Source organism: Carassius gibelio, chromosome A14 (genome assembly GCF_023724105.1).
Source record: "Carassius gibelio isolate Cgi1373 ecotype wild population from Czech Republic chromosome A14, carGib1.2-hapl.c, whole genome shotgun sequence".
Classification (NCBI taxonomy): Eukaryota; Metazoa; Chordata; class Actinopteri; order Cypriniformes; family Cyprinidae; genus Carassius; species Carassius gibelio.
This window is the reverse complement of record NC_068384.1, coordinates 3,634,570-3,778,748: the sequence shown is the minus strand read 5'-3', so window position 1 is coordinate 3,778,748 and position 144,179 is coordinate 3,634,570. Positions and strand designations below refer to the sequence as shown.

Sequence of the window (144,179 nt, the reverse complement as noted above, 5' to 3'; positions counted from 1 at the left end):
GTAAGCACACGTTTGATTAGGACTGGATGCATGGCTTAGTTATTGGCACACATGCTCCAATGGTATTATCCCATTACATTTACCGTTCTTAGAGAAGTATTATAAAGTATAAGTATGTTTATGTAACACCTTTTATTTTTTAATCCATTGTCAAATGATTTAAAATTTCTTACATATGAATTAAAATAAAACAAAAATTGTATCGGCTATCGGCCCCCTGCTTTCCAAGATATCAGTTCCAAGATGGCAGTTTTGTAATGAAATGTAACCAAACAAATATTTTGAAGCTCTTAAATGTGACACATCATTGTAGCCTTCTCAGTTCAAACTGCATATGAACAGATTTTTTTCCTATTACTAGCTATAACACAAAGTTAACATGAATGATCAGAAGGTTTGTTGAAAGAAACAGTTACTGAAATATTAAGTCTAATTTAATCTCCAATTAGTGTTTCAAACATACTGTAGAAAGACATCAATAAAACAGCTTGTAAGAAATCTCACGTAATGTTACATTATTCCCTTAGGAAACCCATTGAGTTTGTGCAGTTTAAATGTTATATACATCTCAGTTTCTGAGTGTTGATTATTAAATATATTGAGTAATTGTTCATTAAACTTTTTCTAGTTTTGGTTTCAGAAATTTTTTTGGTTTTGTGGTTTCAGTTAAAAACATTTTTGGTCCGTCATTACTGTAAATACAAAGTTTGGCGCAATGGAAATAGGCATGACTTTCAGTTAAATGTAAGTTATGGCAAATGCATTAAATACATCTCTCAAGCACATTAAATCGGCACAAGTGCTCTGTCAGCACTTGACATGGTACCCAGCCCACATTAACATCTCCTCTTATGAGCCTCTTTTGAAACGGTTAATGTAAAGTTCTCTCATGCCTTGAACAGCTTGGGTTGTGTGCTTCCACCATTTTTCAAATTTGTCTTCTCATACAAACAAGCTTTTCACTGCCTTAAGTGACGTTACTGACAGATGTTCTCCACATCACAAAACACAAATCCAACTAATCCATTAAAAAAAAAAAAAAATTCACCATCCGGATTGGCTTGGGACACTGTGAAATTCACCTTTTGGCACTTGACGGGTGTTCATTTGGGTGTAATGACCGTTCAGCATCCAGGACACACACCAGTTTAGCAGGAATGAGTAATCAGTCACTCTGCTGACTGAACATAGTGAGAGTTAATACATCAGACAAGATTTGTGCTCATGCGTGTAAACGTATGACCCAAAGATCATTCAGCCGGACCGTCCCTGTCAGAGAAACACACAGGTTCAGAGAGCAGCTGCAGTGAGCCGAGGGAAATGCAGAGAACAGCACTCAGTCTAGTGTGACCTCCTTCCCACATAGCAAATGTCTTCTGGCGCAGATCCGAGCCACACATGACTTTTCCCTTGGCCCAAGTACCGCAAAGAATGACGGCCCGGAAGTGGCCCAGAACTGGATTAAAGACTCGGGCCACACATGGGCCATAACCGGCCCGAATCTCAGCCAGTTAATCAGCCTTAGCTGGCCCTTAAGTAAATCAGAATCTACAAATCTGAGCCACACCTGAGCCTTATACAGCCCAGACCCAAAACACCCACTAATCTTTCTTTGTCTTTCCGCTGCTTTCTCAGCCTGTCTACCTTCCAGCTCTCTACATCTTTATCATTTATCAATTGAGATACTCACAGTCCCGCTTGCGTCAACACAGCAATAAATTCTCATCAGTATATCTCCATACATATTTATGCTAATGGATTCATGGAGTAGTGCTCCAATTTTCAAGAATAATAAGGACATTTTTTTGTGGACACGGATCTTATGATGACCCTGTGGCAGCAGCACAGACCACAGATTATGTTGGAGAAGTGAAAGCTGAAGTCATATCCAGCCATGGGGTGTCTGAACAAATCACGTTCACACTTTACCGAGGTGCTTTGTGGTTGTGAAAGCACCCACGCTGTGGTGATTTGTGAAGGCTTGCCCAAAACCTGATATGTCCTACTTCTGCCCAGCAGTCCACAAAGCTGGAAAGAGAAATGTTGTGATGATTGTTTGTGTGCTGAACTTTTATTGTTGCTCTAAATGTTCTGGCTTTTAATTTAGCATGTGGTTTTCAAATAAATATTTATATTCTTCCTCACTGTTTCCCAGCTAGACTCCCCATCCAATCTGCTTACATTGTATGTAAATTAATCATCTCTAATATTGGCCTGTCATGTAGTTAATTAAATGATGTTTTGATACATTTTGTGTACCCCCCCCCCTCCCTCTCTCTCCCTCTCTCTCTCTCTCTCTCTCTCTCTCTCTCTAAGTCTCTGTGGGGTATGAATATGAATCATGTCCTAGTCTAGTGCTGTGGGAGAAGAGGACGGCTATGCTTCAAGGCTATGAGCTAGAACCTTCCAATCTGGGTGACTGGTCTCTGGACAAACACCATATTCTCAACCTGCGCAGCGGTATGTTCTCATATATGGGCAAAATGCACCACTTGTACTGGTATTCACTATGTTATGGTGTCCAAATGTCACCACAAGTATAGTAATACCTGTAACCTTTGACCTTTGGGGGACATTTTTTTAGTTCCCCATGAGGAAAGAAGATTATAAATCGGCTAGAATGTGTTTTGAAAATCTAAAAATGCAGAAAGTTTCCCGTGAGGGGTAGGTTCACGTGAAGGGTTAGGGTAACGGGATAGAAAATACAGTTTGTACAATATAAAAACCATCCTGCCTATGGAATGTCCCCAAAATGAAAGGATTACGAGTGTGTGTGTGTGTGTGTGTGTGTGTGTGTGTTTTATATCTGATGTGATGCCTGGCTGCTTTCATTGGAAGAGCCTGTCATTTTGATCAATAATTTAATGTAATGCTCTGAAAATGTGGTTGTAATGGCTCAGGTAAACAGATTTTAATAAAAAATGGTATTTTGAATACGGCACTTTCTTTTTCCATTTAAATGGTTATTGTTTCTTTATTCATCTGACACCAGGCATCCTTCATAAGGGCAGCGGTGAGAACGTCTTTGTGTCCCAGCAGCCACCCATCATCACGAGCATCATGGGTAATGGGCGTCGACGAAGCATCTCTTGCCCGAGCTGTAATGGCCTGGCTGATGGAAATAAGCTGTTGGCACCTGTAGCCCTGGCAGCAGGCATTGATGGCAGCCTCTACGTCGGAGACTTGAACTTCGTACGCAGAGTTTATCCCAACCTCAATACCACACGCATTCTGGAACTCAGGTACTGAGCAAAGGAGACTTTTGTTTTAAGGCCCATTCACACCAAGGATGATAAAATTTATGGTTCACACTTTTAAGATCCAATTCTAGCTATTGATTATGACTTTTGTCTCAATCTCCTAATTTGCTGCTTATGCGTAAGGAAGTAAGGTAGTTGTTAACTTTAGGTTTGAGGGATCTTAAATATGGTCATGCAGAAAAAGGCATTAATATGTGCTTCATAAGTACTAATAAACAGTCAATATGCTAATAATATGCATGCTAATAAGCAACTATAGTTAATAGTGAGAAATGGCCCTTAAAATAAAGGGTTACCGTATAATACTAATTAGCTATCATTTAAAACAGTTTTAAAAATCATTCTAAATTTAAAGTCCATGCCACATCTATAATAATAACAGCTAAAGCGAACAAAATAATAGGAATCACTTTCAAGTGGCAGACGACAAAACTGCAGCACATGCTTATGCTTATAATAATCAGAATGTTATTGTGCATCGGTGTAGATGCTAATATAGTTTTCATTAGTTAGGGTCCTTAGTGTGAATAGCCTTTTGCTCATAATTTAAAGTGCCCCTATTATGGTTTTGGGAGTCCCCAACAACTGTTTGACATGCATGCAAGGTCAAAAAACACTTCCATTGTCTTAAAATATGCATATTTTTACATTATTTGCTCAATAACTTTTTAAACGATTAGTTTAATGATTAATTTTTCCAAACTCTGCGTGATTGGTCCGCATCGGTCTCATTTTAATTTCCTTTTGCCGTAATGCCTGATAAAGCAGCGTTTGTGAGCGCAGTGCTGCTAAGTGTACAGCGTTACCGGGGGACCGCTATTTTACAGCTCCAAAAGCAGCACCTAGTGGTAAATAATTAATTTGCATTTTCATTCAGACCAATGCGAAAAGACAAACAAGTGGTCGGGCAATATGCAAATGTTTCATGTTGACGTCAACATAAAATGGCGTTTTAAAAATAACTCATTTCAATTATTCAGAGTCGACTCATTACAAAAAAACTTTATACATGGTACACTTTCAGATTTAAAACTTTGCAGGATGTTTTCATCCACTTAAGAGTTGTTACACACTGAAACCTTTCACTTACATGAAAGGTAATTTCCAAAAATCCATAATAGTTTTTTTAGCAGTTTAGTCTTAAATAAAATATACAATATTTATTTTGTCATATTACATTGGAATCATAATTGTGATTCTTATTTTCTTCATTTACAGAAATAAGGATTTTCGACACAGGTGGGCCTTTAAATGTATTTCTTTTTAACTTAAAAGATTATTCACTGAATATAAATATAGCGATAGAGCAACACATTATGCCTAATTGCGTTATTGCATCACTGACTTAGTAATGACCTAATTTTTCATAGTAACAACCCGACTCATAAGTACTTCTTGGATGTGGACCCAGTCTCTGGGGCTCTGTTCATCTCTGACACAAATTCTCGGCGAATCTACAAGGTGCGATCGCTCACAGGGGGAAGACTGCTGGCCGACAATGCCGAAGTGGTGGCGGGCACGGGAGAACAGTGCCTGCCCTTCGACGAGAGGTGTGGGGATGGGGGCAAAGCTGTAGAAGCCACTCTCATGAGCCCCAAAGGTGAGGTTGAAGCATTGAAGGGAACCAAAACAGAAGCTAAAACCTATTGCTTATTGCATGGGTTATCCCCTTCACATCAGATGAAATCACACTAATGTCTCTGTCTGAGGTGAAGAAATGTTTCTGCAGGCTGTCTATACATCTGCTTCCTTTGTAGCAGTGACAGCTAACATGGATAAAGAGAGCCTTATCCTCCAGCTGCTTCCACAATCACAGAGAACATTCAACCTTAAGCTATTAATTAATTTCTGAATGTGCTATGGGGAGTGTGAGTCTCCAGCTTCGATTATTTGAGTCTCTTGGTATTCTATCTCTCTCTGTCTGTTTCTCAAAGATAATGTTACTTAATGCGGTGGCTCTTTTATTCGCATGTTACAGTTCAGAGCTGTAAGCGAGCATATTTCTCTATTAAACAGCGTTAGTGTTTAGGTAGATCACACAGAAAGAGAAATCATAATGAGTTCTAATGAATATTTCAGATGAATGTTTAAGATGTTCTCAGTGGTGACAGATCTTTTCTTGCAGATTTGAATGCAACTTTTTTGTTTAAAATGGGTGGACTAAATGAATATTTATCATCAAACGCTATCCATATTAATTTTATATGGTAGCTAAACACTCTATTACTGTATGTCAATTGTCTCATTTGTATCTAGTTTTTCCTCATAAAGTGGAGTAACATCTGAAACAAAGTTGATACTTTGAGGAAAAGTATCTCAGAACTTATTAAATCTCCTGAACTGTTAAAGAGCAGCAACTGAGCAAAATTTTCCAAGCTTGTTATATATAAACTGAAATTATTTTTATTGGGTCTATTCTATTTCATGATTGATAAAGCAGTTGGTGAAGTGGTGGCCTAGCGGTTAGAGAGTTTGACTCCTAACCTTAGGGATATGGGTTTGAATCTCTGGCTGGCAATACCATGATAGACTTAGACTAAGGTGCCCTTGAGCAAAACACTGAACCCCCAACTGCTCTACGGGCGCCGCAGCATAAATGGCTGCCCACTGCTGTGTGTGTGTGTGTGTGTGTGTTCGTTCACTTTGGATGGGTTAAATGCAGAGCACAAATTCTGAGTATGGGTCACCATACTTGGCTGAATGTCACTTCACTTCAAAAATATCAAAAAATTATTTTATGAATTTTGAATTTCGCATATACATAATGGGTCACAAATTCAAAGATCAACAGTCAAATTGAATTCGGTTCAAACTGGAATTGAAGCACAACGTATTCAATCGAAAACAAATATAGCAGCGAGGAAGTAAAAGATAAAGCTACAATGATAAGTTATAGCAGGTTTGAAAAGTGAATTCCAGGTTTGGTGTATGGAAAAAAATAGCCAGTCTGGCACCAAACTGTCAAGGATATCACATTGTCACATTTTCTGTATGTGACGGTGAATTTGAGCTTCTGGAGGGAGAGAGTAGAGAGGTGACAGACTACACAGGCCTCATTACTGATTCCCAAATGACTTCACAGTGAAAAGGCTCAGTCAAGTGTACTCAGTCTCTCCCTTCATGCTCTTTGTCTCCCCATCATTTTGTTCAAACCCCTCTGCATCGTACACCTACACAGGTCCATTCTATGAGCATCTTCTTGTCAGCACTTTGAGATATTCTCATCTGCTCTGCCTCTGGTGTCTGATAAGAGGAATTGATGGGTTGACACAGGAGTGAAGCCTGATGGACGTGTATTATTTGCTAGCTTATATAGGGCAGGGGCTCAGGAGGGAAATTGAGCAGCGCCTGAAGATAAACTTAGAACAGGTTGAAACCAGATCAAAGATTCACTTGATCATTAGGAAAAGCAGAAGTAAAATAAACAAGGGTTTGAGAGTCGGTATCACCCCTGAACTTCCTGCTTGACACTACCTGTTTGTTTTTCTCTTTTCAGGTATTGCTGTAGATAAAAACGGGCTTATGTACTTTGTGGATGCCACCATGATTAGGAAGGTGGATCAAAACGGCATCATCTCTACTCTCCTGGGCGCCAATGATCTCACTGCTGTGCGCCCACTGAGCTGCGATTCCAGCATGGATGTCAGTCAGGTCAGCAAGCCTACAACCCATGTTATAAATTATTCACAGGCAGAAACAGGAACTTGGATGGTTCATTTGATCATAAAATCTACTCCTTTAAATCCTAAATCTTCAAAACAGACCCTCTGAACTGAAAGTGCAGATGTGCAATTATTAATCATGTCTAGCAGGCATGCAAAACTTAATCAGAAACCCAGAAAATTATATAAGAAAATTGCATGGTTAATCTAAAAAGATTAACTTAAAAACGTTCAATATTTTTTTTTTACGCAGGTGCGCTTGGAGTGGCCCACCGACTTGGCAGTAAACCCCATGGATAACTCTCTGTATGTGCTAGAGAACAACGTTATCCTACGCATCACTGAAAACCACCAAGTGAGTATCATCGCAGGGCGTCCCATGCACTGCCAGGTGCCTGGCATTGACTATTCCCTTAGTAAATTAGCCATCCACTCGGCCCTGGAGAGCGCCACGGCTATCGCCATCTCCCATACTGGTGTGCTCTACATCGCCGAGACGGATGAGAAGAAGATCAACCGTGTTCGGCAAGTTCGCACCAATGGAGAGATGTCACTTCTGGCTGGCGCTGCGTCAGAGTGCGACTGCAAGAACGACGTCAACTGTAACTGCTTTGCAGGAGACGACGGATATGCTACAGACGCCAACCTCAACTCCCCAATGTCTCTGGCCGTCTCACCGGATGGCACGCTCTACATTGCAGACCTCAATAACATTCGGATCCGTGCTGTGCGCACTAACCGACCAGGGCCTTCAGCACTGGGCCAATATGAGGTCGCGTCCCCTCAGGAACAAGAGCTGTATGTGTTTAACGAGGAGGGTCTCCACCTTCAGACCATCAGTCTTGTAACGGGTCTGCCCCTCTACAATTTCAGCTACGGCCCTGATGGAGAGCTGGCCACAGTGGTGGATAACTGCAATAATACGGTGAAAGTGTGGAGGGACGGGGAAGGGCAGGGTGGTGCAGGACTGCTCAGGCTCGTCCTGCTGCCCGAGAATCAGGTGGTTACGCTAGGACTGGATCCTGCAGGAAGCCTGCGCTCCATCTCTGCTCTTAACCAGGAGATTGTTCTGCTGGGATACAACGGAAACACTGGCCTGTTGGCCACCAAGGCTGATGAGACTGGCTGGACAACCTTTTATGAGTAAGTGCCGTGTATCTGTTTATGACGTGTTGCCTGTACATTTAATTCTTTGTATATGCATGAAACACTTAAAGAAAGTTTTATATAGCATTGTCTCCACATTCCAATCAGCCCAAAGAGAAAAGCAAAGATGTTTTTTTTTGTTTTGTTTTTTATTGATTGTAGGTTTTAGATATATTTAACTGATCATTATGACAGTAATAATATCTATAATGTTACATATAAAATGTTCTATTCATTACAATATCCTGAAAAAAGTATAAAGTTTAAAAAAAAAATTTAATTATATAATTATTATTTTTAGAAAATATTTGTATATTTTATATTTAACCTTTACTGAGCTTAAAGGACTTCTTCATAAACAGTAAAAAAAAAATTACCAACCACAAACTTGTGTCATGGAACAATGTGGTTGAAGGCTAGAGATATCCAGTAGGAATATCTATTTGACTATGAAAATAGGGCTGGATAAATTCCTCCCTTTCTTGCAGATTTATGTTGCAACCCTGCAACACACCTGCCTGTAATTTCCAAGGGAACCTGAAGATCTTGATTAACTTTTTCTGGTGTGTTTGATTAGAGTTGGAACACTGCAGGAAAGTAAATCTCCAGGAACAGGACAGAGCAAACTTGCTCCTGAGAATGCAGAATTCCCCAAACTCCACAGACATCAGCCAGACTGTGACAGATCTGTGGCAGGATCCAGTTCTGCTCCCTAATGTAATGTTACACACAGAGAGAGAGAGCGAGAGATAGGCAAGGATAGCACTGAACCTCTATGAAGTGATTGTGTAGAGGATACACGGTTTTTTATTTTTTTAGATGGCCAAAGATTGGGCACAATTATGATTGTTTCCAGTGTTTTGCTTTACAAACATGAACTTTAAAATGGCTTTTGCTAACATTTAGTCTATTTTCAGGTATGACAGTGAAGGGAGACTAACCAACGTGACGTACCCCACAGGGATGGTTACAAGTCTGCATAGGGAGATCGAAAAATCCATCAACATCGACATTGAGAGCTCCAACAGAGATGATGACATCACTGTTATCACTAATCTTTCGTCAGTAGAAGCCTCTTACACTGTTGTGCAAGGTACGTCTGCTCAGTAGTCATTTTTGAATTGCTATTTCGGGTTTCAGAAATCCTTTTGTAAATGATACTTTGCTCCGTTTGGTTGGTTTCATATTTCATACAATTTTTAGCTTAATCGTTTTATATATTAGTGCACAAACTTACAAGATAAAGATACCCCCGACATCCGTGTGGGAGGCTGGAAGCCAAATTCTTTTCTCTCCCATGCCTGGCGCTCCAGTTGTGTTTTGCTGTGATGCATATGATTCGAGACAAATTCATTACCTTATCCCAAGGAAATATTCGCTGTCTTCCATCTGCCCTCGACCACAAACCCCACTGTCCCAAAGCTTATTTCATCTGTTAAGATGAAAGGAATGAAAGACAGAGGGAGAGAGCAAGAATGTTTTACTTCCTTCCCATGGCAGAAAAAAAAACCCTCAAACTTCAATACAACCAGACATAATACAGGATGAGGGAGGAACCTTTTTGAAAGGATTACAGAGGATTGAATCCATGGAGAACCTTCCTCAGATCATGCATTTAAACCTAACCTTGACACGCTAATGGGGTGAATAATAAATTGACTAAACACCTCTAAAAGGTTTCCATATGAATTATAAACTATATTATCTCAAATTATTTTGTACCGTACCTTTGCTCATAAATTAGTTTCATGGTTTGTAATTTATTTATAGTGGATGTTCTGAAGCATAATAAATGTTTGCGGCACTCTGAAACGAGGAGATTTGAGGCTCCACATCATTTGTTATAAACAAAGCACTGCTCTGTTATCTTTCATGATCTTAAGACAGTCAGACAGTTCTTGAGCTGATGAATGCCCCGCAGCCCTTTCATGAGTTCAAAATAAATCAAGCCTTTTTTGTAGCTGTCATTTTGTTCTGTTGTCATGTTGAAAATTTGTTGTGTAATATTTTGTTGTGTTCTTAATTTAATGGTAATTTTTATGTAACTCTATTGCCCCCTGCAGATCAAGTACGGAACAGCTACCAATTGTGTAACAATGGCACTTTGAGGGTAATGTACGCCAATGGGATGGGCATCAGTTACCACACAGAGCCCCATATCCTGGCAGGGTCAGTGAGTCCCACCATCGGCCGTAGGAACATCTCCCTTCCCACTGATAACGGTCTGAACTCCATCGAGTGGAGGCTGCGCAAAGAACTGTCAAAGGGCAAGGTCACTGTGTTCGGCAGGAAGCTTCGGGTGGGCACTCGAGATTTTAAAATCAATACTGTAATACATTAGTTTTACAGTACATACCAGTGCAAATGCAATCAAATAATCCTACTTGATTTTCTAATAGGTAACTAAATAATTTCACCAAACTGAGAGGTTTTCATATCAAATTTTTGTTTGCAGGCACATGGGCGCAACCTCCTGTCGATAGATTTTGATAGGAACACACGGACTGAGAAGATCTATGACGACCACAGGAAGTTCACTCTGAGGATCACGTATGATGCCCAGGGCAGGCCTGCGATATGGCAGCCGAGCAGCAGCCTTGCAGTGGTGAATGTGTCTTACTCCAGTACAGGTCAGCTAGTGGGGCTGCACCGAGGGAGTATGAGTGAGAGAACGGAGTTTGACCCACAGGGGCGAATTCTCTCACGCTCTTTTGTGGATGGAAAGGTCTGGAGCTACAGTTACCTGGACAAGGTGAGATTATTAAGTGAAATTAGGTTAAAGGTTATTAGGATTATTGTTTTTTTTTAAACAATATTTTTCATTTGATTTGCTTAAAATATAATATAATACAACAAATAAAATGTGTAGTCAGATAAAATACCATGAATAAGAATTGATATATATATATATATATATATATATATATATATATATATATATATATATATATATATATATATATACACACATTCTTTTTAATTGCCAATTTTTCCTCTTGTTTTAAGCATATATTTTACACAATTGTGCGTGATTTAAGATTAAAAACAGGGGGGAAACAATATTAATAATTAAAAATCAACAACAAAAAAATCTAAAGTCATGTTTGATTATAGTCCAGGTTGTTATTGTTAACTAAAAGTAAAACCATTAAAAATATATATTTTTTGAATTTAGAAATTTAAGTATTTCTTTAAATAAATAAAAAATGAAAATGAAAATAAAGCAAATTCAAAATATTACCAATTATAATTTATAAATAGTAATACAATAACACTAGTTATAATAGGTAAGTGTATATACAGTATACCGTAGATATATATAATCTAGTCAAAAAGTACACCATATATTACAAAATTCCTCCAGTAATCAATTTGTAAATACAATTTTCCAAAATTTAGCACAGAAATTCTGATGAATGATTTCATTTCTAATTATGAGAGCCTGTTAAAGATGTTGTTGTTAATTAATATCAATGTGATAAAGACATTCTGATAATACTTCTCTCTACAGTCCATGGTGCTGCTCCTGCAGAGTCAGAGACAATACATCTTTGAATTCGATGCATCCAACCGCATCACGGCTGTCACCATGCCTAGCGTTGCCCGTCACACCATGTTCACTCACGTCTCCATCGGCTACATCCGCAACACCTACAACCCGCCCGAGAGCAACGCGTCCATCATTTATGACTTCAGCGAGGACGGGCGCCCCCAGGCCGCCTACTTCCTGGGTACCGGCCGTCGTGTCCTCTACAAATACGGCAAGCTGGCCAAGCTCTCCGAGATCTTGTATGACAGCACAGCCATCACCTTTGGCTACGATGAGACAGCCGGCGTGCTAAAAATGGTCAACTTGCAAAGCGGTGGCTTTTCGTGCACGATACGCTATCGTAAAATGGGTCCCCTAATCGACAAACAGATCTATCGCTTCTCGGAGGAAGGTATGGTGAACGCGCGCTTCGACTACACCTACCATGATAATAGTTTCAGAATCGCAAGTATGAAGCCAGTAATCAGCGAGACGCCACTTCCTGTGGATCTATACCGCTATGACGAGATCTCCGGAAAAGTGGAGCATTTTGGAAAGTTTGGAGTCATCTACTATGACATCAATCAGATAATCACCACTGCCGTCATGACCCTTAGCAAGCATTTCGATGCGCACGGCCGAATCAAAGAGGTTCAGTATGAGATCTTCCGCTCTCTCATGTACTGGATGACGGTGCAGTACGACAACATGGGCAGAGTAATCAAGCGAGAGCTAAAGATCGGCCCCTATGCCAACACCACTCAGTACCGCTATGAATACGATGGTGATGGACAGCTCAGTGGTGTTAAGGTGAACGATTGGTCCACTTGGCGCTACAGCTACGACTTAAACGGCAACCTACACCTGCTCAACCCGGGTAACAGCGCCCGACTCATGCCGCTCCGCTATGACCTACGAGACCGCATCACACGGCTCGGTGATGTGCAGTACCGTCTGGACGAGGACGGTTATCTGAGTCAGAGGGGCGGTGATGTGTTTGACTACAACTCTAAAGGCCAGCTGGTGCGCGCCTATAGCCGTGCAGCTGGAGGATGGAGCGTCCAGTACCGTTACGATGGACTCGGACGCAGGGTGTCTACTAAGAACAGTCTGGGTCAGCACCTCCAGTTCTTTTATGCTGACCTGAACAACCCGACTCGGGTCACGCATGTGTTCAACCACTCCAGCTCAGAAATCAGCTCTTTGTACTATGACCTGCAGGGCCATCTGTTTGCCATGGAGGTTAGCAGTGGGGAGGAGTACTACATCGCCTCTGACAACACTGGTACACCACTGGCTGTCTTCAGCAGCAACGGGCAGATGATCAAACAGGTGCAATACACCGCTTACGGGGAGGTGTACCACGACTCCAACCCTGAGTTCCAGCTTGTCATCGGCTTCCACGGTGGGCTTTACGACTCGCTTACCAAGCTGGTGCATTTCACACAGAGAGACTATGATGTTTTAGCGGCCAGATGGACGTCGCCAGATTACACCATGTGGCAGAAGATCGGAAAAGAACTGGCACCCTTCAACCTGTACATGTTCAAGAATAATAACCCTCTCAGTGATATGCTGGATGTCAAAAACTATGTCACAGGTGAGAGTTTATAATTGGGTAACTTTGCAGATTAGCTAACTCATTAGTTATTTAAGTCTGTCAAATGTACGTTAATTAAATGTTAGTATTGGCTTATAAAATATTGAAATAGTTTTTATTTTTGCTAATGTTCAGTCATATGTAAATAAATAAAAACAATATCTTCAGAGACTATATAAGGTAGAGATGGTCCCCTCTTATATAGATGAATCGAGAAATTATATTAAGTATATAATATTTGATGTGTGTGTGTGTGTCTATATACAACCATCTTCAATTGTAATAATATTTCACAATATTATATAGTTTGTATTTGTTGTATTTTCAGCTTTGGTGAGCATAAGAGACTTACTTTCAGAAACATTAAAAAAAATCTCTCTGACCCCTTTTGAAATGATAATGTGTAGATGTACAGTATTGTTCAAAATAATAGCAGTACAATGTGACTAACCAGAATAATCAAGGTTTTTCGTATATTTTTTTATTGCTACGTGGCAAACAAGTTACCAGTAGGTTCAGTAGATTCTCAGAAAACAAATGAGACCCAGCATTCATGATATGCACGCTCTTAAGGCTGTGCAATTGGGCAATTAGTTGAATTAGTTGAAAGGGGTGTGTTCAAAAAAATAGCAGTGTGGCATTCAATCACTGAGGTCATCAATTTTGTGAAGAAACAGGTGTGAATCAGGTGGCCCCTATTTAAGGATGAAGCCAACACTTGTTGAACATGCATTTGAAAGCTGAGGAAAATGGGTCATTCAAGACATTGTTCAGAAGAACAGCGTACTTTGATTAAAAAGTTGATTAGAGAGGGGAAAACCTATAAAGAGGTGCAAAAAATGATAGGCTGTTCAGCTAAAATGATCTCCAATGCCTTAAAATGGAGAGCAAAACCAGAGAGACGTGGAAGAAAACGGAAGACAACCATCAAAATGGATAGAAGAATAACCAGAATGGCAAAGGCTCAGCCAATGATCACCTCCAGGATGATCAAAGACAGTCTGGAGTTACCTGTAAGTACTGTGACAGTTAGAAGACGTCTGTGTGAAGCTAATCTATTTTCAAGAATCCCCCGCAAAGTCCCTCTGTTAAAAAAAAGGCATGTGCAGAAGAGGTTACAATTTGCCAAAGAACACATCAACTGGCCTAAAGAGAAATGGAGGAACATTTTGTGGACTGATGAGAGTAAAATTGTTCTTTTTGGGTCCAAGGGCCACAGGCAGTTTGTGAGACGACCCCCAAACTCTGAATTCAAGCCACAGTACACAGTGAAGACCGTGAAGCATGGAGGTGCAAGCATCATGATATGGGCATGTTTCTCCTACTATGGTGTTGGGCCTATTTATCGCATACCAGGGATCATGGATCAGTTTGCATATGTTAAAATACTTGAAGAGGTCATGTTGCCCTATGCTGAAGAGGACATGCCCTTGAAATGGTTGTTTCAACAAGACAATAACCCAAAACACACTAGTAAACGGGCAAAGTCTTGGTTCCAAACCAACAAAATTAATGTTATGGAGTGGCCAGCCCAATCTCCAGACCTTAATCCAATTGAGAACTTGTGGGGTGATATCAAAAATGCTGTTTCTGAAGCAAAACCAAGAAATGTGAATGAATTGTGGAATGTTGTTAAAGAATCATGGAGTGGAATAACAGCTGAGAGGTGCCACAAGTTGGTTGACTCCATGCCACACAGATGTCAAGCAGTTTTAAAAAACTGTGGTCATACAACTAAATATTAGTTTAGTGATTCACAGGATTGCTAAATCCCAGAAAAAAAAATGTTTGTACAAAATAGTTTTGAGTTTGTACAGTCAAAGGTAGACACTGCTATTTTTTTGAACACACCCCTTTCAACTAATTGCCCAATTGCACAGCCTTAAGAGCGTGCATATCATGAATGCTGGGTCTTGTTTGTTTTCTGACAATCTACTGAACCTACTGGTAACTTGTTTGCCACGTAGCAATAAAAAATATACTAAAAACCTTGATTATTCTGGTTAGTCACATTGTACTGCTATTATTTTGAACAATACTGTAAATGTATTTTTTAAAGCCAAATTTTGTCCATTCAGTGGTTTTCTCTACCACACAATGTCATAATTTGGTCAGTTTTCTCAACAATTTATTTATTTTGTTTTTGATAATTACTTATCAGTTAATTGCCCTTTAACCCCAAAAGCTTAAGCTTAAACTCCTTTTCTATGTATTTTTCATTGCAGATGTGAAGAGTTGGCTGGTCATGTTTGGCTTCCAGCTTAGCAACATTATCCCAGGCTTTCCCAGACACATACACTATTTTGTGGATCCGCCGTATGAGCTCTTCGCCAGTCAAGAAAGTGAAAATGGGCAGGTGCGTCCCCACAATAATACCACAGTAAATCCTCAGGATACGATTACAACAACTTTAGTATTTCCAAAGGTAGAAAATCTGTGAATACTGGACTAGGTGATCTTGTCTGCATTCACCAAGACCTATAATTTTCTTCTTGCAGCTGATAACTGGAGTTCAGCAGGAAGCCGAACGGCACAACCAAGCATTCATGGCTCTGGAGGGACGGCTTCTTGACAAAGAGCGCAAGAACAAACATGAGAAACCAGGCCACTGGTTTGGCACGAGTACCCCCATCATCGGACGAGGAGTGATGCTGGCAGTGAAAGAAGGCCGCGTGGTCACAGGGGTCTCCAGCATGGCCAGCGATGACAGCAGGAAGGTGGCTCTAGTGCTCGATAATGCCATCTACTTAGACGGGACGCACTACACTCAGGATGGCCATGACTGTCATTTCTTCGTGAAGATCGGCTCAGCTGACAGTGACCTCCTAGCTTTAGGACTCACCAATGGACGCAAGGCACTGGAAAGCGGGATCAACGTGACGGTAAGCGGTCGCTCGCGAAGAGGAGTCACCGTTGAGTTCCAGGTTCCAGCTCTTTCTCTAAGCGTGCGCTATGGTTTGGCGTCGGACGTCCTGGATGAGGAGAGAGCCCGGCTGTTGGAGTTGGCGCGGCAGCGGGCGCTATTGGGAGCCTGGCTGCGAGAGCAGCAGCGGGCACAGGATAATAAAGAGGGAAGCCGCTTGTGGACTGAAGGAGAGAGACAGCAGCTCCTCTCAACAGGGAAAGTGCAGGGGTACGACGGGTACTACATTTTACCTGTAGAACAGTACCCTGAACTAGCGGACAACAGTTTTAACATCCAGTTCTTGAGACAGAATGAGATGGGGAAGAGGTAACAGTCCAGACATCTGTTATCCTGTTTCTTTATATTTCGCTTTCTCTCCACTTATACCTTTACAGTTTTCAGTTCTTTTCTCGATCTTTTTCTCTCTCTTGCTCCGTCTTTCTCTTTTTTTCCTTGCTTTGTTTTCTATTATCTCCTGAACCCACGGAGAATAATTGAACTAATGGGGAAACTCACCGAACGCTGCAGGGACCTTTAAAAGAAGAACATTCAAAAACTTTGTTAATACTGCCTCTGGCAAAAAAAGAACAATTTGAAAGACCTCGTCTTTGTTTTTCAACTATGGACCTCAAAAAGCACTGAGAAACTGAAAAACAAAACAGAGCTGCTGTTGCTGAAATATGAAAAATCCCCTTTTTAAAAAAGAATAGATATTTTGACCCATATTTTTTGGGTTACCGAGAGGATGTTGGTGCCAGATGATCTGGAGAGGCCCAGTCTCGACGTCAGAACTGAGGAGTAACATCCGTCAAGAGAAATGTCAGTCTCAGGCCTCACATTCTTCACAGCTAAACTTTCAGTTGCCACCGCAGCAAGACCCATCATCTGCAGACTGTTTCTTCAGGAAAATTCCAGTGGAGTAAAAGTGATGAAAACAACCAAGTCTGACATAGTTCGTTTCATCACTGATAGAAAAGTACTTGCATTGTATCTGATAACAGTGAAGTTCTGAGTGTGCTTTAGATGCGATAGTTTTGTACATTCCAGGCGCATTAGAGTAACGAGACCTTCACCAGGGCACTTCTATATAGCGATATCAGAAAAAAAACACTCACAGTCTCCAGATTAAAAGGTTACTAGTTTCAGAAACTATTTATTTTTACTTAGTTTGTTTCAATTTTTTATCATTCATAGTACTCTGACAATCATAAAGGAGTCACTGCTTTTAGCTACAAAGATAAACTTTGATGTTCGAGTTTATTTTCCTTTGTACGATACGTAGTAATTTTTCATTTTTGTATTAATTTAGATTTTTTTGCTTCAAAGCAAATTCTAGTCATATACAGAAATAATTTATGTAAAGTGTTTAAAATGGTTTATACTTTAAATAAAGTTTAAAACTGTGAAACTTGTTTTTCAGAATATATCCGTATGTACATTGTATAGATTTACCTTTATGCAGCACAGTAGAATATTGTTCATAATATCAACTTTTATATTTCTAACAGAAGGTGGCTTGTTATGTGCAAATCAACAGCTGGTATTGAAACACTATAATTTTTTGTGACACTCAGATATCACAGATATGGAATAATATTGATACCCCATCTGATTGTCTGGTTCAGGTTTTTTTTTTTTTTTTTAATGCAGAAAAGTTGCTGTACTAGAACCCAAACCATAGAAATTTATTCTTTCCACTGTGAAGAGACTCATTATGGATGTCATGATGTACCAAATCAGTATTGAGGGATGATTCTTACTCAAGTGAGACTCTTCTGAGACCTTACCAATAAATAGTTTAATTCATGTGAGTTTGGCTAGTCTCATGTATTTGTAAATGTCTTCACACACAGGTTATAATATGTCATTTTTCCACATCTCATGGGGTGGAGTGTACCATTTCCTTACCATGGTAAACTATAGTTTCTGACAAATAACCAGATTTTACTGAAGTGAAACTTTGGTAATATTAACCAAAATGTTTCGTGATACTGCAGTTAAACTATGGCTTTTCGGACATGCACAATGGTAATAATACTATGTTTTACTTTAATAAGCATTTATTGAACATATCCAGATGTAATATATGGAAGCGCCACAAAATAAAAAAAAAAGTAATTGTGATTTATTTATTTTTTAAATTCTATATAGTTTGTATCACACAATTCAGATTAGGAATTCTGATTTTTTTTTCTCTCTCTCTCACTGTCTTTCTTTATCAGTTTCGAGTTTACATATCGCAATTTTGATTTGATTACATATCGCAAATTATAAGCTTGTATCTGGTAATTCGGTTGTTGTTTTTTCTGAATCCTGAGTTTACATTTTCCAATTATTATGGGGTTTTTTTCTGCCATGGGATAAAAATATAAGGAAATGTAATTGCAACATTTCATCGCACAAATCTGCCTTTTTTTATTTTTATTTTTTTATAAATTCTGACTTTATATTTCACGATTCTGAATATTATTATTTACTACTACTACTATTCATTTGTGCAACAGGTACACAGTTCGCAATGTAGCAGTCTTTTATTTTGAAACGACGGGTCTTTTATTGTGAAGTTGCCTCACGGAGGGGAGTTTTCAAGGCGGTGCCTTTTTGCATGGCCACGCCTACGCATGGCTTCTGAAAATTTGAATGACAAGGAAGTAAAGGTGTTGCCACCCCATGGCAAGCCTCGGTAAGTGTATTTCCTTGTAAAAATATTAGGGATTTAAATAAAGCTACGTGTGAAACTGCAGTTCTGTTCAATGTTTCTGAGTAACTTACTGGAAACCTGTACGTGTTGTTTTCGAGCAGCTGCCGTTGTTTTCGGTGTCTGTTGTAGTCAGGGTGACAGTGCCCATGTGCACCTGTGATAAACACTTCAATTATCTCTACATTTGATTACTTACAGTATAACGAGCTGAAGGTTTTGTGCACTTTGCTAATATCCTGCGGTGCCTGGTCGTTATTTTCATTACTTTGTCGTTTTGAAGAGCTTGAAATCTTGACGTAAGGATGACTTGCAGAAAAGAAAGAAAAAAAAACGGCTATGTGTATGGAAACAACACTTTCTTGGCGTTTTGTTATGATTTAATTATTATTTTCGTGTAAAAACATATTCTTGAACATCCATACATCAAAACAATTGAAATCGTAGTATTCACAAGGTAACTTAACCAAAAAATTTACAAACACATAAATAATATCTCGCGTAAATGGTATCATTGCATCAGATTATATTATATATAGTATATAGAGCATATAATATATATATATATATATATATATATATATATATATATATATATATATATATGTATATATATATATATATATATATATATATATATATGTGTGTATATACTGTAATATTGTTGTAGTAGTAGTATTAGTTTTGGTGATTACTGCGTTCAATCAAGGTTGCTTATTGCGTGACAGGATAACTGCTTGATTGTACTCATTCCTCTCTGCTATAGATAAGGAGATTTCCTACAGCAATCTCAAAGATCTTTTGGCAAAGGGTTCAGGGCTTCTTGTGGATGTGCGCACTAAAGATGAAGTAGACAGAGGACATATTCCAGGCTCCATTCACATCCCAGGTAGGAGAGAAGACTGACAAAAATTATGCATTAGTTGCAAAAACTATCTGTCTGTCTATCTAGTTATTTGTTATTGTTTGATATTATCACTTTTTAGGTTACCTAAAAGTATTGTACATTAAGTGTATTGAACGTGTACTAAAAGCAATTTTCATTTATTTAATTTTAGTGTAAAATGTAGAAAGTGACATGTCCCTGGACGCAGCTGAATTCCAGTCTAAGTTCGGTGTAGTTAAGCCATCCCTGGACAGCTCTGAACTGGTTTTCCACTGTCAGATGGGAAAACGTGGCGATCTTGCGACAGAGAAAGCCAGAAACCTAGGCTTCAAGAAGTAAGAAACTTGGAATCATGAATGCTTAAACAATCACAGTTTTACTGAAGCCGTAACAATAATTCCTTCTCTGTCCTCAGTGCCCGTAATTATGCAGGGGGCTACAAGGAATGGTCAGAAAAAGGTGGCAAGTGACAATCGAGTCAGAACTCCTGGAATACTCTGAAGATTCCAGCTTAAATCAGGGACCTGTTTACTCTCATACAACTAATCATAATATTTGTACATGTATTTTAATAAAGTCTGATTATTAAACAAATAAATGTTGTCCTTGTCTTAGCCTTTTAACCTCCTGGGTCCTCCTCTGTAGAAGACATTATATTTTAGTGAATTTCTCTGGGACCATACGTGTCATAGTCGGGATGTCCTGTCCCGTTTTCAAAATGGTTGTCGTATAAAAGAAAAAAAAAACGTCAGGAAAAAAATGTGTGTGGTTTCAAATAAGAAAATGACCTTTTGTTATGAAACAGGAAATAATTTCCATATATGTCTTCTGTAGAGGACACCAGGAAAACATGTTTATCGGGCATTTTGGGGAAACACAACAACTCAATAGGGAAAGAAATAATAGATCAATATTCCTATGAAATATGAGATATTCTTATGAAAAAGTTGCCTAGTTATTACACCAATTATAACGCTTTTTTTCATTATGGGTTGCCCCAAGAGCAGGGGTGGAGCCAGGGGGTGCCACTCAAAACTGCAGTTTTTGTCCCTTTTCTTTTTTTGTTACCAAGAAATGCATTTATTAAGACGCGGAACACCGTATCTCTCTTTATGACCACATCAAACGGGAGAATTTTCAGACGCGCACTTTAGCTTCACCTCAGGCCAGCGACACACCGGATGCGTGGCGTAAGCGTCTCAGCTGCGTGGCGTGTGTCCGTTTCAGTGGCGGAGCCAGGACGTTTTCATACGGGTGGCCAGGGAGGGGCCAGCAACCAGTCTGGGGTGGCACAGAAATCTTCATTATTTCAATATAAAAATGTGTTAGACTATAATGTAATGGACTGTTTTCGTTCCAAAGACACAACTAAGTACAATTAATTTCTACTAAACTGTAATTGAGATATTTGTGAATTAGAACAAGTAATACTGAGTGAATATGACAATTTTTGCATTATTCCACACCTCCAGGTATTTTATAAAGGGGCTCACTATAGCTTTATTGCTCATTCAACTTCTCAAAACTCCCCAATGCTTGCTCTCCAATATTGCATACTAATGGATGAGACACGCAGAAAGATGTGAAAATGGCTGGAAGTCAACAGTAGACATAAATGCCAGGATATATTTTTTTTTATTTTATGCATTTGAATTTTAATTTTCATATATGTTCTACTAGATTTGTAAACTTTGTAATTTAATGCACAAATAAATGTGAACACAGTACACTTATACTAGTATAAGAGCACTGTGCTCAAATTTATCTATGCATTAAATTACAAATAAAAATACATATCAGTTTGTGCCTTTGTGCCTATTCTCGAATTAGGCCTATAGAATATATTTTAGTACATGGATTTGAGCGACGTTCTTGCAAAGTTTGCAGCTTTAATCACCTTTTTGGAAATTTCATGACCACGATGTATGCTCATATTTCTTGTGCGGACTATTTATGATGAAGTGATACAGAGCGTGCACAACATATCTGCATACTGTTGAAGAGTATGCGCCGTGAGCAAAGTAAAACAGCTAATGGGACAGGAAAGTGTGTTTTACTGACATATTAGAGGTGTGCGATACCGCTAGATTTGCTTGATCGATTCGATACCAAGTAAATACAGGGCCAGTATCGTCGATACCGATACCAATACAGATACTTTTTAATAATTAAGGCGGATGAGTCTTCAACCTAAATCTAAATGAATTTTCATGACTTTTAATTTGTTTTTGTGATTTGCATTTTGGGTTATTAATCAGAACTACAAAAGCTTTTGTTCAGAAACAACTTTTGGTTACTTCTGTTTTATTTAAATAAACAAAGTTACACAATGATTACTTCACAAATATAAAAAAATTTAAAAACAAATTCTCTTCAAGTAGCATGTTAATAAAAAAATGTTTCTCCTCTTTAGTGCACTTCTTTTCAAGATTTTTTTCTTAAACAAAGTCACAAAGTTTTACTTCACAATGCAAAACAAATTCTCCTTGTACAAAATTCCTGAAGACGACATCTTCCACTATGGAAAGAGGCTGCAGGTCCTTCAATCATTTCTGATAGGCGCCTTGTAATATCCACTGCTCTTGGAGAATCAGCTATTGATAAAATAATAAATAATAAAAATAATTAAGTCTGGTGCACATCTAGGTGTAGTTTAAATATAGAAACTAGTATCCATTTCACAGCTAACACAAAAAGGCCTGAAAATACAGCCATACAACGCTCCTCTTTCTCTCTGCCTCTGACTGACTGCTGTTAGAAATGCGCGGCTGAGCGGTGCGCGCGCCTGACTGCTGGTGGTAGCGCTAGTGGTGAGTCACGTGACGGTACAACACAGGAGAGGGGGCGGAGAGCAGTGTCGAGCATGAGCAGCACTCTTGAGAGTTTGCTCTGCTCTGTGACAGCAGCAGCATTTTGATAAACACGGCCAGGTCGCAAAATGAGAAAAACTGAAAAAGAAAGCCTTGCCACCCAAGTTGGGAGCAACGAATTAAAGGTTATGGCCAATTTGAAAATTTATTAGCGCGAATCTTTCGTGATTCGTGATCCCGCTCCGAACTGATTCAAAAGATTTGCGATCCCCAAACTAACTCAAATGATCCGCGAACCCGCTACTCCCGAACTGATTCAAATGATTCGTGATCCCGCTCCGAACTCCCGAACTGATTCAAATGATGCGATCCCCAAACTGACTCAAATGATTCGCGAACCCGCTTTGAACTCCCGAACTGACTCAAATGATTCGCGAACCCTCTCCGAACTCCCGAACTGATTCAAATGATTTGCGATCCCCAAACTGTCTCAAATGATTCGCGAAAACGCGCCGAAGTCCCGAACTGACTCAAACGATTCGCGATCCCGCTCCGAGCTCCCAAACTGACTCAAATGATTCGCGGTCCCCATTGACTCAAATGATTCGCGATACCGCTACGAACTCCCGAACTGATTCAAATGATTCGCGATCCCCAAACTGACTCATATGATTCGCGATCCCGTTCCGAATTCCCGAACTGACTCAAATGATTCGCGATCCCGCTCCGAACTCCCGAACTGACTCAAATTATCTCTTATTGAGATATAATATAATTATCTCATTGCACCTGTCAAACATAGTATATTTTGCCGTCAATACTGTTGACAGTGTCCTTTATCAGTAGGCTTTATATTTATGCTCAACATGAAGTTAGATATTGTTGTCGTGAAGACAAGATCCTGGTCTGTCGGCGGCCTCCCTCTGCAGCAGCAGCGCGCCAGCGGTGGTAAATCACAATTTAAAACATGTTTTCGTAAAAAATACCACACGGTTAAACACAACCTCAGCTATAACTTATAACCGTGTGGTACACCTGCCTAAACTCTGCTGCTGTAACCTAGAAAGGAGTAGGATGAGAAATTGCTAATTAACTTTAGTAATGTGGCGTGGCGTGAGGTGTAAGGTGGCGTGAACACAGATTTTGGATAAAATATTTGCCGATCTAAAAACATATCTAAATTCATATAAAACACAATTTTTTATTATTATTGGTAAGTTAATCTATTTTATATAGTCTATTGTTAAATCTATAACATGTTGAAGAATTCATTTATTTAAATTAGTTAAGTTGTTTATTTGCTTCACATATAGGAACTATATTTTTATTATTAAATATCTCTCTTATCTCTTATAAAAATAATGCTTTGTCTGACTGACTGTACACCTTAACTGTAATAAACAAATCGGTAACACTTTAAAATAAGGTTCATTAGTTAACTACATTAACATTAACTAATAATGAACTTCACCTATTCAGCAGTTGTTCATGTTTGCTCATGTTAATTTCCACATTTAATAATACTTTATTAAAATCTTAGTAGTCAATGCACTGTGAACTAACATAAACAATCAGTGAACAGCTTCATCTCTATTAATTAACATTAACAAAGATTAATAAATACTGTAACAAATGTATTAGCCTACTTACTCAGTGTTAGTTCATGTTAGTTAATACACTAATGTTTAATAAATGAACCTTATTGTAAAGTGTTACCAACAAATGATACCATAACATGATTCATTAACATTTTTAACATTATTTCTTAACAAATAGGCAGTCGATGAAATCTAATGTAATCAATCAGAAAATTATTGAGGTGATAAAAACACTGTCATTACACTATCTGCCTCAGGAGATGATTGAGTTCTCCCGAGGCATGCTGTCGGACATCTGACAAGCCACTGTGCGCAACAGAGAACACTCGCCGACAAATTGACCCGCCCTCCTCTGACTCTGATTGGCCGTGAACCTGAAACAAACCAATCAATCCAACGAAGGCAGCGAGTCTTACCCAATCGGGCAGAATATGACGAGTCTTCAACAGAACGCCGGTGGGGTGTTTTGAATGAGATGCTTCATTGTCATTGAAGACAACTCCGAAAATACGGGACAAACCCCGTCCCGTATTGATTCAAAAAGGGACGCGCTATTTTGTACTCAAACACGGGACGATTCCGTATTTTAAGGGACGGGTGGCAACCCTACTGCTGAATATTCATAATTGATGGATGAACATCTATGCCCGGGTAGTACATCAGCAATCCAGCGAAGAGAAAAGAAAACTATAAGTAAAAAAAAAAAAAGAAAAACAAACAAACAAACAGGCAAGTTGGCTTGACGTTGGACGAGTCTCAAATTTAGGGACCGTCTCTAAAATTACATGCGATAAATTGGTATACACTTTTCTAACGTCAGTAGCATTTGAGCAGAATGATTTCTAAAAACAACTGTAATTGTTCATGTACAGTAGGTGTCAGCTATAATGCACAATTGAATTAAATGTTTGATATTTATTAAAATAACCTGTAAATCATATGTAAATTATGCTACTCTTTCACATGGGCTCAAACGCAAATTTGAAGCTCAATAGCATTTGAGGAGAAAGACTTGCAGTCATAAAACAATTGTAATGTGTTAATTTAGGTGTCAGCTATAATGCACACCTTATACATTTTTAATATATATTAAAATAAAGTATAAATCATTTAGGTAAAAGTGAGGCCCGTTTATCACTTTCAGGCACATTCCTGTGAAAGTTTTTTTTTTTTTTTCAGGATCCCTTACGAAAATTACCCATGGTTTTAACAATAACACCACAAATCATCGTTCTTGTAGCCATGGCAACTGCAAATTAACCATGGTTTTGTTACTTCAAATAATAATTTACAAAGTATTAATATACCGTAATATTTTTTGTTGTTGTTGTTTCTATAAAAACAGACCTAAGCCATCAATAGCCTTTAAAGTGACTTAAAATGCATTATATAAAAAAATAATGAGGCAATAATGATTTGTTAATAATAACACTGTTAAAATACATAATGTAGGCAAATACAAAATAAACAATTTATGTAGGCATGTTATTACAAATGCCATGTAATTACTTACAGGACAATCAAATCCTTGTTTTGGCTACTGACCAAACATTTAATTCAAATATTCACAAAATCTTTCATTTTTGGACACCTTTTTGCTATAGATGACACAGGCTTTATAATTTCTTCAACAAAAAATGTGCATATCACAACCCTTACAAAAATAAACCATGGTTTTATCATAGTAAAACTGCTTAGTTTCCTTTTGCATGATTTCTGAATGCTTGAGACTATAAAATAAATTAGGGTCATAATAAAGTTAGAGCCACAGGTAAATGTCGAAAGCTACAATAATGATTTATAAATAATAAAATTTCTTCATTTAGTTTTTTATTTGATTAAAGTTCTTTTTTCACCCCTATAGTAGTTTTTTTTTTTTACATCATCATATTTGAGGAAGGGGGGCACAACAATACAATCCTGCTTATGGGCACACATTTGGCCAGCTGCGCCCCCAGAAGGTGTTGTTATACACGTCTCTGGGAATGTGTGCTCTACTACACACACACACACACACACTGAAGCACGCCTGGTGTTTTCATCTCTTCACTATATTGATGCATGATGTAGGCTACACATGTGCACATCAGCGCGCTATGAGAGGATTTCACCATTTCATTTGATAAAACTATCGTCATTCATTTGTATCGTATACACAGACTGACAGAAACGGCTATGTTTTTACGACAACCTGTCAAAATAAAATTTCAGTATAGCTTGAAGAAATTCAAACTGAAATATAGTACTATTGCACAGTAGAGTATGCTATACTTCAAGTAGGCCTATTAGCTAATAATAATAGTTAATTAAAAAACACAGAAACTGGTTACAACCCACCAAAATAAAAGATTGGTCTAACTCAAAGAAATTATGTAAAAAATTGCTTAGTAAAATATACTTTAAAAAAAGATATACTAAAACATTATTTAATCACACACGTTTTCATAGAAGTTTTAACAATAACACCATATTTTTCAAAAACAATTTCTAAAAGTACATTTGTATTTGGGCCTATAATGTGTATTTATTTATTATTATTGTCAGCTAATAAAACCTATGCTTCAGGGACCATATTCATAAAACATCTAAGGTTAAATGTAGCTCTTGACTGGTTGAGTTAGATGATGACTAACACTAAACAGTAGAAAATCAGTTGAGTCTCCCCAGCTGGAAATGTCATTGGCTGTTAAAGTCTTGTGTTTCTTATAATAAATTGATATATTGATAACACTGAACCTTTTATAATGCTCTTCATTACATGTCGATGCATACTATATGCATTAGTGAGTGGTGGTGCTTATGGGGTATGGTCACTTATTCCTTATATGAACTGTTTTTGTAGTGTGCACATATCCTATTTATCATCAAAATGTGATAACTTTGACTAAATTCAGTACATATACGTCTGCCATATCAAAAATTCCTGCCCCCTTCTCGCCACCCTATCAATATTTTTCTAGATCCGCCCCTGTTCCTAAACATTTTTTAATGTTGTAATTTATTACAGCAGTGTGTGGAGAGTTTACTTTTCACCGCGGTAACCAGAATTCCTTTTAGTTAGCGTCACAGGCTGTGATGTAGGCCTACAGGAGAAGAAAAAGCATTTATCTTAAACGTTTGGTTTAGGTATAATTTGTTAAATGTTTGATGTTGTACAGTAAGTGTCTACCGGTTTGACGTTGGAAGTTCGATATTCGCAAATTTAGAGATTGTCTCCAAAGTAACGACATTGGTTTACAACAGGCGATCGACTGTCCTGCAAAGTTGGGCTCCAAACTTAATCAAACACACCTGTCTTTAATTTTTAAGTGAGCTTGAAGACCTTAATTAGTTGCTTCAGGTGTGTTTGATTAGGATTGGAGCTAAACTTTGCAGGAGAGTCGATCGTCGGGAGCAGGTTTGAGCACCCCTGGTTTACAAGGTTCTAACTTTAATAGCATTTGAAGAGAATAAAACCAACTGTAACGTGTTAATCCAGGTGTCAGCAATAACCTAATGCACACCTTTTAGATTTTTTATATTTATAGTAATAAACTCAAATAATCAGTAAAATTGCTATTTGCACTACTGTAAATGGGCTCATACACAAAATATGCCATAATTTAAAGATCAATAATATTTGAATATAATCATTAAAATCTTAAGAGCAACTATAAAGTCTTCATCTAGGTGCCAGCTATAATGCACACCTTTTAGATTTTTGGTATTTGTTCAAATATACTGTCAAATCATATGAAACTATTGGTTTGGGGGCTATTTGACTAATAAAAATGACTCTGACAGTCTAGCTTACTGAGTAACTGACCTGCTGGACTCGAACTTCACAACCTACACGAACAACACAACAGTGGAGTTATTTCAAATAACTGAGTGTTTACCACAAGGCGTTATATAATTGGAGGTTTGTATGGAGCTAAATTTATTAGTGCAAGAATATATAATGCACACTGGATTTAGAGTTTAAAGGAATTATAGCGTGATGGTCGTCATGAACTCTCTATATTACAGCTTTTTTCAACAAGTGCTGCAAAGAAAATGCCATGTCATGGAGCGGATTGGCATCTTTAAAGAATTGGGATACATATCAATAGGGGACAAATATACGCTTTTTATAGCCTTTAAATATAGAACGTTTGCAGCCAACATAGGTTTAAATCTCTGCTAGAGACAATTAGCACTTGTGTGACTGGATAAACATGTACAGTACAATATACACACAGGATAATGTGACAACTAGCCCTGCCCCCTGCATAATATTGAAAATGAAAAGTGAATAATTTTGCTAAACTTTTAACGTCCATCTAACGCTCTTTATTTGTCACAGAAAGGCCCATTTAATGACTCCACATACAAGAACAAACAGATGCTATCAGGAGGAGTTAAATCAAAGAGCGCACTCCCTGCGGAATACTTCGAAACACAGTTTAAGAGGATATTTGAGAGAGAGAGGCGCTCACAGACCCTGCCAAAATAGAAAGACAGTATAGGATACAACGAGCCAAAAAGAACAAAGACTTTCTTTCCAGTAACAGAGAGATAAAAAAGTGAGTCCTTCTTTCTTTGACTGACACATGACTGTAGACAATATTAATTTCTCCTTTAAAAAAATAAATAATAATTAAGTAAATGATGACACAATTTTCGTTTATAAGGTGTTTCAAAACTATTGACTAGTGTACTGGTGCAAGGAGAACAAAGTTGCACCTGATCAAGGATATTTCATTAGGGAGAGGTACAGTACAGTAGGCATTGGTTGTCAAGGTCTATGAAAGTCTGAAGACATGAAAAATACCCCAGAACCTAGATTTTTTTTTTTTTTTTTTTTGAGAAAGAAACATGCTTTGTGCTTTTTAATGATGTTTGTTGAGCTGGAAACAAGATTTTGAAAACAAGGATTTCACCAGGTTGCAATAGTTCAAAGCATCAAATGCAAAAAAAAAAAAAAAAAACACAAACCCAGAGGAATAATAGCTTGAGTGAACCATTGAGGCTGCTAATCACAAAACTATTTAGATGTTTGCCATGAAGATTACAGTTTTTCCAATTGTTCCTGAAACTGTCCCTACAGTTGCTTAATAGTTTTCTCTGATTTTTAGATGTGAAGTGGGAAGCTATTATGGGACATTTGAAAGGCCCCATTCAAGCAATAAGTGCCCTACAGAATCCAAGGAAACCAAACAAATCACCTGGAAAAAACTCTTACACAAGTCCACCCAAGAAGGGAAGTGGTTACAGGTAAGCAGATGTGCAAGTTTCTGTGGTTTTGCTGTCAGACGTATTGTCCTTGCACAATAATAGCTATCCTGACATCACCCTCTCCAAGATGGTGTCCCATTCCTCAGACCCCTATGACAGAGCCAAGGAAATGCTAAAGGTATTTTTAGGTCTACATAAATGAGATTTTCAATCCGACTCCCAGGTCCTTGTTTTAATCAAGATAAGGCGTCCTCTGAGTACCTGACAGTATAATTCTATGCAAGCAGATTAATGTGTTCTCTTTTTCTAATGAGAGAGATAACTTGTTTACCATCGTGAGATCATGGCAAACAAATCTATGCTAAAATATGGAGCATTTCGTTTGAACCTTCATCCAGTTGAATGCTTTAACAGCAATCCTTACAAGTGCGCCATGTAAAAAGGTACATAAAGGAGACCATACACAGTTTAAAAATGTTCAAGAAGTGCATATGGAAAGAGTTGTATTAAGTTTCCATCTTGGAACAGTTTGTGCCATCTTTTTTGTGCAGACTGGAGGCATGAAAGCAGGAACATTTGGTTGCTACCCCACCTACTTTGCAGAACCCCATGGTACCAAAAAGACCAATTCAGCAATGACGAATAAGGAAGTCAAAATATTTCACCTCTCCCCTGGTCTAAAGAGCACACCTGTCAAGATCATCATCAGTCTCAACATCAAAAAGTAAGCTGGGCTCCAGGAACTAGCACCAAAACTCATATTACACTCCAAACAGTGCTTAATGTTTGCACAATAATCAGTAATATCAGTTGCTCAATATGTTCTACAGGCAAAGACACTGCAGGTTCACAGTAATGTGACTTTCTTTATTTTACAGGGCTGTGAGTTCCACAAACTATAATCGAATCCCCTCTGTGATGGCATATTGAGAACTTGTGATGTCTTCAGGTGAATAAATGAATGTTATATATTGGTTTTTAGATCAAAGAGTTGCAATTTTTAATTGAATTTATATAATTATCTTAATTGATAAAGATAAACTCTTTTAAGATATATTATACTTAATACTACACCAGAAAAAAAATGAAAACAACACCTTTGTCTAAAACCAGTTTTTAGTTAAGCATTAAAAATACATATTGTGTTTAACCAGCAAGGTGTTGGCCAAGTTTTTACCGCATTTATGTCATTCTCTTTTTTGTTATGGTTAAAACCTTTTATATAACTGTATGTAAAAGTGGCCTTAAAGGGATAGTTGAGCATATGACAACAGAGTTTTCTATTTAGTTTGAACTATGACTTTAGGTTCATTTAGAAACATGAGAATTGAAAAAAACAACAAAAAAACAATAATATTCATAGAAATAAACAAAGAGAAAAAAAATTATTGTACTGGGAAACTGATTGCATTGATTTTTTTTTTTTTTTTTTTTTTTTTTTTTTTTTTTTTTTTTTTTTGTGACAACCCACCGATTGACGATTTGTGTGTATTACTAAATACGTTGTACAATTCATAGATGATGGCATATTTAAATTCTATTAAGAACAAAATTCCCCTTCTTTCATATTTTGAGAATAACTGAAACCTAAAGGGATTAGTTTGTGTCTAAATTTAGGATTTTCTCTGTACAGAAGGCTAATATCTGAGAAATGAGTTGACGAACAACTTTGCAACAAGAACTAGATTAAGGCCTTAAGAAAGCGTTTTGAGATTATAAATCCCTTTTACACCTGGCATTAACGTCCATTTTTTTATGATCAGATCACAAGTTTTCAGTGCTCAGAGTGCTTTGTGTGTTTTAAAATGTTTTGAAATTGTATCAGTGAACCATACTGGGGTAGTCAGAAACACGCGACCACATTGCATTTAAATCAATCCATCCTGAACCACAGTGAAGCAATGCCTAATGCATGCTAAAAACCACGTGTAAACAGTAATGTAGTAATGATTCGATCACTAAAAATGTGTTAATACCAGGTGTTTATGAATTTAAATTGGCATTGTATTTCCCTTTATAAACTAAAATGAAGAAATTAATAATGGAATATCAAGAAGCAATAAACGCAAACAATACAAGTTGTCTATTTTCGACTGTCCATCCCTCTAAGCAGTAGGATATACAGTAACTAGATCATGTCCCTTAGGTGGGTTCATTCGCATTCGAGCATGGGCTTCACAGTACATCTGTCCCTCCACGTAAAAGTAGCCCTTCTGCTTCAAATTCAAGCCACAGTCTGAGCACACGAAACAGGCTGGATGGCGGTACTTGTCCCGAGCTTTCACCACCGGTCCACTGTGAGCCAATTGTGAGAAAAACTTTCATTTAATGAAGTTGTTAAAATGCATGAAAACTATTCAGCGTAGAACATTCATTTCATAAAAACTGATACTATATTCTCAAAGAAGACACAATCTATGGTCTTATGCTGAATGCTGTACTCACACAATGCCAGTGCCACATTTATCACAGAGAGGCAGCTTCTGCAGTGAGGATATGCTGGCTTGGGTTTTTGTCACTGGGGCTTTTACACTTCTAGTCACCATGGGCCTTGTGCCTGTCAAAGGAATAAAGTGTCTCAGATCCACCTCGCCAATGTGAAATGCTTAAGTTAAATAGAGCCTGCAAAACTATTACTCTACCAGTGCACTTGTAGTTCACCAGAAAATTAGCTGAATTTTAAACTGACATCTTTATCAGTGCAGCAAGCTGTAATTTCTGTCTCATGAAGTCAGAATTGCCCCAAATAACAGATAAGGGCAGCTCACCATCACTCTCCACATAGTCTTGCAGGGCCTTGAAAGATCCAGACTGACGTGGTTGATGTGGCTGCTCTTGGTTCTCCTGGAGCATACGGTACACATGAGAGTCTTCAATAGACTTCAGGGATTTAGGGCTGAAAACGGATAAAGGCAGAAGCCCAGAATGTTTGTCCGTTAAGAGAAAACATAATGTTGTGTTATATAAAAGTTTGACAGTGCTGACATGCTGTCCATTACCACAGTTTGAGTTGTTTGAACTGTCTAAATCATAATTTGACTTTAACTACTATTTTAAGTCAATAGTGTGTGCAGTTTTTTATTTTAACATTAATTTATTAACCCCCACCCCCCGCCACCCTTTTTTTGTTTTTTTTTTTACATTAAATGCTATTACATATGTGCCTTGCCCTATAGCCTTTTATGGTAGCTTTTTTATTGTATTTCATTCTGTTTCATAGCATATTGACCATAAACCTGTAAAAGTTTCTATTACTTACATTTGATTAATTTTATTTCAGTGATTTTTCCAGTCCTGCATTCTTGAAAAGAAAGGTTCCAAAAGTTTTTTTTATTTTTTATTTTTATAATGATGAAATAACTATTTTGGGTTCGCAAAGAGCATTCATGGAACTGTTGAAAAGATCCTTTTTTTCTTAGTTTGAAGAACATTTAAAAAATCGAAAGAACCTTCAGTCCGATGGAAAGTTTCCATGAATGTCTGGATCTGGAACCACCGAAGCCATTGAAGACCTTTATTTTTAAAAGTGCACATTTGCAATAGTTTCCTATTTACCCCCAAAGTATTTTTCCATCTGTAGGAGCCCTGTTTTTTTAATCTGTCAGGTCTTTAATATAGCTGTGCTTACTGTATGGAAACAAAGCTCTGGATACCTGGGCCATGCCTGCCTGACTACAGATGACATCTTAGCCTGCTGCAGTGTATCTGAGATATTGTCTGCTGAGTATAATGCAATGGGGAAGTTATACTGTGTAGAAGGAGCTGCCTTGGACCCAGCCGATGGGGTGCCAGACATTTGAGCTACATTTTTGATCAGCGTCTGGGATGTGCTGTCACTGGAGTTGTGTAAGGTCAGTTTATAATAGCTAGGTGAACCGAACCAGGAAGCAATCAAATCAAAAGGGCCACAGAGGACACAGAAAATGATAAATAAGACAGAAAAGAATGGAAGGAGGAGTTAGAGATGTACATAGAGCTTCAGTATATACTTGGCTGTTGCTTTATAATCAGCAAATTTGTTTTAAGCTGTACGAATGCATGAATGTAAAAAAAAAATTGAATATAAAAAAAATTAATATAAAAAAAAGTACAAATTCTACTGTGATTAAGTGACCATATTTGACTTCATGTAAGGATGCTTTTGTCTAATGACCTCTCTTGGCTTGCAGATGTGAAGGGCTTTTATTTGACATTAAACTGGTGTTCGAAGTAATCAATGTCCTGTAAGACATAAGATATGAAGATATGAATAGATCAGAAGTATGAATAGGAGCAGAAGTCCTCCAAGATCCAACACTGCAGGTTCAAATGTGAATATGTGTTCTGCTATAATATACTAGTTCAAAAGTATAAGATAAGGGGTCGCCCATTCTTATCTCTAACAGAACCCAATTGCCATTACTTCTTTCTATCATAATTTTCTATCCAAATGCTTAGGCTGCTGGAACACTTGTGAGGACTTCTGGAGGATCAGTGTGTGTGTTAGTGGTGAGTGGGCAGCCGGTCGACAGCGAGCAGAGAGAAGTTTCATAGTCCATATGATTGGGGTGATCCATGTTGGCACTCACCCCTCAGGCTTTTCATGCACCAGTCCCCGGATCTGTCCTTTCAGGGCGTCCTGGATGTTATCTTGAGAGTAGAGTCCTATGGGAGTGTTGTAGGTGGAGCTCACCACCTGCGTTTTGTCATCCAGACTGGCAGCAGCCACAAAAGGCTGTGCTCTTCTGTTGTGACCTGTGCCAATAGATTTACACTCCTGCGTGTGTAGGACAGACATACACACTTCATACTCAAAGCCCCACACAAACACCACATTTGCATGCCAGCTTCTACAGATATGACTTTTTATTACCTGAAGATGCAACATAACTAACTCAAAACTAAACTATCTTATTGTTTTTCCAATGTTTCCATTGAGAAACATTCTTTACTTTACTTTTCTTCACTTTTCTTACTTTCTTTGTTGCAACACTTGCTCACCAATGGATCCTCTGCAGAGGATAATCCTAACGTAATCCACACGACTCCAGTCAATTCACTCTTTTAACTTCAACCCATTTCTTTCAAGCTAAGTCCTCTTTCCATAATATTGTTTACAGTGGGGAAAAACAAAAACTGAATCAGGAGAGAAATATGCGTCTCTCTTATTTTTATTACAAAAAGGCACTGGTATCAGGTGGATTCATTGTGAATTTTTATTTTTTTTAATCAGCTGTTTGAACTCTCATTCTGACGGCACCCATTCACTGCAGAAGATCCAGTATCTTAAGCAAATTTCCATAGTTAACTCTTCGTATAAACGTATTGTGTTGGACAAGGACAGATCAAACAAAACTTGGCAGCTTTGCACAATTTCTGAAGAGATACTCCACCCAAAAATGAAAATTCTCTTATCATTAACAAACATTTTTTAGAAAAAGAATCCATCTCTGTGAGTCAGTATAATGCAAATGGATAGGCTAATGCTTTAAAAAGCTCTCAAAACAAACACAACAGTGTTTTTTTGAGGGATTTTTAAAGTATCATCTCATCCATCAGCATAATATGGACTCTTATTGCTTTTACGCTTTTAAGTAAATGATGAGAGGATTTTGATTTTGGGGTGAAAGTTTCCCTTTAACATGCCTCGTGCACTCTAGTGTTGTTGTTTTTTTTTTTTTTTTTTTTTAAATAATATACATTTTCTTGCTGCATATTATTAGCAGATAAAAAATAAAGAGCTGTGCATTTGTTGTTCTCTTCTATTACACTTACTTGCTTCTTTGCCTCCAAATTGATTTTGAATGGGTTCACTTTCCCTTCTTCTATAACCAGAGGTGACCACAATTTAGTTTCTGGCCTGCAACACATTTAATGCACACAGTAAGACACGAGGTAATCGCCTCCTGTGAAATCATAAAAAAGATCAAAGAGCACTAAGGGGGGTCATTACTGTGCACCAGGGCCATGACCACTTCTAGCTAGTAAAGTAACGTCAACAGACTGGCATGTACAAGCCAGATGGTTTATCGGGAGGGTATTAATCACAGAGGAAGGACACATTCATCGTTGTTGTAAATAAGGCTCTGGGGGTACTGATGGACACTTTCATAGCAGTGGGTAAAGGCAAATTCTTACAGTCCTCCCTCTGGCTGCAACTTTAAAAGGAGGTGAGAGAATGTGATATAAAGTTGTTGAAGGACTCTTAATCCTGTTTGTAACACTATCCTATAATGAGAAAAGCTCATGGTACCTCTCTATCTTGAGGAAAAGCTGATTGTTGGAGGCTTTGATCTTGTTCTGAGCCTCAGCGTGAGTCATACTGTTAGTGGACGCTCCCTGGATGGCCAGGATGATGTCTCCTGGACACAGGTTGACCCGAGATGCCTTACTGCCTGGTGTCACCTGAAAACAAGAACCAGACTTGATAAAGGCCATGCATATACAATGACTTGAATACACCTTTTATAATAAGCATGGTTTTCTATATACATAACTGAAATAAAGCTGAAATAAAATATAGATATAAAAAAATGAAAAATATAAACTTTGAAATAACTGAAACAAGTTTAAGGTGAAGTAGTAAAATTACTAAAATTAAACTAGTAAAGATTAATTAAAATGATATAGAAATGACAAAAGCAATTACAATTACTAAAACGCAGTAAAATAAAAACTGAAAATATAAATCTAATTCAAAAGATAAATAAATAATAAAATAACAAAATAATTTTCCTTAAAAAAATCTTGTACTTATGTATTTAAGGTGTAAGTATAATGTTTGTGTGTGTGTTTTCGTTCTCATTTCTTTTTTATTTTGATGGTTTTACTACGTGTTTTTAGAGTATTTAAGCTTTTCTCAAAAGTATAAAGATTTCAAAACCATAAGAAGCCACCATAAATACAAAGAAATTCTTTCTTACACTTTAGTTTTAAATCTGTGAAAATGCTTACAGGCTGTTCACATAGAAGGCATTTTTTGAATTTGACTGTGTTGCTTTTCCATTGGTTTTCAATGTGAATATGCATTAGACAGATATCCGTCTTTTTCAGAATCTCACTCATGAGCGATGATTTCCAAAACCACAGCACTCATGTTAAAAGTTTTTAATTCCATTGCCCAGCATCTTGGGTTTTTTAAACAAAAATAAGCATTCTATGTGAATGGCCCTCAATGACATTCAGTGTAAATGAGAGTGGTTTAGTATGCAGGCCAATCAAGCCAAAGGTGGCTAAAATAGGACTAATTGTGATCTAAGTTACTTTGGATAAAAGTTGTGAATAGTTACGTGCTTAATATGCTTCAGCTTGTTTATAGATTTAGCAAAGATTTGAAAAAAATAAAAAAATAAATAAAAAGAATCAGATTCTTAGGAGCCTTCTTTCAAAGTCACTACAAGTGTGCAGCAAGCTATGGAGCAGTTTAGACATAAACAGAAAGTGACAGGGGTAGAAACAATCTGTTGACCCTCTGTGGTTTAGAAGTGGACTAAAAATAGCACGTTGTGGATGTGTCAGTCATGGCCGGGTATCATCCTCCGGGGGAGCAGAGTCAGGTCTATTGGTGGTTGATGATCTGACTGCTCTGGCATTCAGCCTGCCGCCCGGTGTTTCTCTGGCCTCTCTTTCCATCATCCTCTTTTTCATTAATGAAGTCTGACATCATCCCTTATTCCTCTCATCACTGCTGGGCTCATTTTCTTGGGTATTCTCTTCATCCCCCTAGTCATTTATCTCATCACCTCATCCTGTGTGCAGGCCTCGTTCTACCTGTGTTCTGACTCAGCTGCTCTATTACTTTATATCCCAACAGCTGACTTTCTTCTAGTTAAGTCCACCTCTCAAGAGAGGAAGATTTATACCAGGTCAAGTCATGCCAGTTATCTAAGACCAGAGGGTTTTAGTTTTCTATCATCAGTGTTTAATGTCATTACGATTTGTGTGCCTGGACCACAAAACCAGTCATTAGGGTCAATTTTTCTAAATTAAGATTTTGAATTAAGATCAGCTTTCCATTTGTGTATGATTTGTTAGGATAGAACAATATTTGGCTGAGATACAACTATTTGAATATCTGTAATCTGAGTGTGCAAAAAAAAAAAAAAAAAGAGAGAGAAAATATTGAGGAAAAAAGCCTTTAAGTCTAAATGAAGTTCTTAGCAATGTATATTACTAATCAAAAATTAAGTTTTGTGATGTTTTATTCCTAATGTATCAATTATTGACTTACGAAGCTAGCATCTCTGTTCCTGTCAAATAACAGACACACTTTAATATCTCATTTCCTAGTGCCTTTCTCACTTTGTGTACACACCAAAATCACATTTGTCCACCTGTATCTTCTAGAGCGAATACATCTCAAAATACATTTATATGACTTCATATAAGTGACACTGATGCCTGGCTGTATTTAATTCAGCAAATGAAAACTAGGCCTTATTTCCCCTGTAGACATCCATTATGGGGCGACTGTAGAAATCGAGGGTTACTGCAAAGAAATAAGCATCCAAATGTCTCAGAATGGACACAATAAAAAGGAGACTGTTCCCTTGGCACTATTTAAGAAAATGAGGGATGTGTTTGGCTCACCAACAAAGCCGCTCTGTTTAGTAGATTGAAACAAAAGCAGCTATGAACTGATATGAATCCATTGAGTGATATGTATCCGATTGTCAGTATAAACAGAAACATGAATATAACAATTGGGGGTTTGTAAGCTATGCATAACCTGTGCAGAAAAAAATCCCCAAGTGACACGCAAACCCACAAGAGAAGCATGTAAGGGCACGCTGAACAATTAGACATTATCAGGCAGAATAAATCAAGGGATAGTTCCCCTAAAAGTTCACATTTATTTGTCCTGGTGTTGTTCCAGACCTGCATGATTTTCTTTCTTCTGTGAAAAAAAAACCCCCCAAAAAAAACATGATATTCTGAAGCATGTTTGAAGTGTTATGTCCATACACTGAAAATCAACTGGGTCCAAAACATCATCAGATCTCATTGACTTTTATTATGCGCTCTTAAAAATAAAGGTTCTTTGTTGCCATCTACGGTTCCATAAATAACCTTTAACATCCATGAAACATTTCAATGCACAAAACAGTCTTGAAAAATGATTTTTTTTTTAGAATACTAAAATAGTTCTTGACTCAAAAAAAAAATAATTGGAACAGAAAAAAAGAAGTGTAAACTGAAAGGTTTTGTGGGGAACCAAAAATAGTTTTTCCATGACATCACTGCTTTGAACCTTCTGAACTTTTCAAAGTATCTTCTTTTGTGTTCCATACAGGAAAGAAAATCATATGGGTTTGGAACAACATAAGGTAAGTAAATTTAAATTGTTATATATTCTGCTAACATAAAGAAACCTGACATGAGGTTGAGTAAATAACAGAATTGTCATTCTTTGGGAGAAGTGGATAAAGCTCAAGGTTGACACTCAACCATAAACTACCCTCGTCATGCCCTTGAGCAAAGCACTAAACCCAAGAACTGTCTGAACTGAAATGAATGATTTGTTAAAGGTGTCTGCTCAGTGACTGGATTTAGATATATAACAGTCATTTACATTTTTAATTCAACAGTATAATTAAGATGGTCTGATTTTGCTTCTCATAAAAAGCCCCATCTGTGCTGGCATGCACGCATCGATGGAGACTAATGTTACTGAAATAAGAACATCAGGGCTCATAGTATGAGAAAAGAGCCACCTTGCTGGCATCAATTAGTCTATGATTACAGACAGTTTCTTTTACAAAGAAACCACACACATTCTGCATTAGTCATCAGTATTTGTCTGCTTAAAGATGAAATATACAGAAAAGAATCACCCCTTTTAAAATAATCAAAGTTTGTTGCTTTGTAGCCTGAGTTTTTGTTTTATCCAGCTCTATTTACTCAATGCAACTTCAACTTTTCTCTACCCACTGTATGTAGCTTTAAGGTTCTGGCACAGGCATACACCAAACTATGAAATGCTAATTCTAATCCATTTCATTTATGTTTGAGTGGATATTATCGTTTTAGTTTGAAATCACATCCAGTCTCATTTTACTTGGATTCTGCAAGGAAGTCATTAGCTAGGAATGTTAAATAAACCTGGTTTAATTTAAGAATGACATCATTCTTTTCAGATGAGACTTCAAGTCTACGTTGTACACCTGGAGGTTCCAATTTCCATACTGTGGCCAAAACCAGTGCTGCAGCAGAAAAATATACTTTCTAGACATGTTAATTGTTAGTAAATACCACAGTATTCTTGGAAGAATCTTGATGTATCATTGTATATTAATAAGGCAATCATCAAAATACTATTATACCATCTGATACCAGTAAATCACTGTAATGTGGTAACACCTATTTTCTGTTAGGACAATTCATATTTTGTAAGACCTGCTCTTATGCTTCTAATCAGTGAGTATGGGAAGTATCTTTTTATGACGACCTGTCCGTTCTCTGCTGTGTTTTTTCCACAATTTATGGAGAATGTCAGAACTGGCATTCCACTAATGATATATGTAGGTAACATACCGAATTAGTTAGAGGAGGCAGTTTTCAGTTTTAGTCAGGTGGCGCCTTAGGACCGTCTTAGCCTTCACCAAAATGCACAAACTTTGTAGTTGCTGAGCATAAATCTAACATGCCTCTTATTCAGTTCAGAATAACTTTATCTTTGAAATGGGGCACTTTCACCACCATATATAAGTATTAGTCAATTTTATTTATGAGAGGATATGAGGTTTGAGATGGTGCTGAAATGATTGCTTAAATTAAAGAGATTGTCAAGTTCATCTCACACATCACCAAGTGCTCAGTTAACCTTTGACCTCTTCTTTTACCCCAAATGTTCAGACTTCATCAGCTGTTTAAAATATTATTGGACTAAGAGCTTTGCGATTCATTCAGACAACAGGTGTCCTCTCCGAAGCCTGTGTGTGTGTGTGTGTGTGTGTGTGTGTGTGTGTGTGTGTGTGTGTGTGTGTGTGTGTGTGTGTGAGTGCGTGTGTGCATGTGTGTGTGAGAGAGAGAGAGAGAGAGAGAGAGAGTGTCTGTCCCTGACTTTTTGTGAACTTGTTAGTAACTGGAAGAGAAAATGCCCAAAAGTTCACGACACGTAATATACACTTTTAGGTACAGCCATAATACATAACCACATTTATGACTCCGATGAGCTGTGAATAATCTGTGTTTTCAAATTCACAAACACCATGATGCAATAGGAGGAAGTATAATATGATCAGTTTGGCTAATTAATTACAGCGTTAGACGTCTGAATATTAATTCAATAATATTCAAATTATAAAACACTATTCAAAAGTTTGGGGCTGGTAAGATTTTTTTTGAAGAGGTTTATTGAAAGAAGTCTCTTTTGCTCACTAAGGCTACATTTGAAAAATACAGTAAAAGCAGTAATATTGTGAAATATTTATCCAATTTATCCAATTTTAAAATGCAATTTATTCTTGTGATGGTAAATCTGAATTCTCAGCATCATTACTCCAGTTTTCAGTGTCACATGATTCTTCAGAAATCATTATATGTTAATTTGACGCTCAAGAAATATTTATTTTTATAATTTGAAGTTTGAAGTCGTTATGCCTACTGTTTCTATGGAAAACATGATACGGTATATTTATTTCACGATTATCAAAGTTCAAAAGAACAGCATTTATTTTTAATAAAACAATTGTAACGTCTTTTACTTTTAATAAATATAATGCATCCTTGGTGAATACAACATTAATTTCTTAAATTGCAATACTAGAGTAAATCACAATGGCATGAGGATAAAAACTAGGTAATTATAACTAGGCTCTATTGGGAAATGATTGCCTGACAACCACAGATGTTTCTAAAAATGAATGTCAGTTCGAACTTGTGGCTCTAAAAATATTTTTTCTCACAGTACTCCTCAGTTATGTCTAAAGTGAGGTCCTGGGAATGTTATTTTGTGATCCACCCCACTGGTTTCTCATGCCCACGGCAGTGTTAGCCAGCACATCAAAAGCATCTTTATCTCTGAGTGGAATGTGTGAAGCAGCAGACTTTAGCCAAAGGCATTCACTTACCCGAGTTATGGTCAGCGGCTGGTTAAAATCTTTGCCTCCTGAAAGCCGAAATCCCCAAGGGGCTGGCCCATCCAGCACCACGTTCTTTGGCATATCTGTCTTGTTTTCTTCAGCCTCCTCTTTCTCAAAAGTTGAACTTGCTTCCTCAGTTCAATCTCTTTTTTACTGGTGAGAGATCTCACTTCTACCCTGGATGAATGACTCACCCAACCACGACTGGAAGCCAGTTCCTGTCTCTGAGTCTCTTTTAAGCATGCATGTGGGGTTAGGAGAGTGAATGAAAGAAAGATGATGCCTGGATGCCACACCCCTCTGAGGTCATAGGGGTTGACTGAGATCCTGAGGGGTCAAACTCTCTCCCCACCTCTTTCAGATCCAACCTTACGCCCTTTATGATTAATCCTCTTTTCTCATAAGTCTTAGCGGTTTGATAACTAAAATCATCCACCAGTGACTCCCTTTGCTCTGTCATCACCCTGTGCGCTGTCTAGACTTTTCTTTCCTAACCGCCGGCCAGACACCTGTGCCTGACTGAGAGGAGTAGACTCCTCCATCATGAAGTTGAGGCTGAGTGTTGAGTCAGAGCCCTTGCTGCTGATGAGCAGATTACAAACTGTTTACAGAGCACAATAACAGAACATCATATTTTCATATCAACAAAGCATGTGTTGCTCTTTTAAACATCTCCTCTCGGGAATGTAAACAATTTCAATTACACAGCCACATAAGGGAACACTGAAAACTGCATGGATTGCATTTAATAATAATAATAATAAAAAAAATAATAATAATAATAAGTAATTGACCTAGCCTAGTGTGTAGATGTCACATAGTTACATTATACATAAAGTGGCTCCAAAAAACAGTTGTGGACAGATAAAACATGCTTTAAAATGTATGAATGTCATTGCATTAAAGGATGAAACATCTGACCACCCTTTTCTCCGAAACTAACTTCACTTTTTTTTTTTTTTTGCCATTACTGTTGAACCAGTTATGTCAGGTGATTTTAAATAATGACAAATGTCTTTGTAAAAAAAAAAAAAGCATGTTGAATTGCATTAACTGAAAAAAATAATCCATTGTATTAACAGTGCTTGCATTTTTACACCTTGTATTTTCATGGCTTGCATTTTTAACAGTTGTTTATATAAGCTGTCAGTATTTCAATTCAAAACATTTCACACACATTTTCATAATTAAAAATTCAGTAATTCATATTCACCTTCCAGAGTTCACATTGTGCATACTGAGATTTGATTCGTTTGTTTGAAGCGCGTTAAAGGGGTCATATGATGTAGCTAAAAAGAACATTATTTTGTGTATTTGGTGTAATGAAATGTGTTATGCAGTTTAAGGTTAAAAAACACATCTGAATATCTGGGTTGAACTGTTCTGGAACAGTGTTGGAAATACAATTTAACCACTGATTACTAGTTGTTTCCTCTTTTGGAAGACCAATCAAAGTATTTTCAGAAGAGCATACACTACCTGCGTTCAGCTCATATTTTCCAAAATGCCACTATGGTGACTTTTTGATATCGCGTCCAAAAAGTATTCTTGTTGCTTCATAACGCTACGGTTGAACCACTGATGGCAGATGGATTATTCTGACAATGCTTTTCATATTTTTTTGGACCTTGACAGTGTATTTTACTTGGCAGTCTATGGGACAGTCACAAGCCTCCCTGTTTTCATCAAAATATCTTAAATTGTGTTCCAAAGACAAACAAAGCTTTTACAGGTTTGGAACAACATGGGGGTAAGTGATTATTGACAAAATTGTTATTTTGGAGTGGAGTATCCCTTTTAGTGTACAAATACTTTCGTGTGGTAACTAAATATAGCACTAATATAGTATATTAGCAGGCATTGTAGTAACCTTCTCAGAAATGAAATCATCTCACTATTAATAACAAACAAATTAGAAAGAATTAAACCTAACATTTTGATTTAGAAATGTTGAAGTATTTTTATGCCTCCTTAAGGACTTTTTTTTTTCTTTTTCTGTGAAACAAAAATTAAATGTGTCCAGAATAGTTATCATAGTTTTATTTACAATTACATCAATTATAAAGCTATTATGAAAAATGTCTAGAGTTTTCATCTTATTGTAGGCCATAGTTACAACAAAAACAAATTATCTTGACTTTATCTAGTTGTTATTTTAGGAAAAACAATGGGGGGGGGGGGCTGAGTTTTCCCCCACTCTAACCTATAGTAAGAGGGTAGCATTGCTTTTGTCTGTTTATGAACTATATGTGTGACATACAAACACTGGAAAGACCTAGTAACGTGCATGTGATACTTGTTTCCAATGTAAAGTTTCAGTAACTACACAGAGAGGAGTGTATACTGTGTTCTTCATGGCACTGCAGCACTGTGCTCTTAGTTTGAAAGCCAAACATTCTAGCTTGAGAGCACTTGTATTGTAGGCTTCAACAGCTCCTTGTTTGGTGAGCCAGGGATGAGCTGTTTGTCATGGCCTGAGCTACATCAAACATAGGAAACCTTAAAGAGCCAGTAAGATGAAAATTCTAAGCTTCCTATCACTGTTTATAAGTCCTGTACAATATGTTTAAATCCATCCAAGGTTAAAAAAACATTGTCATTTTGTCAAAATATCTTTTTAAAATTAACCTCAATTCTCAGAGATCCCCAAACGGTTCGCGCAAAGCTGTTCAAAAGATTCAGTTTCCTTAAACCCCACCTTTCGGTAGCATTCTGTGTTCTGATTGGTCAACTAACATAGTCAGGTTTGATTGGTTGTTCCGCACACAACTTCATGGTAAACAATGCGTTAGCATCTTTTTTGGTGTGAATTATGTCTTATTCCTCTCATCGCGAAGCAAACAGTAAAATAAAAAACTTGAACAGTCTTGCTGCTTTTTCTTCTGTGTGGGTGTATTCAAGCCGCGTGCTTCAGTTTGAATCTGAATAGCGCGTTCAGCGCGGGGGCGTGGTCACATTAGATATAGTGAAGGGAGACGTGAAAAACGGACATTGCGTTGTTTTCATATGGATTACTTTATCACAGAATGTCTGTTAGCAGCACTTGTTACACTTCATTTTAATGACGTGTTTGGAAATGAAGATCAGCACAGATAAAGGCTGCAGACAGCACACATACTGATAAGACGCTCGGGAGAAAACAAACACTTAACTTCATAATCATACTTCGCGTTGTGATTCGGAGATGCTTGTTGGTCTAAATAAAGTTGGTAATGAACCCTCTTTTATGGCCAAACGCTTTGAAAATCCAGCCTTTTACTGAATTTTAGCCATTGGTTCTTCTGATCTTCATTCTTTGGCAGTGAAAATAAAACAAACTTGCCTTTACAATTAAAAACACACTGTCTCCTCGACATGATGCTATCACACCAAACAGAGCGTCTGTGTGTGTGTGTGTGGGGGGGGGGGGGGTCAGAGTTACGTTTCTCCCAAGACGGTAGGCGGAGATTATTATGCAAAGTGCTCCTAGTGACGTACATAGAGATGGGCAAGAGATTTGAAATCTATAACGACTCGTTTCAGCGATTCAGAGTCGACTCCTTACTTTAGAAGCCAATAACTTTATAAATCGTGTACTTTTTGGTTTAATTACTTTGCACATTGTTTACACTGATGGACAGCTACATCATACACTGTAATACAGGTAATTTTTGATTTCCCATCTGTGTGGCTCTTTAACACCAGGAAGTCTTTCTCTATCCTAAGCTGTCAAATCATGTAATCTCTAGTAATGAAAGGGCACGGGTCGTCCAAAAATTTTAATTCTGTAATTTACTCAACTCGTGTTGTTCCAAAAGTCAAGGGGCTTGGAACAACATCAGAGTGAGTACATGATGATTTTGGGCGAACTGTGCCTTTAACTTTGAGCAGATTGGCATGGATGTTAACCGGGGTTTGCGCTCTGTTCCCAGATATATTTATCAAGAGCATAAAAGAGCATGTGAGAATTTGCTCCTTTAAAAACAAATGTGGAGAAATCACAGTCTAGACAGAAACCCCTGCCTCTTGGATGGCTTTGGTTCTTTCTCTGGGACAGAAACTCAGGTCGGCTCTCCACTGTCCCTCTGTTTACTGTGTCGCCATGGCAGCAGGAGGGACAATGTGGCTGTTTATAGACTGGATGGTCTGCAGGGACTAGATTGCTAGCAGAAGGAAACATCCAGGATGGCACAATTATCCTATACCTCTATGGAGACTGTGAATCCCATTGAGAGCATAGTCTGACGAAAACATTAGAAATGACAGAATTCATTTATGCACTATTCCACAGAGAAAGAAAAGACAAAAAAAAAGTATATAAAATCAATGATTGCTTTGACCATGTAGAGAGTCTAATCAGACACTTTTTGTTTATTAATCAATGGGTGGACATGTTGATTCAAGCAGCAGCAATGGTTTATGTCTTGTCGTTCCATTATATAATTCAGTGACGTTATTCTCTCTATCTTAATCAATTATATTAGAGCAATTGCCATTTTTTATCCAATCAGAACCCATCAACACTCTGGCACCAAACATAATGTTCAGTCAATGTTCAGTTATAATTGACTGAACATATCACAGTGCTCTTTACTTTATAAACATTTATTCCTGAATCGTGCATTATTAAATATAACAAATATCCACGTCATTACATCAATTGCATGTGGTAAAGTTATGCACCAGGAACAGCACAGTTTACTTTACTTCTGATCAGTGCTTAAGAACGGAAGACTGTCTGCCAACTCCTAACTAAACCACGATGAAGGTCTCTGGTGGTCTTGATGGTTCGCAGATCCAGATAAAGTCTAGTACCACCATATGCATCTCTTAAACCAGAGCAGCATGTTGTTAATAATTCTCATACTGGTACAATATTACATTTGCACTGATGAGCAGTTCTTTATGAAACAGCATGTGCTGGATGTTACTGCTACATTAAGCACATTGACAGACACAGAGACTGCATAATTCAATGAGGTATAATATTGCCTAAATTACATATATTATTGGTTCATGTTTCTACTGACTGACACATTTACATTTCTTGCTTTACTGACTGGAATAAAACTGTTAGTCATAGTCTCTCAGGAAAATTGAAACGCTGCATATTTTAAATTGAATATGAGTGTAATCATTGTGCTGAACAGATCAGGCATAGAACGTGAACAATTAACAATATATTAAGTATATCATAATGAAAAAACATTTGCTGAATGATCAAATGAACAAAAATAGATTTTTACATACATTTCCTCACTCAAATTGAACCAATCAGAAGGCGACATACAAAATACATGGCTGCCAATTGCAGATTAGTTATTAGGACATCATGTGCTACTCTTATTGGCAATAAATAGATTACAGTGTGTAAACCATAAGCGATGTGCAAGGACACCGAAATATTTCTTATAGGCAGTAGAGACATTAATCGGAGTCCGTTTACTACAGTTAACATGGCCATTTTGTTGCTTTTTGTTAGGGATATTGCAATCTCAAAAACGTTATCTCTTTAGATTGAAAAATATCAAAAATATTTTTCTCTTATCTGTAAAATCCTTCAAATGCTCAAAGGAATGTTTGGAGGAAGAACATAGAGCCCTAAAGAACCGGAGGTCATTCTTCTGAACCAGAGAGTTAATAACATACTAAAAAGATGCATGCTGGCAGGAATGTTCTTCTGTAATATCCACTGCCTGACACAAACATGACACCGCAATACTGTTGCGTCTATACAATCTAGATCAGATCAGACATCAGGTCCAGTGTACAAGGGGCACCATCAGTAGATCATTCCTCACCTACTGTATTTCATCCTTCCAATGAAAGAAAATGTGCCTCTTAAAGCTGCGGTAGGTAACTTTTGACGCTCTAGCGGTTAATAAACAGAGCTGCTTGCGTCTTGCGGAAGAACATTGTAGCCGGAACTACTTCTCTCTGTTTATGTCTATGAAGAATTACAAAGGTACTGGGTTACTCCGCCGCGGTACCCCCGAAGCAATCTAAAATAGTCTGAATATAAACACTTATTATAGGTGCACCCTAGTGATTCAGGACAAGCTAAAAACACGGTTTGGAAAATGGATTCATGGTGTATTCGCTTATTCTATACATTTTTCTGCATTTTGAACACAAACAAAGTTACGGACCGCAGCTCTGATTGGTTGTTTTTTACCGGGAGCGCATGGCTTTCTGCAAATGGCAATAGGACCACTGGGAGGAGCCAGAGGAGCTTGATTTTTTCACAGATTATCTGTCTCATATTCTACTGTCAGGACAAAATGACAGGTTTAACAAATATGTAAAAAATATATTTTTACAAAAGTTACCTACTGCAGCTTTAAGAAATGTACAAATAAGTAGGGCACTTGATTACTCATTATGTTGAAATTCTTCATCTTAACTAGAAGGCAAGGAAACTCTTTTTTTTCAGCTATGAGGAAAAATGTAGGCAACAGAATGTTTTAATTAATGTAATGGTTTCAGAATGTAATTATCAGCATATTTGAACCAAATGACATAAAGGCCTTTTCATCAGTTCCATTACTTTCCACAGGTTGATGACTGGAACATGTCATGTTAATTCCAGCAGGAAGCTGTAGTTGACATTGTCTATCTCTCTTCAGTAGATGTTGGACCATCAGAGATGTGTACTGGAAAAGTCCATTTATTGCTGCTTCACATAGTTCCCAGGAAAGGTTCCAAAAAACTTGGTTCTCCTGCACGTTCCTAAAAAATTTAATATGGAATGAGTCCAACTTTGTATGGTAAAAAATATCATATAGTATATATGTTAAAGTATATATTTCAATATTTATCTCTCCAAACATCCATGGGCTTGTTTGAACCATGACAGTGTTGACAGTATTTTTTGGGTTGGAGAATAGCACCAGCTAGTGGCAAATATATGAACATCCCTAAAACACTCATTGCGTAGTAACAGCAACCTGATGAAAATCTGTCTTACCCACAAACCATCCATCATCACATTTCTCCATGACGTCAACAACGTCGCCCTCCTTCAGTTCCAGCTCATCTTCATTTCGTGGCATGTAGTTAAACAGGGCTTGAAATCTGCGAGAGGAAAGGCTATTTAAGTGTGCTTTCTAAATTAGGTTATATTACAGAATTGGGTCTTGTAATACTGACCAGTTCCCACAATAGAATAATGTTAGCAGAAAACAGTGATCTACTTTAAATGCATGGATTGGTGAAACAGAAAAAGATTTGAAATACTTACGGTTCCCCTGTACCTTGAAGCGGATCATGAACATATGCTTGTCTTTGGGACTGAAAAGAGAGAAAACAGGAAAGGTCATTTAAATGTTTCCATCTCTCTTTCTGCTCTATATCCATCTGATACTGAGAGTTCCACAGTGCTCATGGAGAACCATTGATGCAAACCTGAGGCCAGACCTGGATCAGCTGTGTATCTGAACTATGTACATGATCAAACCTGCCTAAAGGTGTTTACAAAAAAAAAGAAATTGAACTTTTTTTCAAATACGTGTGAAGTCCAGGACCCCCGGGGCTCAAGTTACGGCTTTCTAAACCATCAAACAACATATTTTCTAAAACATGTCTGATTGGTGGATTTAGAAACAGTCGGGAAATGCCTTAAATCCTGAAAACGAGGACTGTAGTCCCCTTGTTTGGAAGGACATGTGGGGAATAGGCTGCTTGCCTGGCCCTAAGGGGGTACACCTTGTTTAAGCTGTGTACACAGGAAAGATCATTGGGACAGTCCCACGAGTAATCCAAACACTCTATACATTGCTTAAACCAATACTGTATCAACAAGCCAATCTTCTCAGCAGCTTTCAGCCAAAAAACACAAAAACAGCAGAAATCCACTGATCCAGGAAGTCATGGACATGCAGGAAAACCATTTCCAGAGACACTTCCAGCATGCAGACCAAACAAAATGTTATCACTCTAAAACGATGTTAGGACTTAAATGTTATTTTCTCTACCACAAAATGCACTAATGCACACGGACAGTCAAGGCCATAGTGTTAAGTCTCAGCATTCCCCCATACTTTACTGATGGAATGATACTGCGTACGGAAGCATCACGTGACCATACGCTGACACAAATATATGGCAGTATATTGTATCATTCCTAATATCATTATATCCAGCTGTAGCAGCAAAAATGGAAAGAATTGCACTCAAAACAGTGAATTCCCGGGTCAAATTCAGTGAATGACATTATGCCTTGTGCAGGGATACACTGAAAAGACAGAAAACTGAATTTCCCTAGAGTCAGCTATGCCATTTCCACACAAGGTGCACATACTCCCTACCCTATGAGATGGTGAAAAGTTTTGACCTCTAACAGGCGATCCGCAGGACCTCCTAGACATCACAGGGCTACGAGGAGGCTTACCAACAACCACAACGTCACGCCTTAACACAGACTGAAAGAACCAGAGCCGAGAGAAGATGATATGAATGTTATGTGCAGTCATAAATAAACACAATTTACCAAAATATACACTACCATTCAAGAGAGTTCGTTCAGTATGTTGTTATTCTTTAAATAAATAAATTATTTTATTTAGCAAAAGTGCATTAATTTGATCAAAAGTAAAAGTAAAGTGTCAAACACTGTAACAAACAATCTGAATCTTAAGTAAATGCTGTTCTTTTGAGCTTTCTATTCACCCCAAAAAATCTACGAACATAAAAAATTTATTAAAATGTAAATCAGCATAGTAGAGTGATTTCTGAAGGATCATGTGACACTTAAGACTGAAAATTCAGCTTGGCATCACAGAAAAAAATAAGTTTTAAAAGAACAAAAAGGAGCTCCTTTAAATTGTAATAATATTTAAAAAATCACTGTTCTCTTTCTAAACAAATGGTAGAGTGATAATATATTTATACAAAAATGGATTAACATGAGTGAGTGAATATTCTTTATACGACTTGGTTTGTGGGGTTGGGTGATTTAAATATGTCTATGACTTACTAATAATTTATGATTCTAGCTCCCTGTATAACTGTTATAATTGACTGTACCATATGTCAGACATATGAACTAGATAGTTCTGTTTTTCATTTTTAAAGTGTGCACACTTTGGTGCAGAAAATCTCTCAAGGAAACGCATACTGCAGAGATGACATTACGTTATCTTTAATAGGGAATGTTAGTGTCTGTATTATGAAGTGGTAAGACTAGGGGGAAGGGTGGAGGATCATGAGCACTAGTACAGTCACTAACAAGAACCTTGTCTTTACCTTGGCCTTTGGGGAGCGGAGGTCCTGTCGAGAGAACAGTTTTGCAGAGGGAGGGGGCGACTGTGAAACCCCGGGAAGAGGGGGGGTGGAGTGCGGGGAAGGGGGAGAGTATTTAGCCGATGAGGGCAGTGTGGACGGCAATGACATCTGTGAGGACAGGGGAGAGAGACGTGGAGAGGCATTCTGGGAAACTTCACCCTGCTGGTGTGGAGATAAAAACAGTTATGCATGCCAAATAAATACATTCATCATCCTCTAGAGATGCTTCAGAATTTAAAGGTGAAGTGTGTCATTTTTTGTTCTGTTAACTTCAAGCAGAATTCCAAAAATGAGAGATGCATTGGAATTTTGGAAACTGAAAATATTTACAGTCAAAATGCAGCATCACCCTTCATTTGTTTCAGTCAAAATTATTATTATTATTTTATTCATTTTTTGTTAACTGAGGTGGACGATAGTGCTGGATTGGCAATATTGATTTCTACTTTTTAATCAATCTCCATTTTGATGAGCCAATATCTTTTTCGTCTATGCTGTTTTCTTTTTATTGATGACTAAAAGCTTCACAAAACATAATTTTGTAGTGAACTACTGTATGTGTTACTTTTAATTCTGAGTGGAAAGACAAAATGATGTCATAGAACATTACATTTCCATCAGGAAAGCCATTCAATAGCTTGTTAGTAAGCCAGAAACAGCATTTTGGCTAAATATATGCACAATATTATTTATTCCTTTTACTCTATTGTCTTTATTATTTAATGAATACATCTGTGATAAAAAAAAGAAAAGAAACAAGTTTTTTACAGCCACAACTGATACAAAAACATCCTTATATACAACTTGAATGTTGACTGTTAAATTAAATTAACTGATAACTAAACTTTATTTTCAGTTTCCTATTTTGACTAAACTTTAGTCAGGAATTAGCAAAAATAATGACCAATAAAAATAAAAACCTAAGTACTTTGCCCATTTTCTATAGCTTTCTCCAAAAAGACTGAATTTAACCTTTACATTATTTAGTAATGAACATTATTTAGAAATGAAAAAAATGACACACTTCTCCTGTACGAAAATCTATTTTGGCTGTTCATTTGGGCAGTATGACGACACAGCGAGCACTACCTCGATATCTGACCCCTCACTATGGGCAGGTTGGACTGGAGTAAATGTTTTTGATGTCAATGGTTCATTTAAGAAGCTTCTGTCCTCATTCGGCTCCTCCTCTATAAACAGTCTGGGAAGCTTTTCTGTTATATCTGGTTCCTGGCGATAAAATCCCTCCTCTTTTTTGAACGTGCCATTTGATTGGCTGGCCTTGATAATTGACACTAACTCCTCACACAGATCATCTTCAGGGTCTTTAGGTGGAAGAAAGTCCAATGGGGATTTGTGTGCCTCTAAAACAACCAAGTCATTAGGACTGTGCAATTTAGCGGGGCCTGTCCCGTCTGGTTTGTGGAGGTCTTTGCTATCTGAAAACAACTGCAGTTCTTTCTCAGCTAAATCTGCTTTTTGGCTGGAGAGGATCTCTATGGCACTGCTAGACCTGGGGCTGGAGTCAAATATGGGTGAGGTGGGCGAAGGAGTGAAGGAGGCAGAGGTGAGGTAAGGGCTGGGATCAGGGGACATGTAGGACTTTGGGGAGGTGATGGGAATGAAGTGACCCTCTTTGAGCGCAGGAGTGGAGAAGGTGCGGGGTGTGAGGGCCGGAGAGCAGCCCAGCATGGAGGAGGCGGGAGAAGATGAGATGGCAGAATCCAATACTTCATAGTACGGCTGGAAATTGGAAGGGAAGGGAGGAGGTGTGGGGGCAGGGGTTCCTGAAGGAGACAGACCCAGAGTAAGGGCCAACCACTCGCTGGTGATGGCCTGAAGGTGTGCGGCTCTCTGTGGACTGGGAGAGGATGAGGAGAGTGGACGGACAGATGGGGATGGAGAGCTGAAGTGGGTACGTACAGATGATGACTTAAGAGAAAGAAGTACAAAGGAAAGATGAGAGTAAGAAAAAAGTGATAGAGTTTATATACAAAGGAAATTAAGAGAACTGATGGAAAAGATAATTAAAGTGACAGGAAGATAGAGATGAAAAAGCATTCTGCATAGTTACAAGAAAATCCCACCTGGAAAACCATGGTACAAAAACAAAACTTTTTATTCCGTAAATCTGACTGATTCCAGATGATTTGATCAGTTTATAGCTAGAGTGTGGGGTTTGGATTCTGTTATGCATAGATTCATTACTGTTTAGATATATAGAGAATCCACACATCATGTTTATTAGATTTCACATAATTTATGGCCATTATCAAAAGAAATTCATTTGTACAGAGCCACACAGCAGATACTCTGTCACTGTGAAAGCTTTATCCAGTCACATATTCAAATTATTGTAAAGGCTTTGCAGGTGAAGTATGTGGGAAAACATGCCTAAGACAAAAGTCATGAGCTACAAGGAAGAATATGCTGTCACACTTGCTGTCTGTATTGATCTGTGAGGTGGAAACAACAACAAGGCCACTAAGAGGTCATCTATAAACCAGCAATAAGAGTATCCTGTCCTCACAATACAATCTACCCGGGGGCTTTTCAAGGACTTTCATCTCCTGTGAAATGAAAAGATATTGGACAAACATGACCTAGTATGACAGTTTCTGTCTGTTCTGATTGTGTGTATTTTGAATTTACATTGTCTCCAAAATGTTTTTATTCTTAAGCCATGTTTAAACATGTATAAAACTTTGACTAATAATTGACAACCAAAAGGTGTCAAAATACGTTTTCATTTTAATAATACACTACTGTTCACGTTTGCGGTCGGTGCATATTTAATTGATCGACTTTCATATTGTCACAAAAGATTCATACTTCCTTTGAACTTTCTTCTCCGCAAAAATATTTATTTTCAACATAGGAAACATTTGGTGATCATAAACATTACCAACCTAAAAAATCGTACTAGCTCCAGTGCTTTAAATAAAGTTTGCTTGTACTATTGTTTTTTATTAATGACATTGGTTTGATATTTTGTTATTTAATGCAATAATATTCATATTTTTAAGTGTGGCTTAAGTGTCCAAATTCTTTATGGGGTCAATGTATGTACTGTAGTACAAAGTTAAAATGTGTTTGATACAATGTTTGCAATGTTAAGAAATGATAACAGTCCAGTCCAGTCACAGAAGTTCACCTTCACAGAAACTTCCCTTTCAGTAACAGCAGGAGCCGAGCAGCACATGTATAGTGCAGCAGGTCATGTCCGTGTTTTAATTAGCTATACTGGATATTGTCAGGACATGTGATCAATCTGATATAATCCTGCTGGACTCATCTCGTGTAAGCGAAGGAATAAGCCTTTACTTCTTTGTTCTTTAGATGGAATTACAACTCAAGGGCATTAAATATGAAATGAGGCTTATTTTACACAACAAGCCAATAAGCTAAAGATGACAGAGGTGATCTATTTTGGTACTGGGACAGGTGCCATCTGAGAAAGGATTAATTTTATATTTGCCACCTTGTTGGCACTGATAGTGGCAATATGAGTAACATGATATAAATGAGAGGCTTATTGCCTCTAAAGCCACCGTTTGTCGGCATGGATCATGTATTTAAAGTATAAGTCAGTATTTACCCAGATAAGATTATAAAGTCACTTAACTGGATCAGAGTATATTTTGTGTATGTACTGTATTTAACCTGAAATCCAGATATCCATAGTCACCATGATTTAAACCTCATGAGTAAAATGAGACTTTTTTTAGGTGTTTTTCTTTTCTTTTTTGGTGCATTTTAAGTGGTATTGAAGATGAAAACATACCTTACTGTTCAGCCTGTCATTGGAGTAGCCGGTGGGTATACTGGGCCCAGGAGGTTGACCGGTACTTTGTACTGAAGTCTTCTCAACGATGTCCACATACGACACAGGAAAAATCCCTTGTTTGTTTGTACCTGGGATTTTGCCCTCGAACCAGTTCTTATCCACCTGCCGCAACAGAACAACACGCTCGCCCTGGAAGACACAAACACAAGATATCAGGTGGTGTATTTGGTGCATCGAAATCAGAATGTGCAAAATGACAACATCATAACCAATTAACAATGTATACAACTATATGGAGAAGTCGTGGATGGTTGAGGCAAAAGTTCCATCTTTTATTTTTTGAGGATGTTTTTTGTCTTGTTGCTTTATTAATTTATCAAGAGTTCATTAGAACATTAGCATTCAGTAAAAAGTGAGAATTATTTAGCAGAAAACATGTTCTTAAGTGGTTGGACACATTAAGAGATGGATTAATGAGCACATGCTGAAACTAAAAAATGTTTATGACAGCAGTACTCAGATAAAAAGTTTACTTTTCTTAACGAAAGTTCCACATTAGTATCAGCATTAAAGTTGTAGTGCACAATTGCTTCTCCGATTTCTTTGCTTTGGGCTGGTGGTGGAGGTCTCACTGGCTGATGTCTCTCTGAAGGAGGGATTTTCTGCGAAGAGACAGAAGTTAAAAGAGGCAGTATATTAGCTATATCTCCAATGAGCCAAACCAGACTATCTTTTAAAGGGATAGTTCACCTCAAAATTATAATTCTGTCATTAATTATTCATTGCGTTACAAACCCATAAGACCTTCATTCATCTTCGTAACACAAATGAATATATTTTTGATGAAATCTCAGAGCTATCTGACCCTGCATAGACAGCAATGCAACCACGACATTCAAAGCCCAGAAACATAGTAAGGACATCATTAAAATAGCCCATGTGACATCAGAGGTTCAACATTAATTTTATGAAGCTATGAGAATACTTTTTGTACACAAAGAAAACACTTTAGAATAGGGAGCACTTACTCACTATTAATTACGACTTTTCCCCCACTTGTCACCCTCTGCTTGCAAACAAGGGTTAGGTTTAGGGTTAGCACATCCAGGTTCTACATCAGAACTCGGGCTCCTGTGTCAGCAGCACCACACGCACATGTGTTACTCTGGAACCATTGAATCACATGGAGTAATTAACAATGCCTTTCCTACCTTTCTAGGCCGTGAACGTGTAGTTCCTTTGCTGTCTATGCAGGGTCAGAAAGCTCATGGATTTCATCAAAAATATCTTAATTCGTGTTCCGAAGATGAACGAAGGTCTCACGGGTTTGGAACGACATGAAGGTGAGTAGTAAATTACAGAATTTAAATTTTTGTGTTAATTATCTCTTTAAAGTACACACCTCCACATATGAAATGGGGAAGATGCCCATGTGTCCACGGTGTTCTCCTTCATACCAGTTATTATCTATCTGCCGAGTGATGTATACCATTTCTCCTTTCTTAAACGCCAGCTCTCTGGAAGGAAATAAGTATCAAGTTAACTCTATTCCACATAGGGAAATTATGTACAAGGAAGACATAAATAATACATGAAGATTTGCTGACTGATTGTAGCACATCAAATGCAGCAAGGGTTTGTAAGTTGTTCTTACTTTGCTGTCTGTGCTTTGAAGTCATATATTGCTCTGGCTGGCAGTTTCTGTCAAGTGAACGAATCGGAGAAATCAAACTTAATTACATGCTGTCATGAGGTGGGTTTATTTGCAGTTTGATCAAAGCTCAGATAAAATATTTATGATTTGACTAAATTTTTTGCAGGAACATGTTACAAAGTAATGCATATTCCCTACCTCTTTGACATCAGAAGTTTGTTTCCTGCTCTGTAGTGTGTGGCGGCCCACGTCAGGGTATGAGTATTCTCTGGATGTGTCCTGATCTAGAAAGAACAGAGAGGTAAAAGGATTCAAAGACAAGCCTCACAAAGAACCAAAACTATGACAGTACATGCGTGGGAACAAGCAATAGCAAAGGAAACAATGATTTGGGGCTTGATGAGAGAAAATGCAGACAAAATAAAAAGAAAACACAAATACAAAATGTATTTTATTGACCAATAAAAAGTAAATAATGTAAATATATATTTAAAAAAAATGAATAATTAAGTAAGATTCCATGAATCATCTCATAAGTTGCTACACCCATCCTCTACACTCATATCCCCACCAGTGGTGGACAGTAACGGAGTAGCTTTACTTCGTTACTGTACTTAAGTACATTTTTCAAGTATCTGTACTTTACTGAAGTAGTTTTATTTTGAGTAACTTTTACTTTTACTTCACTACATTCCAAAGCATAAGATCGTACTTTTAACTTCACTACATTTCATAAAACATATCGTTACTCCCTATAATATATCACGTGCTCCGACACGCAGAAGCGGTGTCTGATTCATCATGAACGAACTGAGTCTTTTCAAAATAAACCTTTAAATCGGATCGCGAATCGCACCAAACGATTCGTTTACGAATTAGAATGATCCGATTGCAGCTGTTCTGGAGTCGACCACTCACTGATTCAAATTACCCGTTTAGTGTGAGTCTACAGAAGTAAGAACCGTGAGATATTGTGAGCGCGTGCGTCTGATGTTGCTAAAAGTAAGTTATTAATGTCGGAATTTAGGATTAATTATTGTAACTGAAAATCATATTTTTTATTATTTATTTTTTATTTTTTATTTTGATAATTTAGAATTATTACTGAAATACAACCTTTTTTTGTTTCAAACAGTTCATTGAACAATAATAAATGAAGTACCTGAAGCTGACAATGAAGTAAATGTATAATAATTAGCAAAGATGATTAATTTAGCGCTGTAAACGCGCGTGTGAGGGGCGGAGACGCGCTGCGGAGCGTCAGACGCGCTTGAGGACCAAACACAGCAGAGCGGTAGGAAACTTCACTCCTCTCTCTTTTACTATAGCGATTTATTTTTAGATACGTGATCTGAGTCTTTCATAGATCAGTCAGACAGGAAGGAAGTGGAACCTTGAAGGTTTATTAGGCACAACAGGAGATGGGGTAAAGGATACACAGAAAGCAGTTATACAATATCTAAAAAATATAGGGATATACAATAGGATATAGAATTTTTATTTAGTGTTTTTTTTTTTTTTTTTTTTTTTTTTGATATAAAGTAGTACCAATGGATATAGCACATGTTACATACTCTGATACTCTAAGGTGGCGGTATGCACCTTTAAAAGTCATGGTTGCAATCTGCCAAAAAATGAAAAGAAGAAGAAGAAGAGTCTTTCATAGAGTTGTAGAGTTAGAGTTATTAGAGAAATAGAATTATTTTTTACATTCTTTGGTCGAAGTTTTCAGATCGGCAATTCGGAGCCTGTTCGCGACTCTGTTGATTCAGATCGGCACTTCGGAGCATGTTCGCGACTCGGTTGATTCAGATCGGGACTTCACAGCCTGTTCGCGACTCGGTTGATTCAGATCGGGACTTCTGGGCTTCGGAGCATTTTCGCGACTCGGTTGATTCAGATCGGGACTTCGGAGCCTGTTCGCGACTCGGTTGATTCAGATCGGGACTTCACAGCCTGTTCGCGACTCGGTTGATTCAGATCGGGACTTCTGGACTTCGGAGCATTTTCGCGACTCGGTTGATTCAGATCGGGACTTCGGAGCATGTTCGCGACTCGGTTGATTCAGATCGGCACTTCGGAGCATGTTCGCGACTCGGTTGATTCAGATCAGGACTTCGGAGCCTGTTCGCGACTCGGTTGATTCAGATCGGCACTTCGGAGCATGTTCCCGACTCGGTTGATTCAGATCGGCACTTTGGAGCATGTTCGCGACTCGGTTGATTCAGATCAGGACTTCGGAGCCTGTTCGCGACTCGGGTGATTCAGATCGGCACTTCGGAGCATGTTCGCGACTCGGTTGATACCGATCGGCACTTCGGAGCATGTTCGTGACTCCGTTGATTCAGATCGGCACTTCGGAGCCTGTTGGCGACTCGGTTGATTCAGATTGGGACTTCGGAGCATGTTTGATATTTTTTTTTAATTCAGATCTCGAAGCAGGAAGTGTTTGTCAAACAGTTAATTGGTGATAAATGAATATTTGAACTTGAGGCTTTTTTTTTTAGACGAGTAACGTTAGACAGACATGAATGTTTATTCAGAACGGTACTGAAAACAAGTAAATATTGTAGCTGATGCTAAATGTCTAGCAGGCTTGCTGGTGCTAACTTGAGGTAATTTTTATAAATAATGTCCAAATATTTTTATTCAACCACCTATATATATATATATATATATATAGATAGATAGATAGATAGATAGATAGATAGATAGATAGATAGATTACATCTGGGGAGAAAAGAAAGGATGTGATGTTCAGAACATGGTAACTACAGTAATTATCAAAGAGGGGAAGAGATGCACCCGTTTGGCCAGGGGTGTTCTTACACCGCAGACAAGGTTTGAGAAGGAAAAAAATCATTAAGAAAATATAATTATATTTTCCTTAAGATGTTCTTCCTAACTTCAGGCCTTATTATCATGTCATATATAACTGTGGTGTTCTGTAAAACCACAAACTTTAAAATACTTTTTTCTTACGGGTGAAGATCAGATTATCATCTCTGTTTTCTCTCAGGTACATCACAGTGTAAGCTTCACAGTGAACATTATTCTCATAAGCGTAGTCCATATCAACAACAAAAATATATCTTGACTCCATATAGTGGTTATTTTGGAAAAAAATCCCAGGTATTTTGAGCAGTAGGATTATAAAAAAAAAAAAAAAGTGCTAATATAAAATTAAATTAGCCTATATAAAATTGCAAACATCTATCTTTCAGTACTTTTTTACTTAAGTACATACAAAATTGATTACTTTTGTACTTTCACTTGAGTAAAATTGAAAAAGGAGTACTTTTACTTTTACTGGAGTAATATTTTATTATTCGTATCTGTACTTTTACTCAAGTACTTGATTTGTGTACTTCGTCCACCACTGATCCCCACTATAGAACATGTGTATTTATAATAGATCCGCAAATGGTTAGCTGGCACCTGTGCCAACTGTGGGCAAGCCCCCTTGCTCCGAACAATTTTTCATTTATATACACTGTGCACTATGCAAAAGTATACAGTGTCGCATTTCTTTATGATTAAAAAATAAAGAAAGAAATCATAAAACAATCATCTTTTCCAAAAAACAAATGACTAAAATTTTAGGTACTGAGGCTGATCTCATAATTTATGTCAGGTTTGACACAGTAAAAACTTGAGATTTATAAGAGAGTATGTTTCTTCCCAAGCCAATAAAATCTCAAATCTGTTTTTAGATCGCATGCTTCTGCTGCTCAAGTCATCTGTCCAATGCTATTTATATAGAGTGAAACTTCACAAGGTTATATTTCTTTTGTGGCAAGCCCCCACACTACCTAGTGTTCTGATTCCAAGAGAATGTGTGAACTTTAAAAAATATATACCTTCAAGCGTCTGTCTGTCAAATACAGCAATGTTTTGTAAATGGAGTAGGGAAATAACTTTAAATAAATGTTTGATCAAAGAGAAAGTAAACAAAAATACAATGTGACAAAATGAGGAAATGAAAGACATAGGGACAAAATCAGATAAGGCAGAAGATGTTGGTATGAGTCATGCTCTCTGATGTTCCTTGTGACTGGGTGTCCAGTAATGCTCCTGGAGGGCCACTACCCGGCAAAGTTTAGCTCCAATTAAACACCCTTGAACCAGCTAATAAATATCTTCAGGCTTACTCGAAACTTGCAAGCAACTTGGAGCTAAACTCTAAAGCAGTGGTTCTCATCTCCAGTCCTGGGGACCTGCACATTTTCTGTAGCTGTGTCCAAATTCAGGGTCTGCATCCTCCTTAGGATCCTTCCTACCCGGTTGAAGGAGGATGGGTCCTCCGACGACCGCAAAAACTGGAAGTCGGTGTTTGTGAATTTGGACAGCCTACCCTTCTTTCAGTTCCCTCCCTTAACCGTTGCTCATGTCCTGTCGCCTAGCAACCGTGACAGCGCCAAGCAAGACGCCGGTGAAGAGCTCATCGTTCTCCCCCCTCGGAGCTTTATAAACACTTCTGTCTGCTCTTTCGTCCTTAGAAGCGTTAAAACAGCTTCAATCACTAACAAATAAGCTGTGTGTAAGGGGATATTCACACAGGCAGTAAGGAAGAAGCTAGTTTACAAAAGTAAACGTTTTTTTTTTTTTTTTTTTTTTTTTTTTTTTACATATACCCGTACACATGTAAAAAAAATGCTTAACGCTAAAACAAAATGCCTAACTAGAAAACCACTGAAAATATATATTTTTGAAAAGCCAGTTTTTAAAAAACATCGAAAATAATACTCCTCCCCCACTCCGCTACCGCTCGCTTCGTCCTGCCGAAAAGAATTATGGGATAGGTAGGACACGAAAGGATCCACCACACCCATCCTTCTAATTCGGGGAAAAGGAGGACGCATTTGTGGGCCGCATTTGAAGGATCCTACGAATTTGGACAGCCTTCGTCGCGGCGCTGTGACGTAACATCCTTCAAATGCGTCCTCTGAAGGATGTAGACCCTGAATTTGGACACAGCTTATGTCTTCCATATCTTATGCACCTGATTCAGATCACCAGCTCGTTAAGAGGGAGCTCCATGAACTGAGGGTCAGATGAGAGAGAGATACAAAATGTACAGAGCAGTAGATCCCCCGGACCGAAGTTGAGAACTACTGGGCTAGAGGATGTTGGCCTTCCAGGATTGGGTTTGAACACCCTTGCTCTAAGCAAGCACATTCACAAATACAGATGGAAAATAGCAATGGTGGACGAGCAGAGCTCAAACACGAGGGACAGAAGGGGGTTTGGGAAACCAGAGATGGATGAGTAGAGTCCACCTTGATAGCAGTTTTCAAAGTTGTGTTTCTTCTGGTTGTTGTTGCTGTCTATATGGTTGTGAGAGGCACTATGGGACAGGTGTGAGTACTCAGATTGGTGAGTGTCCTGGCTGGACATGCCGTCAGGCTGCGGGTGGTAAGAGCAAGGCTGAATTGTAGGGCTGCTTCTCCCCAGCACGTGCAGGGATGAATTCCTCTCAGGAATGTCAGGAAGCAACTCCACCAGCAATCTATGAAGAATGTTGTTGTCTGGAAAGTTACCCCTGTGCTTCTCAGTGCAGAAGTGGTCGTAGATGTCTTTCAGGGCTGAATCTAGAGCTTCATACATACAGCTCTTGGAGTTTGGCACTCGGGAACAACTCAAAGGTGACAGGTTCTTCCGGCGGAAAGGCACTGGGCTGACCAGGAAGGCGAGCTTGCTGAGACCAAACTCTGATTCTTCTACGCGCAAATGTTGCATCCGGTCCTGCTTGGCCCTCTCGTGCTTGATCATAGTGGTGAAGCGTGTGTAGGAAGCTGGACAGCGGCTCTTGCAAGAGCTCACAAGCTGCCTGTGATAATTATGGTGGTGCCCCAGTCCACAGAAGCTCTCGGAGGAGGCAAATGAACACACGTCAAACTCCCTCTCACTACAGAAGGATGAGCCCTCCATCTGGATGAAGTCACTAAGATCAGATACTACAGCATCATGCTCACTGTCTGAGTAGTCTTGTTGCATGGTAGTGTTTTGTAATTGGTCACTGGTGACTTGAATGTGGATTGGCACATTGGTTTTTATCTTGGGGTATTGAGGGCGTCCTTCAGGAGGATTTCTGGCTAGTGGTTCTTCATCCAGTAATGACTCATTAGAAAGGCTACGCTTGGGGGCGCTGGCCCTTCTCCAAGAACCCCTGATCAGGCACTCATCCCCAAGATTTGGCATGGATTTAGACTTCTGGATCAGACTCTCAAATTCAGAAATCCTGTTGTGCACCATTTCCCTAGGCACCTCTTCCTTACAGCTCTTGTTGCTAGTACGTCTGTCCTTCCGCTGTTTGCTCTCATACTTATGGATCCTGGCTTTGACCGAGCATATCACTGTAGAGTTCATCAGCTCTTGACGGTTGATGTGATGCATCTTTTTGTAGAGTTTGAGGAAGCCTGGTGCATCGTGGGCCGAGCGGTGCCTTGTCCTCTCCCTATGATCCTCAGACTCTTGGGCGTCACTGCACTGTGATGCCTCTAGTTTGCCGTTGTGCAACAAGGAGCCGGTGCTTTCCAAATGGGTCCGCACTTTCCTTCCCCTCCCGTCAGAGAGAAGGTCATCACAGCTCCGGGATTTGAGCTTAGATGTGGTCTCCTCTGAGATCATCCAGTCTTCTGGGTGCTCTTGTGTTGTTCTCCAGCCTTCAGGGAGGCTGGAGAAGCCTTCTGAGACAGCCATGAAACTGTTCTCATTTTGCCCTTTCTTTTGATATGTGGATTCTGAGGTAGCACTGTTTGGATTTTGACCATTTAAATGTGCTGTTTGCATATTGCTCACATCCCCACCTTAGATATCCACCACAAGCAGCATGGTAAAAAAGAGACATGAGAAGACATTAAAAGGTAACTGACGCACAGGAGTGAAAAGTAAGGATGTTTATACTACAACCTGGAGGAAAACTGGAGAGAAATCAGACATCTTGATCAACAAGCAATTGATATGCTACACTACACTGAGACAAGATTGTAAACACTAAATAATGCATTGAATTTTATTAATGCAAAGGGAAAGTCGTTTAAAATTCTGCTTGCGCTGCGAGGAGCAAAATGAACATTGTCTGCGAACCTTCTCGTGTTGCTTATTCTTTCTGTAACGTGCACAATTGTGGCTGCTTGTCTGACATCTACCTTTAGTCCTGATGTCGGCGGGGGAGCTGGGGCTGGTGAGGGGATTCCTCTGGGTGCTGCTGCTCCTGGGTAACTCTTGTGGTCTGACAGACGTTTGTGTTGTGCCCACACTGCTCTGAGCCCTGGGCTGAGCGGCTGCAGGTTCAGATTTCCGCCTCTTGTTATCACTGGCAGAGCTGCAGAATCAATGTGACTGAGGATTTATATTAACCAATAAAAAATGTAAATTGTTATAAACAACGAAAAAAAGGGACTCCTAGGTTTAGAATGAAAGGTAATCTAATCTCCATCTGAAAATAATGCCATGGTTTCTCACCTATAGTGACTTCAAAATATATTAGAAAAAAAAAATCAAACCAAGTGAGATTTAAGTTTGTTAGATTTGAAAGTATTTGATTTTATTTTTATATAATACATACAATTTTCTTATTAATTATATTATAAAATACTTTAGTGATTGATACAAGCAAGCAAATATTATAAAACACAACAAAAAGTAGTCCGACACTTTCTGAATGTTAAACTAAAAAAAAAAAAAAAAAACGTTCTGTAAGGTCATGACCTGCACCATGCATCCAATAAGAATGACCTTGGGATCAGCTGGTTAAAAGTCATTGCAAAAAAAAAAAAAATTTGAGGAAAAGGTCAGTTTTCATTTGTCACTTTGTTTGATATTTTCTAAACATATTTTTTTTTTTTTTAAATGTATGCAATAAAGTGTAGAGATTTGAGCAGCTTTCAAATAATTTCAATGCATTTACAGTGAACCTACCATGATGTTCTTTCAGGGCTCCTGTCTGTGGATGACTGAAAAAGGGAGATCTGCAACAGATGAAGGAGAAAAGGTAGGGTGAATTCCTAGCTTAATATCCACACTAAATTTACAGTATAGGTTTCTTTGACACCCAGCACTCTCCTTCACAAATCCAACAGTGGTTAAAAGAGTCAAAAAAAAACTCCAATGTCTGGACACAGTGACATGGGCCAGCTGTCTCTTGAAAAGCCCAGCCATTCCCAGGACAGCTAGATGCGTTAGATCACTTACGAGGGTTTCTATGTCGAACAAAGCAGGGAATTCCTTGTACGCATGGCTGGAGTAGATAATCATCTTCCTGTTTGCTGAAGCTCTGAGCAGTGTTATCGGGAACGGCTCTTCAGACCCGCAGCAGATGCCCCTTGTGTTTTTTTAACCCTCTTTAAAAGTAGCCCAAGCATGCAGTTCCAGAACTGTCTCCTCGGTGTGGCACATTTACATTTAGTCAACATAAATACAGCTCTGAGTGACAGATACCACACTAGCAGGCTCAAAATTGGGTTGCAAAGCCTCTGTTACAATTTTGAGCAATTTTACAGCATTCCTCAAATCATAACTGTTACTAAACTGGCCTCTATGTTACGTTCTCTTCTTAAATTGGTCAGTAGCAATTCATAGGGAGGAACCGATTAAAAAATCAGCAGCATTTTTAAGACAAATTCACTAAACAGCTGTGCCACTTTCATGTGGTAGATACATCTTTATCAGTAGCAAATTTGTGCAAAATGCACCGAAATAGTGCTATATCATGGCATTCTTTCAATCACGCCTCCTTTCTATGTAAACATTATAGATATAGATAAACCATAATTACAAAACAATGCATTCGATGTTACATGATTTGCATAATTCTGAATAGGGGGCTAAAACAACTTAATGTGTGCAAGAAAGCGACACCATTAATTTATTCTTAATTAATTATCCCCTTTGACAGCGAGCAAACTATATTTACAATGACAGAAAAAAGCCTGTGAGTGAAAGAGGAGCTGTAATATGAGACTGTAGATGGCATGTCCATAGATCCTTCACCTCCTACAAACACATGGACAGAATCGGCAGATGACAGCCAGGAGGAAGTGCTCATATCTCACGATAAATATATGATGTAATAATAGACAGAACTGTAATTATGATAAGAGAAGCAAATGAAGATGTAGATGCATTAAACAGATTCTTAAGACATTGAATAAAACATGTCCCACACTATCACCTGCAATTGCTTTTGTAAGGAGCAGCACTTATATTTTTAATAATAATCAGAGGATCATTACAATGTTTTTAACTCAAATTTACCATGCCATCCTTATATGCAGGTAACTATTTAATCAAAATTCTGAAAAGATATTAGATGTGTCCCAATACTTATGCACTATTCTTTGCCATTTTCAAATAGAGTGAGTTGTGTGTTTGCACTGAAAATTCAAAAAAGATAAAAGGGTGCTTCAAATACACAGCTGATGCACTTATTTAACATAAGAAAACTTATGTTGCATACTTCATGGATACTTAACTGTCACAGATTTCCTTACATAGCGGACTCTAATGCTAAATTACAAAATATCCTTATAAAATGTATACACTAGGCAGTTGTCTACATATTAGGTAGTGTAAGGTATAATAAATTACTCGGGACACAACTACCATCACTTTAAAAAATATATGCATGTATGTGTGTGTATGTATTTATATAAATCAATACAAAATATTAATCAACTCCTCTGAACATGATTTACAGACTTTTTCTCTTTGCATAAACCTTTTACTTTTTTATTTTACTTTAGTCCAATATGTGGCATATCTGAAAAATCAATTAGTGCATTGCTTTAGTTAAAAAAATTGAGGTTAAGTGGTCTTAATGAGGAAGGTTTGAGAAGGTAGGCACTAGCTTATTTCAGTTAATTTCTCTCTTTCGTTCCCCAAGTTGGTCAGTAAAGCAGTTAATCACTCAGTTAATCACTCCTTCAGTCATTCTTTACCTCCGATTGGAATCGAGGTGAGCTCTCTGGATTGTAATCGAGATGTTTTTTTGGAGGCTTCACATAGAGATGGGATAGAGGCAGGGAACAGCAGTGAAACAGTAACATAACAAGAGAGAAAGTAAAGTCACATGACTACAAGAGCGACAAAGTGACAACCACAAACTATAAAGTTGCAAATATGCATCAAAAACACTACACACCGCAGTACAGCTCCTTTTATAGAAACACAACCAGTAGCACGCCACGTCAAAGACTACTAAACTACACAAACCTTGCATAAAGAGTGAAAAGTCAAAATTCTAGTAAAGTCATGCAATATGCTCAACTGAATCCACAACAGATTTTATCATCAGCAAACAGTCTGCAACAGTCTTCTCATTTATCACACTCCAGTTATTTATCCCACTCCACTGTATGTTACAGTGTCCAGAACTGTGTGCTCAGTCATTTCAGACATGTCCACCACAGGCTGACAGCATGTGAAGCATGTATCTGACCTTTCCACCCCCACACCGATCACAAGCGGCATGCTAGCAGCACCAAACCAAAGCCACACTTACCGGCCGCCCAAACTCCAGTTCAGCAAAGAACTTATACCACGGCTCATTTTCTAAATCTATGTCCTCTGGCCTTAAGTTACTTCTCTGGTGTTGAGAATGAAAGCAAGTGGGAGAAGAAGATGAAAATAAGGGATGAAATGAGATAATCATGTGAATGTGACAGATACAGATACAGATGTAAAACGAGGAATGCCTTCATTGGACAAGAAACAAGTTCAGCAGAGCACAAAACTATTATTACTATGTTGAAAATATCAACAGGTCAAAGGCTGGTTTTTATTTTCCTCTCCTATCCAGCAGAGGGCAGTGGCACATAATAAATGCTCACTGCACTGGCAGGAGCAAATTGGTTCCTCTAACCTTGTTATTGACCTTGACCACATTACGCTCTATTGGACCCATAATTTATCTGCTCTGTTGAGTGAGTCTGAACAGGTTTGCTGAAGCACTTCAGCTCAATCAGGGCAAATGTTTGTGGAGGTTCTGTTAACATATAGACAAAGGCCATCATGTAATTTCAACTATTTCCATGAATATTATCAGTGCAACTCAGTTTAGTCAATCAGCATCCTGTGTTTGATGCCTGCAGCGCTGCTGACACTGGGACTCGCCGATTAATAGTATTTCATTAGTGGCATCTGGTTTACGATCTGTCTATAGCCATAAAGTCATGGGGCACTAATTCCAAGATCAATACATTTGTGCCTTCAAATACTAAACTCAAATTGTAAAATAAATTCAATACACTTTGTGTAACCAATTTTAAACAAATCATAAATAAAGTTACTTTTAAAACTATTCACAGAAAGTATGTAGCTCATTTCATTGCATTAAGTGTCATTTTCAAAGTTCACACAAAAATGATAACGTATTAAACATTAAGTCACTGATTACTTACTGCTCTCTCTTGCTCTAAAATAGATGACTTTCCCGGCTCATAGTCAAAGATACTTCTCGGCTCTGCTCTGTATTTCCGTGTGTCCACCTTTCTGTCAGGAGGCCCCCACTCATTCCTGCAACAAGAACAAAAAATTATGTAGCAGCTGATCTGAAAAATCCTTAAAATTTGTCTGAGAAATGTTGTCACTGAATAAGCATGGATGGGTGGTTCTCACATGTCAGGTGTGCTCCTGCCTCTCTGTGGTGCCTCCCTGTGCTGTGTGGATGCTGATGTGGGCAGAGGAGAAGGGAGAGAAGAGGAGGCAGGCATCCTGAAACCGTATCCGCCGTTATCAGAGACACTCTTGGTGATGGGCCGGTAGGAGCTGGTTTTAGGTGCAGGATGGGGCTCAACAGCATTAGGTGAAGCATGCTTATCTGAAAGAAATAATAACAAATATATAATACTAAATATAATATTTTGATAAATAAACAAATAAAAACCATCACCCTATTTTTATGTGTAAAGCATCATGTGACACTGAAGACTGGAGTAATGGCTGCTGAAAATTCTGCTTTGCAATAACAGGAATAAATAGCATTGTGAAAAATGTTATTTTAAATTGTGATAACACCTCATAAAAAAAAAATAAATATATATATATATATATATATATATATATATATATATATATATATATATATATATATATATATATATATATATATATATATATATATATATAAATGCACATTGCCACTGGTTTATATTAGTTTTATTGTTTCTTATTTGGTATCAAAATTATTTGGTAATAAAGTAATACCGAATCAAAGAGAGACCTTGTTTGGAAATAGTTGCACCAGTAACAGGATCTGTGGCAGTATGAGACCCAGACCATTCGTTCTCTGTGAAAACAAATAAGACTAACATGGATTAAATAAATCTTAAACTGCATTTTAAACATAATAACAAAAACAAACTTATTTGTAAGCAGGATGTGGGAGTGAGACAATTAAAAAGACATAAGAGGACACAAAATGAAGGGTTTGATCCTGTGACCTCTAAAATCTCTCAGGCAAACCCCCTGACAGTCCAGTTCCAGTAATGAACACACTTGTAATCCACAACCTGCTGAGTAAAGCTCTTTTATTGTCAATTCTTCTTAGGTGGCCCTAGGATGCCCTTCTCTCCAAAAAAAAAACGTCCAAGACAGGTCCATAATCAAACTGAAAGTACAGGGCTTTTTCTCGTTTGACATGATCAAAATCACAAAAGCAAAGAGATTCTGTATATCCGTTGCATTTATAAAACCAAACAGTAAATATCTGTAATTACAGCATAAAATAATAAACAAAAACCAACAGACATAGTAATCCTGTTTAGTTGCATACATGCTCTAAAAAAAATCCTTCCAATAACCACATAATATGTTAACAGGGAATGCAAAGCATGCATTTTTAAAGTAATAATGGTAAAAATCCAGTCCTACCTGGTTTAGGCACCACATGAATCTGTTTGAACATGGTCTTGTACCAATCTTTTGGCCTGTCAACAGTCTAATAAAACAACACACAAAGCAAGCATTTTTTAGATTTCAGGCAGTCCAAGCACTTAAAGCTTAAGATTCCAATGTTCAGATGCAAAGCTGAGCAAACAAATAGCAACCCGAAAGTGCTCCATGACCTTGAGTCCAAAACTCTGGATAAGGCTCCTGTAAAAATGCTGATGCAATTGGCCTCTCCACGTTAAACTGAGAGAGACACATCACTGTCTGTCTGCTGGCCCATCAATGATGCTGAGCGCAGCTGCCCCTGTTTCCCTGGGGCTAAATTAAACTCTGTGTGGGAAAATGCAATTTAGCGCACAAATCAAAACAGCCAGTCCCATGTGACCAGAGACCGACTGAAGATTAATTCTGGAATGAACAATTATAGTTATGCACTTCCGACAATGTCTCCAAAGCCAATAAAGAGTCAGAGAGGCCAGCTTTCTCAAAATGAATGCAAAGCTTTTAGGCAAACAAGTGTATATAATTGTTTATTCTGTTGATTCATTCTAAACAGTTTACAGTATGATATTCTCCAGTAACATATAGGTGTCTCTTCATCTTTTGCCACTTTTATGTGCCAGAGGTTTGTTTAACACACACCAAAAAATTGACGAAAAGTCATTTTTGTTATAAAAATAGCACGTCTCGTAGACTTTCTGGCATGCATTCATCGTTATATTTGTTACTTTTCAAATGCATTTATAGTTAAAGATGCGTTTCAGTGTTCCTGTGGCTCAGGTGGTAGAGCATTGTATTAGCAGCGTAAGGTTGTGGGTTTGATTCCCAGGGAACACATGTTAGGTAAAAATGTTAGCCTGAATGCACTTTTTGAAGTTGCTTTGGATAAAAGTGTCTGATAAATGTAAATGTAGATTATAGAATTTTATTGTATCTATATTGTTTAAAATTAAACAATGAAAATATTCATAAAGTATTACATGATTAAAACAATGATCATCTAAAAAGTAAATTAACCATAAACCATTTTAATATTTTTTGTTAAAATGATTTATATAAATCTAGAAATATAATTTGTAAGCACAATATTTGTTTTATTGTGCATCATTTGCAATTTCAGGTGTAATTGTGTAAGTGTAAGTCTAACAATATAATGTATTTCTTATTTGAGTATTTAAAATACATGCCTAAATACTAGCTAAACTTGCAAATATTTTACTGCAAAAATGTAATTTTCATTGCAAAATGCTTTAAAACACAGTACATTATAATTGGTAAGAGAACACATTGTGATGTTATAAAAAAATTTTTTTTAAAATGCACGCAGTTGCAAAAATATATATAATTTGCTCAATAATTTGCTTCTCTGACTTGAGTGCATGACAGAAATGTAAACAATAATACCAAAGGATTATATTTATTCTAAGCTGCACAGAATGAATATGGAAAAAAAAGATTAACATCCTGGAACAGCATTCACTCACCGTCCGTATGGCACCGGGAATCCCAGACTCATCCACAGGACTGAATGCAGTAAAGAGCGGAGCTTTCCCTGTTGTTTCTTTCCTGTCAGTCTGTGGCGCTCGTGCGGGAGGATCCACGTTGGCGCAGATCGGAGTGCTAGACTCAGAGGCTGATGGGAGGAAGACAGGGTCAGGTTAGGGTGCGTGTGTTTTTAGTAATTCCCATGAAACTAACCAACATTCCCATGTCAGTAACTGAGAAAAACAGCCAGGTCAGGGATGCAGTGCAGAATGTAATTCCAAATCAGGAGAAATAATCCATAAATATGTTGATTCCAGTATTCTGGCATGGAATAATAAACACAGAAAGCAGCTCCCCACATACAGTCTGGCATTCAGATGGAAGCCTTTTGGGGAAAAACAGCAAAATGGGCTTTGTTTCACAGACAAATGCCAGCCTCACGCACACAGACGCTCTAATCCCAATGTCTCAGCTCTTCCCTCACCCCAACCGCTCCAGGGCTCAGATTTGAGCTTAATCCCTGGCATTCACCATTTGGGATTAGAGAGATGGCGGACGCACACTCAGAGCGGACCAGTCGAGATACGCTTAGTGTCACACGGGCGGAAAACACTGCTGTTGTCAGTTCACGATTTCTTACTTATTAGTACTTCATTAGAGTCTGGCACATCACACCAGTGACTTATCAGAGACCAGAGAGAACATCTGCACAGCTGTTCTGTAATGCTTATGGCACACATTTGGCTGTACGGATATTTCCAGGACATTAAAAACGCTATTCTGGAATAAGTATTTTTATAGCTCTGCTACCTCATATCATGTCTTTGAATATTTAATAGAGCCATGTTCACAGCTTATGCTACTTATTACGGCTGGGTATCAGTACAGATTTCCTGATTCGACCCAATTCGGATTCACAAACTCGGAATTAGATGTTGATGTGCTTTATTTCAGTTGTGCTTTATTTCACTGCTGTGTGTGTGCACGTGGATGGGTTAAATGCAGAGTACCAACTCAGAGTATGGCTTCCCATACTTAGCAAATGTCACGACTTTCCCTTTCACTAATGTTCATTTTGCTAACAAATAAAATACATTACCCTTCTGCTAATGCTGTAAATCACACATGTGAGAGTTTCCGACTGATTAAAACGAATAGGGGTGCAACGGATCGTAGATGATCCGTGATCTTAATTATTAATTCAGTTTCCTTGTTCTTACCAATGATGAAATCAATAATGACGGTGAACGTCACTGACACAAGAGCATGTGGAAGTGTTAGATTATCAGCAGTACTCACCAGTGCGTCTAGACTGCTGCATGGCTGTAATACCAGGGCTCAGAGAAGGAGGAGGGGGGTACGTTGAAGGAGAGAAGGGTCTTTGGAAGTGACTATGAGGACTTGCTGGCACACTCAGACCCCCGTTCACAGTCATCTGGCCCTGTATATCACAACAGAAAAACCCTGTTAACATTTTTTGCTATAAAAACTACATTGAGATCGGATTTTTTTTGTCACAGATGACATCTGTTAGCCTTAATGAAAGTTGACAGAAGTTAAAGAATGGAATAAAAACAATGAAAACAAATCCCCAAAAGATCTGTGCATCGACTAGTAAAATAAACATTACTAATACAGTTCCCACCTACTGGGCAGATAAAAAAAATTAGAAATGCTTTATCGTAGAATGGTTTTTAGTATTTGGATTTATTTATTGATCCCCAGGACAAACAATTGTTAATATTAAGTGTTAGTATACCAAAAGAGGTACCATAGGAACAGTACAAGAAGTCTCAACAAAACCATGTTCTCCTGCACCTGAAGTTTTTTACAAAAACATACTGGAAATCTCAGAATACAGATAATCAGTATGGCAAAAGGTGTTAGTGAAGACCCCCGGGACCCTTGATTTGACGTTTTTCTTAAGAATATGTTCGTATTTGTATAACCCCAGATGTTACATAGAGAAGAAATGGTGAAACCGTTAAATGTGAACAGTGGACAACTGATATGGTGTCAGTCAAACCAGCCCCTAAAAATGCAGAGCAATGAAACCAAAGAGGAGAAAAAGAAGAGACAGAAGACGAAAAATTTTTTTTTTTTTAATTAAATAAAGAAAATAGTCCTAAAAACATTACAAGTGGACTTATACAATATATATGCTACAGTTTGGGGTCTGTACATTTTTTCAAATGCTTCTGAAAGAAATCTCTTTATTTAATCAAAAATACATTATGGTCAAATCATAGCTATTACAAAATATTATTAGAATTTCAAAAATCATTTGTATAATATACTGTATTTTTCTTTTAAATGTAATTTATTCTTGTGATGGCAAAGATCAATTTTCAGCAGCCATTACTCCAGTATTTTCTTAGCTGAAACCATTTTATTTTATTTTATTCAGAACTCTTTGATAATTAAAAGAGAAGCGTTTATTTAAAAAAGAAATCTTTTGAATTGACTGTAAATTTAGATTAATTTCCTTGCGTGGCTGCCGAATGAAATTATTGATAAAAAAAACAACAACTTCATGACCACATTTTTTTTAAACAACAAATGTTGAATATGGCCCCTTTAGAAATAGAGGTACAATAGGAATCCTTATGATTGTGTCAAAGAAAGAAGCAGTAAGTTACAGACGGGACAGAGTGTCGAACTGCCGGTGAATAAGTTACATGAGCGGTGCCAGCTGGAGGGGAGTGTAACCCCATGTTAACTATGACTGCACTCATCGGGCTGAGGGTTGGAGAAGGGGTACGAGAGCCAGCCTCTGGGCCTAGTCCACACACCCTCAACTCCTCCAGCACCGCTGTGGACGCTTCGCTCTGAGTGCAGGAAGAGCAGCGGCTCTGCCCCAGCGGAGGCTCCGGGCCGGGAGAAGGGGTCTCGGGGTGAAGGTCAGCTCTGATGAAACCGAGGGAGAGTCTGAGCCGGTTAGGTGGTGACTGTGAGGACAGTGCTTTTCCGGGATAGGTTTGTTTGAGGAGGGCAGGCACCTCAGGCTGAATGACAGAGAGGAGAGTGGCACAGATGAGATTCAGCAGCTGGTACGGCGTGAGTGAGAGAAGTAGTGATGAGATGCTGCTGACGACAGGTATTACAGAAATGAGATCAAAATGATACTCCAGTGTTGCAATTGAGCATAATAATAATTAAAAAGGAAAGATCTAATTTTACAATGACATGAACCTAAATATTGATCAACAAAATGGAGAACGGGATTAGTTATGTTTGCTAAGGTACAGCATGGTGTAGGACAGGTTATTAAGCTTATGCATATATGGTTAGGAAATCCGTGACATATACCACTGGAGGGGATGTAGGTGGCAGTGGAGGGCAGGGGAATGAGCGGCTATCCGAAAGGTCCATCCTTTTAGGAGGGGTAGGGGGTCTCAAAGACAGTGTCTGGGTGCGCCGTCCTGATATCTGAGGCCTAGGGTTAATGCGGATGGAGACGGAAGCTACATGTCTCTCCAGCTCCCAGGATGGAGGGTGTGAGTAGCTCTGCTCTGCTTGTAAAGAGCATGAGGTTTGGTCCTCTGTGGACAGCAGTCTGTTGGAGTGGGCACTATGCTCTTGTGCCTGATTGAGGAGAGTGGGCATTGGGATGTTAGAGCACGGCTCAGATATTGTTGATCTCATTGAATAACAGGGTGTGGACATGGTTGCCTTGAGGAATAAACTCTCTGAGATTAAGAGTTTAGTGTTAAAGTTAGGACAGGCACAACTGGAACGTTTCTCATTGAAGAACACAAACACTACAAATGAAAGTACAAGTGAGAAAGTAGATTAAATAATATTAGAATTCAGAAATTATCCGCAACTGGAAAGGAAACAGAAATATTTTTCTCGACATGGTTTATTTATTTCATTATATTCATTAAGTAAATTCAATAATTTATAAATAAATATATTTGACTAATTTATATAAATATTTTTTTGTTTTTGTTTTTTTGTGTGTGTGTTTTGTTCCTATAATTTATTATTAAACTTGTATTTACTTTCTTTTTTAAATGTTCATTTTGTATTTTTATTTTTCACATTAACTTGGGTAACAGCAGGGCTCCAGACTCACTGGTCACTCTTTTGCAAATGATTTGGTCGCAATATTTTTATTTATGTTTTTTTTTTTTTTTTTTTTTTTGCTACAACATAGGATTCATTGATTCATGCTGATTAACTTTTATCATAGTTTATAGTTTATAGAAAGTGGTTAACATTCAACCCGCTCTTTTTCATCAATAGTATTATTTGTGATTTGAATTTTGTGAACAGGAGTTCCTCTTTTGTTATGTTATAATATACATTTTTCAGAAAAATCCTTTCGTATGTGCACAAACTGACAGTCACCACTCACAAGCTACTACTAAATATTGTAGAAACGTAATTTTCTGTAAAGTTGCTTTGTAAAAATCGCTATATAAATAATCTTGAAATGAACTGAAAAATAAGCCAGGCTTTGGGTACTTTCACTTTCACAATCACGATCAGTCACATTTAAAAAAAAAAAAAAAAAAAGTTGTTCGTTTCCCCTTTTAAGACTAAAACAGAAGATGGATTCATTGTTATTCTTAACTAAAAAGCACAACAACAATAAAACAGTAAGATACAATGACGAACTAGCTTATAAAATGTTTATTAACAAAGACAAATAAGATGAGGCATGGCATACACCACATGCAGTGTTATATACTGACTTATAAATTACAAAAACGTTTAGCAAACACTGAGGAATCAAATAAAAAAATAACATAAAATAAAAGAGAGCCTCATAGCGTAATGAGAGGTAAACAGTAAAGATAACAACTTTTCAAAAAGAAAAAAAAAAAAGAAAAGTAAAACTAAACTTGCTGCTGGTGATAGTGCTTGCATGTTTTTCCCCGACAAGAATACCAACATGTTCTCCTTCTCTGGTTTAAGAAGCACTTTTACTTTACTTTAGCTAGGAAGCCATCAATCGTTTCCTTAATATTCAAGTAATTTTTTGATACGGCGAGTATAAACCAGGCTCTATACTCTTGAGTGCTGCACAGTTTACATGAGTAGCGTGGATTTGTTAAACAAAAACAGAGACTGACTGAGTGTACCATTAACGAAATTGTCTGTGCATTAATTGAATACATCATTTTATTAAAATTTTGCAGTCGGTTTGGTCGCAGTCTGGAGCCCTGATAGGGTTTAATGCTTGAACTTAATACATACATACATATATAAATTATATATATAAAACTCAGACATTTCCTGAGGAAGGAAAACCTCTAGCAACAGTTAGGATGAGAAAAACCGATGAGTGAAGTAAACCCAGCAAAACGTACTGGTGTGGGAGACTTTTTATCCTGAAAGATGGGCCTGACACTTTTGTAGCCTTTAGCTTCCAGAGAAGAAGAGCACACGTCACCATTTCTCGGGACATCACTGACGCTGCTGCCGGGCCTCCACAAATCTGACAGGAGACAAACAAAACACTTCAGAGTGTTTCATAGCCAAAATATTTGACCACGGATCGCTACTGTTGATTATTGAGAATGAAGAATTTTGAGCAAACTCGCAAGAACAGATATATTTTTCCTAAGCATGTTTTTATTTGTAAAAATGTTAAATAAATAATTAATAATAATATAAAATAAATAATAATAAAGGCTGCTTACCTGAATCTTTAGATTGGGATTCAGAGTCTGCATGGGTTAAAATAAGAAAAGAAAAAGGAGGTAGAAGATATTCACTCATTAGTGATTCATGTTTTTAGTGGACTATGTGTGCATAAATAACATCCTTAATTTATTCAAACCACTGCTTCAGCTTTTAAAACAACCAATGAATGCAAGACAGAAAAATGTATGACAGCATGAAGTAAGACAGATTTATATATAAAGGAGGTTCCCCTTAATATTTTACAATGAAAATCTGGCAGTCGATTACCACCTCTGAAAACTATTGCAGAAAGGCTGTATTAAAAAAAAAAAAAAAAAAAAAAAAACTTTTGTCTTCAAAAAGTCAAAAGGCTGAGAAAAACTATTCCTTTGATTTGTTTTGTGTATAATTTGATGTAATGACCCTTGCTCATTAAGGGTTATTGCTAAATGAACAGCGGACTAACTGTCCTTTATGAGTTTGTTGAGTTATCTCGCTCCTGCAGCACCTCGACTGCTCGCAGACTAATTAAACAATGGAGAATATGTGTGGCTGGGGTTATAGTCCATGACACTGCTCAAACTAATAGGGTCACCTCAGAGTAAACTGTGCCGAGAGAGACGTGGGGGGGGGGGCCTGCTGGAGTATACAACTGTTGCCATGGAAGTGCACTACTATGGCAACAATCTGACAGCTATGAGCTGCTTTTTCCCTTTAAACAAAGGAAAGGAGAGCTACAGCTCTCAAACATTCCTTAAGGAGCTGTGAGCACAAGAATGAGACGTGTGCAAGAGTACAGGAGAGATGAGAAAAAGACAGTGAGGGCGGGAGGCTGTAGGACATAAGATGCACAAGACAGAACACAGATGTGGAATGAGTGCTCTCCACATCGTCACATTAAACACCAGCAGCAATGTCTTCAGCTCCACTGCTCATGTATAATGCTTATAATAAACAGGCAAACATGAATATGAATATGAGTGTGATCTGGTTCTGAATACCTGTGAGTGTGTATAGGTTTGGTGAGCTCTGGATTCTCTTCATGGGGGTTAGAGTGAGTGAAAGCGTGGCACTTTTGCGGACATGTCCTCCACTGTCTGTGAAAGTGCACCAGCACATGCAAACACAAATGCATCAGTACTGCTGCACGGCAAGATATCTGTGATTCAGCAAGCAGAGCAATGTGAAATGTTCTTAGCAACACAACAATATACATTACAATATTATTTCACATGCAAGGATGGATTTTTGTGTGATGCACATGCTTGGTGTACTGTATATGGGCATGCTGAATGGGTGGATGTATCGCGGACTGACTAAACATTTCTTTTCAGTGTGTCTGTGCAGGGTTCCCACACCTTCTGACCAATACATGTCTATGATTTTTCCATGAATGCCTTTCCATTTCAATTTTCCTGTAAATAGTTATTACTGGAGACTGCGCTCAAAAATGACAGATGAAATGAAACTTAGAATAAACAAAAATGTATAGTGTATTGACTTTAGAAATGAACTTTTTACAAAGTTTTTTACATGATTTGGAAATCACTTTTAAAATTCACTGATATTTTTTTCCCTGGTAAATGTTTTCTGGGGTCAGTAAGATTATTTATTTTATTATTGTTATAAAAAAATATTTTTATTAAGTAAGGATACATTAAATATAGTTTACATTGTTACAAAAATGTAATTTCTAATTAAAATCATGTTCTTTTTACACTTCTAATTATCAAAAAGAGACTTTTGAATAGTAGTGAATATTGCAGAGTATCAAAATAATAGAACAGTATATCTATTCAGAATAGAAATAAATTACCATCACATCTAAAGCAGAAATCTTATTTTGCATTAGCTGTAAGCGTCCTTGCATCCAAGCTTGCCACAAAGAAAGCAGAACCTAAAAGTGAAAACACCATGAGACTACTTCATGGATTGACGGGGTGGGGTGTTAGCAGTAGCACGGTCTGATGGGTTTCCTTTTCTTTGACAGCTATACCTCTGGATGTCAAAAAGGCAGTTTGAATGCCAGAATCTTTGTCAGACTCTGAAAAGACAGTTCTCGGAGAAGGTCAGCCAAGAACTAAGAACACCCCCTGCACAGCTTTTCTCAGAATCCCTGAGATGAATACAAAATCACATGCTCTGCCCTGCAAAAACAAGTCCTGTTGAGCCTGCGTGAAGTGAGAGACACATTTTCAACCAATTTTAGGTCAATTGTTTACTTTGGTAGTTTGTATGTGTTGTTGTGCTGGTGCTGTTGGGAATTTCTTCTCATTTTTCTTTAGATTTTTGAGAAGAATGCATTAAGTTGATCGAAAGTGATATTGAGGACTATAATGTTAGAAAAGATTTCAATTTAAATTGAATACTGTTCTTGCTATTCATCAAAGCATTCTGAAAAATAATGTATTATGGGTTTTCACAAAGATAATAAGCTGCCCAATCGGTTTAAACAATTCATAAAAAAGAGAACTGTTTCTTTAGCAGTAAATCAGCATATTAGAATGATTTCTGAATGATCATGTGACACTGAAGACTGGAGTAATGCTGAAAATTCAGCATTGCTCATAGAAATAATCTACTCTTTCAACTATATTTCAATAAAAAACTCTTATTTTAAATCGCAATAATATTTACCAATATAACTGTTTTACTGTTAAATAAATGCAGCCTTGGTCAGGTAAAGGTACTTCTTTTAAAAACATCATTCCAGCTAAAGACACACTGATTTGAACTTACCTGTGTTCATGCTGAAGATCTCTCCTTCTAGTGGTGTCTTGATGTCACACAGTCCTGAAAGACATATCAGTAAGAATCAGCAACCCTTACTCCTTGGCAAGTAAAAAATTGATTTATCCATGTGTAGAATATGTATGAGTGCAGGTAGCGTGGTACAGGAGTCCCATCTCTCCCCGTCACGCCAGCATGCTAGCAAGTGTCTAATGTGACTGGTTAACATCCCTCTTGGGATATGAGGCCCAAGAGTGAAAGGTGATACAAGCCTGGCGTTTCAGCTCAGAAACACGCAGCACGGTGTCAAAATACACACCATACATCCGCACGCATTCTCAGATCATGACCACTTTTGGTGTGTCAGAGCTTAACATCTCTTTGAGTTTGTTGCCAGCAATAAACAGCAGTCACACACTCATAGGGGGGCTATTGTAATAAATTAAACCACTGTTTAGTTTGACCTAGATTACTCATTTTTTAGTGATGGATTAACAGCCCATGTGACTCTACTCTGAAAATATCTGACTTGTTTTAGCACAACTGAATATCTCAGGCATGGTCTATGATAGGAACACTGTCATTTAATCTCATTATTATATTACTTATCTCATTTGCAGAGGCAAAGTGCTGCATAAATGTCAGATAGGAGACACCGTGAGCATGTGCTTATGTGCGAGATGCAGGTCTCGCTTTCAGAGAGCCACGGCAGGCACGTGTGCACTTGTGACACGTAGACCACCCATCGCTCAACCCACAAAGTGTGCTTCACCTGAGACCATCATTTGATAGTGGTATGTGCTGTGCTGTGCGTTCATAGGTCATGACAAGAGAGAGGCCTTCAAATTTGCTATTCTAAACTTCTGTATTAGGTTACATTTTAAAAGAATGAATGAAATTTCTCATTTCTCCCATTCATGCCATTACAAACCTTTCTTTCTTTCATAGAACTCATAAGGTTAGGCATTCATGCTGCTCTTTTCCCATGTAATGAATGTCAAGGGTGACCAAAAATGATAGAAAAGCACCATGAAAGCATCATAAAAGAAGTCCATCAGACTTATATTCTAAGAATATGCTCATTGTCTCTTGACTATTTCTTAGGGAGATGAAGATTATAACAACGAATCCTTTTAATGGTAATCCAAATAAAGAAGAGGCTCTAACACACAGGGTAATAGCAACAATAACAGACAGAAAACAGTGCACAGAACACAATTTAAGTAAGCTGGCAAATGAAGATAATTAACTAGACACACCTGAACCAACTGACATAATGAACGAGAGGCAGAAGCTAGGTCACACAGAGCACATGGGGAAAGAAAACACAACAAACAATCCAAGAGTTTCGGCCATAGTTTCACCGCTGGAGCAGATGTAGATATGTAATAATGAACATAGCAGTCTTCATTTACTCCCGACATCTGAGCTGCTGAAGATGCAGTGGATTATGTTTGTTTCTGAAGGGAATGCAACCCGATCTAGCTAAATGTGTCTATAATTCATGATCCAGCTTAACCAACAGAAAGAGTGAGTATAAAGTAAGGTTTAATATATATAAATATATATATATATATATATATATATATATATATATATATATATATATATATACACATATATATATATATATATATATATATATATATAAATATTTCCTAATAATGTGCTAATTAGCAAGTTACACGATGAATGCGGCTAAAGTAAACAGTCTCTCTGAAAGCGTCTGGAAGAGACGGGCGGGGTCAGCAGAGCTCATTAACATTTAAAGGAAAATGCTACCAAACTGTTTTCTCTGAAAAGAGCTGTTTTTGACAGGGTAAAAAATTTTTTTTTAATTTTAACAAAACTATGTTACAGACTTTTCATTAAGACCCTAAAAAATAATATCAACTTGTGGAAAATGGGCATCCGATGCACCCTTTAATTTATTTCATTTCAGTTTATTTAATAATTTTAGCAGTTTAACTTAAACATATTATTTCCGCTAGTTGCGAAGGCAACATTTCAAATTTTTAGGATTTTTTTTATTTTTATTTTTTTAAGGTTTTCATCTATTTTTTTTTTCTATTGCAGCTTTATCACATTACTTATTTTAATAGTTTTCATTTCACATTAAAATAACAACACTGACAACCTCTTCTTCAAAAAGTTCTCAAATTTGCTACTTTTATAGAGATGTATTGTCATTTTTGAAGCTTAAAAGCCCAATTAATTTCAAGGTTAAAAAACAGTGTCAATATTCTAATAAACATAGACAAATAAACAAATAAACAAGTAATATGCAACAAAGTATCATGCACGGTATCATCAGTACAGTATAATTTAAGGTTAATAAATAGTCACCTTTAGCCTTTAATAAAACTTTAAGCCAAGCAGGATTGCCCCATGTTGTGTTCCATTAAAACCAGACCCAGAATTCATCCTCAAAATAAACACCACAGCCAATAAATCTGGTTAAAAACACACTTGTACTGTTTGTACATGCATGGTGCTATGGTGATCATGTTGTTCTGTTTTGACGGCTTATTTATAGTCAGATTTGTCAGACTTCTGTGTAAGGATTGGACTAAAAGCCTTTACCAGAAGTCAGAGATGAAGCCATGTCATTCATCGCCATGAGTAGTGCTCAAGTGCCAAGACGGAGAAAAATAAAAACAGCTGCTGCCGATTAAACCAGTAGACAAGAGCTAAGACAGAAGTGAAGGCATTAATGGATTCAGTCTTAACATTTATTAGTCTGTTTATCAGTTACGAATTATTCAAAAGCCGGAAGGGTACACGTTTTTAGAGGCTATAATTTGCTGTCTTCAAAGCAGCTTTATGCTCTCTTTTTATGCAAAGATTATTTAGATTTGCAGATATATTCATTAAAATAAATGCAAGCCACATAGTCAGGCTTATTATGCAAGCATACAGTTTAGATGGCTTAAAGACTTCGAAAAAAAAAATATATATATATATATATATATATATATATATGTGTGTGTGTGTGTGTGTGTGTGTGTGTGTGTGTGTGTGTGTGTGTGTGTGTGTGTTAAAAAAAAGATAAAATCAGTATTTGTAATTATTTTAGTGTTGTTAGTTTAATTTTAAATTTAAGAGCATAATCAGAAAACACCATGAAAATAAAGCAAAAAGATTACGCTAAATGGAATATTCTTCCACAGAACACAGAACTTTTTGTTCTGGATGCTTTTATATGCATAATGTGATAACAGTAATTGCATTCCCTTTGAAAGCTATGGATTTTGCTGATGCGTATCCTGTTGGAGATTCTATTATGGATGTCTTGAAATAGATGTCCTCAGAAGAACAATTTAATGGTTACATTACGGCTCCTGTGTTCAGTGGCGGAGCTAGAGTTTTATACATGGGGTGGCTAAGGCTAAGTCAGGAGGTCCATGACAGAATTCAGTGTATACTGTAACTCCAACCTGGTATTAAAAAAAAGGGAATTATATAAAATTATACTTTTATTTAACAAAGATTATTTAAATTGATCAAAAGTGATGTTATTTATAATGTTACAAAAGATTTCTATTTCAGATAAATGCTGCTCTTCTGAACATTCTTTTCATCAAAGAAACCTGAAACGATTCTACTCAGCTGTTTTCAACATGATAATAAAAATCACTTTTTTTGAGCAGCAAATCTGAATATGAGCATGATATCTGAAGGATCATGTGATTGGAGAAATGATGCTAAAAATTCAGTTTTGAAATAGAAGGAATAAATAACATTTTAAAATTCTATTCAAATAGAAAGCAGTTATTTTAAATAGTAAAAATAGTTCACAATATTACTGCTTTTACTGTATTTTGGATCAAATAAATGCAAGCTTAGTTCGTAAAAACTGGTAATGTACACTTTATTTTTTCTAAATTATTCTAAACTATACAGGGAACTGCTAACTATTGTTTTGTATTCAAGTTTATTTTAGACCATTTTTATAATAACGTTAGTTCTATACATTTTTATTAATTATAACAAAAAAGCAATTATGAGTAAATATATAAATGTAGTTTCTAAAGCCTCAGATAACTGCTTAAATTGCTCCCATGTGCTTTAGGAGTATAATTTCATTGATATATCAAGCCCCTAATACAAAATGGCTAGTACTCGAATTGAGTATATAAGAGTGACCAGAAGAGGTAAGCATATCTAACGCTAAAGCATTTGAAACAACAACTATATATATAATAAAATATATAATAAAAGTTTTTTTTTTTTTTCAATAAGTATATATGCTCAACAAGGCTGCTGCATTTAATTGATCAAAAATACAGTAAAAACAGTAATACTGTAACCTATTATTACAATTTAAAATAAAAGGTTTTATTTTATTTTTATTTTATTTTAAATACAAAGGTGCATTTTCAGCATCATTACACCAGTCTTCAGTGTCACATGATCCTTCAGAAATAGTTCTAATATACTGCTTTGCTACTCAAAAAATGTTTTTTTTAAGTTGATACACTTTTTACATGCTGATGAGTCTAAAGTCCCTTTTGACCAATTTAATGTGTACCTACTGAATAAAAGTATTAATGTGTTCTTGCTGATATTACTGGCCACAAACGTTTGAAAACTATTATATAGTAGTGCAATATATAAATGATCACGAAGAAAGAAGACATGGTTTCAGTAACACATTTAGTGTTGAAGCAGTCATGTCAGGGAGATGCTGTGTGTAGACGAAAACAAAAGTACTTTATTTGGCCTTCTGAAATTAGATTAGTAGATCTTTAAGATTACTTACAACAGAACAGCAATGCATTTTATGGACGACCATTTCGTGAGCATAGGACAGGAGGTAATTTTGACTTTGCTATAACAATCTGGCGCTTCTGAATCAGCTACTGGAAGTTTTGTTATTAGTTTAAGTATTTTCTACTGAATGATCAAATGCTGAGTTTTGTGTGTGTGTGTGTGTGTGTGTGTGTGTGTGTGTGTGTGTGTGTGTGTGTGTCTGTGTGTGTGTGTGTGAGAGAGAGAGAGAGAGAGAGAGAGAGAGAGAGAGAGAGAGAGAGAGAGAGAGAGAGAGAGAGAGAGAGAGAGAGAGAGATGGTCACACACTGGAGTCAGCTGTATTAACTCTTCGTGGCTTGTGTTCCGCAAACACATAGTAGCTTTATCACTGTCTGTCACGCGACTCTGTTCCTCTTTCGGGCTTGAACTGATGGTAAAACTGAAGACATTATTAACTGTCTTAACATTTATTTTGATTTATTATATTTCCAACGAGTACTTGCGGTGTTCGGCCAATCACAATGCACTGGATCAGTTGGAAAATCAGAGCAACCTGCACTGGTTGGAAGGAGAGACACTGTAGAAAACGGTGTGTTTGAGAGAGGTGGGGCATAGAGGACCTACAATAATGTACAGTATTTGAAAAATTATGTGTTTATTTTAACATTAAAGCATGTCAACATTTTCTGTTACACCAAATACTCAAAATAATGATCTTTAAAAAGCATCATATGACCCCTTTAAGCTTAATACTTTATAAATATTAAATCGTAATTAAATAATTCAGCTCATTTTATGTCCAGCAATATAGAATATAAAGGAGACTGTAAACAGATGTGACACTAAGGAATAGTCCCCTTTACAGTGAGTAAAATTGCTTTTCTGAATATTGCCTAGTGTTTTGTGCCAACAGCTTTATATTAGTTAATCTGCATTACAATTTTTTTAGCCCTGTGTGATATATACCACACACAAATGAAATATAATTTTCAATTAAACAGAATGTACCTATTCCTTATTAATGGTCCCGAAGACCACCAACAATGTGCTAAAGATATCATACAGGCACATTATTACTACCATGTAAATAACAAAACATGCCGAGATATAGTACCGGTACGTTCATTTGGACAGCTGTTTTAATAGAGGTTTTAATCCTTTGCCTTCACTGCCGCTTTTCAGAGCACCCTTCACAATGAATGCTTCCTACTTCTTCCTAGTTCGGAGTATCTTGAATCATTTGAACCAGTTTGGGAGTTCGGAGCGAGATTGCGAATCATTTGAGTCAGTTCGGGATTTCGGAGCAGCTTTGCAGATCATTTGAATCAGTTGAAGAAATCGGAGCAGGTTCGCGATTCATTTGAGTCAGTTCGGGAGTTGGTAGCGGGTTCGCGAATCATTTGAGTCAGTTTGAGGATCGCAAATTATTTGAATCAGTTCAGGAGGTCGGAGCTGCTTCGCGGATCATTTGAATCAATTCAAGAGTTCGGAGCGGGTTCGCGAATCATTTGAATCAGTTCGGGAGTTCAAAGCGGGTTCGCGAATCATTTGAGTCAGTTCGGGAGTTCAAAGCGGGTTCGCGAATCATTTGAGTCAATTTGTGGATCGCGAATCATTTGAATCTGTTCGGGAGTTCGGAGTGGGATCGCAAATCATTTGAGCCATTTCGGAAGTTCAAAGCGAATTCGCGAATCACTTGAGTCAGTTTGGGGAACGCAAATCATTTGAATCAGTTCGGGAGTTCGTAGCGGGTTCGCGAATCAAGAAAAGCTGAGTCCAAGAAAAGCAGCCAGCACTCAACATACCTTCTCCTAGACACAATCTGAAGAATATCTAAATGGACTGACATTTTTTTACATAACCAGATGGACACATTCCTCTGACAGAAGCACTCCCTTGGGCTGGAGAACCATCTGCTAATTAAGTGTTTAACCTCTGGAGGGCACTCAAAGTGACAGACTGCTAAATCTAGTCCTCTGACATGATATTGCCATGTGCACGCAAGCCAATCAGGTGACATCCTGTGTAACTGCTCCAATACATAATTCAAAACAATCTGATTTAAACAGCCACCTGATATCAAAGTGAAGCTCAATAGGCCTTGTGTCTTTTGCATTCAACTAGAAAATCCTCAGTATTATTTCAAAACTCTTCAAACGAGCCTAAACGCTTTAGCAAACAATTAATTGGCTCACAAACATTTCTGAGCACATCTTAAGGGATTATATGATTATAGATTCAAGCTATTTAACAGCTGATTTCTTCAACAAGTCTTTATTGTGTTACTGTACAGAGTATGAGGGTTGAGCAATGTCTTAATGGGATTTGCTGACAAATGAAATGCTAATGAAACACTGTTGTGAATGTTGGGATGATTTCAGTGCACTTCTAATTTATCATATAGTTCATTAGCTTTGATTCTTTGTGACTTGCTGGTATGAGAGTCTGTTAAGACGGATATTTTAATAGCATCTCTGATTCAAGGGAAAGTTCACATAAAAAATAAAGTCTGTCATCATTTGCTCACCTTCACATCTTTACGAAACTGTATGACTTTTTCTTTTATGTAGAACTAAGGCTACGTTCACACTACAGGGCTTAATGCTCAATTCCGATTTTTTTTTTTAATTTGATTTTCCAATTAAATGCAACCTTTTGTGATTTCCTGTGTAAACGTGAAATGACCCAGAAATGACACGCATGCGCAGAAGAGTACTCATCGGTGAACGATGTCTCTCGGTGTTTGCGGAAGTAGCTAACGTAAAACATGGATGTCAACAACTTCCAACTTCCAACTTCTTTTTGCAATATTAAAGTCATTTTCCCAACGGAGCCAGTACAATTACAATCTTCTCGTTTTAAGAAAAAAATTAAAAAGAAGGAGGAGAGAAAAGTTTTTGGCCATGGCGTTTTGTGGAGCAGTGTTAGCAACGTCGGTACAGAGAAACGTGTGGGTGCGGAGTCGCAGCTAGGAGTGGTGGGATACTGATGTGAGTGGCTCTTCTCGTTCCCGCCTACTTCAACGCAGAATTATGACGTTTGTAGCTTATCAATGACGTACGGGTCGGATACATGTGGCTTGGCCGTTCAGACGGAGGTCGCATTTCAAAAGATCGGATACGTATCGGATTCAGGACCATATACCCAAGTGGCCTGGTTCACATTTGAAAAGATCGGATCTGTGTCATTCAGACTGTCATGAAAAGATCAGATACATGTCGCATAGGGGCAAAAAAAATCGGAATTGGGCCGTTTCAGCCTGCAGTGTGAACGTAGCCTAAAAGAAGGTATTTTGTTACATTTATCAGTGTTTTTTTTTTTCACTAATAAAAGGCAATGGGTTCTAATGTAGTTTAGTTTTCAACGTGTAAACCAAATGAAGTTTAGTCCTCAACGTTCTTCAAAATATTTTATTTTGTAATCCACAGAAGAAATAGATCCAGGTTTGGAACGACTTGTGGGTGAGTACATAATGACAGAATTTTCAGTAACAAAAATGTTGTTCAAACTGACGGATACAATTTATTTACCATGAATCAGTTTAAATGAACTGATTCAAAATGTCATTTATTAAATTCATACAAAGAATTTTTTCTCCTATGTACATTTTTGTAAAGAATAGTGAGTAAAACCAGCCTTGATATTTTAAACTTTAGTTTTCTTAAACATTATGGACTTTAACTGGCTACAGTGGCTATTTGGTGGATTTCTTTAAGGCATAAACACAGAATTTTGTTAAACGCTTAAAGTGAAAAATTATTAAATATAATAGAATCCCTTTAAAAATGTGTCCAGTCCTACAGTGTGCCAGTAAGTTTAATAAGGGATCAGGTTCAGGAAACAGGGACTCCTTTATTATACAAAGTTAAAAAATACCACTGTAACGAAAGAGCTCTCCCCCAAAACAAAGACAGGAGCAGGCCCAGAGTCTGCCAGGTGGCCTTCTGTAAGACCTCTTCATGACAGCTTTTCATGCTCCTGTGCTGATATTGCACCCAACGTGTGTTATTCTGTATGTTACATTTGACCTCACAAAGATGCTTCAAATCTGTCTCAAGCATGCCCTATAGCATAAAACACAGGAGTACCATGCATGTGCATTTTTATTAAACTAAAATGAGAAAAAGAACATAAGGTCACATTGAAAGGATTGTGGTGTAGTGATTGACAGTTAATCAATGGATGCCTGAAATGCAATTTACTGTAGATTATATTAATAAATGTTTTCAGAGAGATGACAGATTGTAACAAAGGCTCTTTTTAAGCTTGTCTTATTTCAAACAGTGTGTGCGATACATCTGTCTGGGTTGAAACAGTAAAGTCTGGCTTTTCTGTTTTGGGCCAGTAAAAGCATTAAGCACATGCTCTGAAAGAACTAACTGACAGAGGCATGCATATATTTTACAATTATTTGAAATACCAAAAACATAATATTTAGCTGTGACACACACATTGTGCACTCAACTCTGTTACCGCTTGATTTTTTTATTAATATAAATAAATAAATAAAAAGACTTAGAATTGTGACACTTTTTTTTTATATTTTTGACATTTATAGGAAAAGACTAATTCTCTATTCCACACCTTACTAAAAAATAAATTTGATAAAATATATACACAATTCCAGACAAAATGAAAGGCAAATCCTCACCCGGCATTAGGACTGAAAGCAGGCGGCGGGTCCGAGCTAACAGGCAGCAGGCTCCACGTCCACACGTCTCCCTTTAGCCCAGAGGATCCACTGCGTTTCAAGGTTAAAGTCCCAGACTGCAGCTGGTTTCTGGAGGCAAAAGTTGTAAGAAAGTGAGAGGCAAAACCCTCTCAGAGCAAGTGCTGTAGTTTGGGCTATTTTCAGATGGAGACATGCATGTCTGCAGGCTGGAAAGTTACTCCATGCCTCTGGGGAAAGTGACAAGGCATACTGTGCTCAAGAAGATCTCTATGAGTGGTCAGACATCTCGGCTATGCCATGGCATACCTCATACTAATATGCTAATATGCACAATTTAGTACTGTCAGGTAACATTTATAAAGTAAATTAAGAGATTCTAAGAAACATCTTTATTCACTTTCGCTAGTTTTCTATAGTTGCTACTCTATGAAGACAAAATAACTTGCCACTCAATATAATGTGCAACAAATGAACCCTCAAGAAGACACCAGAACCAAAATAATTTCAGTTTTTTTTTTCTTACTGTACTGTTCTCAAACATTATAGCCCACAGCAAGACAAATTTCAGACTTGATTCCCCCTGCAAAAACTTTTCATGCTGAAACTGACTTTATTTCTAACAGTAAGAGAGTAAGAGCTGCACAGAAGGTCTGATACCTTGTGATCTGTCACCCCTGTCATGAGAGATGCCGTGACCCGGGAGCTCATAGAATGTGCAGAGACTGAAGGTGTCAGCACAAACCTGAGCCAAAGAAAACCATCCAGTAAAGCTAGCATCACTCATGTGCTCGTGTCTGAAATTATTTCAGTCTTACATCAAGCAGAGTCTTTAAAGTGTAGCTGAAAGGAAAGCATCAGGTCATGATCCAGGACCAGGACATAGCAAACAGTTTCACAAAAGTTACAAATATCACATTATGACCTACATTTAAAATTTTACTGGTGAGACACATTGTATATGATACTGGCATCTATCGCTCAATATAAGTTCAGTCAAAACCAGTAAGATGTCTACCTAAAAGAAACACGTTCTGGATTTTTCCAACAAATCACGCTTGTTTTATTTATTTATTTTTTTTGTTGTTGTTTGTTTGTTTGTTTGTTTGTTTTAAGAAAATTTCAAGGGTCTGAGATCTGTAGAAGAAAAAAACAAACCCCAAAATATAAATAAAATATGAACACAGAAGCATCAGAATCCATCGCTAGATATCAACAAATGGTAATTAATAACCTTATTATCCTGGAAATGTTTGATTTAATGTTCTTAACATCCTTAAGTAAAAATGTTTTTACCATAAATGTTTCTTAGTAAAGTATATTCCTCTGTACACTTTAACCATATTTCAGCAGGCAACATAAGTAATTATTTGAATTTCATTATTTATTTGCATATAAAAAAGTAATTAAAGTCCTTCTTAAAAATACTTTTTTTCTGGCTGACTAATTCAATAACTCTAATACATTTAATTTAATTGCAAATAACATGCAGTGAAGTGTTCAAACAAACAAACAAACAAACAAAAAACACACAAAAAAAACCCCATCACATTCAGTTTGCATTTAAGTCTTTATTATTATTTTTTTCTTAAGTACTTTTTTCAAATGCTTTTTTTAATGCTTATGGTTATGTACTTCTTTTTTGCAAGGATAACTCATGGCAATCATGTTAAAATATTTCAATAGTTAAGTGTTAATGTCTTTGTCATGACCTTTGACACTCACAGTAGCAGTAGACAAACTCGGCCCTGACCCAACTTTTCATAGCCATAAATAATAATAAAATATGTGTATTAAGAAAAAAATTATAAAAAAAGACAATGAAATCGGTGGAACTTTTATTGCGATATTACGACAAAAAAAATTGTAATTCAATGAAAATAAAAATGGCACAATGATGACACATATGCTCTTTTAATAACGAAGAGTATTATTATGTAGCCCACCTAGTCTCTGACGTAGCTAATGCACATCTCTAATGACCTCATTGACCTTGCTGGCTCAAGCACATCAGAGCCGGTGACACATTAATCACAGCTGCACGGCAATCATTGACCGAGGGATCATTTAAAGCTCCAGCCCTGGCTCCTTCAATCATTAAATACCTCATTTCCATCAGGTACCTCGCAATAGACAGCAGATGTGCAAAGCACTTTGTGCTGACGTCCCTCTACCATACTTCCTTACAGTCTCCTGGATCTAATATCTGCTCTCACATAATAGGCTACTGTACATCACGAGCTCATAGTTGTGAGAGAATCCAACAGCATGTCTAACCTAACCGAATGCAACAGGCTTTTTAAATCTGCACATTGGTAAATACATTTTTTTTTACTTAATATTGTGTAATGTTTAATCCAAATAATTAAATTAAATCAAATTAACAGATTAAATTAAATCCGAAATATTTTAATAACACACAATGTTACATAATAAGTGCCATATAGTAGGCTATATAGCCTACTGTTTAATGCAGAGCGAACTGTTTTATGCAATAACGCAAAATGCAATTTTTTTTAAGCAAAAGTTTAATGCAAGCCTTAGGCTACCTACCTTCCAAATGTTGCGCAATCCAGTAGACCGAGCAAACGCGTTAAAACGGTTTATATTCCCTCATTAATTATTATTCCGTTAAGTGAAAGCACACGTGTGTTTGCATCAAAAACATCCATTCTCGCGCAGCTTCTCAGCAACGACAGCGCGAGCGGCAGTCGGTTATTATTATCCTCTCCTCGAGCGCTGTGGCTGCCCGGACACAACATTCAGAATTCAGACGCGCTTTCTTGAGTCGAGAGACTGAAGACGCGGATCAGTGATGAGACACGCCGACCGACCCCTTCTCAGTGCACTTGTTTTGGGTCGACAGAACTGAAGGGCTCTCATTGGTTTGGAGAAGATCCTGGTAGTCATAGTAACAGCCAACCGAGAGCATGCTTTACCATGGGATGGTAAAGAATAGCGCAGAACCGCTCCCTTGCAGTGGATATTTACTGAGGAATGTTTTCCTGGAGGTATCCACTCTGTGATGATGTTTAGAGGAAGCTCACGGTGGATCACTCATTACAGTGACAATGCCTCTGTTGAGGACTGTGTTGACTATTGTAAAAGAATATGATCATTATTTCTAAAGCAAAGCGAACGAAACCATCATTTAAATCTTCCACTTTTAGTGCACGTGGATTTGTCTGGGACATGTTGTTGTTGTGAGTGATTTGCCAAATCACTGCTCATGAGAAGATGTGCAATATGAAAAAAGTAACAGAAGCGCTGATTGATGGTAACATATTCATGCACTGTAAAAACTAACTGACACTTGACATTTTAGTTTTAGTTTGCTTTTAAGTGAAATCATGTAAATTTATTTAACCATTTTATTTTACCACTTTGACCCAGAAATAAAATATGATCATTTTCTCTCTATTTGTTTCCGGAGAAAATGAAAGATGATATTTTGGAGAATGATTTTGTCAATGTAATGAACATCAAAGGAATCCAAAACAGCAATGGATCCATTGGCTTTGTATGGGGTGGAAAGAAAGAAAGAAAGAAAGAAAGAAAGAAAGAAAGAAAGAAAGAAAGAAAGAAGCTATTGGCAGTGCTGGGTACACTTCTTATGAACTATAGTACGTAACGTAACTGATTATAAATTACATTGGAGAGAAAAAAAACTAGCTGTAACATCTGCATTACACATATCAGGTAATGTAGTCTAACTTTTTGAACACTTTTTGTTTCCTGTTATCATATGTACTTAGTTACAACCTAACACTGGCTAATGGGCAGAATAATCTGAAACATGGACAGATAGTAAAACATTTGATTATGCTAGACTACATATGCAGTACATAAACCACATACTTTTTTTTCAAATACCTTCTGTTATACAGGTTTGGAATGAGTAAATTATTTTATTTTTCGGGTGGACTGTGCCTCTAGTTCCAGTTATGAATGGGTCTAAATCACTTCTTTGGTATTGTTTTTTTTTTTTTTTTTTTTTTTTTGTAAAATAGGTTGAACAGGTGTGGATGAACCAAAACATCAATAGGAGTTAATCTGATATGTCCATTACCTTCGGTTACTCTGATCGCATTAAGCAGGTCATCCTGCAGACATGCCACATGTTTCATCAAGTACCATTTTGGGAGTTTCCTTGTCCCTGCTAGAGTTGCTTGAGCCTGTCAGACATTTGCTCACACATCTAAATTTAACCTTCAACTACCACTATGCTTTAGACTTTGTCATCTTCAAAAGACCAGACAGGGTCAGATAGAAAACCTGAGAGGAAGAAAATCAGTAATGCTTCATTTCAGATAGCACAATGTTGACTATACAAATGGATACGTGTTATTAGCTCCAGCATTTAATAACAGAGCTGTATATGATTCATCTCACTGATATCGTTCAATGTACCACTTGCTAACCAATCCATCCTGAAGTTTTCCTTTCTCTCTCAAAGCACAGTGCGTACCATTTCACAGTCATTTCAAAGCTCAATGATTTCATTCAGCTCTTTAAGGATTGCTTACATTCCACTTATGTTAATCTTTTTCACATGGAAATGTTTAATTTCTTTTTAGGGTTTATAAGCAGTTAGTGGAGAAATACAGGGCACATAAAAAGTACATATTATATTATGCACTGAACATAATATGTGAGCATTGTAAGGGTCTATACAATACAAAATAGTAACAATATTTCCAAAATATGTAGCCGCATGGCTTTACGATGCACACAGAACTTATGACAGAATAATCCTTTTTAATGTGATCCACTAATAGCTATTAGACAGAAGAACTGAGAGCAGAGAATAATGGACATCCCATCTATTTCCTCTACCCCATTAGGCCAGAAACATACGACTGGGATTTTGAGGGAACTGATATTGCCCCCTACTGGACGTTTATATGTATGACAAAAAAACTGTAGTCGCTCCACAACAAAATATTTGTTTTATCTCTCTATTATCACTCAGCAGTCTCTTTGCACATAATAAAATTTATTTTTATTCAAATTAATATTTCATATTGCTAATTTATTTGGTGAATAACCAAATAAAGTTTACTTATTACTTACTTACTTATTACAGTCAGCAGGTAATTTTTGCAAAATAAACCCTTTCAGTATGATACAAGACCCCTCAGCTTTCCATAAGAGTTCTGATCACCCTTTAGTGGTTTATTTTGCGTTAATAGCCTGCTGACTGTTCGTTTTTATCATACCTTGAGATTTCACTCTCAGGCCGGGTTCACACCGCAAGTTTCAGCAGAGCAGAAGCAGCGCGTTAGCAGCAGGTAGGCAGAGCAGAAGCAGCGCGCGCCTATTTTGCTTTCACACAGGCAGCGCGCAACTGAACAGCAGATTTTGGTCAGAGTGCTCTATAATGGGTACGTTCGCATTGCTTTATTTCCCATTTAAAATACATTTAAATAAAAAGACTAGGCAAGAAGCTTTTTTAATTAATAATTTAATTGTTACTTTTGTTGGATCTTTGTTTTGCTGTCTTTGTTTTCCGTGCAGTACGTGTTGTTGATAGAAGAAAGGCCATCGCGCTATATTTGTTATTAAGGAGACTAAAAAGACCCAGACTTTGGGTTCATCCCATTAACCGACGTAGGAGAGAACATGGTGCATATTACCATCTTGTCACTGGGTTTGTTTGCAATCAAATTTACCAAAAAACACCCTGAAAACCAATTTAATAAACGGTTTTAAATTATGTGTATTGTAAATGGTTCACAGCCTTGACTTCCTGCTCATCTTGAAATCAGCATTTACTTGTTTATTATATATGCATGTATCACCTGCTTTTGTTATTTGTGTGCTTATGTGTAATTTAGAAATTGTAAATAAATGGTTCCAATTGAATCAATTTTGAATCAAATATTGAGTTGTTTGCTCGTGTGCCAGCGAAAGCGTCAAAAACACTATAAAATTAATTACCATCTGCAATAAGAGCCGCTGCAACTTCATCCCATGCTTTTTCCTTCTCCTGCAAGTCTTTATAAAGTACATTGTGTGGATCATAAAGAACTTGATATTTCTCAACTTCCACAATGAGACGAGTGTCGTCCATTATTGTCTTTCCAGGTGCACTCTGAAGACCACCGCCTGTGACACCACGTGCTGTTGTTTATGATTGTTAGCACGACATCCGTTCTTCTGCCAATACATAGGCCTAGTTATTAAAAGAATACTACTAATAATAAATAAATCTCCAAGGCTAAGCTAGCAATATAAATTATTTAAAGTTGTTTTTGTATTTCGGCAAAAAAAAGTCTATTTTTGGATAGAACTGTAAGTACTTTAACAGATTTTGTAAAAAAAAAAAAAATATATATATATATATATATTAAAAATAAAATTATAATAAAAAATATAAAAATATGTGGTTTTAAATATCATACATTTTTTATGTAATTTGCTAAGAACACAGTAGATATCATTAATGCAAATTTTGGGCAAATTTTCGTTTAAGTACATGTGTATTTTGGCCATGATCATGATCATTTTGGCCATGGTCACTTTATCTTCTATACATATTTTTTATATTAATTTCCTTTTCGTAACATACTCTAGTTCTTGTTAAAACACCCTAGATGTGCTTTTTTGTGCAGTTAGAGCACTTTTTGTGTGAAATCATATTTATTTTGTCCATCAAAGGTGTACTTTCACTTTAACTGAGCGTCAGCAGCGCTGCAAAAATAGACCCAGCGCCGAAACGATCGCGGCACTGCTGCTTCTGCTCTGCTTCTGCAACGCTCTGCCGCGCAGCTTCTGCGTGCGGTGTGAACGCTCTCATCTGTTAACATGGGCACCGAAAAAAATACGCGCTGCTTCTGCTCTGCTGCAGCTTGCGGTGTGAACCCGGCCTCACTGAAGGACTAAGTTGACCCTGGGGAAATTCTGTTTTTATCACCTAATTATTTAGCCCTGAGCTGAATCCAATAACCTCACGCCTATAAAAATGCTATTATGTACCTGCATTGTACATCTTGTCAGTGGATGATTAAAAAAAATCCATTTAACGACAGCAGTGCCATCCGACTGACATAAATTACTCAGTACAGTAGCCTGTAGGTGTGGAATAACAAGACTTTGTGGCAGTGAAACAGAGAATCTTCCCAGAGAATGCTTTAGGAATTTCTAATTGATCTTGTAATTTTTTTGTGAATCTTCCTCGTGAGGAGAACCCTCACAAACCTGACCCCAATACTAAAGTAAAAACATCCTTTACAAGTGACCGACACCGCCTTATCAGTTGACATGTTTGGCAGAGCTCCTTCCATTGTTCTTAAAACGGTATAGTGAATAAAGTGTCCCTCCTCAGGGTGTAAGAAATTACCCCACTTCTACAGAGCTCTGTGATTGCTGTGTGAGCTCGAAAGGATAGTTTTACCTGCGGACAGAGCATCCTCTGTCACCTTACAGAGGCATCCATGTTGCTCTCCCTTTGTTGCTCTGCTCACACACCCACTCGGGCTGTAAATAGAATCTGGCCCTACACAATGACTCAAGAGAGGTGAAGGACCAGTCTGGAGCCACAGGCTTAGAAAAGCAGGTCATACCTGCCTACACACCTATACACAAATACAGACAAACCCCACCAAGAGTTCACAGGAAACTTAACCCAGTGAAATCTCCTGTAACCGAACACCGTGCCATTCTTGGGTTTCACTGACACGTTGCTGCTGCACATACCACTGAACTGTTGCTTTCTTTTTAAGTGCATTTTCACATTAAAAAAATATATTTTAGGTGTATTCCTGTCAGCAATTGCTGAATTACAGAATGCAAAACATGAGCTTCTCACACATAATGGAGTCAGTGTGAAGTGTCGGTAATGCTGTAAGTGAGTGTTAACAACAAAAGACTTACTCAAGGAGAAGAAAGGGATAAAGGGAATTAACTGATTAAAAAAGAATCTGGACCGTAGGTTTGTTTCCAAAAGATCAGTCCCATTATATGTCAGAAGAAAAAATAAGAGGATAAACTACATAATAATTTAAGCATCTTCTACCTATCCATGGCATGGTTGATATGAATGTGTGCACTGTCATGGTCAGAGACTACTAGTTAAAATGCTTATGTTTTGCTTTTTACACTCCCAATTCAGTGTATTTTTTTATTAACTAAAAAGTGCATTTTCTTTGTTTTTTTTCCTGAACAGTTTGTTGTGTAGTACAACCTCAAAATCATGAAATCTGAAAATGGTACATTATAAAAGAGCACCTTGAGCTTCAGTGGAATCGAAAACGTCTGTATGTGCAAAGATTCACATGATAAGTGTCGCATTAGTGAACCAGAATGTTACACATTTCTTATTCATTTTACATCATACCTTTCTTTGATATTAAAATATTTGTAAACTTTCTGTTTATTTCCAGGTAAATTTCTCGATGTCTGTGACTTTTGGACCCCACGTCTTGAGGTAGGTGTTATATAAGGGGTTAATCAACACTGAGGGTCTGATTAACCATGTGAATGATTCAAAATGCACAACAACATGATTACAATTTTTGAATAAAATTGAAATGGAAACAGGAGAAAAAAATACAAAACAGCAAAATTACAAAAAAAAAGATTTAATTATAACTTAATCTAAAATAATAATCAATTCCCATGGTCGATTAGAATTTACAGTATCCCTGAACACAACTATAGAATCAGTGTTACATATACAGGGACTAAATTATGCTGCTCTATAACAGTAACTTTGTTAGCAGCAGTGTCCTGGCATCAGACGTGTTGCATGGTCTTAGGGGTTAGAACCCAGGTCGGCTGTGTAATTGTCACTTTAATAAAACTCAAAGATATTAGACTTAGTTTTAGACATCATTCATTGTTTCCAAAGACTCAAATAATGTATCAAAAAGCGTATATGATGTTATATAATGTCATCCATGTACTGTATCAGAGTATGCTGTCAGCAAGGATTAAACATCAGTGTTCCACATTGTTGCACATCTTTCTAGAAGGCAAAAAGCCTCATAAGCTGTTTAAAGAGCTTGAAGCTTAGAGGGAAAATGGGATAAATACAACTATTAAGTCATACTATTATAAAGAATCTGTCCCCTTGAGCTGTGTCAATAAAGAAACTTGTGTATATACCATACATGTTTGCACATAGATTCAAAATGTAAGCAGTACCAGTGCTCATTCCTTTGTCTTTTCTTCCCATTCAGTAAAAATAGAAAATAATGTTGCATAAATCAAAGACACGTTACCTTTAAATGAAGACATGTTGGCTCTGCAAGGCAGTGGTGTTAGATGTATATCTGGGTTCTTTCACAGACCGAAGCACAAGCTCATTGATAAGCTCATCGGCCTCTGCGTCCTCCACATGAGAGATCATATCATCCCCAGCTGTCATCCAAAACACATATGTCAGTCAATTCTTGTTTCAGTCCAGACTCCAGGTCCTTTTCTGTATAGTGCCTGCTATCCAGTTCAAATCTCCTGCTTGTGATCTTTTATTTCTTTGTATTTAACCGTCCACAGGTTGGAGACCCTCTGTGATGATGAACCTGATCTGAAAGGTACGTACCGTATGGGTTTACATCCCCCAAGTGAACACACATGCACACATGGCTTCCAGCAAAGGAACTAGCGTTCTTTGTTTTACAAATACTATAAGCTGCCAGGACTTAGCACAAAAGTGGACCAATCAGAGCTGAGAGACTATGGAGGAGGCTGGGTGATAGGCATTAAATCAAAATAGATGGGAATGACTAAATATACGGGGACAGGTTATTAGTGCTGCTCAGTGGCTATGGGCGGCAGTAATCCATTTTACCCAGCCTTTGTTTCAGACACTTTTGCATATAAAGTAATTAAATTACAGTTACTTATGAATTTTTTAACGATTACAAAGGGGATTACATTTGAATATTTACACACATCCACATACAGATTTAACTGATTTCTTTCCCAAATTGCACTGACTATTCTAAGACATACGCCCTAATAATTTCCGGGATGCGGAAACACAGTCTGGTTCGTAGAATCCAGTCATAAAAACGGAATGCCTAACGCGGACGGAATATGCCATATTGTCAGTGGTGGACGAAGTACACAAATCAAGTACTTGAGTAAAAGTACAGATACGAATAATAAAATATTACTCCAGTAAAAGTAAAAGTACTCCTTTTTCAATTTTACTCAAGTGAAAGTACAAAAGTAATCAATTTTGTATGTACTTAAGTAAAAAAGTACTGAAAGATAGATGTTTGCAATTTTATATAGGCTAATTTAATTTTATATTAGCACTTTTTTTTTTTTTTTTATAATCCTACTGCTCAAAATACCTGGGATTTTTTTCCAAAATAACCACTATATGGAGTCAAGATATATTTTTGTTGTTGATATGGACTACGCTTATGAGAGTAATGTTCACTGTGAAGCTTACACTGTGATGTACCTGAGAGAAAACAGAGATGATAATCTGATCTTCACCCGTAAGAAAAAAGTATTTTTAAGTTTGTGGTTTTACAGAACACCACAGTTATATATGACAAGATAATAAGGCCTGAAGTTAGGAAGAACATCTTAAGGAAAATATAATTATATTTTCTTAATGATTTTTTTCCTTCTCAAACCTTGTCTGCGGTGTAAGAACACCCCTGGCCAAACTGGGTGCATCTCTTCCCCTCTTTGATAATTACTGTAGTTACCATGTTCTGAACATCACATCCTTTCTTTTCTCCCCAGATGTAATCTATATATCTATATATCTATCTATCTATCTATCTATCTATCTATCTATCTATCTATCTATATATATATATATATATATATATATATATATATATAGGTGGTTGAATAAAAATATTTGGACATTATTTATAAAAATTACCTCAAGTTAGCACCAGCAAGCCTGCTAGACATTTAGCACCAGCTACAATATTGACTTATTTTCAGTACCGTTCTGAATAAACATTCATGTCTGTCTAACGTTACTCGTCAAAAAAAAAAAAGCCTCAAGTTCAAATATTCATTTATCACCAATTAACTGTTTTACAAACACTTCCTGCTTCGAGATCTGAATTAAAAAAAAATATCAAACATGCTCCGAAGTCCCAATCTGAATCAACCGAGTCGCCAACAGGCTCCGAAGTGCCGATCTGAATCAACCGAGTCGCGAACATGCTCCGAAGTCCCAATCTTAATCAACCGAGTCGCGAACAGGCTCCGAAGTGCCGATCTGAATCAACCGAGTCGCGAACATGCTCCGAAGTGTCGATCTGAATCAACGGAGTCGCGAACATGCTCCGAAGTGCCGATCGGTATCAACCGAGTCGCGAACATGCTCCAAAGTGCCGATCTGAATCAACCGAGTCGGGAACATGCTCCGAAGTGCCGATCTGAATCAACCGAGTCGCGAACAGGCTCCGAAGTCCTGATCTGAATCAACCGAGTCGCGAACATGCTCCGAAGTCCTGATCTGAATCAACCGAGTCGCGAACATGCTCCGAAGTGCCGATCTGAATCAACCGAGTCGCGAACATGCTCCGAAGTCCCGATCTGAATCAACCGAGTCGCGAAAATGCTCCGAAGTCCAGAAGTCCCGATCTGAATCAACCGAGTCGCGAACATGCTCCGAAGTCCAGAAGTCCCGATCTGAATCAACCGAGTCGCGAACATGCTCCGAAGTGCCGATCTGAATCAACAGAGTCGCGAACATGCTCCGAAGTGCCGATCTGAATCAACAGAGTCGCGAACAGGCTCCGAATTGCCGATCTGAAAACTTCGACCAAAGAATGTAAAAAATAATTCTATTTCTCTAATAACTCTAACTCTACAACTCTATGAAAGACTCAGATCACGTATCTAAAAATAAATCGCTATAGTAAAAGAGAGAGGAGTGAAGTTTCCTACCGCTCTGCTGTGTTTGGTCCTCAAGCGCATCTGACGCTCCGCAGCGCGTCTCCGCCCCTCACACGCGCGTTTACAGCGCTAAATTAATCATCTTTGCTAATTATTATACATTTACTTCATTGTCAGCTTCAGGTACTTCATTTATTATTGTTCAATGAACTGTTTGAAACAAAAAAAAGGTTGTATTTCAGTAATAATTCTAAATTATCAAAATAAAAAATATAAAATAAATAATAAAAAATATGATTTTCAGTTACAATAATTAATCCTAAATTCCGACATTAATAACTTACTTTTAGCAACATCAGACGCACGCGCTCACAATATCTCACGGTTCTTACTTCTGTAGACTCACACTAAACGGTTCATTTGAATCAGTGAGTGGTCGACTCCAGAACAGCTGCAATCGGATCATTCTAATTCGTAAACGAATCGTTTGGTGCGATTCGCGATCCGATTTAAAGGTTTATTTTGAAAAGACTCAGTTCGTTCATGATGAATCAGACACCGCTTCTGCGTGTCGGAGCACGTGATATATTATAGGGAGTAACGATATGTTTTATGAAATGTAGTGAAGTTAAAAGTACGATCTTATGCTTTGGAATGTAGTGAAGTAAAAGTAAAAGTTACTCAAAATAAAACTACTTCAGTAAAGTACAGATACTTGAAAAATGTACTTAAGTACAGTAACGAAGTAAAGCTACTCCGTTACTGTCCACCACTGCATATTTTGGATGACTAAATCAAAAGTAGGTCATTACACTTGAATCAAAACATGACATGGACTGGTGTCTGTGAATATCAAGCCCCCAAAATGCAATATGACTCCTGCACGTTCTGCGTGTCAGTTGAAATCACGCGCGGACTGGACACCGGGAGAACCGGGACAATTCCCGGTGGCCTGCCAGCTTCCTCAGTCTTCCTCAACTTGTCCCAATATTTTAATATCATTATTGTATAATTGCCTGCCGAATGTACTAAAGCGATCATTTGCGAATCCGCCATTTGATAATTAAATCTCGAATAAATCTGTTAATCGTGACTTGCGCGCTCTCCGCGCCTCCGCCAAACGGTTTGGATCAGACTCCAAGTAATCAATGCGAAAGAGAGATAAAAGAGTGGACTGTGGAAGCGCACAGCTGGAGCAGAGAAGCAGAACTACTGGTCAGGGTATCAGGTCAGTTTCATCTGTAAAGATGCTTTTTTGTCTTTTTTTTTTTTTTTTTTTTTTTTTATCAAGCAGCAGCACGTTGTTCATCAGTCATCACTCAAAATATATAAAGGACATCATTATTATCTGTTGTAATGTTACAGTAGTAATTTAGCTGAAAAATAATCCGATTTTTCGGGGAAGCTATGACAGACAACAACACAACCCTTGCGAAAATTAACATTTTATTATTTTACTATAAATCCAGTGAAAATGGTTACTATTGTTTAAGTGTGGTAACCAAAAATGTAAAATTATTTTACAAATTTATTTATTTAAAAATAAATACGAATCCATTTGCAAAACAAAAAACCATACAAGGTTATTGTCCCAGTCTGCCCCTCCTGTGAATTAATGGCAAAGACATGCAGTTTCATTTACTACACATAGGCCTACTGAAGCTCGCAGTGTTTTCAACCTCTGCCGTCTCAATATATGAGTACACGAGCACATACACATAATTTCTTGAACTGATCTGTCACTTCATGTGCATTTTACTTATTTTGAGAAAACTATCATCATATCATATATAAAGAGACAGCAGTTTAAAAAAAAAAAACATGTTTCAGGAGTTTATTAAACAGCATATGACACATGCTTATTAGATAACTGTATTTGAGTTGATATATATGCTTTTATTTATTATAATGTTCACAAATTTAGAAAAGTAATCAAAAAGTACTCAAAAGTAATTAGTTACATTACTTTAATAAAGTAATTGAAAAAGTTACACTACTATTACATTTTAAACAGGGTAACTTGTAATCTGTAACCTATTGCATTTCCAAAGTAACCTTCCCAACACTGATTATCATGCAGGCTTATTTCTGGTGTAGTTTATTTTTGTTTCAAAAGCTAGGTTAGAGAATATAGTAGATATGGAGTGAGAAAGGTATGTTCTTGAAGTAAGGCAGGAAGCAAAGAAATGAAGAAGGAAAGGGAAAAACTACAGCTGAATATATTGTTCTCAACAGGATTCCATAGTTGCAGCAACACACTATCTAATCAGAATTAAAGACAAATTATGTTAGTTATGCTAGAAGACCATGAAAAAAGTGGTGTGCGCCGTTTTTTTTTTTGTTATTGTACATTTAAGTTATCAATATTAATATATATTTACAATATTATTAGCTTATGCATTTTAAAGAGCCCATAAAAGTAATATTATGACATATTATTACAATTTTAAATAACTGTTTTCTATTTTACTATAATTTAGAATATTATTTATTCTTGTGGTGCAAAGCTGAATTTTCATCATTGCTCCAGTCTTCAGTGTCACATTATATTAAAAAAATTATTCTTATATGCTGATTTGATGCTTAAGAAACATGTCTTATTATTATCAATGATGAAATGTCATGCTTCTCAATGTTTTTGTGGAAACCATAATACATATTTCTCAGGATTTTGAAATATAATACAATGTAAAAGTCTACTTTCTACTGGATCTATTTAAAGCATCCTTGTTGAGTTAAATGAGAACTTACTGATCTCAAACTTTTTGCACCGTTGTCTATATACTACAGAAAGATGTTTAAAGCATATTAGAATATTTCTACATAAAATTAATTAAATCTACAAAGCATGCTAAAACTTGCTCAGTAACTCAGTAACAAAACATTTAAGAATGGAAAGTGAATCTGTCAGGTCTGAGTGGACTCAGACATTCCTCCTCTGGCTACTGAAAAGTCTCAACAAAGACGTAAAGCTAGGCCTGGCGGCACTTTAAGGGAAAGGTCGGTGTGAATGGAGGGTGACCGGTGGGCTTGAATTATGTGTGAATCACTTTCAACATGACCTTTCAGTACCTCTCATCACCGGCCCTCCCAAGACGACGCCAGCCATTCATCTCCCCCCTTCAGGATTCACAGCCCCCGACCTGATGACCCTGACCACACAGTATCCTCTTGCACTATTTATATGCACTTTTCATAAATAAACTAGCCACTGAAGCACCATAAGCACATGGGCTCAGTGTTTGCCCTCAAAGTAATTGAATCTGTGGATCAGTGAATTCAAAGTGTTGTGATTGCTGTTTCTCAACAGTCACAATCGTATAACCCTAACAGCAGATTTTGTGTTCCTATTTATTGATCATAAGCTTTCGATCACTGATGTAGAAATTACGGACTATCAACCCTTTACAAGACACTGGCAGATATTTTTATACAGCACAGCATAGTAAAGTACAAATCTCAATAAATAGGTTTTCATCTGTTACATGTCTCCATTTCTCAAAAACAATTTACACAGAAGCCAAACTGATGAAACAAATGCAAATAGGTTCTAAAACACATTACCTAAATACCCACCTCTTTATAACGGGACATACAGTATGTCTAATTCTTTAACTTCACTGAATAAGGAGCCTCTTGTGCTACTGATGTTGTTAATTGGTTTCATATATTGTAAATGTGTTCAAATTAAAAAAGCTTTTTATGATGTGAGTTGTGCTAAGAGTAAACCTACAGTAAATGTAACACTGACATTTGCTGTTCTATGGCTCCCTCTAATGTTCCACATACAAAGTGCAACTAGATCAGTAAGATTATAACTTTTTATTACTTTTTTAAGAAGATTATGCTCATCAAGGCTGCATTTATTGTATCAAAAATAGAGAACAAAATGGTAATAATTAAAATACGTTTTTTATGTGAATACATTGTAAATTATAATTTATTCCTGTGACACAAAGCTGAATTTTTATCATCATTTCTCCAGTATTTAGTGTAATATGACTGTTTGTTTGTTTGTTTGTTTGTTTTAACCACTTTTTCAGGATACTTTGATTAATAAAATGTTAAAAAGAACAGCATTTATTCAAAATATAAACCTTTTGTAAAGTTCCAAAAAAATAAAATAAAATAAAAAACCATTTAAAAAAAAAAAACTAAAATATTGATTAATATTTATATTAAGCAGCAAAATAAAATAAAATGAATAAAAACTTTCTAACATTCAGCAGAAGGATTTCTGAAGGATCATGTGACACTGAAGACTGGCGTAAAGATGCTGAAAATTCAGCTTTGATCACAGAAATAAATTATAATTTAAAGTATATTAAAATAGAACACTGTTATTTTAAATTGTAATGATATTTCACAATATTACTGTTTTTCTGTATTTAAATTTTTTTTTTTTTTTTGTATATATCTGTATCAGATAAATCCAGCATAGATGAGGATGAGATACTAATGAAAATCTTACTGATCCCATGGTTTTGAACGGTATTTTTTTTTACAGTTAGCCTAATGCATAAATACATACATTAAAATGTAGCTATTTTTAAAATAAATGTAAAAAAAAAAAAAAAAACACTGAGATATTATTGACATTTATAGTGTGTGTGTGTGTGGGGGGGGGGGGGGGTAAATATTTACACTGTTGATGTTTTGTTCATGTACCATATCGTTTTGAACAAATTCTAAGCGAAAGCGCTAGAATGGAAAACTGTTGCATGGTTACCCTCTCGAATTTTGTGCGAGCGTATTTAGTTTTACTTTTTTATTTTATTTTATTTTATTTTATTTTATTTTATTTTATTTATTTATTTTTTGGCGTTCCGACTAACTTTTAGCCTAATTTTCTGTGGTTACTTAAACTTTGTTTTTAAGATGCTTTTGAAACGTACAAACCTACATCCGCGCGCTCACTCACGTGTGCAAAAACAATAGATACTACTGAGAACCCCTTACTTATTCTAGTGTGTTGACTTCCGTTGAGGGACGTGACTCTTAATTAGCTTCCCCAGAATCTGCACTGTGTGGTTGTCGTTAAGATATGTTAACAGCAGACAGTGTACGGTTCGTGAGTGACAGCTCGTCAGTCACCTCCTCTGTCCTCTGTCCGTTCGCGGAGTGCAGCTCGTGCTGTCAGCGCGGTGAAGCTGTCAGTCACGTTCGTTCATTAATGCAGGTGACCGTGGAGCGCGTGGAGCCGAGCGGCGGACCGAAGTTCCAGCATGGCTTTCCTGACAGACATTTTCGCTTTGGTTTGAACAAGTCTCTGCTAGATTCGGAGCGAACACTTCAATGGAAGAGGACGAGAAGAGCTCAGGACAATATGAGTCCGGTCCGAGAGAGCGATGACCGCTTGAAGTAAGCGCCTTCTCTTTCGCATTCATACCAGACACTGGAGTTTTACAACAATAACCTGTTGATTCTTTGGGGGTTTAGAATGTCCTTTTTATTTACATTTAAATGTCTTGGGATTTTAATGTCTATTTAAGTAAAATCTATGTCTACTACACATGCATTTCAGAGATAAGGGGCACGATTATTTAGTGCTGTGTACAATAAATAAAACCTAGGCAACAATACAGTCAAAACTGTGTTCTTTTGTGGCACGAGCTTCAATATTTAATTGAATTGTGCTCAGTACTTGATAACTAATTAATACAAGACTAATGTCATAGAATCAGGGTATAGTCTTTCCTTTGGCACGAGCATATCTAATTGCTCAATCTACACCAGCATTTAGTTACGACTGAAGTCCTTCACTGGAGCTGATCTTTGAAAGTTGTGGAAGGCAAAAGTGTAGCTTTCCTTTGATGCAGGTTTTAAAAGAAGACTACTGTGTCTTTCAAGGCCTTAGAAATAAATATTAGTATTGTAATTCAGTAAAATGCGAACACCAGTTGTCACTTGTTGCGTATGTAGGATATAAGGATATTGTCATACAAAACAAAAAAAAAATAGTATTTGCTGAGGAGAAAATGCATATCTTAAACAGTTTAGAAATTTCAATTGCTTAGTGATCTTAGAGAACAGCAAATGTATTCTTTAAACTCTTCTTAGCAAAACATCTCACACAAACACACACCATAAAATTACAGATAACACTAACTATCTTTTTACATTCACACATGCATTCATTTCCAAATTAGATAGACAGACAGAGATATAGATAGATGGACAGACGGACATATGGACAGACAAGCGGATAGATAGATAGAAAATACAACATCAAGAATGCATTTCACAAACAAAAATACAAAGTTTGCTTTACCAAGGTTAAATATTTATAGATTACTTGTTATTATGTTATATTATATAATTGTTTTAACAAGTGAGGTTTAATGTTATTCGAACTCTGGAATGGTGTAAAATTTGACAGGCTTGTACTGAGTGAAATCACTGTCCCATTGTGCTTGCTGTTAAAAGGCAGACAAGAGAAAGAATCCATGTCAGTCAGCTGAGGCTTTCTGCTGCCATGCTGCTCATGCATGTTTTATTAGGTCCTGGCGGGCAACCTGCTGAAATTATTTGCTGTTTGCTCTGTGAGGGGAAACCTGAGCCGCTAGTGATGCTGGGCTTCCTTGTTGACCCCTGCCAACCGTTGAAGCCCTCACCAGCTGCTAATTAGTTTTCCCCTTTCTCTGTGTTACGTCTTCTGTAGCTGTGGTGTCAGTTTGTGCTCTAGTGTGCACAGAAAGGTCTTGTTGTCTTCTTTATATATTAATGTTCAAGAGAAATTGCTAGTAGTACTTGACGTGAAATATTCTTTGGGACTGGACTTGTACTGCAGTGACATGCTATGCACCATCTAAAACTATTTTGCCAATTTTTGTATAAATACTAGATTATTGCAAAATAGGTATGCAACTTTCTTGACCTCACGTGTGACCCTAGACCACAAAACCAGTCATAAGGGGCAATTTTTGAGATCTATCATCTGAAAGCTGAATAAATAAGCTTTCCATTTGATGTGTTTGTTAGGAAAGGATGACATTTGGTCGAGATACAACTGTTTGAAAATGTGGAAGTTAAGGGTGCAAAAAAATCCAATTATTGAGAAAACCACCTGCAAAGTTGTCTAAATGATGTTCTTAGCAATGCATATTACTAATCAAAAATTAAGTTTTGATATATTTACGGTAGGAAATTCACAAAATATCTTCATGGAACATGATCTTTACTTAATGTGTTTAATGAAGAAACAAACTCATCTTCATTTTGGATGGCCTGATGGTGAGTCAATTTAGTTTATATTCCAAGATGGAAAATAATTGGTTGGATGCTAAATGAAACATTGAGGGGAGGGTGGGGACTTTCGGGCACCTGTGCTGTGCCACTGTAGCGTGTCCAAACACTCCTTTGATGGAGCTGAAGGAACCGATCTGAGACACCTCTACTCAGGACTAGGGGACGAGGGACAGCACATTCATGTTGACCTGCAGCGGAAACAAGACGTTACCAATTTTGATGGCAGCTCTGTAAGTGTGAATGCTGCTGTCTGTTTTTAAAGTCATTGGGCTTGCTACCATACTTACCATAGAGGAATATTTTACCCATGCACTGTGCATTGGGCTTCGGGTGGGCCTCGTTTTTGGACACCCTACCTCCTGTGCTCTTGCACTACCCAGACAGCTACAGGGCAGCGTGTTGTGACAAACATACTGGACTCATTGTAATTGGGTAAGTTATTTGTGAAGTTATGGCATTTTAGAAGGAACAATCACAACTCGTCATAACTTTAACATTATGCATTGCTGGAAGTTTGATCATGTATTTTGTTACATCAGCAAGATCACTTGTACTAATTATGCAAGTTATAACCTCAGTAAGCCCATTGTAATTGTCTCTGATTTGACATATTGCTGTTTTTTTTAGTTTTAAAGTATGTTTAGTAAAACTATTTTAATGTTTTTCATTATTATTTTTAGGTTACAGTTATAACCAGCACCCATTTATTCACAGAGGTCTTGATAAATGCTGATAATATGCTGATGAATCTTAAAAGACCCAATAAATCTTCAAATTCTAGAACAATCAAAATAATTTTGAATAACTAATTTCTCAGCTGTCTATTTTACTCTGTAAATGTTACAAATAAAGCTTCTTGTTGTCATAGTGATACATTTGGATCCCCAACATGCCTGTATAATGTACTTTGATCTTGTACTCTCTAAATTATTCATCACATAATTGTCAGATAAATTAGAGGCAGTTTGAGACAAAGAGTGAAAGCTTGAAGGCGACAGCATCATGTGACCATCTGATACCTGAAGGTGGATATGTTTTTCATAACAAAATTATTACAGTAGCTCTTTGCCTTGATTAGTACAATTTACACGGTCCTGCTGTGGGACAAATACATTTTTATACACACATTACATGTAGTCTCTAAAATAATAGAAGATTATAAAAGCTGCATGCATAATAATTCTAAAGGGATTATAAAATACAGCGTTAGATGGAGATTAGTAGGATGCTTATCGTGCTTTTTGTTTCATCAATGTCTCTGAATGTATTGCTGAAGCATGTGTTCTGTGCTTGACATAAATTGAACTTCTTTTTTCCATTTTGACTCCCTTGTATCATGCATTAGGAAAAAGCTGCTCAACGAACATGACAAAAGCTCCGTGCCTGACCTGTTCACCAAAAGTGTCAGCAGGGTCACAAAAAGTGGTCTCAGGTAACACAATCATTATTTTCTTTTTAGAATACTCCGACCTTATTGTAAGGTTTCAGCTGTATAACATACTTGAGTAAGTATAAGTGACCTTTGAAAGTAGAAAACAGTCTTCAGAGTAATCTGAATGTCTCATTTCTTCATTGGTAGCATCTCATCATGTGGTCAGTCTTCTGCCGATGGGACTACCCCCGTGAGTCACCTCCCGTCTCGCTCCAGCAGCCCAGGCACTGGCCCCGGTCTCTCCACAGAGCACAGCTCCATCTGCTCCTGGAGATATGACGTAATGTCTCTGTTCTTCTAACAGATGTTTTGTAGCCTTTTCCTTTCAATTGATCTGAATTTTAGGATCAGCTTCAATTTATAAATTCAGTTATAAATTCAGTATACGTGTGAATATACGTATATACACACGTACATACATTATTGTTTTTGTAAATATGTTTATGGTTAATATGTTATATAGCTATTTCAAACAAAAAAAGTAAAATACATTTTTCATTTCTGAATAGCATATAACACTGATAATATGCACCTGGTAACTAACACTAGATCTATGAGAAACATCAGGGCATTATTCTGTGTATCATTTTAAAGACTCTCCCAGTTTCCTGGTGTTAGTGCATGTGTTTTACTGTTTCAAATGCTTCACTAGATGCTCCTCCTCAGCTGTGGGATTCTTTGCTTTTTGCACTGTGTGTTATTTGGTTTGGCTTGTGTGCAGGATTTCGAGCGGGCGAATACACAGCGTGTGCGTCAGCTCTTTAACTCTGTGGATGAGCTGCTGTATGAGGGGAGAGTCAGCAGCCGCTCAGAGTCCCTGCAGGAGGAGTGTGAGGAGTGGAACGCACACACCCCCCATCTCAGGTACAGCTCCTTTGTGAGAGAAATTGTTGAATTCTGAATTCTCAAGTTTGATACTGCTTTATTTCATCCACTTTAAATCCAAATAAAAATTCAGCAAATTCAGTAATTGGATTAGGATTGAAAAGGAATTTTCAAATAATTTCTAAAGCTTGCACAACCCTGCGTGCTGATACTGTCTTGTTGTGTTTCGTCCTTGATCACAGGATTTTAGGGAATCAGTTGGAGCCTCCCAAACAGGAGGGTGTTCAGTATATCTGCAGACGAGAGTCCAGTGCCAGAACCTCCTCCTCCTCCACACTCACCTGTCTGGACAAAAGAGAAGACCATAGCGAGTAAGCCCCTCAACAACATGAAATAACAAAACTACTTAGATTAACTGTTTAGATTTTCAAATTTACAAGTCAAGTTAGGTGTCAGAAAATAAATTTAAGGACCCATTACATTTCCTAAAAGTGACAGTACAGACATTTATAATGTTAAAAAAATGTCTATTTCAAATAAATGCTGTTCTTTTTAACTTTATATTCATCAAAGAATCCTGAAAAATGTTCAGGATCACAGTTTCCACAAAAATAAAAAGCAGAACCTCTGTTTTCAACGTTGATAATGAAAGCGTATGAGAATGATTTCTGAAGGATCATGTGACACTGAAGATTGGAGGAATGATGTTGAAAATTCAGTTTGCCATCACAGGAATTGTAAGAATTTAAAATATTTGGTAACACTTTAGTATAGGGTCCAATTCACACTAATAACTAGTTGTTTATTAGCATGTCTATTATTAACATATTGGCTGTTTATTAGTGCTTATAAAGTACATATAATGCATGACATCCATAATCCTACCCAATACCCTAAACTTAACAACTACCTTATAAACTATTAATAAGCAGCAAATAAGGAGTTAATTGAGGCAAAATTCATAGTAAATGGTTAGTTAATAGTGAGAATTGGACCCTAAAATAAAATGTGACCAAATATTTTAGAATAAGAAATGGTTATTTTAAATTGAAAACCAATATTTCATGATATTGCTGTTTTTCTGTATTTTGATCAAATAAATGTAGCCTTGGCGAGTGTAAGAGACTTGTTTAAAAATCTTACCATTCTCAAACTTTTGGATGATATAATATAATTTAATATAATAATTTTTATACAGTATTTAATTTTTTGGAAGAGATGCAAGTTCAAGTTTAGCTAATGTTCTTCAACAATTTCTTGTCATTATATATAATTTATCACAATATGATATTTATCTCGAGTTACTCATGAAATTTTTAAGGTCATTATTATCTTATAAAAAAATGTTCTTTATCTCCTGATTAATGGACTTACACTATGGTTGTTTCCTGGGCTTAGCTCTATATTTTTGCTTGACTGCACTTATCAGTTTTTTTTTTAAATATGCACTGAAGCCTACCATACATTATACATTTGATATAACACATAAAACCAACCCTCAAGGAGGAGGCCTCTCACCTGATTAAAAATATGCAATATGTTATGAAGACACTGCACTAACGTGTCCGCAGGCGGTGCATTTATCAGTCTGGCCTGGATGTGGTGAGAATGCATCCTCCCTCATTTCTCTCTCTGCCTGCAGGCTGTATGTAGCAGGCCGCAGTCTGGCCCCGGGTCTTTGGTGTGAGCAGTCTGTCCGGAGCTCCAGCTCCCCTCTCTATGAGCATTCACTCAACCTCGCTGAGGAAGAGGAGGTGTATGAAGCAGAGGGCAGCATAGAGGAGTTCCTGGCTTATGATGGGAAAGAAATGTACATCACAATTAATCCTTTACTCAAAATGCTTAGAGATCTTTTTTTTCCCTGAGATTCATATACTTAATATACTAGATTGAATAAACATACCATAAATTTGTCATACATTTTTGCCTTTGCTTCACACTGAAAAAAAGTTTCATTCATCTAATTAAAAAAATGTAGGGTGATGATTCAGATTTTATTTTTTTTTTTTTATGAGCCAATGAAAAATAAATAACTTGCCCTAATGAACAAACCGTATTTGTAAGGAAGACTGGGGTAAGTTGTTAACACATTTTAGTTTAGTGACTATTTTTCAGTGTAGATTTATTTTTGAAAATATACCTAAAATTCTTAAACATACCTTAAATTCTTGGCTTCTAAAAAGCTATTCATGTCGGCTATTCATAAAGTTATTGAACATTGCCACTTGTACTGCGCAAGGAAATATATATATATATATATGTTTATATGTATATATGCGTGTGTGTGTATGTATTTATGTGTGTGTGTTTGTGTGTGTATTTGTATACAGAAGATAGATAAAACTTTTCTTACAAATAATTACATTTTAAATAGTTTATAACACGTATGAATTAGAAATGTGACATCTTGCCCCAAAATATGATATTGAAATTTTAATTTGGGAAAAAAATATGCGAGTAAACAAATCCAAATAACTGGATCTTTGAATCTAACATTGTATTCACAGTGATATACAGTAACTGTTGTGACAGTTAGCCCCAAACAATAATTTCAAAAACAACAATTTCTTTGCACTTCACTAGACATTTAGTCACTGGTGATCTATATTCTACAAATGACATACTGTCTCATTTTCTTCTGTTATCTGCAGTTTTATTCACCATAAATGGACTGTTAATAGGGTGCACCGGTTTTAAGGCATTCTGTCAGAAGGGAATATTTAGTTGTAACTTGTGTAATTCTTTTGGCTTTAGGGAAGAGGAGGAGGTGGATCAGAGGAAGTCTTCATCCGTGGCCCCCAGGGCTGGAGTCCCCCCGGTTTCCCCTCATGCATGCATCCGTGATGCAGTTGCAGATGAGCTGTTTGATGACACATGGAGGGAGGTGGTGGGCCTTCTGGAGGAGCTCTTACACAAGTACTGGGAGAAAAAGCTCCAGGGTGTGTCTGAATTACTGAATAACTAAACTAGCAGAATTAGCCAACAGTGCATGTTTGATCATTAGATCATGGGTGGGTGAAGAACCACAACACAGCTTTTGCATACTTAAAGACCCCTTAAGGGGAGTTTTGTAGCTTTTAGACCATGTATGTACAATGCAGTTGTACAATACATGTACCAAAATTGGATTTTAAGATTTCTTTGGTTTTGAAAAGTCTCAAGGTTGCATTTATGTGATCAAACATGCATTAAAACTGTAATGTGAAATGCTGTTACAATTAAAAAAAAAAAAAATCTATATTTTAAAATATTTTAAATGTAATTTATTCCTGTGATGGCAAAGCTGAATTTCCAGCATCATTACTCAAGTCTTCCATGTCACACGATCTTTCAGAAATCATTCTAATAGGCTGATTTGCTTCTCAAGAAACATGTATTATTATTATATATGTTAAAAACAGTTGAGCTGCTTAACATTTTTGTGAAAACCTTGATCAAAATGGGTGAACCATTTGATATGGCTCACCCTAACTTTATGTTCAACTGGGAAATACATCAACACAGGAACATTGTCCTTATCAAAGCGTTTCAAATGGGTGTAAGCTTGTAAACAATATGTAAACATATAAAAAATTAACAAATAATGATAAAAACTCAACAATGATAGGAACCTTGGGGCTTCAGCATGAACTGTGTTTGTCCCCATGTCTGTTTGTGCTACTCTATGGTATTTTGGAGTAATAACATGAGATTCAGTTGCTAATCTGCCAGAAGTTAAGTGCACTGTTGGAGATTTCCCTAAATCCCTAATGTTCTTTTGGCATCAGATGTAGCAATGCAGAGGAGGACATTAGAGAGCTCCAGTCAAGCACCTTCATCTCAACTCCCGGTTAAAAGACATCATCTTCTGTTGTCCAGAGGTTCCAGCAGCAGAACCACTTTCCTGTCAACATGCAGCAATAATGTACAGGTGACGACCTACTAAAACATGATGCGTTTTGCTGCAAAGATGGAGTCCTGCCCGTTACTTTGACCTTGTTTTATGAATGTGTCATTTCTTCTAATAGGTCTCAAGTGCCTACAAGATTAATTTAAACGGTGTTATGACAATCCAAGCAAAGCCACTGCAACAGAGACATCAGGGATTTAGTGAGAGAGCCCTGTAAGTCTTTTGGAGTTTGGAAAGTCAGTATCTAACCCTTTCTATTGCTATAACTATTTTCTAAGACAATTTAATAAGGAACAGAATTACGGAATATATTAACTACGGATAAATCCGTATGAAAATAACTTAATACCTGTGACTTGATCTGTCTTGGCTCCTCTTAAGGTATGACCCAGATGATGGAGCGGGCATGTTGATGTGTTTGAAGACTCAGGCTCTGAGAGGGTCCGGTATACTCCTACAGAAACCCACAGCCCAGCGCAGACTTCCCAGACTCAGTGGCAGGGTTCGAATGTTCCACAGCCTCATGGGAAATGGAAGCCAAATCTTACGAGGAACTAGACTGTGAGCTGTAACCTTGCACACATGATTAAAAGAGTTTAAAGGGACTCTTCACCCAAAAGTGGCAACTGGAACATATCGTTCCAAACCCATATGACTTTCTTTCCTTTGTGGAACACAAACAGAAAGCTTTAATATGAGAAAAGAGCACCATAGACGTGTCATAAAAGTAGTCCATGTGAATTTTGCTCAGTGTTTGTTTGGAGGAGCTTAATTAAATTAAAGTCATTATTCATTAATAATATTGACATGCTAGTTCTTCTCCCTAGTTAATAAAAAAGTAGTGATGTCTAAATCATTTCATTTTTTTTTTTTACATTTATATAAAGCGTGATTGTTATGGATATAAATTGATGTAAATCGAGTTATCTGCTTTACAGAATTGTTCAAGTGCACATTTGCAAATGCAATGGATTATAAATTAATATGCGCCTCAGTCAGTGCCCAATTTGTTTTCCATTTGATAAAATATAATTGTATTATTCCGGTGTGAGAAACCACTGCAAATGGGTGAACTGACTGAAGGAATCAAACTTAACCTTGAACCATTTCAGCTCTGCAAATGCATTTGACCAATAAGATCAAAAGATTGAATTATTTATGAATTTGGCATCACTATTTCTGATTATAAACAGCAGATAGAAAGCACATATGACAGGATTGCTGAAATATTATCTAATAATGATTCTAAGGTCGCTACCCTTACAAGTTTTACGTAAAGACTGTGATATGAGAAGTTTTGTTGCAGCGACTCTTTTATGCTTGATGCAACTCTTTCCGAATATGTGGCTGCAGATTATTCAATGCGAGGCTTACTGGGGTCCTGTTATAATGGGCCGAGGCATTCTTTTGAAATGCAAACTTCTTTCAAAAGCACTTGTTAAATTGGTCCCTAAAGCTGCATTGCACATTTTTAATTGCAACACTTTTAACCTTGTCATCGCTTGGGAAAATCACAGAAGTAGCCTTGAGCTCCTGCAGGGGTATCAGGCATGAGTAAACATGCAGACTGCTAATTAAAATAAGTCTATGTTCTTGGGTTTGTTTCTTGCAGAACCACTGTGAATGAAAGCCTGCCCTCTCCACCAGTAAGTGCCGTTGAGAGCCACAGGCTTCCTCAGATACACTCAGAGTCTCAAGAGCAAGAAAACTATGCACCAGTTTCCAGGCTCATGCAGGTAACAAGCCACACCACTATCACTGTAGCCTGCAGACTATTGATCTGCTTTACCTGAAGAGATTCATGTGTCACCACCTTGATTTATTAATTTTTATTAACACTTACATACATTACCTTTTTCAAAAGTATGGGTTCAGGAAGATTTTTTTTTCTTCGAACGAAATTAATATTTTTATTTAGCAAGGATGCATTGAATTAATATAAACATTACAGATGTTTACACTGTTCAAAAATGACTATTTCTAATCAATACTGATCTTTTGAACTTTATCAAAGAATCCTGAAAAAATGTATCAGTTTCCAGCACAGCTGTTTTAACAATTTGTTCATTTTTAGAAATGTTCTTGAGCATTTAATCAAAATATTAAAATGATTTCTGCAGCATCATGTGACACAGAAGACTGGAGTAATGGAGTAACAGGATTAAACAATTTTATTAATATTTCACAGTATTTCTATTTTAATCACATAAATGCAGCCTAGATGAGCATAAGACTTATTAAAATAATAAAACTTCAAAAGTCTGATTGACCCCTGACATGTACATACATGAAACATACATATTCCACAAACACAATCTGATGGGTTTAACATTTGCCACTGCCTTATGCGAGTTATATGTGATAAAGACTATGTTAACCTTGTCATTCACACCTCTATTGAAACCAAACTGACCACTGACCAACCATCAGGATATGACTTTTCAAAACCTGAAAAAAAGCTTTTTTTTAGCAGTGCATGAGTTACGTAGCCATCAAATGTTTATGTAACATCTTGTCTACAAAGATGCCTTCCTCTGGTTAGGTTTTAAAGACAGAACATATGTTCTTTATGTTTAATGTTATCCCACAATTATGTGCTTGCAGACAGAGTGGTTATATTAATTCATATATATATTTTTTTACTATTAATGGAGAAGCATGCATTATAGTGCATTGATATTTGCTTTTCTCAAAAAAAAAAAAAAAAAAAATCCATTCCAAGCCATCTCATTTGAATTTATTCGAAACCTTTCCACAGAGGGTAAGGACAGCAAGGCAGCAGCCTTTGGTTTTGTACACAACTTTTGTGTAAATTGACAAGCAGAAAGGTGTTTCAGCATCCCATTAAAGAAAAGCTAGCCGTGTGGACTTTGTTCTCTGCAAACAGAGATAGCAGCGGTTTTCTAAATGGGTGAAAGGGGCAAACTGGCCAACTTGACTTTGGAAACAGTAAACATGGTTGCCCTTTGCCCTTTTACAGAAAAATTCTAAATATCAAAAGATAATCTGTGTAAGTAAAGGTATATTTAAAGATGGTTGGCTATTCACTCTGCACAGAATCATATGTCATTATTCTCTGTATTTCTTAGCTCAGAGGAAGGATCCTAAGAGGCGGCACTACCAGTGTCATGCATGCAGTAAACAACCTCCCACCTTTGAGAGAGCCCACCCTGATGCTGGAGTCTCTATCTCGGCCTAATACTACTCACACATTCAGAGTAAATCTACCATACAATTATGATTACAGTACAGTAGTGTGGATGAAAAAAGCATACATTGCAGATGAAAGGGCATACATTAAACAGAAGTCTTGACGACCTGCATGTACAGTCAGGAGTAGTCATTGTGATATCAAATGTTAGGCAGTTATAGCTATAGGTAACCAGCAGTTTAATGCAGAACAAAACCAAAACTGCATTTCTACACAACTTCATAGAAACATGACACTACCTCCAACAAGGAAGTGATATAGATACTTTCCTGATTCAGACACTGCTGTGGTTACAGTGCTTTAAATAAGAAGTAAATACGGAGGAGTCTATTGTTGGATGTAACTCATGCCATGTTTTTGTTCTGCAGTCCGACACCCCTATGAAAAGGTCCTTCACACCCATGGATTTTGCCTGTAACATGAGGACAAGTCGAGGACTTGTCAAAGGTGGGTCACTTTTACAAAGTATCCGCCAGATCTGGCAAGTGGCAGAAGGAACAGCACAAACATACAGCCCCATGGATTTCCCTTCTACATTTTTACTTCCTAAAAATAAGTCATATAAGAAAAATAAGATAACAGCGTAAGCTTTTCTGTGCGTCTCTTAGGTGAGAGCACACCTATGGGAGTGACAGGCTTCAGTATGGGCATCACCAGCTCTACAGCTAGTGGGTTTTCGGAGTGTGTCACACCCAGCAGGAGGCGTCCACCCTGCGCTGATGGAGACAGAGGGAACATGCCCCTGCTCGGCTCTATAGGTCAATGCCCTACTGCTTATTATTTTTAATTTCATATAAAAACAACATTTTATTCGTTAGTGACACATTGTTTAAATCCGTTGCCCTTTGTTCATGTTTACTCGATATACAATTCTATCTTTAAAGCCTGAACCAATTAACTTTGCAGTCTATACTCTATAGACTGCATAGCGTCAACAAATAAATGATCCAGAAAAATAAGCAACGACAAAGGGGCTTTAATTAAAAGGAATGTTTGTGAGTTCTTTGAAAGTATTCTTTTATTTATTTAGCTTTTGGGACACTGGAGATTAATTAACGTGTATAAGGCACAGTCCTGGTCGAGAAGAGATTCACATAATGAAAATATATTTTAATCAAGTCTGAGTAAATCATCAATACCATCTGCTTTCAGGTGGCCAGAATCATCGGAAACAGCTGAGCCGGTTTCCAGTGTATGTGAGGAAGAAATTTCAGCCTGTCATGCCATAGCAGGGTAGTTAATTTTGTAATTAAACGAGACAGATATTATGAATACTATTGACTGATATGCATAATATCACTTGATTGTGATTCAATGTATGGTTTGTTACCTGATGTCCAGTCACATGCAGTGCCTTCAGTTTATGGACTTCACATTGACATCAACATCTGGAGAAAACAGGACTAATGAGCTCAAGCATCCCAGTTATTTCCTTTTGTAAAATTATGAAGAATGAATGCCAAACATCTTTTGTCATTGTAAGTCACTGTGTGTATCATGTACAGTATAGTATTTATTTGTTTTTACTGTTTAAATATATGTCTGCGGCCAACAGGTTGATTGAACATTATTCATAGCTAAATTATTTCTTTTTCGGTGATACCAATTCTACCAAACTGTTTGGTTCAGTAAAATTTTATTGAGACTTTTATCTGCATGGTGGAGTCATTTGCAATAAAATTGTTATATAATTTGGCAAAGTTTCAGTGATATATTACAGCGATCAACAGAGAATATTACACATTATTTCCCTGAATTTCTTAACAATAATAACAAAAAAGTCTCACTTTCACCAATAATATTGGTCATATTTTCACACCAATATCATACTTTAATATCATTGTGATGAATTAAATCCATTGGCCATTCAGGGTAAAAGGTGTGTTTCTATTTTTAACAAAAGTCTTCCATGGGAGAAAGACAACAGAATTTGTGGCAGTAAACCACAACAGACACACAAAAGATCCACCGATAATATGCCAGACCATCATCTATTGCTGCATTACCACTGCTGTCTGTTAATGTTTTAGTGAGAGGCACAGATAACCTGCATGCGTCCCAGTTATGTATCATAAAGCTATCTGTTAAATCAGCCTAGGGTGTTTTTCGCTCTCTGTTTGCGATAAGCAAACGAAACAGTTAAGTCTGAAGTTCACGGTGAAGCAGCCTGTGCACTTCTTTCAGTGCATCAGCTGCGGCCAGATTCATTTGAATGAAATGGGTGTCCTTTTTGGATTATACATCTTGGGGATTATATTCATAGCCATTCTTTTACTCCTTTTAGCATCTACTACATATCATCCACTTAAAAATTATATAGGAAAATGGAACCAAATGAGACCAATCCCAGGAATGCCGGGCGCTTATCCAATCATTGGTAATGCACTACAGTTTAAAACCAATGCAGGCGGTAAGAGACTGTGTTCTTTTAAACTAGCATCAATTAACAATGATCATTTAACACTGCAAAATTATAAAAGTGTGTTTCTATTGAAGATTTTTTCAACCAGATTATTGAAGGCACAACTGAAAACAGACACCTTCCTCTAGTAAAGGTCTGGGTGGGTCCAGTCCCCTTTCTGATCTTGTATCACGCAGAGAATATTGAGGTGCCTGTTGCTGAAATCTTATCCTTTCCATTTACTTCTGTATAATTGTCCTCACAGTTGTCAGTTCATTCTCAAACCTCTGTTTTCCCATCAGGTGGTCCTCAGTAATTCTAGACACCTTGACAAGTCATACTCGTACAGGTTCCTGCACCCCTGGCTCGGCACAGGCCTGCTCACCAGGTATGGTGGCTTTACCACCAGTTTTTGTGAAATCAGTCCGTTGTAATGCACACTGTTAACATAATACATGATTTGTAGAAGTATTATGTAGAAGTATAGGGTAAATTCAGTAAAATAGTTTATAGTTTGATACAAGACAAACTAAGTAAGCCATTCATTTGTAGACTAATATTACCCAACATGTGTAAACACTGACTTTGTTTATTTGAGCATCATGACACGGCATCAGTGGCTTAACCAATGGAGTGAGTTTGGGGCAGGATTATCTCTTTCTTCAACCAACTGAGGGGAGTTAATCATGGTTAGGGGCAGGTGCATAAACCCAAAATGGGAATTAAATATATTATTTAAAATATATATTAATTTTGTTATTTCAGTACTTTCTGAGGGTTTTTACATTTAAGTACTGTACAGTACTTAGGCAGACTAAATGTAAATTTAGTTCATAAATCAGTTTGAATTTGCATCTTGCATGTCAGCACAATTGTGTTTGAGTTTAAAAAACCACCAAAAAAAAAATATATATATATATTTATATATATATATATATATATATAAATTACATTTAATTAAAAAAATATATAATGTGAATACCAAATGTAAAAAAACGTTCCTGTTATTATTGTTATATGCATGCTTCTATGTATGAGCAGTATTCATGTTAAAGGTTTATTGTTTTGCCCCATTTTTTTTCAAAGTGTCCAGAACAATAATCATTGTACCTGTTTAAAATCATTGTTATATTTGCAACTGGTGATGCTAGAAATAATTACACACTTGATATTTAACAAGTTTTAACAGTAGCCTACTGCTGTTTTATATCTATCTGTTATCTTAAAAAAAGCTGCAATCCTTTCTTTCAAAGGTCATAACATTTAAAGTCAAACTAAACTTTATTTCAAATACGGTAGAGGACCACCTGCCAAACTGGCAGATCTCATCTCATATTCAAAAGCAAATTGCATCAAGCACTGCAAACAAAGTCTATCAAAAGCACAGTAGTTTATAATCAGCCACGCTGGACAGAGGGCCATTGGCCATCTGTCCAAATGCAGCAGAGTCCAGAAACACTGACATTTTATATAAAATGATCTCCCTGTTCAATTTATAGTAGTGAAGCTATGTTGAGGTCACAGACTTGACTCTTCCCAACAGCACAGGGGAAAAGTGGCGTAACCGACGTAAAATGCTGACTCCAACCTTCCACTTCTCCATCCTCTCTGACTTCCTAGAGGTGATGAATGAACAAACGGATATTTTGATTCAAAAGATGGAAAAGCACATAGACGGAGAGCCATTCAACTGCTTTAGCTACATTACATTATGTGCTTTGGACATCATATGTGGTAAAGTACATTCGATCTTTCCATAACCTGTATAGTGTGAAAGCACAATATGGGCTTTTGCTGTTTTTATATAAATATGGTTATTTTATATGCTATATGGATACTAGTGTAAAAGACCTTATGCTTATTGTTTAGTTATAATAGCCATTGATGATACATGGGATGTGTTTGTTTGCAACAGAAACTGCAATGGGAAAGAAGATCTATGCTCAGAGTAATTCTGACTCCGAGTATGTCCAAAGTGTCTATAAGTAAGTAGTGCACTCCAGTGGTAGAGCACATCTTCTATCTAATAAATAGAGATATGTTGTTCTCTCTGACAGTGTTCATATTCCTCCTGCAGAATGAGTGACATCATCACTAAGAGACAGAGAGCACCATGGCTGTGGCCAGACTGGATCTACAACAAGTTAAAGGAAGGCAAAGAACATTCCAGAAGATTGAGAATTCTTCACTCCTTCACTGCAAGTGTGAGTGATCAGCATTATTGTTTACAGGGTGGATTCAAGTAAATTGGGACACTTTTTGCCTTTGAGATGACTAGGAAAAAATAATTCAATTATCACAAAATTAACCCTACATTATTGCAGAATTTATTAATATTTTGAATCAGCTTTTATTTTTATATTTTCTGTATTTTAGTTTTAGTAATTGTGTTATGTGCTTTTGTCATTTTATATACTTTTTTGCTATTTTAGAAGCCTTTTAGCTTCATTTTATTTTATGTCTGAGTTTAGTTTTAGTAATCTTAGAATGTAAATGATTTTACTTGTCAGGATTTTCATTTACTATTTATATTTTCTATGTTTAAATTGAACAAATTAATTGAAAATTATTATTTAACATTAACACACAATGTAGCATCAAGATAAGGTTGCTTCAGGAAAATTACGTGATTTATTTATGTTCTGTATGGCACACACTTTCCAGATGGCCATCAAATACAAGCCTCCAGATCATTCTTGCAGAATTTTCTGTGTTTTCCTTAAGGTAATTAAGGAGAGATCAAAGTTTATGAGCTCTGAACCTACAAGTGATTCTGACCAGGGGCCGAGGAAAAGACAGGCCTTCCTAGACATGCTGTTAAAAACTACTTATGAGGATGGAAAGAATTTGAACCATGAGGACATTCAGGAGGAAGTGGACACCTTCATGTTTGAGGTACAAATAAATCTGCCAAAGGAAACGGTTACAGACAGAACATTGTTTGAAGAACCGTTCTCTTTGACAGGGTCATGATACCACTGCAGCTTCAATGAACTGGGCTTTACATCTGATTGGCTCCCATCCTGAGGTCCTGAAGGCAGTGCAGGTAGAACTACAGGAAGTGTTCGGTAAATAAGTCTTTGATTGAGCGTAATGCCTACAATTTGTTCTTAATAAAACAATTTGTTCTGTTTAGTTCTGCTCACTAGTCAAGAAAGCATCTAGATGCTTTTGAATGTTTTCTAACTGCCTCATTTACTGTAGAGTTCAGCTGCGTCTCCTCCTGCATTCTGATTGGCAGGTTCGTCAGACCGCCACGTGGGGGTTGAGGACCTGAAAAAGCTGCGCTACCTGGAGTGTGTCATTAAGGAGAGTCTGCGGATCTTCCCCTCCGTGCCTCTGTTTGCACGCAGCATCTGCGAGACCTGTCAGATCAGTAGGTGGCAGCAGTTTGTCAGCTTGCCAAACAGTGCTACCAGATCAAAGATCTGCACTTTTTGATGCCACTCTCCTTATTATCTGCACCTCAGCATAACCGCAGATGTCAGAGCTTCTATTTCCATCTCCCGTTTACAAATATGAAGCAACCTGAGTGTTTATTTCTACACAGAACAAAGTTTTTTTTATTCGCGCCTAAGCAGCTAGATGGAAAACAGTAACTTTTTAGGATGGAAAGTGTTGCAACATGCAATAAATGCATCTGTTTATCAGTTACTTATTTAAGCTTTGTTCTGTCTCCTACACAGCGGTATAGTTTGCCGTGTGCTGAATCCTGTTTAACAGTTCAGACTCAAACATGTATAATGTAATTGAAACACTGCTATTGTTGTGTTGCTCTGTTTCAGATGGGTTCAAGGTCCCAAAAGGAGTGAATGCTGTTATCATACCATATGCTCTTCACCGGGACCCGCGCTACTTTCCAGAACCTGAGGAATTTCGACCGGAAAGGTTTCTGCCAGAGAACAGCAAAGGGAGACATCCATATGCGTACATCCCTTTTTCTGCAGGGCCAAGAAACTGCATCGGTAAGAAAAAGAACAAAAAGATTTTAGTATAAAAGTGACTTACAATAGAAATTATAATGCTGAATTCTATCCAGTATAATAGTAATTATTGTGTAAAGGAACACATTTCCGTTTAGGTGTTGAAACAGAAATGTGTTCCATGAGCCTTTTTTTACAGAAGACAAAAATGTTGGGAATCACGGCCTAATGATAAAACTGTACCGTAATACATTGTGCCGTATGTGTAAGGAAGGGAATCATAAATAATTTTTTTTATTAACTTAAAAAATGGTTCATAAGAGTAATCACACTACAATACAGTGGTTGCATTCACGCATTTGATTCTCTAAAAAAGCAACTCACTTTGTTTGTTTGGTATTCAGACTATATAAGCTGCATGCTTCCAGTTTGATTCACTGAAAAGAACCAACTCACTGGAGACATTATTGGGAATTGGACTGTGCTGTGTGCACACGATATGTTTGATTTACTAAAAAGACCCGACTTACTAGAGTAATTTGTTTGGAAATCAGCCTATACTGGTTGTGTGCTATGTGTTTGTTTCACTCAAAAGAACCGACTCACTAGAGACCTTTGATTGGGAATTGAAGTGTACTGGCTGCACTTGATGTGTTTAATTCACTAAACTGATCCGGCTCCTTAAAGTCATTTGTTCTGTAATCAGACTGCACATGTTGAGCCCGTTTCCCATTGTAGATATATCTATAGAGTAGCGTGATTCAGTTCTGGTAGTTTTTTTTTTTTTTTAATGGAACCTGTTCTTGGTTTCCAACCCTTGTCATATGATACCCTCAGAACTTGTAAGGCAGGGGTGTTCCTTGATGGCCACTGTCCCGCAGAGCTTAGCTACTACCCTAATTACCAGCTAATCATTGTTTTCAGACTAACTAGAAACCGCGCCACTGGAAGGTGCTGCAACCTTTAGCAAACAAAGAGTGAGTTTTTTTTTAATGGATCTCAATGGAGAAGTTTAACTACATAGAATAAACAGCTTTTTTTTTGAGGAAACAGCTTATTTAATGAATCAACCTGTTTGTCATTAAATAATAGTTTTGGATTGAACTATTGTTAGAGTTTACAGTGGCGGGAACAAAGCCATTGTGTAAGAGAACATTAATACAGACCCCTGTATCTCCTAATAATAAGACCATCTGTGCTAGAAACTTCTAGGAAAGAGGTTTTGAGCTGGTTGGAGCTCAAACCTGCAGGATGTTGGCCCTGTGTGTCTAGGATTGGACACAGAATGTATCTATCCATTCTATTGTACTACTTCTTCATTGTTTTTCTATATGAACACACTAGATGGACATGTTTGAATGTTGAGCTCATGTCTTTTGCTGCATCTCACACACAGTGCTCAACTTAAAGAAGTTAAATGTGTCTCACAAAACTTACATCAATAGTGAAGTTTCACTTTCTTTTATACTTATACTCATGAGTTAATTCGTATAATTAGCATGGATAGCTAAAAGAGAGATGCAGTGTGCTTGTCTTACCTTTGGGCTTCTGTCCCACCTCTGAATAAAACAGATTGTTTCACAGCGAGTGGTGCTCGCAGGTTCAGGTCGCTGGCCACACACTAGAAGAAGCTTCTAACAAAACTGAACGAGAGCCGTATAGCTTTGAAGATTTATTATTTCAGCACTCGGCTCATCTCCAGTGCCTTCCAGGAATGAAAGCTCCAAATAAGAGCATTTAGAAATGTACTCCATGAACTTCCCCATTTCTTAGTCTTGTTGCCATTCTGAGACCTTATTCTCTCTTTCCCACTTTCTCTTTGTCTGTGCATGTGTGGCTCCAGGCCAGCGCTTCGCCATGATGGAGGAGAAGGTAGTTCTTGCTACAATCTTGCGTCACTTTGACGTAGAGGCATGTCAGAGCCGTGAGGAACTGCGGCCTCTTGGGGAACTCATTCTGCGTCCCGAGAAAGGCATTTGGATTAAACTACAAAGAAGAACCAAATAACTCTGACCGCCACTAAAACTTCAGGTTGCTTTAGTCCTCGCATCACTGCTGCTAGTTATGAGCAGATTCAAGTAAACTTGCTAACTTCTTTGCATTTTCTGTTTCGATTTGATGGGAAAATGTTTGGAATGATGATAAAAGGAGAGCTGAGAGTATCAGGTTCTTATCGGTAATCAAATTAGTCAAAATATCATATAAACAAACACCCAAGGGGAGGCAGATGACAGGTGGTCAGATCCTGCAGAATTTTCATAAGAGATCTGATACCATTTGGACCTAGTACCTAGTTATAAGTTAGAAATGATGTACACCCTGCTGCTCAATTGCACAAAATGTGCTGATCAGTTTATTGATGACCCCAACACAGTTACTTACTGTATAAATGTACAGTACATAATAAATATTGCAGTTGAAATTTTTTATCAGAAGAAGAGACAGTAGAGTATTTTCCATTAAACTAGCAAATTAAATTATAGAGTTTCATGGTCATTTGATTATTATATTTAATCACAGAACATCACAATAAACTGATCAGAATCAAGTCTGTAAATCAACTCAATGTGAGGCAAAACTATTTTAGCACTTTTACACTATTGTTTTCACTTTATAATATTGAAACATATGTAGTGTAGATATTTTATAAATCTGACAATATGAATCTGTATATGATTGTTTCTGCTTTGTTGAATGTGTGATCAATAAACAAAAGTAATTCAGTTTGTACTTAAATATTAAGCTTACACATATTTACCTACTTTTCGTTTTAGGCATACACTAACATTCAAAAAACAGGTTAGTAAAACGTAAAAAAAATAAAAAAAAATAAAAAAAAAATATATATAGTATTTCTCAAATTCATAGATCTGTTGCAGAAATGCCAAGTAATAAAGCAAATGGCACTTAAAGCCCTCAAGGCTCTCCATTATTAGTCAGCTCAAATCGCTGGATGAAAACAAATCTTTGGCATAAGTATTTTCAGACTAAACCATGTCTGCACATTCAGACGTACCAGATATCCTCCGCACCTTATTCAAATACACAGTTTGAATAGAAGTAACATCTTAAATCGAATCATGGTGGAATGTTGGGGCTTTCATTTAGTGGAACTGTTTTCGTTAATTAAAAGGGAATTTTAAGTCTCTCTGTATTTTGTCCCAGTCAACAAAACAAAGAGCTCAAAGTGATTTTCATCAAAAGATCCATTTAGCTCAGAAATACAGTAGTAAAATGGGTACAACACATCATACCTTTGAAAGTGAAAGCGACTTTGATATTAATTGAGGCAATAATTTTAATTTGTTTGTTTATCTAGAGCATGAGCAACAACCAAATCATTCTATTTGTTTTTGGGGAGATTTTGCTAATTATAATAATTTGCATGAGTAAGTTTCTCAGTTTTCAGTCTGTGATGAACAGTACTGAATATCTTTCACTAAGCATTGCTTCACAGTTTTTCTTTCGATGCAGTTCAGATTCTACAAGCCATCACCAGTAGAATTCTGCTGTTGTTCTGAGCAGAAGTTGCTCATCTTTGACCCTGTCCTGTCTGCTCACTTGGGGCTGATGGATAATAAGGAGAGCTCCTCCACAGAGAGGCAGTATTGCTCTGAGCAGTGCTGGTGAGAGGACACCTTTCACTGTCAGACTGATGGGGAAGTCAGTTGACTCTGTCAAGCCCCACATCTATTGCAACTGTACTGAGAACAAATCAAGAAAATCTTACATGTTGGTAGATAAAAAAAAAATTAGTATTCTGGGTAAATTTTATTCATTTTTGTGTTGTAATGTGTTAATTAATTAATTATTGGCAAAATAGATGAAACAGATTGGAGTTTGAAGGGTTATACTATCAGTATAACTGATAGTGCATGCACACTTTCCAGATGAGTGATTTCAAAGAGGTTTACATTCCATCTGTGTTATTAGATTGTCACTCCTCTCTCAGAAATCAGGAAATCATTTACAGGTTGACCACAGTCTTGAATCTCAAGCTTACAAGCTCTCCGACTTGAGTCCAGCATATGGTACCCACTCTGATCAAACCTGAATAAAAAAAAAATTAAATAATTTTTTATAAAATTTTTCCACATCAAAGAAATTTTTTATAGATAATGAACCTTGATTTTAGGCAACACACACTTTAAGATTAAATCTGAGCGTATGTTTTGTAAATGAGGTCCTTGGTTTATCCCTCATTGGTCCTTCAGCACTCGAGCTGCATGAATTTAAACCTGATGATCATATTCTTCAGCATGATTTCATATCATCTAAAGATTATCTGGTGCTTTTATGGAAGCAAGAACATCTTACTGTCTGTACAAAGAATCACATTATCATAGTCACAAAATGAATTATTTGATTAGCGATCTAGAAATAGAAATGAATCTTAAATAGGATATTTAATTTTACCTCAAAACGGTTTATTTGTTTCGGATGTTCCAAGGTCCTAAAATTTACTCTTAAAGGTTTAATGAAAAGAATCACAGCTTTTCAGCGTGGTGTCAGACTTTTGGAGCTCACTGTACTTCTAAACATATGGTGGTCTCCACCTGCACTAACTGTGCAGCAGGAAGGTGACCATGTGTCTGTGTTTGCTTTAGCTGGAAGGCAGTCATTATGGCACAGATAACACCGTCTTAAGTGTTCCATTCTTCAAAGGACATGTCTCATCAGACGCCTCTACATACGTCTGCTGCGCAGAGATCAACGCTATCTACAACATAAAGGAGAGTGTCAAATCCCTTATTCTGGAAATAACCTGAGTTATGTTTAATAGTGGAGAAAGTCTTTAAAGTCACAGGAGTAAAAGACTGGGGAAGGGATGGCATCAATTCAGCCATTTCAGCAAGTATATTCAATAATGAAACATTTTATTAGTCAGCATCAATATATCTCTACGTTCACAAATTTTAGATAGAACTACCTCTATTTTAAATGTGATGCACATTATATAAATGCATGCCTCTCTTGCTTCTCTGAGCTTCTTCTTGACCTGAGGCCTGGACAAGTCAAACAGGAATAAAAGCGGACATAATTGCTCATACAATCCATTTACAGAGGGCAAAAGGCTAATCATAAAAAAAAAAAATTGAACTTATGAAAACTGTCTTTGTTAAAATAATTTGAACACAACAGAAAGATGTTCTGGTGCCAATGATTAATCAATTATTTAGGGAAAATCGTGGCCTAGTGGATAGAGTTTGATTCCTAACCCTAGGTTTGTTGGTTCAAATCTCGGGCTGGCAATAACACGACTTAGGTGTCCTTGAGCAAGGCATCGAACCCCCAACTGCTCCCCGGTCGCCGCAGCATAAATGGCTGCCCACTGCTCCGGGTGTGTGTGTTCACTGCTCTGCGTGTGTGTGCACTTTGGATGGGTTAAATGCAGAGGACGAGTTCTGAGTATGGGTCACCATACCTGGCTGAATGTCCTTTCATTTTCGGAATTCTATACTCCACATTTGCACTTTAATTTTGTGTCATAATCATTCACTTTCTATATTATTTTAAGGCACCAAAACTGTGTATTAATAATAGTTTTAAGTGAGCCTTTGTTAAGTGGCACATCCATATCTTTAGTCCATTACTAGGTCTCTATAGTTGTAAGCATGTGCTTTATGAAGTGTTTATGAAACTCTTTATTCAGTATCCCTCGCAGACACTGAATCGAGCCAGTAATCCAAACCCCAGCTAATTGGAGTGTGACTTTAGGTCAGGCTTTCAGAGGCGACCTGGACTTAGATTCCCCTGGAGCAACATGGATGCTCTCCATTTCAACCTTAATTTGGACATCAATGTGGGGGATCTGCACAGATCTTCAACATGAAAGCAAAGGGAAATTGATTTTCTGGAGCCTGGTCTCCATGAGCTGAATATTTGAATTCCCTCAATCTCTTCAACTGCTCAAGGCTTTGGAAGATTCCCAGTTCCTTATCGATGTTTCAGCTAACTCATTGGTTTTTCATTGGAAAACATCAAGGGCATGTTGTGAAGAACTGTCAAAGAAGATTAAAGATAAAAAAAGTTTTTTTTATCTGAATACACACTGTAAATTGCAGTCTAACGTTGTGTTTGCCCTCATCCTGACACAGTTAAGGAAGAAGAGCTCTAATGAGCTGGTGCTATATTGAACAACAGTGCCTCACCTCTTCAACACGGAGCAGGAGGCTAAAGCAGACCTCATTCCCTTAACAAAATGATGTTCCTATGCTATTAATATGCCAGAGGATTGGAAGAAGTCCTGTTATTGTTAGTAGCGTCCTGATTTATTTATTTATTTATTCATTTGCATGATTGAATTAATTGTAGGCAAGATATTTCAAAAACACAGGCCTAACTGTCCTGTTAAACTTGGGACAAAGTATTTAAATGTAATGTATCAATCAATCAATCAATCAGACTGTATCTATTTATCTACTGTATCTAGCAAAGACATCCCCTTTTGCACTAACAGAGTGTAATATTGCAATCTAGCTTAGACTGAAAATCATTTTCTCTCATAACACTGATGCCATTCATCAATTAATTCATGATCATATTCTGTGTTTATTATGTTATCAGCGAGAATAAAAATGCCCTCCAAATGCCTTTTTCTGCAATATGGATCTTGCATCGTTGATTTTTACTTGCCATAAGTGGAACCCGAGGCCTTTAGGTTGAGTTCAGGCGATCCGTGTTTGCCTGGTTGTGCCAAATACACTGATCAAAGATATTTAATATAAGAAAGAAATGCAGTATAGCATAAATATTGAATGTGGGTAAGTCCATTCATACATCCCTGTATTCTGTGTTTTATAATCTCTTAATTCTTTGAAAATGCCATATATGCTATACATTATCTTGATGTCAAGGTTGATTTGTATTATGTGAACGTGAGTACGACATCTGGAAGTTCATATAGGTAAACATAGGCACAGAGTAGTTGGCTCAGGCAACAGTAAAGGTCAGATGTTTCCAGAAATTTAGAAAAAAAAATGGTGACAATATTCCAGGAATTAGATTTTAAATCAAGAGTTCATATCCTAACCATATTTTGCATTAACTGATAAAAAGGTCACAAGTTAATCTAGCAGAAATTATGCTAAATGTAATGGTGTTACACCATTGGTAACACTCTACAAGAGACATTAACTAAAAATGAAACGCCTATAATATGCATAACCGATATCATAAGCAAACAGTATTAAAGAAATAAAATGTCATCAAATGTGAGGCATCATATAGAGACTTCTGGAAGCAACTTACTGCATCATAAGGGAAATGATAAGGTATTATTTGGACTGAAAATGTATACTTTACAGTAGACGTACCAACTTGTTTTATTCGAGAATCTTTTTTTTTTTTTTACCATCACTGAATCTATCTACAGTAAATATAGTAATTTATACCTGCAAAACTATTTTTAAATCTAAATCCGGTAGAAATAGGTTATCATTTTTTATTGTGTAGGTAAATTGTTCTCCCAAAAATCCATAATTCTTACAGTACTTTACAGGACTGGTGCTCATTGTCCATTAAATCTTTTCCTCATTTTCTTTTCTTGTTTTCTTCTTTTCATGTTTTATTTGGTATAAATATCACTGCCTAATATCATAATCTTCCCAGAACTAAAAAAAGGTGACTATTATTAGTGCTCAAGAATACAGTATATTACAATATAAAACACATTTTATGCAGTTGACAGAATAATCATTTTAAATAGCATGTAATTTTCATACCCAGTAAAGACAGGAATGCAATAGTTACAAGTAAACAAGCAAGACTATGTTTACTGTCAGTTACACACTACATCTGTCACGCAGAAACTTGAGAGCCTCCCGAATGCATGTTGACCATTTTCATCCTTATTATTATCACTTACTGTAAATAACTGTTCTCTGAAGTGACAGACAGAGACTGTGAGTGCTGCCGTGTGATACGTGCTCATGATTACACAATGGAAGAGACATTTTCCTCCAGCTATAATGACAATCTGTAGTGAGAGTAGTGAAGTGACAGGAAGGACCAGTTCAAAGAGAGTATTTTTACCAGCAGGGGCGCTCAGCCGAGGTGAACAGCACCACGCTGGGTGACATGAGAGCTGCAGACGGCTCATTGTGAAGGTTACCAGAAGCTTTTCCAGCTCTTCATAGCTTCTGGATCAGATTGCCTCAGTCTGTTTGTTAACAACCAAACACAGGACAAATGGAGCAGCCGCACACTGCCAGGCAACATCAGCAAGGAAACTGCAAGAGTGAATAGAGATCTTTAGAATAGAATCCACCCACTTCCCAGCCTACACAGCACTGCTCTTTAACTTCGAAAATGTCCTTATAGAGAACTGTGGGAGAAACACATGGAACGAGACCAAAAGCATCGTCAATGCATATGTGAGATTAGCAACCCTCTTTCTTGAGGGATCAGACAGACTGTTTCGATGCAGGATCCGCCAGCATTTATTTCCGTGTCATTTGGCGCTCTTTGTTTTCTTTAGCAGGGGAAAGATACATAATACAGATGCACATTTATCTGGGCTGTGAGCTGACAACTAGATAACTAGCACTTGTGCTGTGTCATAACTCAATATTATAGAGTTGAACCCGAGGCTTGATCTTGACCAGGTATTGATTCATTTCTGTCTGAGACTGTAGCTGCTGAATATGTCTGAATATCAAGTTATCAAGACCAAAAAGGGGTTATTTTGAGGATTAATTGTTAAAGGAATAGTTCCCAAATAATGACAGAATTGTAATTTTAAGGTGAACTGTTTCTTTAAAACAACATTATCTGACATTTATTTGAAAGGTTTAGTCATATTTCCATATATATATATTTTCACATTTTCAGTTTAAATATATACACACTACCATTTGACAGTTTGGGGGCAGTAAGATATTAATTATTAACCATAAAATATATTTATATTTGTATTATTCATATAATTATTTATATTTTCATATAATAATTTCTGAAAGATCCTGAAGACTGGAGTACTGATGCTGAAAATACAGCTATCCCATCAAAATAATAAATTACATTTGAAAATATATTAAAACAGACAACACATTTTAAATTGTTAATTGTTAATAATATTTCACAGAATAAATAAATCGTCCTCACCCCAAACTCTTGCATGGTAGTGCATATATTTAGAAATATTTATATATGCTTATGTATTGACACCTTTGGCAATTTGAACCTTATTTATACCCTATTTATGCAGTGCATGCTGAAAACTTAAGCATCATGTGTAAATATACAAGATGTTTGTGTAATACAGATACAGATAATCCCAGAAAATTTGTGTGAGAGTGTGGCACCATGTAGCTAGTAACATACAGTAAATTTACAGTAAATAATGACTTTACAACAGCATTGATTACTTCAAAAACTTCAAAAACGTGCTTTTCAGGAAGACTGTCAGGAATAAACCTAAGTTTATGTACATTGTAAGGAATGAAAGTTGACAGGCTTCCTTAGGGCAAGGTTAGCATGAAGGAATCAGCTCTGAGGCGGCGAGGGCAGACTGAAGCACAGAGATAATACACTGCCGAGCAGAGGCTGGATTTACAGACGAGGGGGACCGGAGCGATAAGAAGTGAGATGTGTGGGTGCAGGGGTACTGCTTACAATAGTCAGCAGAACCGTGAGTGAAGTGAATGTGTTTAAATTGGATTTTAGATGGGTCAGAGGGTTAACAGAGCACAGGAGATCAGGGATGTACCATAAGGAGAGTTGAGAAGTACTGTATAGTCATGTGAACAAGAGACTGGGTCATTAGAGGTTGACTCAACTCAATGATGTCCGTAACAATATATTTGGAAATTAGATTAAGCCATTTGAAAAATATCTTTAACACTGAGTGATGAATGAACCAGGTCGGAAAAATGCTGTTCATAATAATGAGCTTTATTTGTTCTATCATCTGTTGCAGTTGTCATGGGCAGTGTTGGGAGTAATAGGAAGTCTGAGTCATCTAAATGAACCAGATGCACATGGCATTTTACTTCTTGTTTACAATATGCTGGGATCATAAAATGCATTAATGCTGGAATCCATTAAACCAGGCAATGTGTGTTTTTGTTTATTTGTTTGCTTGTTCGTTTGTTTCCAGCACACATCTAATTAATGTGAATCACATTGGTATAATAGATTATCATCCATTTGCATTATATATATATATAAGGGCTGTCAAAAATAGCGTGTTAACGACGTTAATTAGTTGTTTGTCGTTAATTACGTCAAATTTTTTAACGCATTTCACGCATGCGCAGTGTGACAAATTATTTAGGTAAGGAAAAGTCTCGTCGATCTCTGAATTCTCAAGATAGTAAAAAACAGTGGCGAGCGTCGCGACGAAAACACAGAAGAAGCATAAGGTTTTACCCGAGTTACTCTCAAATACATTCATGCCAAGCTCGATAAACAGAGACGACTTTGGTAGTTGATACGCTGGAGCTTCTTCCTGTTATAGCGTCCTGTGTTTCACACTGCGCATGCGCAGAGCGCCTACATGCAATACAGCGAAAATTACAGCTGTTTGGAAAAGCATATGCATTTTTACTTGGTTTTACTGGCACTTGAAGCCTTTAGAACGTGAAAATATCGATCCTAAAGTATTGTGGCAGAGCAAATGAACACCTCCCAAAAACGAGAGTGCCCAGAGTGCAGAGGGCACATGTTTGTGTTTCTGAGTTCATTCTTTCGAGTTTCTCTATGCATAATTTCATAGATATGTGGCTATATTTAACCACTGGTTCACCTAAAACTCTTACACTATCTGTAGTTAAATGGCATGGTTTGATATAGTGCTCAGGTAAATTTGATCTAAGTAAATGTTAAACTTTTGAAATTCAGAAAAAAAGAACCACATATTGATGAATCAATAGGTACATGAAAATTATGTATCTGTGTCCTGTTATTTATCTTTTGGTATGCATTTCAGAAAAGAAAAATGGTTATGATTCAGGTGTAATTGCAAATAGTGATTAATCCACTGAATAATCTTTTTAATTTGATTAAAAAAAAGGTTAAAAATCATTTGACAGCCCTAATATATATATATAGTATCTCATGTGGTACTTTGTGAGTGCGAAACCATTTAAATGATAAGTGAGAAAGAAATCAAATAAAGATATTTTAACACTTATATGCATAGTGGACAGTATGTGTACATGCAATTATTGGGGTACTTATAACAATATCATGTACTGTTTTTATTCATTTTTCATGCATGTAATTATTTATTTTACATTGTTCAAATCACCTCCTTGAAGGATGTCATGAAGATTCAGGCTGAAAATCTGATCTGTGATCAAGTCTAAAATGGGTCAAGGAATGGTTAACCATTAAGGCAAAAAGCCAATATCCGGCGCAGAGCATAGCATGACATATCAACATCTTTGCATAAAACTATGGTGGGATATGGTTTTTTCATGTCTTACTGAGTGAATACTAAATGTAGTGTTATCTCTTCTAAAGCATTGATGTGATGGTTTTACAAACAGATAATGTAGAAATTGTCAGGCCTAGAGCACCCTGCTGATGTTCATCTCTACGTACAAAGACCTGCACAAGCTAGATTATTACTGAGTGTGATTCGGTTGAATCTAAATTCAGTTTCTGTAAAGGTCCGACACAGACTGATTCTAACACATTTACATGGAGATTAGACTCCAATAATAAAGCACTGCTGTAGGGATTCCAACTTTTGTAATATTCAGGGAAAATTAGTAACAGATTGTGTCGATTTTAGCAGTGTTTAAATGCTAGTCATTTTACATAGCATGACATCTTTTATTTAAGCCAAAGAATCTGCCTGCAGCACAGACATCCATCCAGATTCGTGAGAAGGCCATAAAAGAGATATTAAGTGTATCCAACCTACTGGGGTGAAAGCAAACACTCTTTAAATACGAGTTTTTAATTACTCACTCTGAGAGCCCCCATGGCAAGGCTTTGAGATTATACAAAATGTGCTTCCTTTTGAATATTATCGTGCTTTGCATCAATCAAATCACATATCACAAACATTGCACTGAATACAAGAATTATCACTGAGTCCTTCAAGCCTAAAATAGCCCTATTTTGTGTGAAACCCAATTTTCTTACAATCGATTCCCTGACAGAAGGTAAGAACCATAAAGAGCTATTCATCCTAATAATGCTGTAATGAGTTCCAGTTTTCTCTGGAGAAGAGGGATGTGAACAGCAGAGGTGGAAACGTGATGTTTAATCCTCCTTTTAACTGTAACTTCCTTTTTCCTGTTTGTTTGTTTATTTTCATCATTGTTTGGTTATGCTTGTGAAATATGAGTTATATATAATGCACAGTATTGCAGAACTGCATCAGGCTGACATTTTGGATTTTACCTTAGGTTTTCAAGACTGTCATGTACAATGACTACGCTGTTCTAAATTTGAGATGTTTCTGATCCAGTTACAGTGTTTTACAGCTACTGTTCCCTCCAGGGGAATGATCTGATTATAAACCCTATAAATCAGGTTGGCTCATTAATATGAACGAGGTTACGCAGTGTTCATTGAAAAGAATGTCCTAACCTGATTTGGTGGAAGGCGGTGACGATGGCTGTGTCTTGCACATTCCTTCAATTCATGAATCATTGCAAAGTTGAACAAAAGAGGCTTTATGAAATACAATGTAGAACTATTATATCTATAAATAAATGTTTGCATTTAAAATGTATTTGACTAAATTATACATTTCCCTGTTAAGCAATAGCACGAGCAGAAGTGTTGTTGTTCAGAATATCCGCTGCAGTTAAAGAGCCAGTAAGATGAAAATTCTAAGCTTCCTATCACTGTTTATAAGTCCTGTACAATAGGTTTAAATCCATCCAAGGTTAAAAAACATTGTCATTTTGTCAAAATATCATTTTAAAATTACCTCAATTCTCAGAGATCCCCAAACAGTTCGCGCGAAGCTGTTCAAAAGATTCAGTTTCCTTAAACCCCACCTTTCGGTAGCATACTGTGTTCTGATTGGTCAACTAACATAACCAGTTTGGATTGGTTGTTCCGCACACACCTCCACGGTAAACTATGCGTTAGGATCTTTTTGGGGTGAATTATGACTTATTCCTCTCATCGTGAAGCAAACGGTAAAATAAAAAACTTGAACAGTCTCACTGCTTTTTCTTCTGTGTGTGCGTATTCAAGCCACGCCTTCAGTTTGAATCTGAATAGCGCGTTCAGCACGGGGGCGTGGTCACATTAGATATAATGAAGGGAGACATGAAAAACAGACATTGCGTTGTTTTCATATGGATTACTTTACTTTATCACTTTTTGGTTTAATTACTTTGCACATTGTTTACACTGATGGACAGCTACATCATACACTGTAATACAGGTCATTTTTGATTTCCCATCTGTGTGGCTCTTTAATGTTAAACTTAGTTATTTATTATAATAAAGAGTTCTATAATCAAAAAGTTTAAATTGAGTAGCTTACAGAGTTCCAAATGAACTACCGAACACAGCAAGCACAGTCCAGTGCTAGTGATGGTATTCATTTTGAACAAATCTTTTATTTGACTCGAAAATAGCAAAATAATTATTTTGGTTTCCACCACTCTTCAAAAAATATATATATTTGTTTTGTGTTCTGAAGAAAAAAAGTCTCGTAGGTTTGTAATGGAATGGATGGTAGAAATGATTGACATCAGAAATAATGAATTTTAATTGCGGGGTTAACTATCCCTTTACCTGCCGTCAAATTGACAAAATACATGTATCTATGTACTGTATGTGTGAAATGATTTGAACAAGATTCAAAGATTGAGATTCTGCTGAAAAAGGTCCAAGTAAATGATCTTTCACTCTCAACATCACTGCAGAAAGAATGAGTAAAAAACTGATCTTACTGTACGTTTAAAACAAGGTGACACCTGAAGTCGCCACCTCCAGTATTGCAGGATTACACTATTGAATAATATACAGACTGACAGTTTGTCTGGAATGAGTGAACACAGACAAGCAGAGTGATACAAACTAAAAAGTGCCAGTATTGCTGGATGTCTTGGAAGGCCATTCGGTCAAATTTTAAGCTTGGAACCCTGCATTCCCACTTCCCACTCTGTGTATCATTCATAATTAAAGCAGAAATCTTCCAATCTGTTCAAGGACATAATCTTTTAGAACCGGCTGTTCCAAACATCTTTAAAAGGAACAACACATGGGAGGGAAGGACTGGGCTGATGGGGTAGCTTTACTGTCAGTGTGAGCCAACTGCTGATGCCAGGATATATCCAAAGCTAGAATCAGGCAGTGCACTGGGGGAGAGGTGTCTGCCGAAAGTCACTCAACATGACAAAGCTCCTCTGAACAAAATCAGCAAGGGTTCTGCAGAAACTAGCAGAGGTCCAGAAGACTGCTTCCACAGCCCTCTGCAAATCCTGGAGACTTTCTGTGGGAATTTTTTGAAGTCTGTTGAACTCTGATGAGCATGCCTTAGGATTTCATTAGTCATTTACCATATGAAATCAGATTAAATGCATCTTTTAGGGCATTATTCCTCATGCATCTAGGTTATTGCTTTTCTTTTCTTTTCTTTTTTTTTTTTTGGTCCACTACCCGATGGAGGTTTCATTCCTTACCACTGTTGTCTTTGGCTTGTATGGTTTGGGGTTAAAAGGTACGGTGGCCGAGACAGCTCAACACGCTGCAACTTAAAGCTGCAGTAGGTAACTTTTTTTGTAAAAATGTATGTTTTACATATTTGTTAAACCTGTCATTATGTCCTGATAGTAGAATATAAGACAGATATTCTGTGAAAAAATCAAGCTCCTCTGGCTCCTCCCAGTGGTCCTAATGCCATTTGCAGGAATACCATTGCTCCCAGTAAGAAACAACCAATCAGAGCTGCGGTCCGTAACTTTTTTTATGTGTTCAAAATGTAGAAAAAATGTATATAATAAGCGAGTACCCCATGAATCCATTTTCCTAACTGTGTTTTTAGCTTGTCCTGAATCACTAGGGTGCACCTATAATAAGTGTTTATATTCGGACTATTTTAGATTGCTTCGGGGGTACCGCGGCGGAGTAACCCAGTACCTTTGTGATTCTTCATAGACATAAACAGAGAGAAGTAGTTCCGGCTACGATGTTCTTCCGCAAGACGCAAGCAGTTCTGTTTATTAACCGCTAGAGCGTCAAAAGTTACCGACTGCAGCTTTAAGAAAACACATGCAAATTGAAATAACATCAGCAAATGAAGAAAACATCTTCATCAGTTTGACAACACAAGTGTTGCAAATCATCACAACCCCTGCATATAACGAAACGCGCTGCAAATCCTCACAACACATGCATACAACGAAACGAGCTACAAATCACCACAACAACACCTGCATATAACGAAATTCGCTGAAAATCCTCACAACACATGCAATTAACAAACGCACTGCAAATAGCACTGACCACAATGGAAATGTTTCAAGGAGGCCTCAAAAAGTGTCCAGACCTGGATTTGTTTATCGTGCGGTGGCTAGTGGAGTTGTTGTTTTTTTGTTTTTCAAACACCATGTTTCCTTTATCTTTTGGATATTATTAACCTAAAATAAGCTGAATAATTACATGATTAAATGTAAAACATTACTCAAGATGGCTAACTTTAATATTCTCAACTAAATATAATTTCAAGGTTAATGATAATAAATTTGCAATGCTTCATTAATTGTTTCTTAATGTGTATGTGTTGTGGTGATTTGCAGCGTGTTTCGTTGTATGCATGTGTTGTGAGGATTTGTAGCGAGTTCTGTTATATGCAAGTGTTGTGATGATTTGCAACACTTGTGTTGTCAAACTGATGATGATGTTTTTTCAATTTGCATGTGTTTTCTTAAGTTGCAGCGTGTTGAGCTGTCTCGGCCACCGTATAAAAGACTATTAATAATGTTACTGATTTAACTGCACTGACACTATCAGATGAGAACAAAACTGAATTGAGCTGGATATAATGATACTAACTTTCCAACATCCACACTGTTAATAAACTGAAATGAATCACATTTGAACTGACTTAAGCCGTATGATGACACGGTTGTCTTCTGTAGAGCTGTTTATATTTGAAATTAACTTTAACTGATTAACTAAACTGAAACAAAATTGAAACAGAGCTGAATAATGACAAAATATTCTGCTGCTTTACAGCTGAAATAAAATATTTCATTTGATGAATTTTAAATTCGCTCTGAAATGTTCCTCTTTATTACTGTAAACGTTAACCTACAATTGCCTACTGATTAAAGTTTGATTAACAGATGATGGTACAGTATGATGCAGTTGCACAGATACGTACTAGCATTCGATTACTTTTTAAAATGTTTATTTTCACTTAAAACATAACAAACGTCTAAATTTGTTTATTGTTTGTCTCATATCATGTGAGTGTGTTTAAATTATGCATGAATAAACCCTGTGACAGTGCGACATTGCGATACTAGCAATTAAGGCCAGAGCGTGTAATTCCAATTAATGCCTCCATTTCCTCTCAAATGCTGAAACTAATGTACTACTACACACAGATTTTCCGTGACTGTCCAAAGCATGTGAATAAGGTTTGCGATTTGGTTTCTGAGCATTGTAAAACTGCATCGTTTCACACTGTACACGTTTGGCAACACAAGCTAACTTTAAAAACGATGATAACCTGGTCTAAGCTCATGAAAAGCAATGGTTCTTTGGCGGTGCTGTGATAACCTTCTTTGGAACTTTTATTTTGAACTATGAACCTGATAAATAAAAGACTTAAAGCTGCAGTAGGGAACTTTTGACGCTCTAGCGGTTAATAAACAGAACTGCTTGCGTCTTGCGGAAGAACATCGTAGCCGGAACTACTTCTCTCTGTTTATGTCTATGAAGAATCACAAAGGTACTGGGTTACTCCGCTGCGGTACCCCCGAAGCAATCTAAAATAGTCCGAATATAAACACTTATTATAGGTGCACCCTAGTGATTCAGGACAAGCTAAAAACACGGTTTGGAAAATGGATTCATGGTGTACTCTTTTATTATGTTCATTTTTCTACATTTTGAACACAAACAAAGTTACGGACCACAGCTCTGATTGGTTGTTTCTTACCGGGAGCGGTCTGTAACTGCAAATGGCAATAGGACCACTGGGAGGAGCCAGAGGAGCTTGATTTTTATTTCACAGATTATCTGTCTCATATTCTACTGTCAGGACATAATGACAGGTTTAATAAATATGTAAAAAATATTTTTTTACAAAAGTTCCCTACAGCACCCAAAGGTTTTGTTTAGGTTATCCATTCTTTTCCTACAAACGTTTCTGTCCTTATAGCTAATCTAATCTACTCTGGTATAGTTCACAAAATAATTATATTTAACACAGTTAAGAATATTTATCACTATAAATTGTGCTTGGTGTCTAAAAGCAAGAAAATCTGTAATAGCATATTTGTGGTTTTAATGTAAAACATTTTGTACATAATTTTGCTATTTTATAGTATTTTGGTGTATTTATTTATTTTGGGGACCTTTAATGTGAAATGAAAAATATGTACAGATTTAAATTAGGTTTGAACTATTTTTAACTTTTTAATCTTTTCCTCTTTGAGAGATAAAAACTATTGAGTTGATAAATGGCAGCAGAATCAATTTGGCTCCTCACACTCCTCATACTGTATCAAAGATGCCTGTGCACAAAGAGCATTCACTAACGATGTGCCTAGAGATAAAAGTTTCAATCTCAGGAGAAAAAGGTGAGTGAGTGAGATAAATATATACAGTGGAGTTCTGTGACTGGTCCCCTGGGTGAATGTACAGGAGGTCACAGCGCACATGCTAATTGAGTGATATACACGTGTACAGCTGGTATTTTTCTCTCTCTTTCCTCCTCTTTACATGATGCTAATGTGAAGAGTTTGTCGTATGAGCTGTGTAAATGCTGTGATCTGCTGTGTTGCATCCCGGAACACTATCTAGAATCCCGTCTTGCAACTGCTAACAGTCTGGACAATATATCAGCTAAACAAATCATTAATCCTTGGATTTAAAAGTTCACATGCAATGAGAGCTGGTGACATATCCAGAGCTTGAATTTAAACATTCTGAGATGCTTCTATCAGATATTAGAAATGTTTTGAATTTCTAATTGTGGAATTTAGTTTAGTTATAAACACACATTTGAATACCCTAAAGTGTCTTCTGTAAGTAATTCAGACAGTCTTGTCAAAAAGTACATAAGCTCACCTCTTCACATTGTGGAAAGATCTAAAAAAGTGCATACAGAGAGCACTGTACATTCACTCCCCCAACCTACAATTCCTGGCAGCCAGATTATGAGTCCAAATCTCTAACCATTATGTCACAATTTGCCCTTTATGTTCTAGTTTTTAGCTTTCTCTTGAGTAAAATATTCCTTGTCGATTTAACCATTATAGTACCTGTAATTTACCATTATGAGCAATGGTCAAAAATCATAAATGTATATATCTAATACAAACTGTATGGCAAACAAAACCTTCAATATGGGTGGTGACATAAAGGTTACAGGTTTGATCCCAGGTAGGGTGACCTGTAAACTGAGCACTGAAATTAATCTGCCTGCCCTCTTCATTGTGTCATTGAGATACTATGTGGATGGGGTTTTTTTTTAAGTAAATGTCATGTGTATAACCTTAGCTGCAGGCATAGTGAGCTCAACACGTGTAGGATGAGATGCACTGCCATGTCATCTATGTTAATGTCAGTCACCATATTATCAAAACAATAAAAAAATACTATAGTGCTCTCTGGAATATTTTATTTTGAGTGGCCAGTTGTGTGATCTAGCTTTCTGATATTACCTGATTTTGCTGTCATCCATGGCAATGTTGTATCCACCTCAATGTAATATATATATATATATATATATATATATATATATATATATATATATATATATATATATATATATATTAGCTTAAGTTAGATATTTAAGTTATCAACAAATTCCACGATGTGATTACTACAGGTACATCTAAATAAATTAGAATGTCATAGAAAAGTTCATTAATTTCAGGATTGTCAAGCAAAATCGATCGTCTTACCTGGGCTAAGGAGAAGAATAACTGGACTATTGCCCAGTGGTCCAAACTCCTCTTTTCAGATTTTGTATTTGTATTGGAAACCAAGGTCCTGGAGTCTGGAGGAAGAGTGGAGAAGCTCATAGCCCAAGATGCTTGAAGTCCAGTGTTTAGTTTCTACAGTCTGTGATGATTTTGGGTGCAATGTCATCTGCTGGTGTTAGTCCATCATGTTTTTTGAAAACCAAATACCACCTCAGCAGTGCCACAAACTGATCAACTCCATGCCAAACCGGATTGAGGCAGTAATTAAAGCAAAAGGAGCCCCTGCTAAGTATTGAGTACATGTACATTACATTAACATACTTTCCAGATGGCCAACAATTCACTAAAAATGTTTATTTATTTTATTTTTTTAGTTTTTTTGGTCTTATGAATTATTCTAATCGTTGGGTTTTTTGTTAAATGTGAGCCAAAATCAGCACAATTAGAGAACCAAAGACTTAAAAGGGGGGTCAAATGCTATTTCATGCATACTGAGTTTTTTACACTGTTAAAGAGTTGGATTCCCATGCTAAACATGGACAAAGTTTCAAAAATTAAGTTGTACGTTTGAAGGAGTATTTTTGTTCCAAAAATACTCCTTCCGGTTTGTCACAAGTTTCGCAAAGTTTTCGCAAAATTCGAGTATGGGTCTGTGTGACGTTAAATGGAGCGGAATTTCCTTATATGGGTCCTAGGGCACTTCTGCCAGAGGAGCGCGCGCTCCCTTATAGCAGAGCACTGAGAGGCTGAGCACACATTTCACTGATCAGAGCAAGAGCGTCGCGAAAAGTCACAAAAGGAGTGTGTTTTTGGTTGCCAGGGCAGGACAACCCTGCACAGATTACCAAAAGAGAAACAGCATTAAGGGACCAGTGGATGGAGTTTATTTTTACAGAGCATCAACGGAGTTGTGCAAGTGTTTTTGTTTGTTCCCTGTATTTCGAAGATGTTTGTTTTACAAACAAGGCCCAGTTTGACGCCAGATTTGCACATCGTTTATTTCTTAAGGATAATGCAGTCACAACGAAAAAGGGTCACGATCGTGTGTTGGAACCGCAGGCGGTGAGTAAAACTGCTTCAAATATCTCTGTGTTGTTAACTTAGCTATCCGCGCATAAGCACATCAAGTAAACAACATGGGATGTTTTCATCAAACTGCACTTTTCACATGTACAGCTTAAAAAAAAAAAAAGACGAAATAAAGTGGAACTTAGACATTTTCCAAAACCGCTAATCAAATATATACAGTTTCAGCACATACCACATAGAGACGTCGTTGCTGATGCTGCTCTTGTTAAATTTTAGCCTCTTTATCTGATTCTGGATCATAAATATACGCTGAATCTGACTGTTAGCCATGGTTTGTTTTGGATGTTTTTTTCCTCACGGTAATGTCACAGTTTCCAAACGCTCTCAACGCAAAAGCCTACTCGCGCTCGTGATTCTTTAGCTCCGCCCACACGTCACGCCTCCAGCCGGTCGTGTTTTTCTGGGAAAAATCGGTACCTACTATCTTTCTCTTATGAATATAATAAAACTAAAGACTTTTTGGAGTTATGAAGGATGCAGTACTACTCTATATGTACTCAAGATTAACAGGATATTGAGTGAAAACGAGCATTTCACCCCCCCCCCCCCCTTTAAACTACTTCAGTCTTTTTAATTTAACACACCAGTTTCACAGTTTGAGTTGAATTACTGAATTAAATGAGTTTTTCCACGACATTCTAATTTATTGAGATGCACTTGTAATCTTGCATTTCAACTCAAATCAATATTTTTTATATATTTATCCATGTATTTCTTAATTTGGTGAAAAGCTGAATCATTTCTTTTAATTTTTAATAAATGTTGAATTTGAATTATTACCAAAATATTTTAGTTTATAATAACATATTATGAAACAATACAGCACAATGTAGTGCAATTTGTGAGGATTTTCTAATCCAAAATTAATGTATTTCCTAAAAATTTACTCTACTTCTGACAGAGCCCTGGAACTATAGCCCATATTTATTTATTTGTATAGCATAAATATATATATATATATATATATATATATATATATATATATATGTGTGTGTGTGTGTGTGTGTGTGTGTGTGTGTGTGTGTGTGTGTGTGTGTGTAA

General features: G+C 37.1%; 6 protein-coding genes, 2 long non-coding RNA genes and 1 pseudogene across 14 annotated transcripts in view; 6 read left to right on the top strand and 3 right to left on the bottom strand.

The window, feature by feature from the left end:
* Positions 1–17,908, top strand: part of LOC128027289 (teneurin-2) — a 410,843-nt gene extending 392,935 nt beyond the window's left edge. The window contains exons 21-32 of the mRNA XM_052614746.1: positions 2,317–2,460; positions 2,993–3,242; positions 4,479–4,499; positions 4,631–4,860; positions 6,757–6,911; positions 7,176–8,065; positions 8,986–9,161; positions 10,132–10,367; positions 10,524–10,820; positions 11,580–13,197; positions 15,423–15,553; positions 15,696–17,908. Of these exons, the coding sequence (XP_052470706.1) occupies positions 2,317–2,460; positions 2,993–3,242; positions 4,479–4,499; positions 4,631–4,860; positions 6,757–6,911; positions 7,176–8,065; positions 8,986–9,161; positions 10,132–10,367; positions 10,524–10,820; positions 11,580–13,197; positions 15,423–15,553; positions 15,696–16,433 (4,886 nt within the window). The 3' untranslated portion in view covers positions 16,434–17,908. The remainder of the gene's footprint in view (positions 1–2,316; positions 2,461–2,992; positions 3,243–4,478; positions 4,500–4,630; positions 4,861–6,756; positions 6,912–7,175; positions 8,066–8,985; positions 9,162–10,131; positions 10,368–10,523; positions 10,821–11,579; positions 13,198–15,422; positions 15,554–15,695) is intronic.
* Positions 17,909–18,672: 764 nt separating this feature from the next.
* LOC128027296 (thiosulfate:glutathione sulfurtransferase-like) lies at positions 18,673–20,284 on the top strand (annotated as a pseudogene).
* Positions 20,285–28,048: 7,764 nt separating this feature from the next.
* LOC128027076 (UPF0602 protein C4orf47 homolog) lies at positions 28,049–39,987 on the top strand. The gene is made up of 9 exons (XM_052614390.1): positions 28,049–28,250; positions 28,419–28,558; positions 28,783–28,826; positions 29,191–29,329; positions 29,393–29,468; positions 29,842–30,014; positions 30,169–30,239; positions 38,562–38,595; positions 39,406–39,987. Exons 1-7 carry the CDS (start codon positions 28,074–28,076, stop codon positions 30,218–30,220), a joined length of 801 nt encoding a protein of 266 aa, XP_052470350.1. The 5' UTR covers positions 28,049–28,073; the 3' UTR covers positions 30,221–30,239; positions 38,562–38,595; positions 39,406–39,987.
* Positions 30,706–41,915, bottom strand: LOC128027295 (PDZ and LIM domain protein 3-like). Of its 2 annotated transcripts, XM_052614758.1 has the most exons (8): positions 41,341–41,915; positions 35,523–35,674; positions 35,045–35,129; positions 33,859–34,046; positions 32,944–33,126; positions 32,059–32,186; positions 31,736–31,847; positions 30,706–31,585 (listed from the first exon to the last, which is right to left on the bottom strand). In XM_052614758.1, exons 1-8 carry the CDS (start codon positions 41,431–41,433, stop codon positions 31,396–31,398), a joined length of 1,131 nt encoding a protein of 376 aa, XP_052470718.1. In that variant the 5' UTR covers positions 41,434–41,915; the 3' UTR covers positions 30,706–31,395. The 2 variants fall into 2 exon arrangements, with proteins under 2 accessions (XP_052470718.1, XP_052470717.1); XM_052614757.1 differs by lacking the exon at positions 32,944–33,126 and having other exon boundaries at positions 30,712–31,585; positions 41,341–41,910.
* A 3,762-nt stretch (positions 41,916–45,677) lies between these two features.
* LOC128027298 (uncharacterized) lies at positions 45,678–139,839 on the bottom strand. The gene is made up of 2 exons (XR_008186667.1): positions 139,810–139,839; positions 45,678–47,258 (listed from the first exon to the last, which is right to left on the bottom strand). It is a non-coding gene; the product is annotated as an uncharacterized LOC128027298 (long non-coding RNA).
* On the bottom strand, positions 46,300–91,005 carry LOC128027290 (sorbin and SH3 domain-containing protein 2-like). 5 transcript variants are annotated; one of them, XM_052614747.1, is made up of 26 exons: positions 90,769–91,005; positions 88,198–88,326; positions 78,804–78,857; positions 77,066–77,161; positions 76,082–76,108; positions 75,749–75,876; positions 73,109–73,435; positions 71,730–71,871; positions 70,430–70,578; positions 68,928–68,994; positions 68,278–68,343; positions 67,674–67,875; positions 67,457–67,571; positions 63,978–64,027; positions 63,206–63,381; positions 56,253–56,338; positions 56,055–56,101; positions 55,803–55,917; positions 54,934–55,062; positions 54,398–54,589; positions 51,703–52,545; positions 50,575–50,775; positions 49,638–49,751; positions 48,572–48,621; positions 48,299–48,405; positions 46,300–48,060 (listed from the first exon to the last, which is right to left on the bottom strand). In XM_052614747.1, exons 2-26 carry the CDS (start codon positions 88,202–88,204, stop codon positions 47,999–48,001), a joined length of 3,552 nt encoding a protein of 1,183 aa, XP_052470707.1. In that variant the 5' UTR covers positions 88,205–88,326; positions 90,769–91,005; the 3' UTR covers positions 46,300–47,998. The 5 variants fall into 5 exon arrangements, with proteins under 5 accessions (XP_052470707.1, XP_052470709.1, XP_052470710.1 ...); XM_052614749.1 differs by lacking the exon at positions 49,638–49,751; XM_052614750.1 differs by lacking the exon at positions 73,109–73,435 and having other exon boundaries at positions 90,769–91,000.
* Positions 90,339–103,835, top strand: LOC128027297 (uncharacterized). Its single transcript, XR_008186666.1, has 4 exons — positions 90,339–90,530; positions 96,600–96,643; positions 97,714–97,751; positions 103,108–103,835. It is a non-coding gene; the product is annotated as an uncharacterized LOC128027297 (long non-coding RNA).
* LOC128027292 (protein FAM149A) lies at positions 105,028–117,990 on the top strand. The gene is made up of 15 exons (XM_052614752.1): positions 105,028–105,399; positions 108,632–108,718; positions 108,866–108,998; positions 109,440–109,582; positions 109,786–109,914; positions 111,186–111,353; positions 112,298–112,482; positions 113,311–113,453; positions 113,551–113,645; positions 113,814–113,993; positions 115,045–115,168; positions 116,522–116,650; positions 117,012–117,090; positions 117,252–117,401; positions 117,796–117,990. Exons 1-15 carry the CDS (start codon positions 105,083–105,085, stop codon positions 117,870–117,872), a joined length of 2,139 nt encoding a protein of 712 aa, XP_052470712.1. The 5' UTR covers positions 105,028–105,082; the 3' UTR covers positions 117,873–117,990.
* On the top strand, positions 118,085–125,690 carry LOC128027293 (cytochrome P450 4V2). 2 transcript variants are annotated; one of them, XM_052614755.1, is made up of 12 exons: positions 118,085–118,121; positions 118,928–119,053; positions 119,140–119,252; positions 119,347–119,432; positions 120,588–120,778; positions 120,960–121,029; positions 121,122–121,248; positions 121,769–121,939; positions 122,010–122,112; positions 122,286–122,420; positions 122,830–123,009; positions 124,811–125,690. In XM_052614755.1, exons 1-12 carry the CDS (start codon positions 118,100–118,102, stop codon positions 124,972–124,974), a joined length of 1,488 nt encoding a protein of 495 aa, XP_052470715.1. In that variant the 5' UTR covers positions 118,085–118,099; the 3' UTR covers positions 124,975–125,690. The 2 variants fall into 2 exon arrangements, with proteins under 2 accessions (XP_052470715.1, XP_052470713.1); XM_052614753.1 differs by lacking the exon at positions 118,085–118,121 and having other exon boundaries at positions 118,745–119,053.
* Positions 139,840–144,179: the final 4,340 nt, after the last annotated feature.

What these genes read in the sequence shown, in the direction of transcription:
- LOC128027295 (XM_052614758.1), bottom strand. Translation starts at nt 41,433, where the DNA reads ATGCCAAAGAACGTGGTGCTGGATGGGCCAGCCCCTTGGGGATTTCGG. An exon ending in GTGCATGAAAAGCCTGAGGG is followed by an intron (nt 33,127 to 33,858) that starts GTGAGTGCCAAC and finishes ACACAACTCCAG; the next exon opens with TGACAGCACATCCCAGACGC. An exon ending in AGACTATGTGGAGAGTGATG is followed by an intron (nt 31,848 to 32,058) that starts GTGAGCTGCCCT and finishes TTCCTTTGACAG; the next exon opens with GCACAAGGCCCATGGTGACT.
- LOC128027076 (XM_052614390.1), top strand. Translation starts at nt 28,074, where the DNA reads ATGGTCGTCATGAACTCTCTATATTACAGCTTTTTTCAACAAGTGCTG. An exon ending in CAGCCAACATAGGTTTAAAT is followed by an intron (nt 28,251 to 28,418) that starts CTCTGCTAGAGA and finishes TATTTGTCACAG; the next exon opens with AAAGGCCCATTTAATGACTC. An exon ending in ATCAGTCTCAACATCAAAAA is followed by an intron (nt 30,015 to 30,168) that starts GTAAGCTGGGCT and finishes TTTATTTTACAG; the next exon opens with GGCTGTGAGTTCCACAAACT.
- LOC128027290 (XM_052614747.1), bottom strand. An exon ending in ATGACAGGCTGAACAGTAAG is followed by an intron (nt 52,546 to 54,397) that starts GTATGTTTTCAT and finishes CTTTCTCTTAAG; the next exon opens with TCATCATCTGTACGTACCCA. An exon ending in TCCGCTCCCCAAAGGCCAAG is followed by an intron (nt 49,752 to 50,574) that starts GTAAAGACAAGG and finishes TGGTTCTTTCAG; the next exon opens with TCTGTGTTAAGGCGTGACGT.
- LOC128027293 (XM_052614753.1), top strand. Translation starts at nt 118,861, where the DNA reads ATGGGTGTCCTTTTTGGATTATACATCTTGGGGATTATATTCATAGCC. An exon ending in GTTTAAAACCAATGCAGGCG is followed by an intron (nt 119,054 to 119,139) that starts GTAAGAGACTGT and finishes TTTCTATTGAAG; the next exon opens with ATTTTTTCAACCAGATTATT. An exon ending in TATGTCCAAAGTGTCTATAA is followed by an intron (nt 121,030 to 121,121) that starts GTAAGTAGTGCA and finishes TTCCTCCTGCAG; the next exon opens with AATGAGTGACATCATCACTA.
- LOC128027292 (XM_052614752.1), top strand. Translation starts at nt 105,083, where the DNA reads ATGTTAACAGCAGACAGTGTACGGTTCGTGAGTGACAGCTCGTCAGTC. An exon ending in CTGGGAGAAAAAGCTCCAGG is followed by an intron (nt 112,483 to 113,310) that starts GTGTGTCTGAAT and finishes TTTTGGCATCAG; the next exon opens with ATGTAGCAATGCAGAGGAGG. An exon ending in GCCCCTGCTCGGCTCTATAG is followed by an intron (nt 117,402 to 117,795) that starts GTCAATGCCCTA and finishes ATCTGCTTTCAG; the next exon opens with GTGGCCAGAATCATCGGAAA.